Below are 144179 nucleotides of genomic sequence, written 5' to 3' on the forward strand. Positions count from 1 at the left end.
TGTTGCAAAAGTCAATGATTCCCATAAGACAAAAAGAGAAACAGTGACTTAAAACATGCAAATGAGGAATCGCGTCAATTTATCTCTATCCTTTCCCCTTTAAAGCCTATATCCAAGGTGCAGAACACTTTCACACGATAGTAACTTTCAGAAGAATCACGCAACAAAAAAGATCTGTACAACTTGTCTGCGACTACACTGCTCCAAAAAATAAAGGGAACACTTAAACAGCAGAATATAACTCCAAGTAAACCAAACTTCTGTGAAATCAAACTGTCCACTTAGGAAGCAACACTGATTGACAATCAATTTCACATGCTGTTGTGCAAATGGAATAGACAATAGATGGAAATTATTGGCAATTATCAAGACACCCTCAATAAAGGAGAGGCTCTGCAGGTGGGGACCACAGACCACATCTCAGTACCAATGCTTTCTGGCTGATGTTTTGGTCACTTTTGTATGTTGGTTCTGCTTTCACACTCGTGGTAGCATGAGACGGACTCTACAACCCACAGAAGTTGCTCAGGTAGTGCAGCTCATCCAGGATGGCACATCAATGCGAACTGTGGCAAGAAGGTTTGCTGTGTCTGTCAGCATGGTGTCCAGAGGCTGGAGGCGCTACCAGGAGACAGGCCAGTACACCAGGAGACGTGGATGGGGCCATAGGAGGGCAGCAACACAGCAGCAGGACTGCTACCTCTGCCTTTGTGCAAGGAGGAACAGGAGGAGCACTGCCAGAGCCCTGCAAAATGACCTCCAGCAGGCCACAAATGTGCATGTGTCTGCACAAACGGTTAGAAACCGACTCCATGAGGGTGGTATGAGGGCCCGACGTCCACAGATGGGGGTTGTGCTTACAGCCCAACACTGTACAGGATGCTTGGCATTTGTCACAGAAAACCAGGATTGGCAAAGTCTCCACTGGCGCCCTGTGCTCTTCACAGATAAAAGCAGGTTCACACTGAGCACATGTGACAGACGCAGGGGCGGAACTACCGCCTGTGCAGCCGGTTCATTGAACGGGGGCCCCGAGGGAGAGGGGGCCCCTCCAGCCTCCAGCAGGGCCGCCATCAGGGCATGTCTGCCCTGACTCCAGTGTGGGGCCCAGCCGGTAGGGGCCCCCTTGGAGCCCCGTTGGGGGCCCCCTCTTGTGAGTCTCTCTCCTCATGGGGCCCCCGGCCCCATGCTAAGCGCCGGGTCCGGGACATCTCAGCGCTGCGCTGCGCTCCTGCGGCAGCGCCTTCATGATTCCCCTGATTTCCGGTCATGTGACGGCGCCGTCACATGGCCGGAAGTCAGGAGAACCTAGTGTCAGCGATTTGGACGAGCGCCAGGATTCTGCAGGGATCGCATGGGGGTAAGTATAACAAGTTTTATTTTTTTTAAAATACAATTAACTAGGAGTGGGGGGAATGGGAGGTGTGTGTGTGTGTGTGTGTGTGTGTGAGATAAGAGATGCACATGGGGGGGGGAGATGATAAAAGATGCACATGGGGTGGGGGGAGATGATAAAAGATGCACATGGGGTGGGGGGGATGAGAGAGGTGCACATGTGGGGGGAGGGGGATGAGAGAGGTGCACGTGGGGGGAGGGGGATGAGAGAGGTGCACGTGGGGGGGGAGATGATAAAAGATGCACATGGGGTGGGGGGGATGAGAGAGGTGCACATGGGGGGGAGATAAGAGATGCACATGGGGGGGAGATAAGAGATGCACATGGGGGGAGATAAGAGATGCACATGGGGGGGAGATAAGAGATGCACATGGCGGGGGATGAGAGAGGTGCACATGTGGGGGAGGGGGATGAGAGAGGGGCACATGTGGGGGAGGGGGATGAGAGAGGGGCACATGTGGGGGAGGGGGATGAGAGAGGGGCACATGTGGGGGAGGGGGATGAGAGAGGGGCACATGGGGGGGTGGTGAGAGCTGCTCATGGGGGGGTGAGAGCTGCACATGGGGGAATTGGGAGAAAATGAGCTGCACATGGGGGAATTAGGAGTAGGGGGATAATGAGCTGCACATAATGAATGTGGGGTGGGGGAGAGTAAATGATAAATGACGATGGGGTGGGGAGAGCACGGACATGATATAATGAATTAGGGCAGGGGGTGCATGTAAATAATGAATGCGGGGAGCAGGAAGTATAGAGTAGAGGTTCTAATTAAATTATATATTAAGTGCCTATTTACAGTTAATGGGGGCACCGTGGTGGATTACAATTTATATTTGGAATGGTAGGTTGCATAATAACTAACCATATATTGATGGTGGATGCACGTCTGTATTCAGCTGCGTAATGTAGAAGTTGGGGAATGTGCTCTAGATAACTGTGTTATTTTATGCAGAGACGAGTCCTGGCTGGAAGACGTGATGGCGGTCTGTGCTGGATGAAGGAGGAAAGCGTAGCTGAAGGACTTCACCTAGAGACGTCACCAGTGAGTCAGTGCATTACATGTACACTTACACTATATACTATGTACCGGGCTCCTGTGTATAATGTCACTGGTGATCACTGTATTACCTGTACACTATATACAGAGCTCCTGTGTATAATGTCACTGGTGATCACTGTATTACCTGTACACTGACACTATATACAGAGCTCCTGTGTATAATGTCACTGGTGATCACTGTATTACCTGTACACTGACAATATATACAGAGCTCCTGTGTATAATGTCACTGGTGATCCCTGTATTACCTGTACACTATATACAGAGATCCTGTGTATAATGTCACTGGTGATCCCTGTATTACCTGTACACTATATACAGAGCTCCTGTGTATAATGTCACTGGTGATCACTGTATTACCTGTACACTGACACTATATACAGAGCTCCTGTGTATAATGTCACTGGTGATCACTGTATTACCTGTACACTGACAATATATACAGAGCTCCTGTGTATAATGTCACTGGTGATCCATGTATTACCTGTACACTATATACAGAGCTCCTGTGTATAATGTCACTGGTGATCCCTGTATTACCTGTACACTATATACAGAGCTCCTGTGTATAATGTCACTGGTGATCACTGTATTACCTGTACACTGACACTATATACAGAGCTCCTGTGTATAATGTCACTGGTGATCCCTGTATTACCTGTACACTATATACAGAGCTCCTGTGTATAATGTCACTGGTGATCACTGTATTACCTGTACACTGACACTATATACAGAGCTCCTGTGTATAATGTCACTGGTGATCACTAGATTACCTGGACACTTACATTATACATACCATGTATAGAGCTCCTGTGTATAATGACACTTATGGTAATATTAGTAATGTGGTGGTAATATTAGTAATGTGGTGGTAATATGTGGTCTGGTCATGGTGTGGCAGTTTTTCTCCCTTCTGTGTGGTATTATTCGGTCACTATGTTGTGGTAATATGTGGTCTGGTGATGGTGTGGCGGTATTCCCTGTATGTGGTATTATTGGTCATTTAAAAAAAAAATGTATATGACACATTCCCTTAAAGAAAACTAAATAAAAATATATCTAAAAAGAGTATTGGATATTTTAAGAAAATTTTAATAGGTTAGAGTAGGGCCCGGCCAGAAGAGTCTACCTTATCGTAGTGGCAGCTTTAAAAATCTTTTGGCCAAAACAAAAGCTGTTGGCTATGTATGTGGCACCGTCACATGGCCGAACGTCAGGAGAACCTGGTGGCAGCGACGTGGACGAGCGCCAGGATTCTGCAGGGATCGCATGGGGGTAAGTATAACAAGTTTTATTTTTCTTAAATACAATTAATTAACTAGGAGTGGGGGGGATGAGAGATGCACATGGGGGGGATGAGAGATGCACATGAGGGGGGCAGAGATGCACATGGGGGGGGTGAGAGATGCACATGGGGGGAATGAGAGATGCACATGGGGGGGATGAGAGATGCACATGGGGGGGATGAGAGATGCACATGGGGGGATGAGAGATGCACATGGGGGGGATGAGAGATGCACATGGAGGGGTGAGAGATGCACATGGGGGGGTGAGAGATGCACATGGGGGGGTGAGAGATGCACGGGGGGATGAGAGATGCACGGGGGGGGGATGAGAGATGCATCGGGGGGGTGAGCTGCACATGGGGGGAATGAGAGCTGCACATGGGGGGGTTATGTTTACATAACTTTGTTGCCTTATGAAGCGCAGGGGGGGGGGGCCCCCAAAAATTTCTTGCACAGGGGCCCACTACAGTCTGTGTCCGCCCCTGGACAGACGTGACAGAGTCTGGAGACGCCGTGGAGAACGATCTGCTGCCTGCAACATCCTTCAGCATGACCCGTTTGGCAGTGGGTCAGTAATGGTGTGGGGTGAAATTTCTTTGGAGGGCCGCACAGCCCTCCATGTGCTCGCGAGAGGCAGCCTGACAGCCATTAGGTACCGAGATGAGATCCTCAGACCCCTTGTGAGACCATATGCTGGTGCGGCTGGCCCTGGGTTCCTCCTAATGCAGGACAATGCCAGACCTCATGTGGCTGGAGTGTGTCAGCAGTTCCTGCAAGATGAAGGCATTGAAGCTATGGACTGGCCGCCCGTTCCCCAGACCTGAATCCGATTGAGCACATCTGGGACATCATGTCTCGCTCCACCCACCAACGTCACGTTGCACCACAGACTGTCCAGGAGTTGGCAGATGCTTTAGTCCAGGTCTGGGAGGAGATCCCACAGAAAACCATCCGCAACCTCATCAGGAGCATGCCCAGGCGTTGTACGGAGGTCATACAGGCACGTGGAGGCCACACACAATACTCAGCGTCATCAGGAGCATGCCCAGGCGTTGTAGGGAGGTCATACAGGTACGTGGAGGCCACACACAATACTCAGCCTCATCAGGAGCATGTCCAGGCGTTGCACGGAGGTCATACAGGCACGTGGAGGCCACACACAATACTCAGACTCATCAGGAGCATGCCCAGGCGTTGTAGGGAGGTCATACAGGCATGTGGAGGCCACACACAATACTGAGCCTCATTAGGAGCATGCCCAGGCGTTGTAGGGAGGTCATACAGGCACGTGGAGGCCACACACAATACTCAGCCTCATCAGGAGCGTGCCCAGGGGTTGTAGGGAGGTCATACAGGCACGTGGAGGCCACACACAATACTCAGCCTCATCAGGAGCATGCCCAGGCGTTGTAGGGAGGTCATACAGGCACGTGGAGGCCACACACAATACTCAGCCTCATCAGGAGCATGCCCAGGCGTTGTAGGGAGGTCATACGGGCACGTGGAGGCCACACACAATACTGAACGTCATTGTGACTTGTTTTAAGGTCATTACATCACAGTTGGATCAGCCTGTAGTGTGTTTTTCCACTTTAATTTTGGGGGTGACTCCAAATCCAGGCCTCCATTGGTTAATAAATGTGATTTCCATTGATGATTTTTGTGTGATTTTGTTGTCAGCACATTCAGCTTTGTGCAGAACAAAGTATTCAATGAGAAGATTTCATTCATTCAGATCTAGGATGGGTTATTTGAGTGTTCCTTTTATTTTTTTGAGCGGTGTATTTTGGGTCTGTTATTTTGCAGTTAAAAAATGAAGAAAAGTTGCATGCAAGTCGCAGTCACATGGGACTTGCATTAAAGTCTATGGCAAGTGAGTAGATGGCAACTTGCCACCAGCACCAGAAAAGCCAACATTCGGAATCATTTTTGACTCTGTGTGACAGTTGCAGGTCACAATGTGACACCATACAGGTGGTGCAGCAGTGGCCCATGCCCTACAATGTGATGGAGCTCCGAGACTTCTTGGGTTTAGTCAGTTACGACGGTTACTACTGAAGATATATTAAGCACTTTGCCAAAGTCATAGCACCCTTGTGTGCTTGGCTACATGGGGCAGCTTTTTTTCTGCGTTGATTTTCTGCAGCAAAACCTGATCTCTTGCCAGGAGGTTGTTCAGGATTTTTGCTGCTGTTTTCTTGCTTTTTTTTTTTTTGGTGTCTTTTTGTCACTGTCCTTTTGTCTCTGTTATCCATGTACATAAAGTTCAGTGAAAAAAAAAATCTTTCTGGTTTAGGCACAAAAAACGCTGATAACTTGACACCTGCATTTTTCGTTCGTATTTTCAGCATTTGTTTTTCGCTACTTCCAATGGGTGAAAAAACGCTGAAAGAAGTGATATGCTCTATTTTGCAAAAAAACATGATGTGTGCATGAGATTTGTGGAATCTCATAGACTTTGCTGGTACTGCAAAATGCAACTGAAAATTTGCATAAAAAAAACATGATGTGTGAACATAGCCTTAGAAGAAAGTGATCATGTGTAGAGAGGAAGAGGACTGGGCCTTCCAGGAATTGAAGAGACTCTTGACCTGTGCTCCTATCCTGGTCTGTGATTATTTCTTTATGACATTTGCTCTACATACTGATGGCATCCTGAAGGCGCTGGGTTCCATGCTGATTCTGTCAAAATGGTCAGCAGCTAGTTACTGCCTTTGCCAGTCAGACCCTGTGGGACAGAGAGAAGAATCCTGTCAATTACAGCTTCTTCAACCTGGAGATGTTGGCAGTAGTGTGGACAGTCACCTCCTTATGGGGACAGAATTCACCTTGTGGACTGACAATGATCCCCTAGCGCACTTAGATGCTACCAACTTAACTGCCATGGAACAGTGTTGGATGACTTGACTAAGCAAAGTTAACTACAAGGTGCCGTCCTGTCCAGCCACAGAAATGCCAGTCCTTGATTTCCCCACCCTGTTCTGCCAATGTCTCCACACATGAAGAATTAGAAGAAAGCAAAGTCCCTAACTCTATGCTGCTAGACAAGGTCGAAAGGAATACGCTACGGTCCCCGTACATTTGTGGGCAGACCTCCACCAGCAGTGACACTTTACTGTCCAACATCAGAGAGGAGGAAGGTAGACGAAGACTGGTGGGTACCACCGGGGTCCAAGGGCTGAGCCATTGGAAAGAAGAGATAAGGTTCCTGTTCCAACAGTGAAATTAGAGACCATAAATAATATAGGTAGGAAAAGAGGGGTAGCGTGGGAATAAAATAAAACTTTTTAACGACCAGATTAAAAACAATGTGATCCTATTAAAAACTGCACACTTGTAAGAAAGCAGGAGGTGAGGTCCTGGATGGCAGGAGGTGGCTGGCCTTGGTAATGGTAAGTACCAGTAAGTCTGTACCAGTAACACCAGGTTACTGAGAGGGTTTTTGTTTGACTGGATTTTGAGTCCGGGATTTAGCAGCGACCAAAAGAGTCTGAGTGGAAAATGTCGCTCCCATACTCCAGTCCGGATCTTCCAGCCATTAAAGGCAGCTGGGTTGGCTTAGCGGACTGCAGACTGAGGTTCCTGGAATACCATCATGGTGACATCATTTTGACTTCCTTTGCCATGATCAGACAAAGGGCTGCCTTGTTATTCATTTGTTCCTTTGTACTGTGTGTGTGTGTGTGAAGAAAGGCTGCTTGCATTTTTGAGGTATAAAGTTTATGAAGGACATTAACCTTTTTCTGACCCAAGGCATGCTAATACGTATCTGCGCCCTGGGCCAGAGGGTGTGCGGGTGCGATCGCCGCCGGGTGTCAGCTGATAGTACCACACCGCTCCCTGCACATTAACCCCCGAAATGCTGCAATCGAAGTCGATCACAGCATTCCGGGAGCAAGGGGGAGGTAAGGGCCGATACTTACCTCCCCTTCTGGGTCCCGCGCAGGATCAGAATGTAAAAAGTGAAAGTCCCATAGTGGGACATAGTGTATAAGTAAAAAAAAAAGTGCCAGAAAGCGGGAAAAAAAAAATATATATATTTTTAAAAAATGAAAAAAATAATCCCCCAAAAAATAAAAATATATTGTACCGCCACGTCTGGAATGACCTGACCTATAAAACTGTCCCACTAGTTAACCCCTTTAGTGAACACGGTAAAAAAATAAATAAAGCATTGTTTTTTGCTTAGTTTTTTTTATCATACCGCCAAGCAAAAAATGGAATAAAACGAGATCAAAAAGACGAATATAAATAAAAATGGTACCACTGGAAACGTCATATTGTCCCGCAAAAAACAAGCCTCCATGCAGCTCCATCAGCCAAAAAATAAAAAAGTTAGAGCTCTCAGAATAAAGCGATACAAAAAAAAATATTTTTTCTATAAAATAGTTTTTGTGTAAAATCGCCAAAACATAAAAAAAAAATATAAATGTGGTACCGCTGTAAACGTACTGACTAGTGATGAGCGAGTATGTTTTGTTAATCCTTTCGCCCACCGAGTACTTATGGCGTGCTCAGGCTTTAAGTTTTCGTCTCTCTGTGAACATGATTTGCAAAGGTTTGACGGATTTAATACATGTGAGGAATGTTGGAAAACCAGGCATTCCTCACATGTATTAAATCTGTCAAACAGTCAGTGCCTGAGCACGCTATAATACTCAGTGCTCAGCCGAGTATACTCGGTGAAAGGGTTAACAAAACATACTCGCTCATCACTAGTATTGACTAGTGATGAGCGAGCATGCTCGCTACTGCTCGGTGCTCGCCCGAGCATCTCACTGCTCGAGATGCTCGGCGCTCGCCGAGTATTTCCGGGTTGCTCGTGTGGGAACTCGGGTCTCCTCCCTGCATGTTTGGCGCTCTTTAAAAAGCCAATGAACATGCAGGGATTGCCTGCCATGTACTGGAATGCCGTAGCCATGTTGGTTGTGGCATTACAGAGATTGGCTGGTCGCACAGTGTCATCAGGTCTATATCAGACCTGGCGCCGCTATGCTCGTCACAGTCACTCCGGATCAGACAGTGTAGGGAGAGCTGCTGCTGTGTCAGGGAGAGATTTGATCGGGCATTAAGTAGTGTAGGGAGAAAAACCGTACATTACACATATCCATCTTAACAAACAATCTTTCTGAGGACTAATCCATCTGCAGAGATATCAGGCAGGCAGGGTATATAGGCAGGCAGGCAGTGTATATAGCAGACTGCAGTGCATATAGCACAAGAGGCTCCATTCCAGTTCTGCCTTCTGCTGCTGTTCGATATTTCTAGACATAGGCCCAGGTCTCAGGGGCCAGGAATAATTTTCTTTGGATCTTAATCCTCATTATTTGCTTAGAAAGCAATCCAGAGAACACCATTTTTTCTGCGCCATTTGCTTGTTGGCACTGCAGAATACAGCCAGGTCCTTTCCATATTACAGCGCTAGAAATCCAGGTATTTAAAACTCTGTTTTCTCCGTCACACGGATCACATATAAGTTGTCAGAAAATACTGCCATTTCTGGCCTCCATTAAAAATTTCCTTCAGTGTGTCAGTGAAGCAATTCACACCAGTTTGCTGTTCAAACTACTATAGTTACCTACAGGCCAGGTATTTAAAACTCTGTTTTCTCCATCACACGGATCACATATAAGTTCGCTCCAAACTCAGTCATTTGTAGTGAGCGTGGAAGATATTGTCCTCCATTTAAAATAGGCAAGGCACGTGGCAAGGGATGGGGAACTGGACGTGATGGAAATGGTGGATGCAGAGGCTGAGGACAAGGCCGTGCTCAAGCTGATATTGTGCCGCAACAAACACCCACATATTCTCGCCTGACCTTCCTGTCCCAATTCCTAGGGGACCGCAGCACACCACTATTGAACCCAGAGCAGTGCCAAAAGATTGTTGGTTGGATAGCGGATAATGCTTCCAGTCACTTAGCCACCACCATCACCACACTGTCTTCCACACAGGTCAAGTCTCAGTAGCCGTGAGTCTGGACCGCATATTCCTCACCCTGATCCTCCTTCCTCCCACCATGCTGAGTGCCCGGAGACAACTGATCCCACACTTGGACACTCTGAAGAGCTGTTCACTTTTCCATTTATAGATTCGGGCCTCTCGCCCGGTCCACTTGAAGCGGGGCAAGAGGAGATCGCGTGTAGCAATGCCCAAATATTTGAGCAGCCACGGTCACTCAAAGGCGATGGTGGAAAAGTATCACAAAGGGTGGACGATGATGCGACACAATTCCCAGAAAGTCATGAGGAGGACCAGGGTGCGGAAATGGAAGACGAGGTGGTGGATGATATAGTAACTGACCCAACCTGGCAGGAGGACATGCAGAGTGAGGACAGCAGCACACAGGGGGAGGGAGGCAGAGCACCCCAACAGGCATGAAGAAGCAGTGTGGTGGCCGCAGACAGAAGGCAGGCAACCGTTCCCCGTAACACCAACACAAAGGAAGTTGCCAGTACAACTGTTAGGTCTTCCCGAGTCTTTTTTAAAGACTCTGACGATAACCCCAAAAAGGCCATTTGCACCACCTGCCAGGCCAGCATCTGCAGAGGTGGCAAAACGACCAGCCTGACAACCACCAGCATGATCAGGCACATGGCAGCCAAGCACCCGACTTTGTGGGCTGAACCCAGGGTCCAGGAACAGTGTCTGCGGGTGGCACCATTGCTTCTTCCGCTGTTGTGTATGCAAGCCAATCCGCTGTCCATGGCGCATGCGAAGATGTCTCCTGCCCTGCACCTGTCATTGCACACTCTCAAGTAGCAGCATCAGGAAGCAAGTCCATGTCCTTGTCCCAGCGCAGCGTTCAGTGTCCATACCCCAGTCCTTGGAATGCAAGCGCAAATACGCAGCCAATGCCCCACAGGCCACACTACTAAATTCTCACATTTCACGACTGCTTGCACTCGAAATGTTGCCTTTTAGGCTCGTGGAGATGGATGCATTCCGCAACCTTTAAATGGAGGACAATATCTTCCACGCTCACTACAAATGGCTGAATTTGGAGCGAAGTTATATGTAACGCGTGTGACGAAGAAACCACAGTTTTAAATACCTGGCCTGTAGGTAAGTAGTTTGAACAGCAAACTGGTGTCAATTGCTTCACTGACACACTGAAAAAAAAAATTAATGGAGGCCAGAAATGGCAGTATTTTCTGAAAACGTATATGTGATCCGTGTGACGGACAAACCATGGTTTTAAAAAGATGGATTTTTATCGCTCTAATATGGAAAGGACCTGACTGTATTCTGCAATGCCAACAAGCAAATGGCGCAGAAAAACAATGTTCTCTGGATTGCTTTTTAAGCAAGTAATGAGGATTAAGATCCCAAAAAAAGTTATTCCTGGCCCCTGAGACCTGGGCCTATTTCTAGAAATATCTAACAGCAGCAGAAGGCAGAACTGGAATGGAGCCTCTTGTGCTATATGCACTGCAGTCCGCTATATACACCGCCTGCCTATATATACTGCCTGCCTGCCTATATACACTGCCTGCCTGATATCTCTGCAGATGGATTAGTCCTCAGAAGGACTGTTTGTCGTGATGGATATGTGTCTCTAATATAGTTTGGTATACCTACACTAACTAGAAACAAGAAAATCTCTCCCTAGCTCAGCAGCAGCTCTCCCTACACTGTCTTATTCCAGAGTGACTGTGATGAGCATGGTGGTGCCAGGTCTGATATAGACCTGATGACGCTGTGCGGCCAGCCAATCACTGTAATGCCACAACCAACATGGCTACTGCATTAGAGTGAGCGGCAGCCAATCCCTGCATGTTCATTGGGTCTGTAAAGAGTGCCAAACATGCAGGGAGGAGACTTGAGGTCCCGCTGAGCAACCCCGGAAATACTCGGCGAGCGCTGAGCATCACTACTCATGACCCAATATCAACATGGGTTTAAGAGGGACCGTTCCTGTCAAACTAATCTGATCAGTTTTTATGAGGAGGCAAGTTCTGGACTGGACCAAGGAAATGCTGTGGATGTTGTGTATATGGACTTTTCAAAAGCTTTTGATACGATTCCACACAAAAGGTTGATACATAAAATGAGAACAATGGGGATAGGGGAAAATATACGTATGTATATGTGTTAAGAACTGGCTCAGTGATAGGAAACAAAGGGTGGTTATTAATGGAAAACACTTAGACTGGGTCACAGTTAACAGTGGGGTACCGCAGGGGTCAGTATTGGGCCAGCTTCTTTTTAACATATTTATTAATGACCTTGTAAAGGGGAATACAGAGTAGTATTTCAATATTTGCAGATGACACTAAACTCTGCAGGGTAATCAATACAGAGGAGGACAATTTTATATTACAGGAGGATCTATGTAAACTAGAAGCTCAGGCTGATAAATGGCAAATGAGCTTTAATGGGGATAAATGTAAGGTAATGCACTTGGGCTGAGGAAATAAAATGTATAATTATATGCTTAATTGTAAAACACTGGGCAAAACTGTAACTGAAAAAGACCTGGGTGTATTGGTGGACGACAAGCTCACTTTTAGTGGCCAGTGTCAGGCAGCTGCTGCAAAGGCAAATAAAATAATGGGATGCATTAAAAGAGGCATAGATGCTCATGAGGAGAACATAATTTTACCTCTATACAAGTCATTAGTGCGACCACACTTAGAATACTGTGTACAGTTCTGGTCTCCGGTGTATAAGAAAGACATAGCTGAACTAGAGCGGGTGCAGAGAAGAGCGACCAAGGTTATTAGAGGACTGGGGGGTCTGCAATACCAAGACAGGTTATTACACTTGGGGTTATTTACTGTGGAAAAAAGAAGACTTAGGGGTGATCTTATTACTATGTACAAGTATATGAGGGGACAGTACAAAGACCTTTCTACTGATCTTTTTACTCTGAGGCCAGAGACGGGGACAAGGGGGCATCTTCTACGTCTGGAGGAAAGAAGGTTTAATCATAATCACAGACGCGGATTCTTTACTGTAAGAGCAGTGAGACTATGGAGGTCTCTGCCGCATGATGTTGTAATGAGTGATTCACTATTAAAATTTAAGAAGGGCATGGATGCCTTTCTTGATAAGTATAATATTACAGGTTATAAATACTAGATTCCTTGATAGGGCGTTGATCCAGGGAACTAGTCCGATTGTCGTATGGAGTCAGGAAGGAATTTTTTCCCCAATGTGGAGCTTAGTGTTTGCCACATGGGTATTTTTTGCCTTCCTCTGGATCAACATGTTAGGCTATGGGTTAAACTAGATGGACTTAGTCTTCCTTCAACCTTAAAAAACTAAGTTCTCCCTTTTTCTCTCCCCCCTCCTTTTTCCTTGTCCTGTGGAAAAGTAAATACATTTCTCACCTCCCCACCCTCCCTTTCCTTCCCCTCTTTATCATTCCCTTCCCTTTGTTAAATCGTTAAATCTAAATTTAATAAAAATTATTGGAAAAGGAATTACCGATAGTGGGTTTCTATACAAGGTGGTATGAATAATGCCATCAGATATATCACCTTGTAGGAACTGTGAAATCCCATGGGCAACCGCGTGAACAAGTACTGCACAGTCTCAATCTTTGACAGCGGAATTTAACATGGCTGCGGAGGAAGGACGTCACTAGTCCTGCCCATCGGCGCCCGTGTCACATGACCGTGGGTCGCCGATGGATTGGCATGAAAACCCGGGTTCTGCAGGAGACCCCTACGGTTGTCATTGCTGGGATGCTATGAGTGCCACCCAGCGCTCATAGCAAGTGAGCATTTCTGCTACACACAGACGATCAGACAATCGCAGCTTCAAGTTCCCCAAGTGAAAAATAAAAAAACAATGTTGTGAAGACATGGGGTCTTCCATGGGCATGATACTACTCAGACAACACCAGGGTGAGGGTAATACAGTGTGGCAATACCTTATTGAACCACCAAACAGACAATAAACATATAGAACAGTCCCAGAAAATACCAAAGATGGTGCAAAACTACACAGTCTCACTCTTCTACTGGCCTGTCGAGAATAGAGCAGCTGCAACTTCGGGACCTCCAGGGCCAACTACTTCAACTAGTGGCGCCCCTGTTGTGGACACCCACAGAGAGGAGGTAGCGGCAAGCTTAGTAAGCTGGCAGTCCATTGAGGTACAACGCCAGGATACCAGAGAGTCCCACCCTGGCCTTTCCGAACACATCCCTGGGACCAGGCGACTTGATAGTCCCAACCTAAATTTCTCTGAGTGCATCCATGGCCTCCAAGCGACTGGATGCTCCCAACCTGGCTAACCCAAACATATCTATAGAACCAGGTGACCGGAGGGTCACAATCCTGGCTTTCCCAAACGTTCCCATGGGACCAGGCGTCCGGACGGTCCCAAACCTGGCGTCCCAGAACACATCCATGGGACCAGGTGACCAGAGGGTCACAATCCTGGTTTCCCCAAATGTCTCAGTGATGGTCAATGGAGCAGATCTGTATCCTTCCAGCCTGAGCCATGTTTCCTTAGGCAGGCATCCTGTAGAATCTAAAAATGTGTCCCTCTGGATGGAGCCATGCTACCAAGCTGCTGTCCTGAAGAATCTCTCTGATTCTCTTTTCAGCATGATAGACATCCCTGTTTATATGTACATCTGTGACACAGGTCATCATCACTCATAGGTCAGGGGGGAAGGTGCAGGGCTCATGTCTCATTGTTTGAGCATTTAATCAATTTGATAGCTTAAATTCAACAAGCCACAGTGTCCACACAATGGTTAATCAACATATTTAGCAAACATTCATTGCTCACAGACAAAGAGAAGTCAACATTCAGCCTTATGACAAAAGTCCATGTTTCTAGTTCCACCTGAAGAATCAAAAAAACAATAAATTCAAAAGTCAACATAAACATAATAATGTATTTCTCCTGGCCTAACGAATTTAGACGTCTGGCTAATTAAGATTAGAAGCTGTGTCCTCACAAATTTTTTAACAATATTAAAAAAAATAAAAAAATATAAAAGTTCAAATCATCCCCTCTTACCCCATTCAAAATAAAACAAAAAAAAAGAAATCAAATATACACATATTTGGTATCACCAGGTTCAGAATCGCCTGATTATCAATATATAAAAATAATTAATCCAATCGGTAAACAGCGTAACATGAAAAAAATCAAAATGCCAGAATTATGTTTTTTTGGTCGCCGCAACATTGCAATAAAATGCAATAACGGGCGATCAAAACATCGGATCTACCCCAAAATGGTATCAATAAAAGTGTCAGCCCGGCGCGCAAAAAATAAGCCCTCACCCAGCCCCAGATCCCGAAAAATGGAGACTCTATGGGTCTCGTAAAATGGCGACTTTTTTTTTTTTATAACAAACTTTAGATTTTTTTTCATCACTTAAATAAAAAAGAACCTATACATGTTTGGTGTCTAAAAACTCGTAATAACCTAGAGAATCAAGATGGCAGGTCAGTTTTACCATATAGTGAACATGGTACAAAAAAACCCCAAAACTGTGGAATTGCACTTTTTTTTTGCAATTTCACCGCACTTGGATTTTTTTTCCGGTTTTCCAGTAAACAATATGGTAAAACCAATGGTGTCGTTCAAAAGTATAACTCGTCTCGCAAAAAATAAACCCTCACACGGCCATATTGAAAAATAAAACGTTATGGCTCAGGGAAGAAGGGGAGCAAAAAAATGAAAATGCAAAAAACCAAAGTCGCAAAGCGGTTAAATGGAGCTGAAAATTGTTATGTCTCTTTCTTCACCTGAGGGCCCATCTGAATGGGAGCCCAGAACCTGTGAGTAATCAGAGGCAGAATAGGTGGCACCGCTTCATAGATTGCTAGCCCTTTATCTCACCTGCAAGTCACACCGCTGCTTAGCTAGCTAGCTCTTCATCACATCTGGATGTGGCACCGCTGCTTAGGCTGCTAGTAGTGATAAGCGAGCATGCTCATTAATCGAGATTTATGAGCATGCTCGGGTGTTTTCTGAGTATCTACAGCATGCTCGGAGGTTATGTTTCAGTCACTCCCGTGTGCATGATTTGCAACTGTTTGACAGCTTTAATACATGTGAGGAATGCCTACTTGTTAGGCATTCCTCACATGTATTAAAGCTGTCAAACAGTCGCAAATCATGTACACACAGTGACTCAAACATAACATCCGAACACGCCGAAAAAAACTCGGCATGCTCGCCGAAAGGGTTAACAGAACATGCTCGCTCATCACCAATTGCTAGCTCTTCACCTCATGTGCAGGTGTCACTGCTGCTATAGATTGCTAGCTCTGTCACATCTGCAGGTGGCACCATTTCCATAGATTACTAGCTCTTAGAGCAGGTGATGAATAGGTACAAGCAGTGAGCACTCCTCTAGGGTATACTCTGTTACTGGTCTGAAGCACATCAATGGTTAATTCTGTTTTTAAGGACGCTGCTCATTAGATCGCTGAGTGGATGAGTGTTACACTCATACATTATCAGTATTTGGTCAGTATTCGGTCAGTATTTTTTCTCAGGAGTGGGAGCCAAATCCAGATGAGGAACAATCAATGAAAAGGTATAATAGAAACAAGTCACCAATTCTGCATTTATCACCCACTCCTGGTTTTGGCTCCCACTCCTGAGAAAAAATACTGACCGAATACTGACCAAATACTGATAGTGGGGCCGTGACCTTACACCCATTATACAGATTGAGGAAGACTAGAACTCTAGTGCCACCTATAGGAAGTAGCAATCCTAAAAGTCAATATCGACAATTTTCATATTTCCCAAGGAGAATTGTGGCTTAAAAATATCCTCACGTCGGCACATCAGGCTTGACATGTCACTCTCCACAAGAGATTAATACAGATACTGAGGATTACATCCAGCATACAGGACAGGAGAAGTGATACTGTGCAGTCAAAAAAAAAAATAAAAAAAATTATATATATATATATATATATATATATATATATACACATATATATATATATATATATATATATATATATATATATATATATATATATATATATATACAACCCCTGGCAAAAATTATGGCATCACTGGGCTCGGACGATGTTCATTCGGTTGTTTAATGTCGTTAAAAAAAAAACAGATCACAGACATGGCACAAAACTAAAGTCATTTCAAATGTCAACTTTATGGCTTTAAGAAACACTAAAAGAAATCAAGATTAAAAATGTGGCACTCAGTAGGAGTAATTTTTTTCAGACCAAGTAGAGGGAAAAAATTATGGAATCACTCAATTCTGAGGAAAAAATTATGGAATCACCCTGTAAATTTTCATTTCCAAAACGAACAACTGCATCAAATTAGATCTGCTCGCTAGTCTGCATCTAAAAAGGAGTGATCACACCCTGGAGAGCTGTTTCACCAAGTGGACTGACATGAATCATGGCTCCAACACAAGAGATGTCAATTGAAACAAAGGAGAGGATTATGAAACTCTAAGGCTATGTGCCCACGTTGCATTTATGAAGCAGAAAATTTCTGCTGCATAAATGCAAGTCCTCTCCCGGAAAAACGCATGCGGAATTCCGCACGCGTTTATCGCGCTTTTTTCGCGCGTTTATCACGCGTTTTCCACATGCGGAATTGCCTTGCGTTTTTTATGCATTGGACAAAGGCAATTCTGCTTGCGGAAACGCAAAATTAAATGACATGCTGCGGATTTTTGAACGCGGCATAAACGCTGCGGAAAAATCCGCAGCATGTGCATAGAAGTTGCGGAAACCCATTGGGGATCATGGGGTGCGGGTTACCAAGCATTTTACAAGCGTTTCCGCTGCGGAAATTCCGCATCAAAAACGCTTGTAAAACGCTACGTGGGCACACAGCCTTAAAAGAGGATAAATAGTGTTGAGCGACCATGCTCGACACTGCTTGGTACTCGCCTGAGCATCTCACTACTCGGGATGTTCGGTGAGCACCGAGCATTTCCGGGTTACTCGGGCGGGAGCTCGGGTCTCCGCCCTGCATGTTTGGCGCTCTTTACAGAGCCAATGAACATGCAGGGATTGCCAGCCAGTCACTGTAATGCCGCAGCCATGTTATTTGTGGGTATTACAGTGATTGGCTGGCCGCACAGCGTCACCTCGAGTATTTAAAACCAGGCACCGCCATCTTGGACACAGTCACTCCGGATCAGACAGTGTAGGGAGCTGAACTAGGGAGAGATTTATACTGCAAAATAGTTAGTGTAGAGTCTCTAAAGCCTGCCAAATCAAACAAACAGTCCTTCTCAGGACTAATATCCATCCCAGATATCAGGCAGGCAGGCTGCATAGGAGACGCAGTGGTTATAGCAGCAAATGCTGCATTACAGTCCTGTGTGCTCCTGTTGGTCAAATTGCTAGACTTATCACCCCGGTCTCAGGGGCCACGAAAAATTATTATTTTTTTCATCTAAATCCTGTATTTTTTTTTTCTCAGTCAGACTGTCCAAATACGCGTCTTATTAACCTTTTGGTATTCCCCGCCCCTCCCACTCCCAAAAAAAATTGAGTGTGTCTGTGACGTAGAGGATGGGGCCGCGGCCAAGGTGAAAATGTGCCACAACCAACAGCCACATCTTCTCGCTCCCACTTCTTGACCGAATTACTAGAGGACCACACTACAACACCAGTATTGCGAACTGATCAGTGTGAACAGGTTATTGATTGGATAGCAGATAATACTTCCAGTTACCTGGGCACCACCACCTCCGGTCTGTCTTCCACACGGTCAAGTTTTAGTAGCCGTGAGTCTCAACCGCATACTCCTCCTCACCCTGATGCTCCTTCCTCCCACCATGCCGAGTGTCATCAGACAGCAACTGATCCCACACTTGGACACTCTGAAGAGCTGTTGACTGGTCCATTTCCATATTTGTGCCCCTCTCCTGCTCTGCTTGAAGTGGTGGAAGAGGAGATCCCATGTAGCGATGCCCAAATATTTGAACAGCCACGGCCAGAGGAAGTCGACGCTGGCAATTGCCAGGAAGTGAGGAGGAGGATCGTGGTGCGCAAGTAGAAGAGGAGGAGGTGGTGGATGATCTAGTAACTGACCCAACGTGGCAGGAGGACACGCAGAGCGAGGCCAGCAGGACACAGGGGGAGGGAGGCAGAGTACCCCAACAGCCAGGAAGAAGTAGTGTGGTGGCCGCACACAGAAGGCGGGCGACAGTTCCCCGTAACACCAACACGAGGGATGTTGCCAGTACAACCGGTAGGTATTCCAGAGTCTGGAATTTTTTTAAAGACTCTGCTGATAACCCCCAAAAGGCCATTTGTACCACCTGCCATGCCAGCATCATCAGGGGTGACAAAACTACCAGCCTGACCACCACCAGCATGATCAGGCACATGGCAGCAAAGCACCCGACTTTGTGGGGCGAACCCCAGGGTCCACGACCAGTGTCAGCGGGTGTCACCACTGCTTCTTCTGCTGTTGTGCGTGTAATAGAACCCCCTGTTGTGCGTGCAAGGCAATCCCCTGTCCATAATGCATGCAAAGATGCCCCCTCCTCTCAGTCTTCACTTGTTATGGCAGTTTCTCAAGAAACAGCATCAACGTCCACGTCCACGTCCCACCGCAGCGTTCAATTGTCCATATCCCAGAGCTTTGAATGAAAGCGCAAATTCGCAGCTGTGGAACCCCAGGGGTCTGGTTACCACAGTAATAGCAATATTACGTCTGAGAGCAGGTGGGAGGTCTCCTGGTCAGGTACCCTAAGCATGCCACACCTCCTGCCCAGTCCTGGGAGGGGAAGAACTTCCCCTATATAAACTGGGGGCTGAGGCAGGGTTAGGGAGAAGAAGAGGAGTCCCAGACAGAGACACAGTCTGGTCTGGAGTGGAGCAGATACAGGGAAAGTAAGATCAGGAGCTCTGTGGGAGCAGTGATAAAAGGGGTCAGAGACTGGAAGCTGTAGAGCTCGTCCTGACTGAAGAGATCTCACCGGACACGGAGTCCGAGGCTGTGGGGACTGATCCATACCCAGCAGCAGAAACCGACCGGCAGGGGATTTCAGGTCCTCTGGCCAAGAAACCCGAAGGCACGGTCACACGTAAGGGACCAGCACCGCCGGCGTGGAGCGGAGGCTACCAGAAGGCCCCGAGTCACCGGCCATACGGGTGAGCACCACACGGTACACTCAGGGACGTGGGCTACTTCTACCCGCTTCTAGCAAGGTAGCCAGGAAGAGTACAATTAGTTGGGGAGGCCTACAACTCCGCCTGGCCAGGGGAGATCCTATCTGCTCACGGACTGACCAGGCCCCGATCGCTAGCCAGTACTCCCGGGAGGGTCTACCTTTGCCACCAGTAAAGACCCTAAACTACACCGCACCGTCTCTGAGTGGTTCCTGGTGCCTGCGTGCAATTCTGCTATCCCCATCATCCACGTCCGCTGCCCTGAGGCCATACCCCTCCCGTTGGGGGTTATACTATCCACGCTGCACAACCGTACCACTGGCCTCAGCGGTCTGCCCTGCAGCGGCGGTTTCATAACCGCATTCAACGGGTGGCGTAGTCGAACAATATAACATCTTATGCCAAGCACCGCCACTTAGTTTGACACCCTGGGCACGGACCGGGTCACCGCCACGAGGACTACTACCCCTATCAGATCCGGCTCCGGGTATTCCCCGCATGCGCAACGCTACACAACATGGCCCAGGGGGCGCGTCACAGCCAACGCCCCACAGGCCACAGTCCTAAATTCGCACATTTCACGACTGCTTGCGTTGGATATGCTGCCTTTTAGGCTGGTGGAGACGGAATCCTTCCACAACCTTATGGCGGTGGCCATCCCTCGGTACTCGGTCCCCAGCCGACACTATTTTGCCCGGTGTGCCATCCCCGCACTACACAAGCACGTGTCCCAAAACATCTGCCGTGCCATCAACAACGCAGATACTGGGAGAGTCCACCTGACAACGGACACGTGGACAAGTGCTTGTGGCCAGGGATGGTACATCTCCCTGACGGCACACTGGGTAAACATAGTGGAAACCGGGACCCAGTCGGACTATGGGACAGAACACATCCTCCCCACACCGAGGATTGCGGGCCCTATGTAAGTCAGAGTTGTCCCCACAGTGTACAGCTCCTGCACCTCATCCTCCTCCTCCTCCTCATGTTCAGCCTCCATCTCAGATATCACCACATCAGTTACAAGATGGAAGCACTGCAGTACTGGCTCAGCCAAGCGGCAACAGGCTGTGATGAAACTCATAAGCTTAGGTGATAAACCTCACACTGCTTGTGAGTTGTGGACAGCTGTGAAAGAGCAGGCAGATCTGTGGCTGAGACCGCTGAACCTACATCCAGGCATGGTCGTGTGTGACAATGGCCGTAACCTGGTGGTGGCTCTGAGGCGAGGCGAGATCACACACGTACCATGCCTGGCTCATATGCTTAACCTCGTGGTTCAGCGGTTTCTTAAATCGTACCCCGAGTTGCCAGATCTGCTCGTCAAAGTACGCCGCCTGTCATCTCATTTTTGCAAGTCGGCTACAGCTTGCGCCACCCTTGCTGTGTTTGCAGCTTCCGGCACTCTGACTGCCGTGTGAGGTCCCCATACGTTGGAACTCTACCCTCCACATGTTGCAAAGGATTTGTGAGCAGAAGTCAGCAGTTGTGGAGTACCAGCTGCAACAAGGACGTCGATATTCAGGTCAGACTCCACACATAAGACCTCAGGAGTGGACCTGGATGTCTGACATATGTACCATCCTGACAAACTTTGAGGAGTCCACCAAGATGGTGAGTGGCGATGACGCCATCATTAGCATCAGCATCCCACTAGTTTGTCTTTTGCAACGTTCTCTGCAGAGAATTAAAGAGGAGGCATTGCAGCCAGAGTATGATGAGATGGATCAAGAAGCCGTAGCGGGCGATTACACACAGCCCAGCCTCATCTCATCCCAATGTGCATTGGGGGACAATGAGGGAGAGGAGGAGGAGGATGATGAACAGGAGATGGTATCATGCGCTGTAGATGTTATGTTCTGCTACCAGAGCTAAGGAAAGAGAGGAGATCTGTCCCTACGATAGAACTCAGCTAGATCCCTACGATGTAACAGGGAACCTGATCCTGCGATCAGACCTGCTAAAGTCCTCAGCTAGTCTGTACGGAGACCTATAGATGTGGGGAAGGAATCCCTACAAGTACTAGGGACTGGGAGCAAAATGGACACCTCCTAACAGAAATAGTAGCAGACAGACGAACAAACAAAATATATAGAACACAGAGGTCCGAAGACCAAGCAAACTAACAGAGTTAGATACTGAGCACAGGCTAGCTAAAGAGTAGTAATACAATGAAGTCCAGCAAAGCCAGAAGGGCGGAGCAGGACTAAATAGGCCAACAAGGTTATGTGACCAGCAATAGAAAAAACCTAAGAGCAAGGTTCTAACAGTACCCCCCCCTTCTAAGAGGATCCTCCGGATCCCCTAGGACCAGGCTTATCAGGAAATCTCCTGTGAAACGCTCTGATAAGACTGGACGCGGAAACATCATCCGACCTCACCCATGAGTTATCCTCGGGTCCGAAACCTTTCCAGGCCACGAGATACTGCAAACTACCTCTATACCGTCTAGAATTAAGGATGCGAGAAATTTCATATTCCCCGTCCTCCACCACCGGAGGAACAGAGGCAGAGGCGTCACAATCCGACATAACAGCTTTTTTCAGCAGAGAGACATGAAACACCGGATTAATTCTCCAGGAGGTAGGAACCTCCAACCTAACAGCAGATTGGTTGACAACCTGAAGCACCTTAAAGGGCCCTACAAACTTGGGACCCAATTTCTTAGAAGGAATCCTCAACCGCAGATTCCTAGAGGACAACCAAACCATGTCACCAACAGCGAACAAAACCTCCTGTCGCTTCCTATCAAAGTAGTCTTTAGATTTTCTGTTAGCCTCCTGAAGATTACCACGCACATCCGTCCAAACTCTCTCCAAATCGCCGGAAAAATTCTCCTCCTCAGGCACGGCAGATACCAACTTGGAGAACGACCCAAACGACAGATGTCTCCCAGAACAACAAAAAAAAGGCGAACACCCAGCAGAAGAGGATGTATGGTTGTTAAGAGCAAATTCAGCAAGTGGCAGAAACTCAAACCACCCCTCTTGATTGTCTGCCACAAAACAACGCAAGAACTGCTCAACATCCTGGTTTTTCCTTTCTGTCTGGCCATTAGATTCAGGATGATATCCGGATGAGAACGACAAATGAACTCCCAACCTGTCACAAAAGGCGCGCCAAAAACGAGCCACGAACTGAGGTCCCCTATCAGAAACAATGTCAGTAGGAACGCCATGAAGTCTGACAATTTCCTTGACAAAGGCCTTAGCGAGAGTCTTAGCGCAGGGCAGTTTGACGAAGGGAACCAAGTGACACATCTTGCTAAAACGGTCCACGACCACCCAGATGACAGTAAAACCCTCAGAGGGGGGAAGGTCAGTTATAAAGTCCATAGCCAAATGTGTCCAAGGAGCACTGGGAACCTCCAGAGGGCAAAGTAACCCCGCAGCAGGAGTATGTGAGGACTTAGATCTAGCACATATAGTACATTGACGCACCCACTTAATGACTTCCTTCTGCCATCCAGGCCACCAAAAACTGCGACCCACCAGTCTCTTGGTCTCAGAGATTCCGGGATGACCTGCCAACCGAGATTCGTGACACTCAACAAACAAATCTCTCCTAAAGGTCCCAGGCACAAACAACCTCCCATGGGGAGTGTTAGATGGGGCATTCTCCTGTGCTTTAAGAATCTCATCTTCCAAAACGGAGTCCAAAGCAGCTATCACAACACCTTCTTGTAAAATGTTCTCCTCTTTCTCAGCACCGACTATGGGAGAAAAACTGCGAGACAAGGCATCCGCCTTAACATTCTTAGTACCTGGGATGTAAGTAACGGAAAAATTAAACCGCGAGAAAAACAGTGCCCACCTAGCCTGACGGGCATTCAGGCGCTTGGCAGCATCAAGATATATCAGATTTTTATGATCCGTAAAAACCTGAACGGGAAATTCAGCACCTTCCAAGAGGTGGCGCCAGTGTTCAAATGCGAGTTTAATAGCCAATAATTCCCGATTACCAATATCGTAATTCAGTTCAGTCTCCGAAATTTTTTTTGAAAAAAAGGCACAGGGATGTAATCCATCCCCGTTATCCTGAGACAATACTGCGCCAACCCCCACAGAGGAAGCATCAACCTCAACCAAAAACGGCTTAGTCACATCAGGCTGCATAAGGATGGGAGCAGAGGTGAACCTCTCCTTGAGATACACAAAAGCTTCAATGGCCTCAGCAGTCCACTGAACCGTATCAGCACCTTTCCTGGTGAGATCGGTCAGAGGTTTGACAATAATAGAAAAATTTTTAATGAATTTTCTATAATAATTGGCGAAACCCAAAAACCTCTGTATCGATTTCAAACCAATAGGCCTAGGCCATTCCTGCACAGCTTGAACTTTCACCGGGTCCATCTCAAAACCTTCGCTGGAGATAATGTAGCCCAAAAAACTAATTCTCTGTACAGCGAACTCACATTTCTCCAGCTTAGCAAAAAGCGAATTGTCAATTAATAACTGTAATACTTCACGCACGCTCCGCCAATGAGATTCCAGATCCGGCGAATAAATCAAAATGTCATCCAAATACACAACCACATTTTTGCCGATCAAAGGTCTAAGGATATCATTAATAAGATTCTGAAAAAATGCTGGTGCATTGGTAAGACCAAAAGGCATAACCAGATTCTCCAAATGACCCACAGGAGTGTTAAAAGCAGTCTTCCATTCATCACCCTCCTTCATGCGCAACAGATTGTATGCCCCCCGAAGGTCAATTTTAGAGAACCACTTGGCCCCCACTAACTGGTTAAACAGATCAGGAATCAATGGCAGTGGGTAAGGATTGCGTACAGTAATTTTGTTAATCTCACGAAAATCCAGACAAGGACGTAAACCGCCGTCCTTTTTTTTTTACAAAAAAAAATCCAACCGCCACAGGAGACTTAGAGGGCCTAATGTGACCGGCGGCCAAACTTGTCTGTATGTATTCCTCCAAAGCCTTTCTCTCAGGAATAGTAAGGTTAAATAAACGACTTTTAGGAAGAGTCGCTCCAGGGACAAATTCAATAGAACAATCATAGTCTCTATGGGGAGGCAAAATCTGCGATTCCTTCTCAGAAAAAAACTCTCCAAAAATCCTGAATAGGAACAGGCAATTCCCCCCTATCCACAGCTGCAATACGCCCGTTACAACACTTGTCATAACATTTATGGCTCCAGGATTTAATTTCATTGGTAGACCAATCCAGTACAGGATTGTGCAATTTTAACCAGGGCAATCCCAACACCACCGGAGAAGGCAAGTTATTCAAAACTACCAAATCCAATTTCTCATGGTGAACACCATTAATAGTGAGAGGAAATTCACAGACCTTGAGAGTAACATTCTTCAAAGGGGAGCCATCCACAGAAACCACAGCAATGGGGGATGACAAAGGTTCGGGTTTTAAATTGAGTTTTTCCAAGAATCCCCCATCAATTACATTCAGAGTAGACCCACAATCGACAAACACCCGAAATTCCATTAATTTATCCTGAGCAATAGTGGAAGCAGCTAAAAATACACCCTTGGAATTTAAACAGGCAATACGGGCATGACTGACCATTTTTTTTTCTTTCTTCATACGAAGCACACAGCTTTTAATGAAATGACCAGAATTTCCGCAATAGAAACACAAACCTTCAGAAAATCTGTGGTCCTTTTCTTCAGAGCGAGGTGCCATCGCTCCAATCTCCATCGGCTCTCCACTGTCAGTACACACATTCTCATGACCAGAAACTGACATAGCAGAGGATTTGCTCTCATTAACCCTTGCACGCAGTCTCCTATCCACCCGTATAGCTAATTGCATAGCCTGTTGCAAATCTTCAGGTGTGGGATAAGCAATTAGCAGGTCTTTAACCCTTTCACTAAGCCCAGCAAGAAACAGACTCTTCAGAGCAGAATCGTTCCACCCTATTTGAGTAGACCACCGACGGAAATGAGTACAATATTTTTCCACATTACCTGATCCCTGTCTCAAACGTCTCAACTCAGTCTCAGCAGATGAGACACGGTCAGGATCATCATATAATAGCCTCAAAGCAGAAAAAAAACTATCCACTGATCTAAAGCACGGATCACTAGGTTGCAAAGAAAAGGCCCACTCCTGAGGTTCTTTGAGCAAAAGTGACATTATGAACCCTATGCGCTGGGATTCATCCCCAGAGGACCTGGGTCTCAAACGAAAATACAATAAGCAAGCATTTTTAAATGAAAAAAATTCTTGGTGTTCACCAAAAAATAAATCAGGCAAACGTACCTTAGGCTCCAAGAAATGTGCTCCAGGACAGTTACTCACGTGCTGATGGAGCTCGGCCACCTCCAGAGAGAGTTCCTGCAGGCGTTTAGCCAAATCCAGAACCGACACCATGATTGAACAGAAAAAATCTTTCCTTAGAGAATTTGCAGGCTGGACTTACTGTTATGTTCTGCTACCAGAGCTAAGGAAATAGAGGAGATCTGTCCCTACGATAGAACTCAGCTAGATCCCTACGATGTAACAGGGAACCTGATCCTGCGATCAGACCTGCTAAAGTCCTCAGCTAGTCGGTACGGAGACCTATAGATGTGGGGAAGGAATCCCTACAAGTACTAGGGACTGGGAGCAAAATGGACACCTCCTAACAGAAATAGTAGCAGACAGACGAACAAACAAAATATATAGAACACAGAGGTCCGAAGACCAAGCAAACTAACAGAGTTAGATACTGAGCACAGGCGAGCACAGGAGAGCATGGTCAATCGTCATCTTGGTGAGGACACTGAAGTCTTGCCCATTACCAGTCTGGCACGCATGGCTGATTTTATGTTATGCTGCCTTAACCGTGACCCTCGCGTTGTAAAAATGTTGGGTGACAGTCATTACGGGTTGGTGACACTTTTAGACGACCGCAACAAGGAGAACTTTCACTATCTTATTCCTGAGGTGGAGAGGTCTAAAAAAATGTGGCAGTACCAGAAGACCCTTGCTGCTGAACTGTTAAAAAAATTCCCATCTGAACACGCTAGCGGCAGACGTCACAGTTCGTTGACCAACCAAGGCGTACAGATGAAAGAGACGCAACTCCAATCCAGCAGAGGCAGGGGAACACTGTCAACATTCTGGGACAGTTTTCTGAGACCTGCCCAGCTTACAGGCCCTGAGGCGCGGGGTACTCTCACAAGGAGTGGAAAGTTTCAAAAGATGGTGAGGGAGTACCTTGCCGACTGTACCAGCGTCCTCCGTGATTCCTCTGTGCCTTTTAATTATTGGGTATCCAAGCTGGACACTTGGAATGAACTCGCTCTGTACGCCTTGGAGGTCCTGGCCTGCACTGCCGCTAGCGTGTTATGGGAGCGTGTTTTTAGTGCCGCTGGGGGAATTATAACTGATAAGCGCACTCGCCTGTCAACTGACAATGCTGACAAGCTGACCCTTATCAAAATGAACAAGGGCTGGATTGGGCCAGACTTCTCATCACCACCAAATGACAGCAGAGTAACATAAAGTCAAATCCACTGTGTTATTTCGGGAGGTGTATTCCCATGCACCGCTTCACACCCACACATGGGTATACGCTTCCTCATTTCGGCTGTATTTTGCTCTTCTCCTTATTCTCAGCCTCCACAACCACTATACCACCAGGGTGACCTTGGTCCGTGTTGCCAGCATTGCAAGTTCCTCCCTCCTAATTTTTGGCAGCTTTTGCTTGGAAGGCAGAGGCAAAGACTATGGGAGACCCACTCCCTAATAATGGGAATAATGTTTTTAAGATGCTGTACTGCATGGCTCTTCCAAGGGGCATTAAAACCGTCTTGTTATGCTACAGCGACCTCCACCACTTTTCCAAGGGGCATTAAAACCGTCTTGTTAAGCTACTGCGAACTCCACCACATTTTCAAGGGGCATTGATATTGTCCACTGCGACCTCCACTTCTCTTCCAAGGGGCATTAAAACCGTCTTGTTAAGCTACTGCGACCTCCACCACATTTTCAAGGGACATTGATATTGTCTTTTTATTCCACTGCGACCTCCACCACTTTTCCAAGGGGCATTAAAACCGTCTTGTTAAGCTACTGCAACCTCCACGTCTCTTGCAAGGGGCATTAAAACCGTCTTGTTAAGCTACTGCGACCTCCACGTCTCTTCCAAGGGGAATTAAAACCGTCTTGTTAAACCATTCTGAACTCCACAGCTCTTCCAAGGGACATTGAAATGTTGTTTTTAATTAACTCTAACCTCCATGACTCTTCCAATGGGCATTGCATTTCCTCCTAATTTTAGTCAGCTTTTGCTTTTCAGTGCATAGGCGAACACTAAGGGAGACCCACTCCCCAATAATGGGTACAAGGTTTTTAGTATGCTGTAATCCACGTCTGTTTCAACGGCCATTGCAGTTCCTCATAATTTTTGGAAAGCCTTCCATTCACTGCTTAGGCCAACAGTGCACAGGAGACCCAGTTGCTATAAATGGAAAAAACGGTTTAGTTAAGGCCCTCTGACCTCCATGTCACTTCCAAGGGGCATTGGAGTGCCTCGAAATTTTTGGTAGGCATTGCACTCACTGTATGCCCTGTATCTGTGTAGCCGAACTGCTCCTTTTGGAACAGAAACATATCCTACAAGACATGTGTGGTTGACTGGCCTGATATTGATGTGAATGGTCCCTGTTCCTCCTGCTGTTTCTCCTTTGCCACCACCTCATCCATCATTCATCACCTGAAGCTTTGTTTTAACGGGAGTCATAGAACTGGGATAGTAGCAGGAAAACATCCAGCAATCCTCGGAGGAGGTAGGATTTGCGCCAAAACGCTGACCACCTCAGGCCTAGCCGCTACTACATACATGCGCTTGCATTCCAAGGATCAGAAAGCTAAGGAGATGGAAGGCCTCATGATCATGAATAATTTACTCATTGTGTAGGTGGCCGACCACTGGTGCTGTCTACCTTTTGAACTTTGTGTTGAAGTCTGATTGACCTAGGACCCGCAATCCTCTATGTCTGGAGGACGTGTTGCATCCCAGTGTCCAACTGTGTCCCGGCTTCCACAATATTAACCCAGTGTGAAGGCGTGAGATGGACCATCCCTGGCCACATTCACTTGTCCACGTGTTTGTGGTTAGCCTGTCCTTCAAATAGGGACGGCTGGGGACCGTGTGTGGACACCCGGCCGCGGGGCGGCTGGGGACCGAGTATGGACACCTGGCCACCCCCTGGCGGCAGGGGACCGAGCGTGGACACCCGGCCACCGGGCGGCTGGGGACTGAGTATGGATACCAGGCCGCCGACGCAGCCATGACGTGGTGGCCAGATTCCACCTCCAGATGCCTAAAAGGCCCAATTTCAAGTGCAAGCAAGCTAGCAGTATGGTATTGCAGCCTGGGGGTGGTTGGGTGGCAGGTTACACACTTACGCTTGCATTCCAAGAAAACAAAGCAGATGCTAACTTCTATCATCATCATGCTCCTCACCTTGGCACTCTCAACTTCCCTGATGGAGAAGCCAGGGCCCACCGGAGGAGTCTGGTTCTCTGGTGGACTCGTCCAATGCTGCCCTAAAGCAGGCCGGGCTAAGAAAAGTGTGTGGGGGATGTTGACAGGAGAAATAGGGGCGGCTGGGGACCGTTTATGGACACCCGGCCGCCCCCAGGCGGCTGGGGACCGTGTCTAGACACCCGGCCGCGGGGCGGCTGGGCGCCGAATATGGACACCCGGCCGCCGGGCGGTTGGGGACTGAGTATGGATACAAGGCCGCCGACACAGCCATGACGTGGTGGCCAGATTCCGCCTCCACATGCCTAAAAGGCCCAATTTCAAGTGCAAGCAAGCTAACAGTATGATATTGCAGCCTGGGGGTGGGTGGGTGGCAGGCTACATACTTGTGCTTGCATTGCAAGGAATGTGGGAGGTACAATTGAACACTGCCCTGGGACAAGGATTTGCTCGGGGATAGTTGCAAGTCTGCATCTTCTGATGCGGCAAGGATCACTTCTGATGGGCACAGTTTTAGGCAGTGACCTGGGAGTTAGAGATGCTTCCAGGGGTCTTCCCCATGCTGTCCCCATGTCTTTTCAGCACTGTATGCATGTGTCACACGGCACATGGCCAGATAAGATTGTAAAATGTTAAAATGACATTTCCCGGTGAATGCATTTGTCACGGTTGAAAGCAATACAAAAGTTCAAAAACGCATAAAAAATGCTACTTGTGAACATAGCCCAAGGTGTGGAGGAGTATTTTTGTTTTTGGTTATTTATTTTACCTTATACACAAGTCTTTACCCTGGAAAGGAAGTTCCTTAACATATTTCATAGGAAAACTGTTTCAGTTTAGTTTTTGAACATTTTATTGTGAGCCCGTTAAAGTGGCTTAATACCTCTGACCACGTTATTGACAGCAGTGACCTGGTGGTCAGAAGTGCTTCCTGGGGCGATGCCCATGCTGTCCCCATGTCTTTTGAGCACTGTCACTATCGTTTTGGGCACTTTTTAGGCTTTCTACAGACTGCCGGTGGGGCAGCCACAAAAATGCTCGGGTCTCCCATAGACTAACATTGGGCTCGTTGCTCGGGTCGAGCACCTGAGTATCACGGTGAGCTCAGCCTGAGCTTCGAGCACCCGAGCATTTTAGTGCTCGCTCAACACTAAAGGTAAATCATCACTCAATGTTGCAAAAGATGTTGGTTGTTCACAGTCAGTTGTGTCTAAAATCTGGACCAAATACAAACAACATGGGAAGGTTGTTAAAGGCAAACACACTGGTAGACCAAGGGAGACATCAAAGTGTCAAGACCGGAAACTTAAAGCAATATGTCTCCAAAACAGGAAATGCATAACAAAACAAATGAGGAACGAATGGGAGGAAACTGGAGTCAATGTCTGTGACCGAACTGTAAGAAACCGCCTAAAGGAAATGGGATTTACATACAGAAAAGCTAAACATAAGCCATCATTAACACCTAAACAGAAAAAAACAAGGTTACAATGGGCTAAGGAAAAGCAATCGTGGACTGTGGATGACTGGATGAAAGTCATATTCAGTGATGAATCGCGAATCTGCATTGGGCAAGGTGATGATGCTGGAACTTTTGTTTGGTGCCGTTCCAATGAGATTTATAAAGATGACTGCATGAAGAGAACATGCAAATTTCCACAGTCATTGATGATATGGGGCTGCATGTCAGGTAAAGGCACTGGGGAGATGGCTGTCATTACATCTTCAATAAATGCCCAAGTTTATATTGATATTTTGGACAGTTTTCTTATCTCATCAATTGAAAGGATGTTTGGGGATGATGACATCATTTTTCAAGATGATAATGCATCCTGCCATAGAGCAAAAACTGTGAAAACATTCCTTGAAAGAAAACAGATAAGGTCAATGTCATGGCCTGCAAATAGTCCGGATCTCAATCCAATTGAAAATCTTTGGTGGAAGTTGAAGAAAATGGTCCATGACAAGGCTCCAACCTGCAAAGCTGATCTGGCAACAGCAATCAGAGAAAGTTGGAGCCAGATTGATGAAGAGTAGTGATGAGCGAGTATGTTTTGTTAACCCTTTCGCCGAGTATACTCGGGCGAGCACCGAATATTTATAGCGTGCTCGGTGATATGTTTGAATCACTCCCGTGTGCATGTAGAGTCCATCCGTTCACCTTTTCTGCGTCGCACAAAGACACGGTGGTTGGAACCAAAGATCTCAAATTTGGAATCATCAAACCAAAGCACAGATTTCCACTGGTCTAATGTCCATTCCTTGTGTTCTTTAGCCCAAACAAGTCTCTTCTGCTTGTTGCCTGTCCTTAACAGTAGTTTCCTAGCAGCTATTTTACAATGAAGGCCTGCTGCACAAAGTCTCCTCTTAACAGTTGTTGTAGAGATGTGTCTGCTGCTAGAACTCTGTGTGGCATTGACCTGGTCTCTAATCTAAGCTGCTGTTAACCTGAGATTTCTGAGGCTGGTGACTCGGATAAACTTATGCTCAGAAGCAGAGGTGACTCTTGGTCTTCCTTTCCTGGGGCGGTCCTCATGTGAGCCAGTTTCTTTGTAGCGCTTGATGGTTTTTGCAACTGCACTTGGGGACACATTCAAAGTTTGCCCAATTTTTCGGACTGACTGACCTTCATTTCTTAAAGTAATGATGGCCACTCGTTTTTCTTTACTTAGCTGCTTTTTTCTTGCCATAATATAAATTCTAACAGTCTATTCAGTAGGACTATCAGCTGTGTATCCACCTGACTTCTGCACAACACAATTGATGGTCCCAACCCCATTTATAAGGCAAGAAATCCCACTTATTAAACCTGACACGGCACTCCTGTGAAGTGAAAACCATTTCCGGTGACTACCTCTTGAAGCTCATCAAGAGAATGCCAAGAGTGTGCAAAGCAGTCATCAAAGCAAAAGGTGGCTACTTTGAAGAACCTAGAATATAAGACATATTTTCAGTTGTTTCACACTTTTTTGTTAAGTATATATTTCCACATGTGTTAATTCATAGTTTTGATGCCTTCAGTGTGAATGTACAATTTTCCAAGTCATGAAAAGACAGAAAAATCTTTAAATGAGAAGGTGTGTCCAAACTTTTGGTCTGTAATTATATATATATATATATATATATATATATATATACATATATATATATATATATATATATATATATATAGTGGGGGTTTCGATTCTCTGCTAGACACTTGGATGCGCACAGGCACAGGGTTTTTATATGAAAAAAAAAGAATATAGTTTATTGTCCTTCATAAACTTTACGGCTCCACAAATGAAAACAGCCTTTTTTCTGCTTCTTCAGGACAGATGAATAACAAAACAGTCATTTCTCTGGATAAGGCACAGTAAATCAAATGGCCTCACCAACTTGATATTACAGATACTTCTCAGTCTCTAGCATAGATTATCCACCATAAATGGTCTTTCTCCAGCTCCAACACATTACACGCACTCTGTTGAGCTAACCTATCTGCCTGTTATTATGCCTATAAGAACCAGACTGGAGTATGGGAGTGACCTTTCCCACCCATGCTCTTTTGGTCACTCCTAAATCCCGTACCCAAAATCCAGTTAAAATAAAAACATCTCAGGAACACATACTGTATATATCATACGGTACACTTTATATCTCAGAGGTTACATGTAGAGAACAAATCAGATATTAGAGTAATAAACGAAGTAACGCTGAGAACAGTCGGGGTTAATTCCCAGTTAGTAAGAGCTTAAAATCTAGAGGACACAGAGGTAAATGTTCTGTATAATGACCCAGGATTAGTAGATAAAGAACCGGTAGAGTTTGTGTGTGCAGATATGAAGGAACATAATTCTTCATCTTCATTTTTCTGACCTCACACTCTCCCGCCGTCCCCACATACTGAAGCCCCCACAATCCCATACATGGCTCTTATTATGGGTCACTCTCCATTTCTTTCACAAAAACCACAGTGTATAATATCCGCAGGTGCAGAATGGCTCCACGTGTCATCCAGCTCTCAGTCCTGACACATCATCCGTATAACACTTATATCTGTGGGGAGTGATAACGGAGAGAGAGTCACTGCTTCTGTGTAACCCCAGATATACTGGAGTAATACAGGAATGACATTAATGTCCTCCGTCCAACTCTTAGTCAGGATTTTCTCCTTGAGGTTCTGGACCTGTGTCCTCGGTGATTTCTTGTCCAATCTCCTCAATCTCCTCATTCTTGGGGCCAGGAGTTAATGCTTTTTTCATTCTACAAAATAAAACAAGAATAATTTATTTCTCATTTTAAACCTTCCAAAACCATAAAAGATCAGGACGTTGTTCCTCATCACGTTGAGTTTATTCTTTACACAGAGATCTATCTGTGGTTCAGCTGGTTTAAGTGACTTAAATTTAAGTTACACATATCCTATGAAAATCTAGGGTCACGAAGGAACCTTTTTGGCCATCAGACACCGAACTCAGGAGATAACCAAGGACGGAGGACTGTATATTCCACATTGTAATGAGTGAACAGTCACTGTGTATACCGGGGAATACTAAAGCTGCAGAAATCACTGGGGGCAGGGGAAAATATATATTATGGGGTGTAGTGATACTGATAATGGTAATAAACTGTTCAAATGACACCAACATGATCACTGCGCCTCACAGCCAAGAGATGTAGAGAAGGACCCGATCCCAAGAGCTTACAGTCTAAAGTAGGAATAATGTTACATGCATATGGGAACATGAAGGTATCCTCGTAGTGAGATCCCATTTCATGAAACCCTATAGACCCCATAGATGACAGACACAATCCTCACCCTACAGAACGGCTGATATCAGTGTAGAGAGATGTCTCAGCGATCACTGACTGTCTCCTCACCGGCCGTCACCGGTAACTGATCACACGGCGTCATCTACTGTACGAGGTCAGGAGGAAGAGGAACTTACCCATTACTGAGGCCTCCAATGTTTTGTATTCCAATTCCAATTAATTGTTTTGCGATTTGACCACGGCTTTGCTTTTTTACACCTGAAATAGAATAAGATGAACTTTGTAGAAATTAATCTTCTCGGTTACAATATAAATTGCAGACAGCGGTGCGGCCGGTGATTACTGTATTCCTGGGAATATTCTGCTCCTTCCAGTATAAGGTCCTGATCCCTACAGATGAATCCCCCATAGGATGAGCCGCCCCCCACCAGCCTCCTGTAATGTCCCCAGGTATCGGCACTGACATTATCTCCAGTGATCATCATGTAGAAGTCATCAGATGAGGACAGACGTGTCTCCGCTGTACGAGGCTGCAGATATCATATCTCCACTAGTGATGAGCGACTATGTGTTGTTAACCCTTTTGGCGAGTATACTCGTGTGCTCGCCGAGTATTTGCGGCGTGCTCGGCATTTATGTTAGGATCGCCGTGGCTGCAAGTGTCTCATCTGTTACACAGCTGTGAGACATGCAGGGATTGCCTGCTAAATAGGGAACAGATGTGACACTTGCAGCCATGGCGACACTAACATAAATGCCGAGCACGCCGCAAATACTCGGCGAGCACACGAGCGTGCGCGCCGAAAGGGTTAACAATACATACTCGCTCATAACTAGTCTCCACTACTGATACATACCGGAATTGTCATTATGTAGGATTGTGTCCCCTTTATTATCAGATAATGGGATTATTAGACGTTCAGCCTCATTCACAAGAGCAGACTTCTGGTCAGTGTGCTGCCCCCGTGATTGGCACACGGACCCCCAATAGTCATTGGAGCGCGGCCGATGAGCGATTGTGAGATAAAGACACGCGACCGCACATGTATCATCAGATCCAACCTATGACCGAGATTGTGACTGTGGATGAAGGCGGAAGACACAACACCGGGAGTGGACAGGATTACAGGAGCGGCCTGCAAGAACATCCGCTCTCCGGAGGTGACAGGGCCGATCATGCACATGGTCGGAGGTGAGAGGGCCGATCATGCACATGGTCAGAGGTGACAGGGCCGATCATGCACATGGTCAGAGGTGACAGGGCCGATCATGCACATGGTCAGAGGTGACAGGGCCGATCATGCACATGGTCAGAGGTGACAGGGCCGATCCTGCACATGGTCGGAGGTGACAGGGCCGATCCTGCACATGGTCAGAGGTGACCAGGCCGATCCGGCACATGGTCGGAGGTGACAGGGCCGATCATGCACATGGTCAGAGGTGAGAGGGCCGATCATGCACATGGTCAGAGGTGACAGGGCCGATCATGCACATGGTCAGAGGTGACAGGGCCGATCATGCACATGGTCAGAGGTGACAGGGCCGATCCTGCACATGGTCAGAGGTGACAGGGCCGATCCTGCACATGGTCGGAGGTGACAGGGCCGATCCTGCACATGGTCAGAGGTGACCAGGCCGATCCGGCACATGGTCGGAGGTGACCGGGCGGATCCTGCACATGGTCGGAAGTGACAGGGCGGATCCTGCACATGGTCGGAGGTGACAGGGCCGATCCTGCACATGGTCGGAAGTGACAGGGCCGATCCTGCACATGGTCGGAGGTGACAGGGCCGATCCTGCACATGGTCGGAGGTGACAGGGCCGATCCTGCACATGGTCGGTGTCACTGATTATTTCCCGAATGTCGCGGCTGCTGCAATGTAACAACAGCTATAAATGGATCTCACTTCTGTCACCTCTCCAGTCCGTCGTCGCTGTTTCTATGACCTTTACAGAACATTGATTACAGAACTGGAGATACATGTGAGATTACTGAAAGTAACTACTGGGACCCTCGGCCATTTACTAGAAGTAAGTACACCCATCCCTTGTACAATAACTTTATACTATGGACTTTATTCACTTGTTCCAAAATCCGTAATTAGAAATTCACATGTAAGTCCGGGGGCACTTTAGGGGGCTTTAGAACCCCTAAAATGTGGAATCTTTGAAGAAAAATGGTTGCAATGGCTGAAAAAATAATACTTTAAGTTTTTACTTAATTTGAAATTAAAGAATTGGGAAATCTACTTTTAAATATAATTACACTCACCGATGTGTAGGGGTCCGGTGCTCCGCTCTATGGGACGCTCCTGGCTGGGATGCTCCACTCTGCAGATGATTTCTGATCCTTGGTCTGAACTTATTATTGGGGTAAAAGTCACTGAAGCTTCACAGGAATAAGTGTTATCTGTCTGTCTCTTCTCCTTCCGTGACATCTTGTTAATTCTCTCCATATATGATGATTCTCTGGGCAGAGCGGTCACATTTCCGTCCTTCTTTATGAACCAGAAAACAGATAGAAGATCCGGGAAATATCCGGAGATATCACAGGTCAGTGTGGCTGATTTACCATCTTCCAGATCGGGGATATTGATAGATGCGACGTCTGGACGCCAGGGAAAATCTGTAACGTGGAGGAAGACGAGGAATTTACACTGGGTCCTGTATAAGCAGCACAGACTTTCTCCATATTATCCAAAAAGAGAAATGGGAGCCGCGCCCCAGAAGAACATCTCAAACACAAGATTTAAGTCCAAAATGCATCTTGAAATTGAAATATAAAGCTTATAATGTTATTTCGAGAGCTGCTTCCAGTTTTCTTTTTGGATTCGTATTTTGGTGGATACATTGGCGTCCACCAGGCGGCACCCATTAAGCATTTGATATTGGGAGTGATGTTTAATGGCTTGTTTTTCCTTTCTGTATATTATATATTAATAACAAATTAATACATTACGAGATGCTGAGCTGAGTGATTGGCTGCAGCGGTGATTTGTCTCTATGTAGTGTAAATCAATCTACACTTTGACAAATTGTCTAGATGTCTCTGTTCATGGAAGGACACCATATAGGAAGCTGCTGTTGTCCAAGAAAACTATTGCTGGAGTCCTTCTGAGACCCCCGGGAGGTCTCACAATGATTCTGGGAATATTCTATGGACTGAAGTTGGGTTTGGAGGTAAAATCCTGCTCTACACCAACACAGGCGAGGAGGAGGAGAAGGCATCATGGATCCCGGCTGTTCGGTGTCAGGCCTGGATGTCTTGTGATCATTGAGGGAACAATGAATTCACAGGAGTAATAAACCAGGAGGATGTGAGGGCAGCGTCCATAACCTGCAGCCAAAACAACGACCCGAAGCACAGAAAGGAGACAAAGAATGAGCAGAAAGGAGGTTTGGAGAATGGCCAAGACCTGACACGAAAGGACATCTATCACCTCCAAAACTGAGATCCTGTGATTTAGACCTTCATAGAGGAGACTTAGCCCCTATAACCAATCACTATGGCACTGTAGAGCTCAGTAAATATGACACATAGGAAAACAGGATCTAATAGAAACAGATTATGCCAAAGGGTTCACTTACTTTATATTGCAACAATAGATAGATGGATAAAGAGATAGATATATAATAGATTGATGATAAGATAAATAATAGATAATATATAGATAATAGATAGATAACATATAAATAATAGATAATAATAGATAATAGATAGATAGATAAATAGATAATAAATAGATAATAGATAGATAATAGATAATAATAGATAGATAGATAGATAGATAGAAAGATAGCTAATAGACAGATAATAGATAATAATATATAGATGATAGATAGATAGATAGATAGATAGATAGATAGATAGATAGATAGATAGATAGATAGATAATAGATATAAATCCTCTTTACCTCTGACACTCAGTGATCTTCTCTCCGGTGTCTCCGTTCTCTCGTGTTTCCATTCTACAATGAATTTCTTTCTTGGATCTCTGAATAAATAATTAGAAATCCTGACGACACTGGAGACCTGATATGTGAGATCGTCGTCCTGTGCACAGATTCTTCTATCATCTGGTGGTTTCCCATAATTATCAGACTTATCTTCCCACCTCCAGGAGATTTTTATATCTTTAGGGTAAAACTTCTGTAGATTCAGAGAGAACTGAACACGAGATGAATCGGCCATAGTGATCTCTATAGGGGCCGACATCTGGGGTTTACCTGGAAGAGAAGAAGCAGAAGTTTGTCTCGTTGTCTGTCCTCGGGGTCATGTAATGTCTTATACATCATCCAATTCTGTCCTAAACTAGAAATCATCCTCCAGTCATTACATCCCCCCAGTATGGAGGAGAACGGTCACCGTCTACAGGAAAGAGACCAAATACAGAGAAATAACAGAGATTATTAGTAATTATTCTCATTCCTTGTTAGTGTATAATGAGGTCCGTGTAGACAGCGGAGGCAGCGGCACATTATGGCCGGGTGATCACATCCCTGTGACAGCAGGTGCCGCAGTAAGGCTAATTCACACCTCTCTCTGGGAAGTCAAACACCCCCTAATCAATCAGCCCCTCTGCTTCCGCTGCATTAGTTATAAAACAGATCCATTTAGCGCATGAGTGCGGTTTGTGGCTAAAAAGGATCAGACTAATAGAAAGTCCAAACAAAAATGTGAATGGAGCATTATATGGGACAAGGGCAGAAGGGTTAGGCAGGGTAGGCACCCGCATAGGGCTCTACCCCTGCCTACACAAGGAGGGCAAAACTTGAGGAGAAAAAAAAAAATTGGCACGGCTGGATGCCTGCGGCCGCACCACGCATTCCTCCAGCCGCAGGCATTCAGCACATTCACGGCTAGGATGCAGGCACACAAGTGAGTGCTGTCAGTCACTAACAATGCTCACCCTTCTTTCTGCTTGCACCTTAGACGTCGCTCCCACCCCACACTCAATTGCATTCGCGAATACAACTGATGTCAGTCCCACCGGCACAGGAGCAGAGTACAGTAGCTATGATCAGCTCCCTGCTCCGTCCAGATCTCCAGCAGAACGCAGCCCACCTCCCGCCTGCGCTCTGTAGGAGAAGGCGCACACATGGGACATCGGATGGCGATGGTGATGTCATTGCACCATCCAGCGCCCACTGCTGCACCAGAGAGAAGAAGAGACAGAGGCTGCGCGGGGTGGCGAGTATGGATTAGGTGGGTACAAGCTTTTTTTTACATTTTTCTTACATTATTTTGCCACTGAATGAGGGCCATCAAAAGAGGGGCTGACTGTGGAAGCTATCAAAACACAGGCTGGCTGTTGGGGACATTATACTGAAAGCTGACAGTGAGGGACATCAAAAGAGGGGCTGACTGTGGGGGACATTATACTGGGGGCTGGCTGTGGGAGATATTATACTGAGGGCTGGTGGTGGAGGACATCAGATTATATTGGAGGTTTGTGTGGACATTACACTTTGACTGTGGAGACATCATACCGTATAGCGGGCTGTGGGGACATTATACTATATAGGTGGCTGTGGGGGGGGCATCATACTGTATAGGAGGCTGTGGGGGATATAATACTGGATATAATACTGGGGGCTGTGGAGACAACATACTGTAAAAGGAGCTGTGATGACCATACTGCATGGCAGGCTGTAGGAGACATATGGAGGTCTGTGGTGACCATACTATATTGGGGGCTGTTGGGGACCGTATATTGGGGGCTTTCATGACCAATCTGTATATGGCGCTGTGGGGGACATTATACTGTATAAGTGGCTGTGTTGATCATATTGTATAGGAAGCTGTAGCGGACATCAAATTGTAAATTGGGGGGCTGTGGTAGATATCATACTTAGTTAAGTGATGTGGGAGCCATTATACTGTATGTAAGGGGCTGTTAGGGACATTACACCGTATCGGTGACTGGGAGGCCATAATACTGTATGGAGTGCTGTAGGGACCATCATACTATATAATTGGGGGCTGTGGTGGACATCACTTATTTATTTTACCCACTTAAATAGCGCCGTTAATTCCACAGCACTCTACAGACATCATCATCACTGTCCCCATTAGGGCTCACAATCTGGTTTCCCTATTAGTATGCCTTTGGAGTGTGGGAGGAAACCAGAGAACCCGGAGGAAACCCATGCAAACACGGGGAGAACATACAAACTCCTTGCAGATGTTGTCCTTGGTGGGATTTGAACTCACCAAGCGCTGCAAAGCAACAGTGCTAACCACTGAGCCACCGGGCTGCCCATGTCATCTGTGATCTGTTGTGGATATCATACTATATGGGTGGATGTGGTGACCATCAATCTATACTGCGTAGGGCGTAGGAGAATAGTGTGAGGAGGGGGTACAATATGGGCAGAGGTTAGCATGGTGGGGGACAGTATAAGGAGGGGGTACAGTTTGGAGAGGGCAACGTGGTGGTCAGTATGAAAGCATAGTTTGAAGAGGGGGCACAGAATGGATATGGAGAGAAGGCAGCGTGAAATGGGGGAACAATATGGGCAGAGGTTAGCATGGTGGGGGACAGTGTAAGGAGGGGGTACAGTTTGGAGAAGGTAATAAGGTGGGCAGTATCAGGGCATATTGTGAAGAGGAGGCACAGAATGGATATGGAGACGGGGTAGCATGAAGTGGGGGCTCAATATGGGGAGAGGTTAGCATGGCGGGGGGACAGTGTGGAGATGCAGAGAGTGTAAGGGGAAACAGGGCAGAGAAGACAGCCATGGTGTAAGACGTGGTTCATACGGGCAGACTGTGTAGCAACTATTGTTGATAATGGCGGACAGTGGTGCGGTTATAGCTCATTAAGGCAGACAGATGGAGAAATTATATAACTGTGACTGTAAACTGATGGCGGAAATATAAAGACAAGCGGGGGAGGTGTACTTTATATCCAGAAATAAAATGATGAATTACATAGAAGCGGAGGAAGCTTCATATTTCTCCAGAATATATAACCACTCACCATAGACTCGCAGCCGCCCCGAGCTTCTCTCTATGGGTCTCTCCAGGGAGGGGTGCTCCACCAGACATATATATTCTGCCCCCTGATGTGTCCGCAGGTCGGGGGTGATGGTCAGACTGGCTGTACGGCTGTAGGTGTTATCAGCCGCTCTCCTGGATGTTATTCCCTGGTTATCGTCAGTCTCTTCATGTAACTTATCTCCATCACGTCTCATCCATTTCACAGTGACGGCATCCGGGAAATACCCTGAGATATTACACTGCAGGACGGCCGGGGAGCCGTGAAGTAGACGGGGGATCAGAATGTCTTCTACAACTGGAGTCCATGTGTAATCTACAGAAAAAGACAGGACATCACATACAATATCATCATATATATAATGTACATGGATTTATTACTATATCTAAAGAATGGAGGAAATATGGGAGATCAGACAGTAAAATACCGAGGTGTTCACCGAGCCGAGAAAGCGTCACCAGAGCCATTATTAGAGAAATACAGGACATACAGGAGACGAACCAGCCGGTATATTGTATCATGTAAGATGTTATATGGCCAATATACCCCAACTATATTGTCAAATAAGGATGGAGTTATATCTGCAGACATCTTTGGAATTGTTATATAACCCCCATGTATCTCTCCTCACCTGAGTCTCTGATAGACGGCTCTAGGATTCTTATATAACCCCCATATATATCTCCTCTCACCTGAGTCTCTGATAGACGGCTCCAGGATTCTTATATAACCCCATATATCTCTCCTCTCACCTGAGTCTCTGATAGACAGCTCCAGGATTCTTATATAACCCCATATGTCTCTCCTCTCACCTGAGTCTCTGATAGATGGCTCCAGGATTCTTATATAATCCCCATATATCTCTCCTCTCACCTGAGTCTCTGATAGACGGCTCTAGGATTCTTATATAACCCCATATATCTCTCCTCTCACCTGAGTCTCTGATAGACGGCTCCAGGATTCTTATATAACCCCATATATCTCTCCTCTCACCTGAGTCTCTGATAGACAGCTCCAGGATTCTTATATAACCCCATATGTCTCTCCTCTTACCTGAGTCTCTGATAGATGGCTCCAGGATTCTTATATAATCCCATATATCTCTCCTCTCACCTGAGTCTCTGATAGACGGCTCTAGGATTCTTATATAACCCCATATATCTCTCCTCTCACCTGAGTCTCTGATAAATGACTCCAGGATTCTTATATAACTCCATATATCTCTCCTCTCACCTGAGTCTCTGATAAATGACTCCAGGATTCTTATATAACCTCATATATCTCTCCTCTCACCTGAGTCTCTGATAGACGGCTCCAGAATTCTTATATAACCCCATATATCTCTCTTCTCACCTGAGTCTCTTATAGACAGCTCTCTGGATTCTGGTTTCTCCATAGATTCATGTTCCCAGGTCACTTGTACTCTGAATCCTGGATCCTTGTGACGATCCTCAGGAATAACAACCTCACTGGAGACATTGTAGGATCTGTCAGGATTCTCTGATATGGAGTCAGTGGATGACACGACTTCTCCTGCTCCTCTCTCTCCACACGTCCAGATAATCTTGATATTTTTATGATAAAATTTCTCCAAGTTGAGTAAATACTTCATCTCTCCACAGACAAACAGACTTCTTATTATTGGCTGTGACATCTTTGGCTTTCCTGAAATGTGAAGCAATAATCAGATATCATATGAGTTATAGTAATAACCGGACACAGAATGTATTATAGACGAATCAACCAGAGAACATTCACACATTTCCGATGTATTTTATGTAGTAAAGTTGCTTTTATATCAGATTTATTTCATCACCTGATGTTCTTTTTCCTACCTATAACTTACATCCTCGCCCCAATGTTAACCCTTTACCAACATTGGACGTATTGGTACGGGTATCAGGTCTTTGATGCGGGCTCAGGAATTGATCCCGCTTCTTTCTCAGCAGATAATAACTGTGTAATACCTCCATAATCTGCCTCTAACAGAAATAGGTGGAGCTGAATTCATCTTGCTGCTCCTCCCAAGTAAATGCCAGTCAATCTTTGACAGCAAAAATTTCCGGGAAAAGCGCCATTCCATACGCCCATCAGAGTACCAATGAATTGCTGTCACAGCCTTGGGCCTGGTTTAGACCCCCATGCCTGTCATTATGGTACAATGTTAAAGTCTAGCCTGTGCTTCATAGGAGACCCTGATTCTTAATATATACTGCAAAACTGCAGAGATTGGATGGACGGAGTAATCTGACAATCATAGGTTCAAGTCCCTTGAAAACTAAAAATTAGAGTAAAAATATATTTTTTTAAAAAATAAGAAAAAGAATAAATTCCAATCACCTCCCATTTCCCATCTTAAAAAAAAGAATAACAAAAAGCATACACTTATTTGGTGTCACGGCATCCATAAAAGTCCAGTCTATCAAAACATAAGTGAACCCAATCAGTTACTGAATGTTGTATAAAAGAAAAAGAATGGAAACACCAGAATTGCAGTTTTTCGGTCACCTCAGAATCTCAAAAAAAAGTGTAAAATGTGGTAACCTCCCTAAAACGGTATCAAAAAATTGTTAACTCGCAAAAAAAACAGTCTAAAAAATGAAACTGTTACCGATCTTGGAAAACGGCAACACAAGAAACAATGTTTTGTTTTTTTTACTAATTTTACATTTCTTTTCACCATTTAAATAAAAGGAACAACAACTAAAAACTGTGCAAGTTTGGAATCGCCGTAATTGTACTGACCTGAAAAATCATATTGCCGGGAGGTCATTTTTACAACACAGCAAAAAAAAAAAAAAATTGGGGAATTGAGGTTGTTTTGTGCAATTTGTACTTGGGAGTTTATTTTCCTGCTTTTCAGTAAATAGAATGTTAAGATGAATGGTGCCATTCAAAAGTACAACTCGTCCCAGACAATAAAGCCGTCATACAGCCACGTCGATTGAAAAATAAAAAAAAAAGTTATGTCTCTTGGAAGAAGGGGAGGAGAAAACAAAAGCACAAATAATACAGGGTGGTCCAAAAGTAGGTGGACAGAAAGTGCAATAAGGTTATGGAAGGGGGGATTTATCAAACATGGTGTAAAGTGAAACTGGCTCAGTTGTCCTTAGCAACCAATCAGATTCCACTTTTCATTCCTCACAGACTCTTTGGAAAATGAAAGCTGGAATCTGATTGGTTTCTAAGGGCAACTGAGCCAGTTTCACAGATCTAGTTTTCACAGATAGATCTCCCCCAAATCTGTTTTCTTTTCAAATAATTCAGATAACACATAATGGCAAATAATTTACATACAGATCAAAGAAAATGGATTTTAACAGAGTATTGGAAATCTCAAAATGCTGAAACCGTTAGAGCAAATTGGGTTGGAACATTTGGTGCTCAAGCCCCAAAGAGACAAACCATTTACCGCATTTGTGACAAATTCAATGCCACTGGCTCAATCCTTAATGCTCCAAAAACTGCTCGACCCAAAACAGTCTGTAGATAATAAACAACTTGTTGCCGAAACATTTGTTCAGAGTCCATAAAAGTCCACAGAAAAGCCTCTATGGAATTGGGAATTTCACGAGCTTCTATCATGCGAATCCTGAAATCTATTGGGTGGAAAGCTGATCGTCCACGTCTAATTCATGGTTTATTGGAGGATGATCCAGACAGGCGGCTGCAATTTAGTGTTTGATAAATCTCCCCCTTCATAACCTTATTACACTTTCTGTCCACCTACTTTTGGACCACCCTGTATATAATGCAATCTATATATATAATCGTCTTATCCCGTCTATCTGTCTGTCTTTCTTTCTGTCTGTCTGTCCAGGAAATCCCGCGTCGCTGATTGGTCCGGCTGCGGCCAATCAGCGACGCGGGATTTCAGAAAAAGATGGCGGCCGTTAGCGGCTCATCTGCCGGACGGAGGTCAGCGGCGATGCAGCAGGGAGATGACCGGCGCTAGCCGCTCATCTCCCCGCTGCTGGCAGCACAAGTACCCCGACAGGCGGCACCGCTCACCTCCATGTGGCTAACGTCGGGAGATCAGCGGCTTGGCCCACTGATCTCTGGAGGGCAAGTGTGAACGGAGGACCGGGGAGCGGCGCCGCCGGTCAGGATGCTTCTGCGGCGAGTAGCCACTCATCTCCCGGCTTCTCGCAGCAGAAGTAGCCGCACAGGCAGCGCCGCTCCCCGGTCCTCACTAATACGATGCTGATTGGTCGCCAAATTTAAACCCCACTCTGCTGATTGGTCGCGGCCGCCAGCCGACCGCGACCAATCAGCGAGATTGGCGCCAAATTTCAACAACGCTGTGCTCATTGGTCGCGGACGCCAGCCGCGACCAATCAGCGAGATTGGCGCAAAATTTAAACAACGCTCTGCTGATTGGTCACGGCTGCCAGCCGACCGCGACCAATCAGCGAGATTGGCGCCAAATTTAAACAACGCTCTGCTGATTGGTCGCGGCCGCCAGCCGACCGCGACCGATCAGCGAGAGGGGCGCCAAATTTAAACAACGCTCTGCTGATTGGTCGCGGACGCCGGCCGACCGCGACCAATCAGCGAGATTGGCGCCAAATTTAAACAACGCTCTGCTGATTGGTCGCGGACGCCAGCCGCGACCAATCAGCGAGATTGGCGCAAAATTTAAACAACGCTCGGCTGATTGGTCGCGGCTGCCAGCCGACCGCGACCAATCAGCGAGATTGGCGCTAAATTTAAACAACGCTCTGCTGATTGGTCGCGGCCGCTGGCCGACCGCGACCAATCAGCGAGAGGGGCGCCAAATTTAAACAACGCTCTGCTCATTGGTCGCGGATGCCGGCCGACCGCGACCAATCAGCGAGATTGGCGCCAAATGTAAACAACGCTCTGCTGATTGGTTGCGGCCGCCGGCCGACCGCGACCAATCAGCGAGATTGGCGCCAAATTTAAACAACGCTCTGCTGATTGGTCGCGGCCGCCGGCGACCAATCAGTGATATTGACGCCAAATTTAAACACCGCTCTGCTGATTGGTCGCGGTCGCGACCAATAAGCGATATTGGCGCCAAATTTAAACACCGTTTTGCTGATTGGTCGCGGTCGCGACTAATCAGCGATTTTATCGCCAAATTTAAACAAGCTCTCCGGTCCTCACTAACACAGTTCGCTGATTGGTCGCGGCCGCCACCCGCGACCAATCACCGATATTGCCGCCAAATTTAAACACCGTTTTGCTGCTTGGTCGCGGTTGCCGGCAGCGACCAATCAGCGATTTTGGCGGCAAATTTAGACAACTTTCTGCTGATTGTGCCCGGTCGGCCGCATACATATTCTAGAATACCCGATGCGTTAGAATTGGGACACCATCTAGTATGTCATATAAAAGGCAATATCTCACCATAAATCATCCAGCAGTGAAACGTCTTCTCGTCCTTACGTTTACCGGAGACCCCTCTACAGATGAAGGTGACGTCTTTATGTCTCTCTATATGGGGTATGAAGCTCAGTGATGATGAATACTGACGTCCCACCACTTGTGATCTGATCACATAGGATGTATCCAGTAAACTCTCCTTATCTTCTGAATGTTCTCTCATCTGAGACGTCTGGATCTCCTTGTCCTGTCCAGGTCTTCTTATCAGCCAGGTCACACACAGGTCCTCGGGGGCGTTATCCACTGTGCAGTACAGGGCGGCCTCCTCTCCATCAATCAGCTTAGGAGGACCCGCAATGTCACGCGGTATTAGTGGTGCTGTCAGGAGAGTATAAAATGATGAAACTTTACATTTTACAGAGACATAATCATCAGTATGAATTTGTGTTTTCTATGACTTGGACATGGACTCATCAGAAAGTCCTCCTAATGTCACTACATTACCTTTCCTCCGCGGTCTTCGTCTCCACCACAGAACAGCAGCGATGATAATTATCAGTACAACCACAAGGACAGAACAGGCAACGATGATCCCCGCCGAGCTTCTGTCTGGAGAAATGGAAGAAGAAACTGTAGGGAGAAAGACTTCTACACAGCCGGCATTACTCAATCCTTACTTGTGGCCGGTCTCCTCTCTTTAGGTATCTGTCTTTTTAGATTTAAGAGGTGATATGAACGACACCTAAGAAGGAATTTCTACTATAGACATCACTTTTGCTGAGGATCTTTTTGACCTGGTGATCTTACAAGGCAGATTAATTACAGAAATGCCTGATATTATAGACGCTACTAAAAGTACAGAAACCTGCCTGGCATATAATGAAGGAGACTCTTTAGAGAACTTTGGTACCTTCGTACGGCTGATTATTGTGAGTGCCGGGAGTCAGGCAATCAACTGTAACGTACCAGGTGATCCCCTTAATAATAAGTTTACCTTCATACACCAGACGGAAGTCTTCCTGGAGCGGTTCCTGTAGAGACCTATGTTGGACTCTCCATGAGAAGTTCTGCTCTCTGTCCTCCTCAGTGGGAGTGATGGTCACGGTGCTGTTCACACTGTAGGTTCGGTCCGGGTTTCTCCAGGGATCACCAACAATAATGTTATCCTCCATTTTTTTTCCATCTCTGATCCATTTAATATCAATGTCTGGAGGGAAGAATCCAGTGGCAGAGCAGCGCAGGACACTCTCTTCATTCAGTACAACCATCTTATCTGTGATTGTCACCTGCGGAGGAGCTGATAAACAAGTGATTACAATCACCATCTCTATAAATATGTGATGTGACATATAATGTGTGACTGGGCTATAAAAGGGACTAGTTCCCTTCACCACCCCAATGGCTACAGGGAAAATAAAATTTAATTTTCTCCCTGCAGCCGCTGTTCCAGTAAGCTGACTAAACTGGATTTGAATGTTATTTACCTGCAGAATACCCTTATATCTGTGGGTAAATATATTTTCTGGAGCGGACAAGTTCCCTCTAAGACAGTGCAGGGTCAGTAATGGGTATCGAGAAAACTAAGCTATGTGACAAGCTATCAAAGAAATACCAACCAGGGTCAGAAAATATCTATAACTGGCAACTCCCAGCAAACTGCAGGGAGTTTAAATAGGGTGTGGTTCTACCAAAATCTCACAACAGGGAGCTAAAACACCTGCTGCTTAGCTCCACTGCCAATATACACACAGACTTGTGGGTGGCACCACAAGTTCAAGCCACACCTATATGCTTGGCTGGATCTTGTCTGTGTTGCTCATTGTTGTCGGCAGTGCAAGAGTGGCACTGCCTGGTGGAAGAGGCAGAGGTTGCGTGGGCAGGTTGAAACAAGGATGTAAAACCTTGGTTCTCAAAGAGAATACTGCTATACCTACAGCAACCAAAAGAGCCGGTACGGCAGAGCACGAAAGATAAAAGATAGCAGGGGGTTGTTGGGTTATTCACAGTTAACCGTGAGGTTGCACAGTCACACAGGGTACTTTAAAATATACTGTATTTATTGATGCCCATATATACAGTAATTGACACTGAATTGTATAATTCAGAAATTGGAATTTTCTTGACATTCAAAACAGTGCACCTGTTTTGTCTCCCCTATTCACAGGATAATTTTTCGATGGCCTATGAAAAATCTATTGTTTCTTTAACAAAATGCAAAACTCTTTATACTCCACAAACATGGAGTATTGTTGCATCCATGTGTGAGAAAATGCCACAACTTCTTCTGTTTGCAGCACCTGTGTGTTAACAACAATTCATTCATCTTTCCCCCAAAAGGGATCCTGTTTTGATAATTTATTCAATTCAGCCTAAAAAAACTGATATTGCGTGTGTTAAATTCACTGTTGGTTACCCTTGGTAAGTACCATCTGCTTTAGCCAAATAGGTGAAAGCAGGGCCGCCAATAGGGCATTACTGCCCTTACTCCTGTATGGGGCCCCGCAAGCAGAGGGGGCCTGGTCAGAGCCCCGCCGGGGCCCTCCTCTTGTGTGTCTGCTCATGGGGCCCCATGCTGTAATAAAGTGGTGAGCGCCGGGGCGGCGCTCATCTTGGCGCTGGGTTCATTACCGGAGCTGCGCTGCTGCAGCAGCTCCTTCATGCTTCTCCTGACTTCTGGTCATGTGACGGCAGGAGAACCCGGTGGCAGAGGCATTGAGCGCCAGTATTCTGCAGGAATCGCAAGTATGAAAAGTTTCTTTTTTTAAATGCAATTAATTAAATGGGAATGGGGGGGGTGAGCTGTACATAAGGAATTGGGGGGGAGAATGAGCTGCACATCGGGAATTGGGGGGGCAATGAGCTGCACATGGGGAACATGCAACATGGGGAACATGGGTTGCATAATAACTAATTATATATTAATGGTGGGTGCACGTCTGTATTCAGCTGCGTAGTGTAGAAGTTGGAGAAAGTGCTCTAGATCAGAGGTCCCCAACCTTTTTTGCACCAGGGACCGGCTTTAAGCAAGACCAGTTTTCCATGGCCCGGTGGGGGTGGGGGCGGGGCTTTGGTCATATGGGGGTGGGGTTATGGAGGGGTGGAGCTGTATGGGGAGGATGCTGGCGGGACCTCGGTGTACAGCGCTGCTAAGTAGCAGCATTGTACATTGAGCGTCAGTGTATACAGCGCTGCTGCTTAGCAGCGCTACACACTGAACACCGGTACCGGGAGCCGCGTCACTGAAGCCAGTCTGCTGCCCCAGCACGCCCCACATAACATGTTCTGCCGGGGGCGTGTCAGTGAGGAGAGCCTGCCGCCCCACCCCGTCAGGAACACACCATGCTGTGCAGGAGGGCCGCGTCACTAAGACCCGCCCCGTGACGTACAACAGGTACCATGCTGTGCTGTGGAGGGCTGCGTCACTAAGACCCGCCCGACGCCCCACCCCGTCCTGCATAATGTTCTCTGCCGGGAGCTGCGAGCTGTCACGGCTATGGCAGAAAACATTATAAATCCACACAGAGCGAGTTCTGACCAGGCGCAGGGCCGCGGAGCTAGCTGTCAGCGGCAGGGCCGGCTCCAGGTTTTTCTGGGCCCCGGGCGAAAGAGTCTCAGTGGGCCCCTTTAACACATACCACGATTCATGATGCAGAGATACGGCGGAGAAATATATATATATAGTACAATGCAAAGATTTCACTTCATGAGTGATATCTATTGTAAATTCTACAATAGCTCAGAAACCGGTGAATCGCTCCACACAGAATAGTGGCCCCCATATAAGGCTCCATACGGAATACTGGTCCCCATATAACGCCCATACGGAATACTGGCCCCCATATAACGCTTCATACGGAATACTGGCCCCCATATAAGTCTCCATACGGAATACTGGTCCCCATATAACGCCCATACGGAATACTGGCCCCCATATAACGCTTCATGCGGAATACTGGCCCCCATATAAGGCCCCATACGGAATACTTGCCCCCATATAAGGCCCCATACGGAATACTTGCCCCCATATAAGGCCCCATACGGAATACTGGCCCCCATACGGAATACTGGCCCCCATATAAGACCCCATACGGAATACTGGCCCCCATATAAGGCTCCATACAGAATACTGGCCCCCATATAATGCTCCATACAGGATACTGGCCCCCATATAACGCTCCATACAGGATACCGGTCCCCATATAATGCTGCATGCAGGCTGTTACCCCCCACATAATGCCCCATACAGGCTGTCCCCCCCTTATAATGCTCCATGCAGGCTGTTACCCCCCACATAATGCCCCATACAGGCCCCTCCCTTTTAATGCTCCATGCAGGCTGTTACCCCCACATAATGCCCCATACAGGCTGCCCCCCCCCTTATAATGCTCCATGCAGGCTGTTCCCCCCCACATAATGCCCCATACAGGCCCCCCCCTTTTAATGCTCCATGCAGGCTGTTACCCCCCACATAATGCCCCATACAGGCTGCCCCCCCTCTTTATAATGCCCCATGCAGGCTGTCACCCCTCCTCATTATAATGCCCCAAGCAGGAATCCCCCCCTCTTTATAATGCCCCATGCAGGCTGTTCCCCACCTTATAATGCCCCATGCAGGCTTTCACCCCTCCTCTTTATAATGCCCCAAGCAGGAATCCCCCCCTCTTTATAATGCCCCATGCAGGCTGTTCCCCACCTTATAATGCCCCATGCAGGCTGTCACCCCTCCTCATTATAATGCCCCAAGCAGGAATCCCCCCCTCTTTATAATGCCCCATGCAGGCTGTTCCCCACCTTATAATGCCCCATGCAGGCTGTCACCCCTCCTCTTTATAATGCCCCAAGCAGGAATCCCCCCCTCTTTATAATGCCCCATGCAGGCTGTTCCCCACCTTATAATGCCCCATGCAGGCTGTCACCCCTCCTCTTTATAATGCCCCAAGCAGGAATCCCCCCCTCTTTATAATGCCCCATGCAGGCTGTTCCCCACCTTATAATGCCCCATGCAGGCTGTCACCCCTCCTCTTTATAATGCCCCAAGCAGGATGCCCCCCCCTCCCCTCTTTATATTGCCCCATGCCTCCATACATTAAAAAAAAAAAAAAAAAAATCAAATACTCACCTCCCTTCTCCTCACCTGCTGCCCGCCGCTCGCTGCTCGGCTCCGAACTCCAGCGTTGTCGTTTCTTCCCGCTCAGCGCTCCCTGTGACGGCTCAGGGGAGGGCGCGGTGTAAAGACGTCACCGCGCCCTCTGACCTGAGACGTCACAGGGAGCGCAGAGCAGGAAGACAGCTGATCTGCGGAGGCACGGGGAGAGGTAAGTATCGGGCTGCCGGGGCCCTGAGCAAGCGGCGGAGAAGGGCGGGCGCTGACACCGCTCTCCTCCGCCCATAGCCCAGCGGGGTGCGCGACCGCCAGTGGGCCCCTCTGCCTGCTCAGAGCCCCGGCATTTGCCCGGGTGCTGACGCCGGCCCTGGTCAGCGGCGCCGCGGACCGGCTGAAAAACCCCAACGGCCCGGTCCTGGTCCGCGGACCGGCGGTTGGGGACCTCTGCTCTAGATAACTGTTTTATTTTATGCAGAGACAAATCCTGGCTGGAAGAAGTGATGGCGGTCTGTGCTGGATGAAGGAGAAAAGCGAAGATGAAGGACTTCATCTAGAGGCGTCACCGGTGAGTCAGTGTATCACATGTACACTGACACTATACACTATATACATAGCTCCTGTGTATAATGTCACTGGTGATCACTATATTACCTGTACACTTACATTATACACTGTATACCATGTACAGAGCTCTGGTGTATAATGGCACTTATGGTTATATTAGTATTGTGTTCTTTTATTAATGATCAGTATTGTAGTATTCGGTGACAATGTGGTCTGATTATGGTGTGGCGGTTTTTGTCCCTTCTGTGTGGTATTATTCGGTCACTATGTGGTGGTAATATGTGGTCTGGTCATGGTGTGGTGGTATTCCTTGTATGTGGTATTATTAGTCATTTTAAAAAATGTATATGATACATTCCCTTAAAGAAAAATAAATAAAAATATACCTATATATATATATATATATATATATATATATATATAAATTTTAATAGGTTAGAGTAGGGCCCGGCCAGAAGAGTCTACCTTATCGTGGTGTTGGCTTTAAAAATCTTTTGGCCAAAACAAAAGCTGCTGGCTATGTATGTGATCTGGTGTTTACTGGGAACTGGTAATGTGTGATTGGTGAGGACGGGGTGCATAAGTGGAATTTTTCCAAGAGTGAGCGGTGGGGCTGTAGAAGGTTCGAGGGATGGAGGCGAGGCCTGGAAGGAGTGTCAAGGGGGCTTGAAAATTTTGCCAGTATGGGGCCCCGAAATTCCTAGTGGCAGCCCTGGGTGAAAGTAATTTGAACATTATATAAGCTGTGTTAGCATTACAGAGTGCAAAACATAATCAATTGAATCCAAAGGCAATTACACATATTCTCCAGGCAATTAGTGGCTTTTTAATTATGGGAAAACTCCAAATTTATTTGCTGCAAATCAAATGTTTTGGGAAAATGTGTCCAAGTCGGCAAATTTCTAACAATCTATTCATCTCTATTAATAATAATAATAATAATAATAATAATATGGCCATGGTGTGGCGGCATTATTTGTTTCTTGTATGTGGTATTAGTATATTGGTCTTGGTATAGATAGATAGTGTGAGTGTTGTAAGGCAGCTATCGGACACATAGCTGATGGGAGGTATGTGTCACAGAGGTAGTTGTCATCAGTGATGTAATCCCGGAGTGTTGCGCTAAAGTCTGTTTGTTTTCTTTTTGCTTTTTCTGACAAATTGTTTATGAAGTAATAAACCAACATGGACATTTACATAAAAACTCTTTCTGTTTGCCTCGCAACGCACTCAAGTGAGTAGAAACCCTACTGTGTATATAATAATTTCTGTTATTCGGTAAATATATATGACTGTATTATTAAGAAGTATTACTTACAAAATCAAAATGATCTTATCTTAACATGTACTTCTGTCACATTCATATACGGTATTTGTGATATTATTTATGGGTGGCTAACACAGACTCTATCAATAGTACAGCGGCCCACGCAGCTGAGCAATATGCTAGTAAGTGTGGGAGGGCGGAACAGGAGATCCAGGTCCAAATTTTGCCCTGGGGCCCATAGAACTCTAGATAGGCCACTGACTAAAACTTCTGGAAAAGAGCACAAAGGTGGGGACCAGATAAAAAGGGTTTATAACTGGCAGTGAGAGAGGAGAATCAGGAGCTTATATTGAGGACAGCCCGACCCAGGACTCTCAGCGAGGAGACAATACTAAACAAGCTAAGAATTAACTCCCAAGCTCATTGCCTGGTCAGCACCACCAAGTCTCAGGGAGTTAAACAAGACTGTCACGTTGTGGCCCACATCAAAGCTGAGCTGGTGCCTGGCGAAAGAAGGAGAAACAGAGGAGGCAGCTACCAACATGGATGTCACACTAATGGTATCAGTGATGAAGATGACCAGAGCCAGGTGGCCTTACTAGTGGAGAAAGTGATGAGAGCTAGACAGCAGTACCAGGAGAGAAAGCGGTCAGAAAGATAAAGCAGTACCAGTGCAGAAGCAGGTCAGGTACATATAGCAATACCAGTGCAGAAAGAGGTAAGAAAAATATATAGCAGGACCAGTGCAGAAGCAGGTCGGGTACACATAGCATAAACAGTGCAGAAAGAGGTAAGAAAAATATATAGCAGTACCAGTGCAGAAGGAGGTCAGGTACATATAGCAGTATCACTGCAGAAAGAGGTAAGGTACATATAGCAGTACCAATGCAGAAGGAGGTAAGGTACATATAGCAGTACCACTGCAGAAGGAGGTAAGGTACATATAGCAGAACCAGTGCAGAAGGAGGTCAGGTACATATAGCAGTACCACTGCAGAAGGAGGTAAGGTACATATAGCAGAACCAGTGCAGAAGGAGGTCAGGTACATATAACAGTACCACTGCAGAAGGAGGTCAGGTACATATAACAGTACCACTGCAGAAGGAGGTAAGGTACATATAGCAGTACCAGTGCAGAAAGAGGTAAGGTACATATAGCAGTACCAGTGCAGAAAGAGGTAAGAAAAATATATAGCAGGACCAGTGCAGAAGCAGGTCGGGTACACATAGCATAAACAGTGCAGAAAGAGGTAAGAAAAATATATAGCAGTACCAGTGCAGAAGGAGGTCAGGTACATATAGCAGTATCACTGCAGAAAGAGGTAAGGTACATATAGCAGTACCAATGCAGAAGGAGGTAAGGTACATATAGCAGTACCACTGCAGAAGGATGTAAGGTACATATAGCAGAACCAGTGCAGAAGGAGGTCAGGTACATATAACAGTACCACTGCAGAAGGAGGTCAGGTACATATAACAGTACCACTGCAGAAGGAGGTCAGGTACATATAACAGTACCACTGCAGAAGGAGGTCAGGTACATATAACAGTACCACTGCAGAAGGAGGTCAGGTACATATAACAGTACCACTGCAGAAGGAGGTAAGGTACATATAGCAGTACCAGTGCAGAAAGAGGTAAGGTACATATAGCAGTACCAGTGCAGAAAGAGGTAAGAAAAATATATAGCAGGACCAGTGCAGAAGGAGGTCAGGTACATATAGCAGCACCAGTGCAGAAGGAGGTCAGGTACATATAGCAGTATCACTGCATAAAGAGGTAAGGTGCATATAGCAGCACCAGTACAGAAGGAGGTCAGGTACATATAGCAGTACCACTGCAGAAGGAGGTCAGGTGCATATAGCAGTACCAGTGCAGAAGGAGGTCAGGTACATATAGCAGTATCACTGCAGAAAGAGGTAAGGTACATATAGCAGCACCAGTGCAGAAGGAGGTCAGGTACATATAGCAGTACCACTGCAGAAGGAGATCAGGTTGTTGGCAGCGGATCATTCAGGATATTCTCAAAGCGTGTTGACAACAGAACAAAGCTTTAATTAGCTATAAACAGGTACAGATATGATCGGCTTTGTGGAATCAGGAAAACACATATCTTAAGTGTCTCTGTGCAGCATCAGAAGGCTGCTTCTCCTCTCAAGCACAGACACAGGAAACTGAACACAGTCACATGGTGTTTTCTGTGTGTGAGCCTCTGGGAGTTTTTTTTTTTTTAACTTTATAGACAATACACAAACCTAGCAATAGAACATTTACATACACAGGAATGGAGTTGTTGCATTAAACATATTCCAACACAGGTACATAAAGCAGTACCAGTGCAGAAGGAGGTCAGGTACATATAGCAGTACCAGTGCAGAAGGAGGTCAGGTACATATAGCAGCACCACTGCAGAAAGAGGTCAGGTACATATAGCAGTACCAGTGCAGAAGGAGGTCAGGTACATATAGCAGTACCAGTGCAGAAGGAGGTCAGGTACATATAGCAGTACCAGTGCAGAAGGAGGTCAGGTACATATAGCAGTACCAGTGCAGAAGGAGGTCAGGTACATATTGTTATGTTCTGCTACCAGAGCTAAGGAAAGAGAGGAGATCTGTCCCTACGATAGAACTCAGCTTTATCCCTACGATGTAACAGGGAACCTGATCCTGCGATCAGACCTGCTAAAGTCCTAAGCTAGTCTGTACAGAGACCTATAGATGTGGGGAAGGAATCCCTACAAGTACTAAGGACTGGGAGCAAATGGACACCTCCTAACAGAAATAGTAGCAGACAGACGAACAAACAAAATATATAGAACATAGAGGTCAGTAGACCAAGCAAACTAACAGAGCAAGACACAGAGCACAGGCTAGCTAGAAAGTAGATATACAATGAAGTCCAGCAAAGCCAGAAGGGCGGAGCAGGATTAAATAGGCCAACAAGGTCATGTGACCAGCAAAGGAAAAAACCTAAGAACAAGGTTCTAACACATATAGCAGTACCAGTGCAGAAGGAGGTCAGGTACATATAGCAGTACCAGTGCAGAAGGAGGTCAGGTACATATAGCAGCACCACTGCAGAAGGAGGTCAGGTACATATAGCAGTACCAGTGCAGAAGGAGGTCAGGTACATATAGCAGTACCAGTGCAGAAGGAGGTCAGGTACATATTGTTATGTTCTGCTACCAGAGCTAAGGAAAGAGAGGAGATCTGTCCCTACGATAGAACTCAGCTTTATCCCTACGATGTAACAGGGAACCTGATCCTGCGATCAGACCTGCTAAAGTCCTAAGCTAGTCTGTACAGAGGCCTATAGATGTGGGGAAGGAATCCCTACAAGTACTAAGGACTGGGAGCAAATGGACACCTCCTAACAGAAATAGTAGCAGACAGACGAACAAACAAAATATATAGAACATAGAGGTCAATAGACCAAGCAAACTAACAGAGCAAGACACAGAGCACAGGCTAGCTAGAAAGTAGATATACAATGAAGTCCAGCAAAGCCAGAAGGGCGGAGCAGGATTAAATAGGCCAACAAGGTCATGTGACCAGCAAAGGAAAAAACCTAAGAACAAGGTTCTAACACATATAGCAGTACCAGTGCAGAAGGAGGTCAGGTACATATAGCAGTACCAGTGCAGAAGGAGGTCAGGTACATATAGCAGCACCAGTGCAGAAGGAGGTCAGGTACATATAGCAGCACCACTGCAGAAGGAGGTCAGGTACATATAGCAGTACCAGTGGAGAAGGAGGTCAGGTACATATAGCAGCACCAGTGCAGAAGGAGGTCAGGTACATATAGCAGCACCAGTGCAGAAGGAGGTCAGGTACATATAGCAGTACCAGTGCAGAAGGAGGTCAGGTACATATAGCAGTACCAGTGCAGAAGGAGGTCAGGTACATATAGCAGTATCAGTGCAGAAGGAGGTCAGGTACATATAGCAGCACCAGTGCAGAAGGAGGTCAGGTACATATAGCAGTACCAGTGCAGAAGGAGGTCAGGTACATATAGCTGCACCAGTGCAGAAGGAGGTCGGGTACATATAGCAGCACAAGTGCAGAAGGAGGTCATGTACATATAGCAGTACCAGTGCAGAAGGAGGTCAGGTACATAAAACAGCACCAGTGCAGAAGGAGGTCAGGTACATATAGCTGCACCAGTGCAGAAGGAGGTCGGGTACATATAGCAGCACAAGTGCAGAAGGAGGTCAGGTACATATAGCAGTACCACTGCAGAAGGAGGTCAGGTACATATAGCAGTACCACTGCAGAAGGAGGTCAGGTACATATAGCAGCACCAGTGCAGAAGGAGGTCAGGTACATATAGCAGTACCAGTGCAGAAGGAGGTCAGGTACATATAGCAGTACCAGTGTAGAAGGAGGTAAGGTACATATAGCAGTACCAGTGTAGAAGGAGGTCAGGTACATATAGCAGCACCAGTGCAGAAGGAGGTCAGGTACATATAGCAGCACCAGTGCAGAAGGAGGTCAGGTACATATAGCAGCACCAGTGCAGAAGGAGGTCAGGTACATATAGCAGTACCAGTGCAGAAGGAGGTCAGGTACATATAGCAGCACCAGTGCAGAAGGAGGTCAGGTACATATAGCAGTACCAGTGCAGAAGGAGGTCAGGTACATATAGCAGCACCAGTGCAGAAGGAGGTCAGGTACATATAGCAGTACCAGTGCAGAAGGAGGTCAGGTACATATAGCAGTACCAGTGCAGAAGGAGGTCAGGTACATATAGCAGTACCAGTGCAGAAGGAGGTCAGGTACATATAGCAGCACCAGTGCAGAAGGAGGTCAGGTACATATAGCAGTACCAGTGCAGAAGGAGGTCAGGTACATATAGCAGTACCAGTGCAGAAGGAGGTCAGGTACATATAGCAGTACCAGTGCAGAAGGAGGTCAGGTACATATAGCAGTACCAGTGCAGAAGGAGGTCAGGTACATATAGCAGTACCAGTGGAGAAGGAGGTCAGGTACATATAGCAGTACCAGTGCAGAAGGAGGTCAGGTACATATAGCAGTACCAGTGGAGAAGGAGGTCAGGTACATATAGCAGTATCACTGCAGAAAGAGGTCAGGTACATATAGCAGTACCAGTGCAGAAGGAGGTCAGGTACATATAGCAGCACCAGTGCAGAAGGAGGTCAGGTACATATAGCAGTACCAGTGCAGAAGGAGGTCAGGTACATATAGCAGTACCAGTGCAGAAGGAGGTCAGGTACATATAGCAGTACCAGTGCAGAAGGAGGTCAGGTACATATAGCAGTACCAGTGGAGAAGGAGGTCAGGTACATATAGCAGTACCAGTGCAGAAGGAGGTCAGGTACATATAGCAGTACCAGTGGAGAAAGAGGTCAGGTACATATAGCAGTAACAATGCAGAAGGAGGTCAGGTACATATTACAATACCAATGCAGAAGGAGGTCAGGTACATATAGCAGTACCAGTGCAGAAGGAGGTCAGGTACATATAGCAGTACCAGTGCAGAAGGAAGTTAGGTACATAAAGCAGTACCAGTGCAGAAGGAGGTCAGGTACATATAGCAGTACCAGTGCAGAAGGAGGTCATAGAGAGATAGCAGTACCAGTGGAGAAAATGTTTAAAACCAGGGAGCAGTACTATTGAAAAATGTAGTCAGAGCCAAACAGCATTGCTAGGGAATAATTAAATAAAGGCAAAATAACCTTCTTCCACAATAGCCATCTTTGATGCAATATCTGAGGGTGGGCTCTTTTAGACGTCCATGATCATTGGTTCAATCTCGGGTCACAATACGCGGACTGGCCGTGTGTCTTACGACCTCAAGCATGACAGCCTCAGTGAAATATATGAAACTGTCGGGATTGGGGTCGGGAGACGCACGGTCAGTCCGTTCGTCGTGATACGAGATCAAACCCATGATCATGGACGTCTGAAGCAGCCTGCATAAGATTATCCTAAAAATCCATAAATCCACAAACAGCAGTTCAGGGAAAAACCGGCCCTAATAATGTAATAGGTGAGATAACGGGTGTGGTAGAAGTATACGAGATATTAGAAATAAGTTTACCTTCAAACACCAGGCGGAAGTCTTTCTGGAGAGGAACCTGTAGGAAATCATGCTGGACTCTACATGAGAAGATCCGCTTTCTGTCCTCCTCAGTGGGTGTGATGGTCACAGCGCTGTTCACACTGTAAGTTCTGTCGGAGTTTCTCCGAGGATCCTCAGTAGAAATATTATTCAGTTTTTCCCCCATCTTTGAACCATTTAATATCAATGTCCACCGGGTAGAATCCAGTGGCGGAGCAGCGCAGGACACTCTCTACATTCACTACAGCCATCTTATTTGTGACTGTCACCTGCGGAGGAGCTAAAAGCTTACGTGTAAAACACCACTGACAAAAAAGGCAAAAGATAAATCTACAGGTAGATCTCAAGCTAAATGATTTCTTGTGTACCCTGAGGATAAAAACTTTTGGAATCTTGGCACAATAGGGAGGAGAGGGCTGGAATCTTTGTGATTAGTCTCCATCATGGTTTATGGGGGGATGTAGCGTAAATGTTTATAGTCGGAATAACTGTTTAAGGGCTAAGATTTATGAAAATAGTGGAAGACAACAATGAAAAAGAAGCCAGGCAAAATTTTGTGACATCAATGGCTTCGGTGCTGATTTAAATGGTTATTGCAAAAATCATAATGTGATCTCAGTTTTCTGTACATACAATGTGAATACAACCTATTTTTAAATCTGCACAGTTTTTCTGCTTTCAATGCTCTTCTCCCTCCCCAATGATGTCCCCAAGGACTCTCTTACCATATTGCTACTAGACCAGACCTCCAGTAGTTCTAAAGCTGCTAGTCGAGCATGTGCAGATGCACCTAATGACCCTGTCTAGTAAAACATCTGACAGCTCAGCTATGCTATGCTAAATATCTCACTGATGCAACATCTGATGGTGGTGTTCTAGCACAGTTCAGCTATGCTATGCCAGAGATACCACTGACACCAGCTGTATTTGCACCTAATTACCCTGACTAGTAACAAATCTGACCGCTGGGTTTGAGTACAGCTCAGCTATGCTGAAGATCCCACTGATACCAGTTGCATTTGCACCTAATGACCCTGTGTAACAAAACATCTGATGATGGGGTTCTAGCACAGCTCAACTGTGCTATGCCAAAGATGCCACTGACACCAGCTTCATTTGCACTTAATCACCCTGTCTAGAAACACATCTGACCGCTGCAATCAAGTACAGTTCAGCTATGCTGAAAATCCCACTGATACCAGCTGAATTTTCACCTTATGACCATGTGTAATAAAACATCTGATGGTGAAGTTTTAGCACAGTTCAGCTATGTTATGCCAGAGATCCCACTAACATCAGCTGCATTTGAACCTAATGATCCTGGCTAGTAACACATCTGACCGCAGCAGCTCAGTTATGCTGAAAATCCCACTGATACCAGATGCATTTGCACCTAATAATCCTGTCTAGTAAAACATTTGAGGGGGGTTCTAGTACAGCTCAGATATGCTATGCCAACGATCCCACTGACACCAGCTGCATTTGCACCTAATGATCCTAATGAATCTATAATAAAATCTACACTTTCTCACAGCATCATTCATTGCACTGACAGCCATATTATATGTTATAGGATAGCTAAGGTATTCTATGTAAAGCTCCTGCACATGTTGAGATCCATCTACCTGTCTCATAAAGCACACTGAAGAGCAGAGGGAGGGTACTGCAGCAATGAGGAGAAGCAGGGTGCTGCTGGGAGATGTAGTTTTGGGAAATAAGAACAGTTTAGTGAAGCTGGATGCACAGAGCGTCAGAAGAAGGTGAAATAAGACACGTAGGTACAAGAACAAAACTTTTATGTTGGGTTTGTACTGTGTATTATCAATAACCATGCAGAGACTGTGCTCTGTAATAAAAAAATGCCATTGTGGGAATAACTTTTAAGCAAACAGAAGTTTTCTGAGAACAGCAAATTGACGATTCTAGAGAAAGTCTCTAACAGAATTGATCAGAAATGAAGACACAGAGCTGAGATGATCGTTTCTGTCCATAAACTATCTGTAAGATTCTCTCCACCAGGACCTCACTGATCAAAACTTTTAAGATGTTATTAGGTCATCACTTAAAGTAATAGGAACCTCTGAACATTAGTGTGAGCACCGGGGGTTGTGGCTGCTCATTTATGGTAATGAAAATAATTGACTCACCTCCGATGTCCAACCTGACCTCCTTCTCCTTCCTCTCCGAGCTGTAGATCACAGAACACTTGTACATCCCACCATCAGGTATTTGTATATTAGAAATAGTCAGAGTAGTTACCCCGATTAGTAATTCTTCTGTGCTCAGGGAATATCTAGAAGAAGTTGTCCTCACAGTTCTACTATAGCTCAGGATTTCCTTATCTCGAAAATACCAAGATATTGTGAGATGATTGAGATCTACAGGAGGTTCGTCCACTGTGAACCGACAAGGAATCCGAGCGTCAGATCCCAGCCTGGTGGTGTGTACAGATGGTGCAATCAGCTTAAGTGACGACACTGTGGACAATAACAGATTTATCATTATATGCCATTCAGCATTGGGAAACTAAGCTGGAATCCAAATGGGGCAACATCAATTGTGCATGAATTGTGTTTTTTTTTTTCTTTTTTCTCTTGCTGTACACTAAAAATATACTGAGGTTTTATGGCCTTTATTAAGTGGGTGTGGTAACTGGATCACTGAGGGGTTGTCCTTAGCAACATGGTATCCGCTAACAAATTGAATGGAAAATCGGCTCAAATTGTTAGCGGACACCATGTTGCGTTTGGAGAGCCCCTGTGTGCCCAAACATTGGAGCTCCCCCACAAGTGACCCCATTTTGGAAACTAGACCCCCCAAGGCACCTATCTAGATGCATAGTGAGCACTTGGAACCCCAGGTGCTTCACAAATTGATTCATAAAAATGAAAAAGTGTTTTTTTTTTCACTTTTTCATTGTTACGAATCAATTTGTGAAGCACCTGGGGGTTCCAAGTGCTCACTATGCATCTAGAAAGGTGCCTTGGGGGGTCTAGTTTCCAAAATGGGGTCACTTGTGGGGGAGCTCCAAAGTTTGGGCACACAGGGGCTCTCCAAACGCAACATGGTGTCCGCTAACAATTTGAGCCGATTTTCCATTCAATTTGTTAGCGGACACCATGTCGCGTTTGGAGAGCCCGTGATGTGCCTAAACAGTGGAGCTCCCCCACAACTGACCCCATTTTGGAAACTATACCCCTCAAGGATTTTATTAAGGTGTATAGTGAACATTTTGAACCCAGAGGTACGACACAGAATTTGTTTACATTAGGTCATCATATTGAATAAGTTTTCATTAGTCTTGAGCGCAAGTGCTCGCTACTTGAGTTGGCATCGGGTACTCAGGTATGCACCATGTACAGCGTGTGCTCGAGTCCCTGCTCCGCATCTTTCACGTTTATTAGACACCCAAAAAAAAACATGCGGGGATCGCTCATGCATGGCAGGCAATCCCCGTAAAGTTTTTTTGGCCGCGAAGCATATGGGGCAGAGACTCGAGCATGTCACTCAATTACCCACGATACTCAATGCATACCAGAGCACCCGATGCAAACTCAAGTAGCGAGCACTTGCGCTCAACACTAGTCGCCATATCGTCATCTTTTTTTCTTACTTTTGAAATAAAAACCCAACCCCATCACAACTCTAACCCCAACCCCAGCCCTAACCCTAGCACAACCCTAACCATAGCACAACCCTAACCCTAGCACAACCCTAGCCCTAGCACAACCCTAGCCCCAAACCCAGCCCTAACCCTAGCCCAATCCTAACCCAAGAGTTTATTTTTGACGCCGTTCCTTGTAAGGTATAAGTGATTAGACGACTTTATTCTTCGGGTCGGTGTAATTACAGCAATACCAGAATCATATGGGGTTTTTATGACTGACAGCTGTCACACACTAAAAGACGCATTTTTTGTAAAATCTAGTTTTTGCATCGCCATATTTTGAGAGCTATAATTTTTCCAGATTTTGGCAGTCATGTGACGGCTCGTTTTTTGCGGGATGACTTGACGTTGTTATTGGTGCCATTTTCAGGCACGTGACATTTTTTGATCGTTTTCTATTCCGATTTTTGGGAGGCAGAATAAACAAAAACCAACAATTCAGGAATTGTTTTTTTTTTTTTTTATTCTGTTCCGCGTGTGGTAAAATTGATGAGGCAGCTTTATTTTTCGGGTCAGTACGTTTACAGCGGTACCACATTTATATAGTTTTTCTATGTTTTGCACTTTTACATAATAAAAGCAATTTTATAGAAAAAAATATTTTTTAGCATCGCTTTATTCTGAGAGCTATAAAAAAATTTATTTTTCGGCTGATGGAGCTGTGTGTCGGCTTGTTTTTTGCGGGACGAGATGACGTTTTCAGCGGTATCATTTTTATTTACATGCGTCTTTTTGATCGCCTTTTATTCCACTTTTTGTTTGGCGGTATGGTGATAAAGCATTGTTTTTTGCTTCGTTTTTTTTTTTTACTGTGTTCACTGAAGGGGTTAACTAGTGGGACAGTTTTATAGGTCAGGTTGTTCCGGATGCGGCACTATCAAATATGTGTACTTTTATTGTTTTTTTTTTTTTTATAATAATATTTATTGATGGGTACATTATATTTTTATTTTTGGTGGATTATTTTTTTATTTTTTTTTAATATTTTTTTATTTTTTTTTTATTTTTTTTTTTCACTTTCAGACAGTTTATATACTTTATTACTTTGTCCCACTCTGGGACTTTCACTTTTTTTTCTCTGATCGCCTGCATGGCACAGGAATGCAGCACCATCCCTGTGCCATGCAGACTGTCAGCGGTGCACATTGAGAAGATTGTTTGGAGATGCACTGCGCATGTCCAAACAATCTTCCTGCTGTCTGGTGACCCGGATGTTGTCATGACGACATCGAGTCGTCATGGCAACACCCGGGAAGCCTTTGCAGACTGCGCAGGAAGCCGGAAGAGGAGGTGAGTATCGGCGATCATCTCCCCTTGCCCCCGCAATGCTGCGATCGACTTCGATCGCAGCATCGCGGGGGTTAATGTGCTGGGAGCGGTGCAGGACCGCTCCCTGCACATAGTATCGGGTGTCAGCTGTGACAATCAGCTGACACCCGGCGGCGATCGCGCCCGCACAGCCTATGTGCGCGCGCGATCGCGATGACGTACTAATACGGGTCTGGCTCTTAAGTCCCAGGGCACAGACGCGTATTAGTACGTCAGATGTTGTTAAGGGGTTAATATGGTTTCACATATGTCTTGCATTGATGACCTGTGATCATGATTCTGTGGTGGAAGCAAAGTTGAACTTTGGCATCCTGAAAAACGCAGCAAAAACTGCACAAAAACCTGTGTTTTTGACGCTGCTTCTTTTCTGCCAAGAGAGCAGATTTTCCTGCAGAAAAAAATAAAAACAAAAATGCCCTGTGTGATCATACCCCAAGTGTATATTGCATTGGCATAGACATACAGTACAGTGTTTAGACACCCATCAGGTCAGTGTAACACACCTGAAAAATGACTACCGTATTTTCCGGAGTATAAGACGATTGGGTGTATAAGACGACCCCCAACTTTTCCAGTTAAAATATAGAGTTTGGGATATACTCGCCGTTTAAGACTACCCCTCTTCTAACGCACATATGGTAAAAATTAAAAAAAAAATCAGATTTGATTTCAGTATGGTAATTTTAAAGTGATGAACCTTACCGGCGATTGGCTGGTTGTTGTATACAAATCCTGCTTGGATTGGTCAGCTCTCCCTGCCTGCCCAGCTCTCCCTGTCTCCAAGACCATCAGCACATGCGCTCCTGCGCCACTTCACTGCAGTCCTCAGGAGCGAGATCTGAGAGGCAGAGAAGGAGGTAATACAAGGGAGAGCCAGACGAGTGAATGAGGCGTGTTTTTCTGGGCACAGCACCGCTCTTTCTCTTTTCTCCATACCCTGGAAGTCCTGGACGCCAGCAGCTTGCTTCCCTTACACTTTCCCGGTGAGGCGCCCCCTCACCTCGTAACTGTAGTCCTCAGGAGAGAGATCAGAGAGGCAGAGAAGGAGGTACCAGTAATAGGATACAAATAGAAAAAAAATGTAAGCAAAAAATGTGTTCACTTTTAAGGGGGAGGGGGTCTTCTGCTGACACTGGTATAGGGTAATGTCCCCCAATTCTGACAATATCCCCCATCCTGGTATATATGCCCCCTTTCCTTTTATACATGGCCCCCATCTCCATCCTGGTATGCCTGGCATCCCTCCATCCTGGTATGCATGGAACCCCACCATCGTGGTATGCATGGCACCCCTCATCCTTATCCTGGTATGCATGGCACACCTCATCCCTATCCTGGTATGCATGGCACCCCTCATCCCTTTCCTGGTATGCATGGCACCCCTCATCCCTATCCTGGTATGCATGGAACCCTTTATCCTTATCCTGGTATGCATGGCACCCCTCATCCCTATCCTGGTATGCATGGCACCCCTCATCCCTGTCCTGGTATGAATGGCACCCCTCATCCCTTTCCTGGTATGAATGGCACCCCTCATCCCTGTCCTGGTATGCATGGCAAACCTCACTCCTTTCCTGGTATGAATGGCACCCCTCATCCCTGTCCTGGTATGCATGGCACACCTCATCCCTGTCCTGGTATGCATGGCACCCCTCATCCCTGTCCTGGTATGCATGGCACCCCTCATCCCTGTCCTGGTATGCATGGCATCCCTCATCCCTTTCCTGGTATGAATGGCACCTCTCATCCCTGTCCTGGTATGCATGGCAAACCTCATCGCTATCCTGGTATGCATGGCACCCCTAATCCCTATCCTGGTATGTGTAGCGTCGGCGTCCCTGCCTCCTGCTAGGCAGGGACGCCGTTCCCCTCACCTCTCCGCTCCGTGCCCGGCGGCTTCCTCCCGCTCTGCTGGCAGCGCGCGCTGCTTCCCGGTCCCTGTGCTTAGGGCGCGCGCGCGCTCCCCCTCTCTTAAAGGGGCCGCTCGCGCCGTCCTAAGGAGTCCCCGGCCAATGGCCGGAGGACCTCACCATATATAAGGCACCTCCTCCAAAATGGAGGTGCCTGAGCAATGTTGTTGCAAAGCCTCTCAACTCTGCTTCAGCCCTCAGGTCCCGTTACCAGATACCTGCCAGTTACCTGCCAGATTCCTGCCTGATACCTGACTATCTGTGTGCATTCCTGCGGTTCGACAGGCTGCCTACCATCTCCTGCCAGTCTGTCTATGGATCAGTCTGCCCGCTCACCTGGGAGCGCTCACCTGTTACCTGCCTGCTAACCTACCTGGAGGCTCTGCCGTCACGTGCCGTGACCACCTGCCTGTCCAGAGACTCTTGCCCGCTCACCTGGGAGCGCTCACCTGCTACCTGCCTGCTAGCCTACCTGGAGGCTCAGCCGTCACTTGTCGTGACCACCTGCCTGTCCAGAGACTCTTGCCCGCTTACCTGGGAGCGCTCACCTGCTACCTGCCTGCTAGCCTACCTGGAGGCTCAGCCGTCACTTGCCGTGACACCTACCTGTCCAGAGACTCTTGCCCGCTCACCTGGGAGTGCACACCTGCTACCTGCCTGCTAGCCTACCTGGAGGCTCTGCCGTCACTTGCTGTGACCACCTGCCCGTCTAGAGACTCTTACCCTGCTGTCACTTGCCGTGACCACCCGCCTGTCAAGAGACTGTCCCCGTCACTTGCCGTGCCCTCCTGCCCTTCTACTCAGAGACTGTCCCTGTCACTTGCCGTGCCCTCCTGCCCTTCTACTCAGAGACTGTCCCTGTCACTTGCCGTGTCCTCCTGCCCTTCTACCCAGAGACTGTCCCTGTCACTTGCCGTGACTACCTGCCCGCCTTCCCTGGGAGCCACCCGCTTCCTTACAAGGACTGCCCCTTTGTATAGTAGCTCAGAGGTTCCACTTCCCAGACCCATTACAGTATGCATGGCACCCCTCATCCTTATCCTGATATGTATGGCCCCTCATCCTTATCCTGGTATGTATGGCACCCCTAATCCCTATCCTGGTATACATGGCTCTCTCATCCTTATCCTGGTATTCATGGCACCCCTCATCCCTATCCTGGTATGCATGGCCCCCTCATCCTTATCCTGGTATGCATGGCACCCCTCATCCCGGTCCTGGTATGCATGGCACCCCTCATTCCTATCCTGGTATGCATGGCACCCTTAATCCCTATCCTGGTATGCATGGCACCCCTCATCCTTATCCTGGTATGTGTGCCCCCCTCATCCTTATCCTGGTATGTATGGCCCCCTCACCTTTATCCTGTTATGTATGGCCCCTCATCCTTATTTTGGTATGCATGGTCCCCCTAATTCACAACATGCTGCACATAAAAAAAAATAAACACTCCTACTCATCTTTCTTCTCTCCTCCAGCGCTGCGTCCTGTCTGCCCGCACTGATCTTTCCATGTGAGCTGCGCATGACGTCACTGCCATGCGTGGCTCACAAGGATAGATCAGCTGCCGTAAGTCACTGCTCCCCACGCACACAGAGACTTCATGCTCCTTAATAGCCGGCATAAAGTGTAGCCACAGTGCGGCTCCTGCTGCTGCCGGGGCGATCGCGTGTGCCTGCTATTAAAGGGCATGAATATTCACCCCTCCCCACGGGCGTGGAGAGAGGTTGAATACTCATGCCCTTTAACAGCAGGCAGAGGCAATTCTGGCAGCAGCAGGAGCCGCACTGCGGCTACACTGTGTGCCGCTATTAAGGAGCATGAAGTCTCTGCTCCCTGCGCACACAGTCCCGGCGTGGGGAGCAGTGAATATTCATTTTCTTTAGCAGCAGGGACAGTGTAGACTGCAGCAGGCGGCTGCTGCCTCCTGTGCCCCGCTCATACGTGGCTACCTCTCCCCCCACAACCCACACATAATATATATATACCCTCTCCTCCCCCAACATTCGGACTATAAGGGTATACGCCCTATAAGATGACACCCGGCGTATAAGACGACTCCTGACTTTTGAGAAGATTTTCAGGGGTTAAAAAGTCGTCTTATACGCCGGAAAATACGGTAATTAAATGTAAGCGCTTTCTGATCAGAAGACATACAGGGCTGAGCTACTCTGCCTAGTGCACTAGGAGGAAAATACTGTAAGGCTATGTTCACACATCTTGGTTTTTTCAGCACTTTTTGATGCGTTTTTTATGCAAATTTTCAGCTGCGTTTTACAGTACAAGCGAGGTCTATGAGATTCCAGAAATCTCATGCACACATCATGGTTTTTTTTAATCAGGATTTTGTGCTTTGCATGTTTTTTTTGCATGTCACTTCTTTCAGCATTTTTTCAGCGTTTTTCACCCATTGGAAATAATGGGTAGTGAAAAAATGCTGAAAAAACGCCTAGTGTGAACATTGCTATCAGGTTTTTCTGCATTTTTAGTGAAAATAAGCAAGCAGAGCAGCATGTGAAACTCATTTATTTTTGTGATTTTACCATCTTGTCTTGGTCACTGAGATGGTAGTTTGTATTAGGAGAGTTCAGTTACATTTGTGATGTGTATAAGTGTAAACATTGGCTGAGCTAGGTGTGAGATTGAACAAGACCTGTGGTCTAGGCAATTGTGAAATTGAACAATCTCTGAGCAACTCAATGGCAGACCCCATAGTGTGAAAATAAATAGTGTCATACAAACTCAATGCACTGCCAGTGTCTAAACTATTCCTGAACAATTCACCTCCCCCATTGTTATATTTGAACTTCTGGTTAATATGGTTTCACATGTCTTGCATTGGTGACCTGTGTTCATCCTTCTGTGGTGGAAGCAAAGCTTAACCCCTTTACAGCCTGGGGCGTAATAGTACACACCAGGCTGTCACCCCCTGTTCAGCGAGGGCTCCAGCACTGAGCCCACACTGAACCGGGCACATGTCAGCTGATTCTTACAGCAGATATGTGCCCGCAACAGCCGCTGGTGGAATCGCGATCCACCCGTGGCTGTTAACATGTTAAATGCAGCTGTCAATCTCTGACAGCGGCATTAAACATCGCCGCACCGGAAGCGCGTTACTTACCCCGTCCATCGGTGACCCCGTCAGGTGATCGCGGGTCACTGATGGGTGGGCATGACAACCCTGGGTCTACAGCAGACCCCAGTGGTTGTCATGTAATGATCGCTATGAGAGCCACCTTGTGGTCAGCGGTCATAGCACAGGAGCATTTCTGCTACATAGAGGTGATCTGCTCATCACCTCTATGTAGCAGAGGTGATCGGACAGTTGCTGCTTCTAGTCTCCTATGTAGACTATAGAAACAAGCAAAAAGTGTAAAAAAAAGTTTTTAAAAATATAAAAAAAATAAAAAAACTATAAAAGTTTAAATCACCCCCTTTCACCCCATTCAAAATAAAATAATTAAAAAAAAAACCCACATACACATATTTGGTATCGCTGCATTCAGAATCGCCAGATCTATCAATATAAAAAAATAATTAATCTGATCAGTAAACGGCGTGACGAGAAAAAAATTTGAAATGCCAGAATTACGTTTTTTGGTCCCAGCAACATTGCAATAAAATGCAATAATGGGAAATCAAAACATTGGATCTACCCCAAAATGGTATCAATAAAAACTTCAGCTCGGCGCGCAAAAAGTAAGCCCTCATCCGGCCCCAGATCCCAAAAAATGGAGACGCTACAGGTCTTGGAAAATGGCGCCATTTTTTTTGTAGCAAACTTTCAATTTTTTTTTCACCACTTAAATAAATAAGAACCTATACATGTTTGGTGTCTACGACCTCGTAATGACCTGGAGAATCATAATGGCAGCTCAGTTTTACCATTCAGTGAACGTGGTAAAAAAAAACAAACATCTGTGGTATTCCACTTTTTTTGCAATTTCACCACACTTGGAATTTTTTTCCCATTTTCCCGTACACAATATGGTAAAACCAGTGATGTCGTTCAAAAGTACAACTCGTCCTGCAAAAAATAAGCCCTTACACGGCCATATTGACCAAAAAATAAAAATGCTATGGCTCTGGGAACAAGGAGAGCAAAAAACGAAAATGCAAAAACGGAAAATCCCAGGGTCCTTAAGGGGTTAAAAGGGAACAGTGAAAAAAAAACGCTGAAAAAACTCATCAACAAGCATCAAAAAATCACCAAAACTGCAAGAAAAATCCTGAACAAACCTCCCTTGAGAGATCAGGTTTTGCTACAGAATATTGACGCAAAAAAACCCATGATGTGTGAACAAAGCCTTACACTTCAGCATGTCTTTATAGGATCTAAAGTGCTACAAAGGCCTTTACATCTGATCAACATGGAGGTGGGGGCCCAGGTCCAAGTTTTGCACTGGGGTCCATGAGACACTAGTAACGCCACGGCACAGAGAAAATCGTATACCAAAAAGTCACGTGTCCCACTCTGGATTGAAACAGGATTTATTTATCACAGAGTAAAATAAAATACACGACCCTAAGCCATTATTAGTATTACTGATAAAGGGACTAGGACTCTAAATATATATAATTGTACGAGGAAGTCCCTGTCCTCCTCCCCCTCAATCTACCACCACACTGTGACCACGACCTCCTAGCAGTGCAGGTTCTCCAGGTCACCAGCATTGTCCCTTTTTCAGTGCCCGACCCCAGTACTGACCTGCGGGACGCAGAAGCAGGAGGAGCAGGAATGTCTTCATTGCCTCCATTTTATCCAGATTATAAATGGAATGGATTGTTTTTTGCTTCCTCCTCTCCCCCTGATCCTCCTTTACTTTCCCTTCCTATTCTCTGAGTTCAGAGAACTTAACTCTTTCCTTGCATGTTGTAGGTCTCTTCTCTCTCCATAATCCTAAAATATTAGCTCTACCTACATCGCATTTGGCTGTATATTCCTGTGCAGAGTATATATAGTATTTGGTGACAGGGTGACGCTCTCAGGACATGGTCCCCCAATGCCGGCAGCCCCATTATTAGATATTTCTGTCCCGTGTACTCATAGGGCAGATGACATTAATGCAGACTAAACACTGCTGAACGTGACTCCATCTGTCTCATCAAAGTCAATGCCTCTCAGCAATAATCCCATATTTCCCACCAGATCCACTTACGTATGGCTCACGCAATGTAGATATTCCCTTAGGCAGATGATTTGCTTTGTTATGTTTCTGTTTTATGCAGGACTTCCATGACTGAACTGGGAGAAGTACTGGGACGTTTCCTTACCCTGTACTGGTTTCTCATTCTGTCTGCCATTATGTAGATACCTTGCTATTGCACTGACGTTCCTTTACCTTTTCCTCCAGGCTCAGCTTCCCCTAGGACCTTCCACGTGCTGGGTTGAAGGTGTACTTAATTTTCCAAATACGTTTTATTGTGTGAAAAATTAAAATGGTAATTCAGTCTCCAAAAATTATCACCAATCTACTGAATAGGGGATAATTTTTTAGATCTATGCTGGTCTGTGATCACCATAATGGAGCATATATAATATATACAGTCAGTCGCTCCTGCGCCCTGCAGGTCTATGACGATGATGACGATAGCTGACCGCTGGGCTAGGCTCTCATCATCACTCACATACACATTGAAATGAGCATCCGGGTATATGCATTGCAAGAGAGGGGTCAGATCCACTCCTCTGTTTTTATGTCTGCAATCTCATTCTTAAAAATGTTTTTTTCCAGACTTGAAACTAGGTTCCTGCATTTGATTATCTTAGGAAGGCGGTGGGGAAGGAGGGATGCGAAGAAAACGGTGGGGAAGTAAGTGGTGCTGCACCTCATATATTAACAGTTTTCAAAAACCTTGACAAACAAACTAGTGATGAGTGAATCTTCTGAAATTTGAATTTGAAGAATGTTCCCCAAAAATTTAATTCACGGTGAATAAATTCATGCGAATCTCACTACTAGAAAGCTTGTAATTGCTTGGACAATGTAATGGGGAGAGGGGAGAGAGAGGACCTGCTGACCATAAGAGCCTACACTGTACAGGAGAGAGAGGACGCCACTGACCATAAGACCTTACACTCTACAGGAGAGAGAGGACCCCACTGATCATAAGAGCTTACACTGTACAGGAGAGAGAGAGGTCTCTACTAAGGATCTCAACAGAAGAGAGAGCAGTCCGCTGACTATAAGAGCTTATAATTTATAGAAGAGAGAGAAGAGCCCTCTGACCATAAGAGCTTACTCTCTACAGGAGAGAGAGATGAGCCCGCTGATCATAAGAGCTTACACTCTACAGTAGAGAGAGAGAGAGGACCCTGCCGACAATAAGAGCTTACACTCTTCAGGAGAGAGAGAGGAACCCACTGAACTTAAGAGCATACACTCTGAGAGAGAGAAAGAACCCTGCTGATCATAAGAGCTTGCACTCTGCCAAAGGAAGAAAGGACCTCACAGACCATGAGAGTTGTGGAGAGCAATCACATCAGTGACTGCTAATGTGACTTCTCTACAAGTCTCTATGTGGCACCCCAGGGGTCCGGTTGCCACAGTGGCATTGCCTCCATCACAAGAGGTGATGTCATGCTTGGAAGCAAGCAGGGGTCCCCTAGTCAGGTATACTAGCATGCAACACTTTCCTGGCTCCAGACCAGCAAGAGGAGCTCCTCCCCTTAGCAACTTGAATCTGGAGGCGGGGTTAGTTAGAGTTAGTGAGAAGAGTTGAATACAGGACAGCGAGGAGGAAAGACCTGGGGAGTGGAGCTGTGCACAAGCTCACCCCAGAGAGAAGCGTAGAAGAACCGGACACCGGAGTCCGGGGCTGTGGGGCACTGAAGGCCCAGCAGCAGAAACCAGAGGGCAGGAGACTGCAGGTCTCCTGGCCCCATCAGACGCCCGGAGGCTCAGCAGCACGATAGGGCCCAGCACCGCCACGTGGGAGCGACACTCCAAGAAGGCTCGAGCTGCCTGCCATACAGGTGAGCACAAAGACGTTTTACTCAGGGACGAGGGCCACAGCACAGCTATAAGCAGCAGAGCCAAAGAGATTAGTGCAGAGGGAAGGCCTCCAACTTCAACTGGCGAGGTGGATTCCCAACTTGCTTCCAGGCCGCCCGGACCTCTACTAGCAGCTAGTACCCGTGCCCCAGTCTGCCTAATCTCCGCAAGTAAAGAAAAGAGGAAACCGCCATTAAGTTGTGGACTGATTATTAACTGCGCCATCCCCTGCACTACACTGCACAGCAACATCTATAACATCACCACTTCCTGCCCTGGAGCTAAGCTCTGCCTGTGGAGAGCTGAGCCAACTCTGCTGCATTATCAACAGCTCCAGAGGACCTGCTCCGTAGCGGTGGCTCCCTTTAGCCGCATACCACAGGTGGCGTCACAAACATTTATATAAAAATTATAAATCCCCTGCAAATATTCCCTTTTATTGACCGCCCTGGGTCACGGACTGGGTCACCGCCACTGTGACATCTCCCTAGCAACGACCGGCCTGTCTACCGAGTACCCCATGACCCAGGGGGCGCGTCAACTTGGCGTCACGAACAGGATTCATGAAGCCCGGTAAAACCTGCTCCTGTGTGCCACAAAGACTGTGTATAAGTGTATAAACTGCTGCCATTACTGTAGCACATGCGGAGTTAATGATATATGGGGTGTCCCATAGTGGGAGGAGCCTCAGAATCGGCTCCAATATAGGCCCCTCCCACTTGTATAGACTTTACCAGAATTGTCTGTCACTCAGGCTGAAAGGTGCCAGCTTTCCCCTTTGCATCAGACTGAGAGGGGAGATTGTCGCCTCCCCCTGCAGAGGGCTGTGTAATCCCATCCATCCCAGCTGCTGCAGCTCTGTGCATTTGACGCACCCCCGGGGCCATGGGGTACTCGACAGCCGGGCCCTCAGATGCTTGGGGAAGGGGGATATCATGGTGGCTGGCCCGGTCCGTGGCCCAGGGCGGTCAACTGAAAATTGGGGAATGATTATATATGGGGTTTTGGAATAGTTCGTGACGCCACCTGCGGTATCTGGTAATGGGTTACCAGCGCTGCGACAGTCCACTGAGGCAGATGTTGGGGCAGCTTGGATGGGAAGGCTCTCCGCAGGTAGAGCAGGGCCTCAGGGCAGTGTAGTGAATGTAGAGTGTTGGTGGGTGCGGTGCCGCGGAGGAAATAACAGACAGAGGCGGTGGTTGAAGTCATCAGAGTCTTTACTCACTTGGTTTTGGTCAGCTCAGAGCTTCTGTCTGCTGTCACACGGCGAGCTGCGACCGCCAGGGAGGGGCTCAGCACTTCCCAGGTAGTTCAGGAGCACCTGCCAGGACCCCGCTCTAGTGTGTTCCTCTCTTGCTCGACTTCTCCCACCTTGTGTCCCCCACTGAGTCCCGTACGGGTACTGCGATGTCCCTATGGGTAACGTGTAGCTCCCGGACCAACTGGGTGCCCTTTTTGGTGACTTGTGGTGAGATCGTGGCGTAAGGCCGGGTCCCTCTGGATAAACTCAGATTAGGGTGTACAGGTGGCGACTCCGCTCCTTCCATATCCCCCTGATATCCACAAAAGCCTCCGGATTTTTCCGACAGAGACGTGAAGTGCAAAGTCAGATCGGGGACCGGTTACCCCTCTTGCGGCAGGGTCCCACTGGCTAAGCCAGATTAAGGTATACAGGTGGCGACTCCGATCCATCCGTATCCCCCTGGGATCCTTTCGCCTGTGGAGCCTTTCTCCTCTGCTCCCCTCCTGGGCCTTCTTGCTCGGGACCCTGATCGGGGACAGAGCTGGTAATAACTCTGCCCCGCTCCCCGTCTCGAGGCCTGAGACCGGGGACCGTGGACCCTCAGCCGGCTGCAGCCTTGTGCTGACTACCGACCAAAGACCCACAATCAAAGACCTTGTTATTAAGATGGCTTCCAGTTATATAGATATCTAGTATGTGCTTGAATAAGTGCTTCCTCCACCCTCACTCACTACGTGGTTCCCCCTAACTTTGGTTCCCCCCATATCTCCATTCAGGACCGGGGCGGCACTATGGTGCTTTAGGCCCCCTTCAGAACTGGAGTGGTGTAGTGTTGGGTGTGTGATTGGGGTCCTGAGTGGTACTCCATCCTTACCTGAAAGAGGAGCTACCACACCTCTTTGTGAGGTGCAGTAGCCCTGTGGCGACTGAACCCTCAGGGGCGCCTCATTCCCCCCTGGTGAAACCCACACGTCCGCGGGCTGCAACAGAGCAAAGACATGGTATATTTCAGACTTTCAAAAATTTTAAATGCTTTTTTAACAATAACATTCTTCCCTTTATGGGAGGCACTTTTCTTAAACGTTGCAGGTTATACGTGATAAACATGAAAACAGAAGACATTAGAAAATATTGTGTAAGTGCAAGTTCCGCAGCATGAGGGACCTGTCCAAAGCAAACCCTCAACGTAGGCCCTGGGCGTGGCTGCAGGGCTTAGGAGATCCTGAGTTGGACCCCAACTTCTGCCACGCCAGACAGGTTTTTGTTCTGAGGTCTGGCGTTGTATATATAAAACCAATAGGAGGCACCTAAACATATGCAAACTATTTACAACAAAGTTTGTTGGCTGCTCACTGTCCGCAGCAACAATGTCTTAGATAACGGGGTAAACAGGCACACTAAAGAAAAACAAACAACAATGAAGGAAGTCCGGCCTCCGGTGCCGCACTAGTAATGGTATCCCCAACGGGGATAAGGCTCATTTTTACCCACAGGCCCAGCCGGGTCATCTGTGGCAGTGCGTAGGGGGGCATCCTCCTTGAACACCCGGTGCACCTCCAGGGCGTACCACCCACATACTCCATGGTGGCGGGTGTATGAGACGTAGTCTCCCGGGTACAAGTTGCGGTCTGGGTGGCCTTGCTCCAAGTGAGGCTCAACGTCCCGCCGGTTGACAAACACGTCACGGGAGAACTGGGGGCTACGGATAAAGCCCCATCCCGCCTCTTGGTCAAAACGGACGATTAGTCCTTCCTCCCGGGGACTGGGACGGGAGGTCTCCGCCTGGCGGGCTTGGGCCTTTGCGGCTTTGGACTGCACCTCCAGTTTCTCGCAGTGGACCCTCCGGGCACGCCATTCCTTCTCGAGCTGGAGGAGCTCACGACGGCAAAACTCCTCCCGCTGACGAGCTTCAGCCTGGGTCTCCTGGGGAAACCCCATAAGATCCCCCCCCTGGTTGTCCCATCTAAACTCCTCTCCTCCTGGGCAGGCAACCGGGGGTGCTGGTAACGGCGTTAGCGGGGGCTGCTGTTGGTCCTCCACCTTAGCGGACCAGTCCGGGTTTGGGTGCACACCCAGGCGAGGGCAGGAGCTGACTGTTCAGGGAGTGGAAGGGGTAGCAGGCCTCCGGATGTTGCGGCTTGGGCCTGGGGCTCCGGGGCCAATAGCTTCTCCCAAACGGTGGCGCCCGGGGATGGAGGTGATGGTAGGAGGTCCAGGAGCAGATCGGCGCACTCCACGCCCGGGACAGGGGATTTTTCCTTACCCGCTCCTGGGCTGCACGCGGCCTCCTGGGATTCCTCCTTCTCCGCCAGGGCTGGGGCATCGCTGGTGGGGCGCGACGTTTCTCCTCTGCTCCCCTCCTGGGCCTTCTTGCTTGGGACCCTGATCGGGGACAGAGCCATTAATAACTCTGCCCCGCTCCCCGTCTCGAGCCCTGAGACCGGGGACCGTGGACCCTCAGCCGGCTGCAGCCTTGTGCTGGCTACCGACCAAAGACCCACAACCAAAGACCTTGTTATTAAGATGGCCTCCAGTTATATAGATATCTAGTATGTGCTTGAATAAGTGCTTCCTCCACCCTCACTCACTATGTGGTTTCCCCTAACTTTGGTTCCCCCCATATCTCCATTCAGGACCGCGGCGGCACTATGGTGCTTTAGACCCCCTTCAGAACTGGAGTGGTGTAGTGTTGGGTGTGTGATTGGGGTCCTGAGTGGTACTCCATCCTTACCTGGAAGAGGAGATACCACACCTCTTTGTGAGGTGCAGTACCCCTGTGGCGACTGAACCCTCAGGGGCGCCACACTTAGAATACAAGTGTGAGAAGCTGTGCAGCAAGAGTGCATCTGTACAGTGACCTGCAGAGCAGCAGACTGGTACACCAGCAGAAACCCAGGACCTGGCTGAGGTTCACTAGGGGGGAGTAAGATGCCCAACCTGGGAGAGGATTCAGCCTCGGGCGCGGCCGCCGCCACTGTGATGACGTTATCAATGCCATATATACCAGGGGCGGCGTGGCTGCCCCAGTATTCAGGGGAGTCGCACACCCTGAGAGACTTTGAGAAGAGACTACGCAGTTTGTTTAAAGTGTACCCCCCACCTGAAGAGCAGAAAGTCAGCATCCTCATAGGCCAGCTAATCGGTGCAGCCCAGAGAGAGGTGAAGTCCTGGCCGGGCAGGGACAAAGGCACTGTTAAGCAAATTCTGGCCCGGTTAAAGGACACCTTTAACACCCGCACAGCAGCAGAGATTAAAATGAAGTTCTACGGGTGCAAACAAAGGGTGCAGGACAGTGTACGGGACTATGCTCTAAACCTGCAGGAGGCGCTGCGGGCCATTAAACAGGTAGACCCCAAAAGTGTGCAAGACGAGGACAGATTGCTAACTGAGAAGTTTATAGAGGGGCTCCTGTTTAACGCTCACCGGACACAGCTGCGCATTATGGTCTGCAAAACCCTGATCTGGACTTTGCGCAATTTAAAGACCGAGCCATCCGGGTGCTGCGAGAATCAATCCCAAGTGGCACTGCACCCCTCCGGCGCCCAGCTATCACTTACCACCAGGAGGTGGTGTCCTTTTCCCCAGCACCTGCAGAGGCTGACGCGCAGACCCTAGATAATGACCCATCTGCAGACCTACGCCTTCAGGTCCAGGAGATAACCAAAACTGTGCAGGCCATGCAAGTGTCTCCAAAGGAAAGGATCCAGCTGGCTTCCAGTCCAGATGACGTCCCGTGGCAATGGCAGAGAAGAATTCCACTGATCAGAGGGAGGAACAGCGATCGCTACGACCAGGACGGACAATCCATCTGCCGCCGCTGTCAAAAGGCGGGACACTTCGCAAGATTCTGCGATTTAAAACGAGCAACCCCTGGGGCAGAAGGTCAACCACCAGGAGTAAGACGACCAGGCCCACGAAGCTGGTGAGACAAGTACGTGGGAGGACGACCGGTCCTACCTGTCGTGCTTGATGGCGTTGCTGAACACTGGGTCCCAGGTGACCACGATGCCATATATCTTTATAAACAATACTGGACTGACTCAGACATTACCCACAGTCCAGATGAACATCTTAACATCTATGCCAGCAATGGTCAGCCCTTGCCTCAGGTGGGGTATAAAGAGGTGACCATAAAAGTTGGCCGAGTAGAATTGCCATCACAAGGAATGATTATTGTTGATATTGATCGCCAAGAAAGTCATCCCATGATAACTATAGGCACCAATGTGATAGAGAATTGTCTTGGGGAAATTATTCTTTTGTTGCAACAGGTCGAAGAGACTGCCAGTTCCAGTCAGCAGCGAGTTCTGCAGAAGGAAATCAGAGCCCTGATGAAAAGACAACAGGTAGAGCTGTCTGGTGGAGAAGTTGGCAGTGTCAGGATGAGTGATCCATTCCCCATTGCAATGCCCCCTAGGAGTGAAATTTTAATATGGTGTCGGGCAGCAATAGGTCTCAGGGGTCAAGATTATCAGGCCCTGAGAGAACCCGTGTACTCCGACAGTAGTTCCACCATCTTGACTGCCGGGGGGGGGGGTAGTCGATGTCTGCAAGGGGAGAGTACCGATACGCATCCTGAATTGTGGGGAGAAAGAGGTCCATTTACCCCGGTATGCTACCCTTGCTAAGCTGTTCACTGTCAGTAACAACGCAATAAAGGCAGTGGAACCTTTGCCTCCGTCCAAACCGGCAGAGGATAATGGCTCCAAGGGGCAGATGGAGGATTGGTGTCAGAAGCTACAAGTGGGCACTGACTCCACCCCTTTTCACCAAAAGCATGGAGTATACCGGGTGGTCCAAGAATATGAGCGGGTCTTCAGTAAACACCCACTAGACTTTGGGCAGGTAAAAGGGGTCCAACATCATATCCCCACGGGAGATCATCCGCCCATTAAAGAGAGGTACCGGCCTGTACCCCCAGCTCACTCACATCAATGTGCCAAAGGAATGTTGAGAGATGAAGGAGGCTGGGGTGATCAGAGATAGTTGAAGCACCTGGGCAGCTCCATTAGTTCTCATTAGAAAGAAGGATGGTACAATGAGGATGTGTATTGATTACAGGCAGATTAACCACATTACACATAAGGACGCCTACCCGTTACCCAGAATTGAGGAATCATTAGCAGCATTGAGATCAGCTAACTATTTCTCCACTTTGGATCTCACCAGTGGGTACTGGCAGGTTCCTGTGGCAGAGGCGGACAGAGAAAAGACTGCGTTTACAACACCAATGGGCCTCAGCAAGTTCAACTGCATGCCATTTGGGCTCTGCAATGCCCCAGGAACCTTCCAGCGGTTAATGGAGTGTTGCCTAGAACACAAAAACTTCGAAACTGTCCTGCTGTACGTAGATGATGTAATTGTCTACTCAAAGACATATGAAGACAACCTGGAGCACCTGGCCGAGGTGTTCGAAGCCCTATCTGGTTTTGGCCTGAAGGTGAAGCCATCCAAGTGCCAACTGTTGAAGCCCAAGGTGCAGTACCTAGGTCATGTGGTAAATGCCGAAGGTGTAGCCCCAGACCCTGAAAAAGTCACCGTGATCAAGGACTGGCCAAGACCCTCCACTATCAAAGAAGTGCGGCAGTTCCTCGGGCTGGTAGGCTACTATAGGAAATTCATCAAGGGTTTCCCCAAGATAGTGGCACCCATGCAGGACCTCTTAGTGGGCCAGTCCAAGAAGGCCAAGACCCCGAAACCTCCTTTCAAATGGGGTAAATTCGACTGAATATGGCTCTTACTGGAGACAAAGTCCTGGCCTACCCCGACTATGGCCAACCCTTTATACTTCATACAGATGCCAGTAACGTGGGATTGGGAGCAGTGCTGTCCCAGGTACAGCAGGACAGAGAGAGAGTGATTGCCTACACAAGCAGGAAGCTCCAGCCCACGGAGAGGAACCCCGACAACTATAGTTCCTTTAAGTTGGAGTTTTTAGCCATAGTCTTGGCTGTAACAGAGCGCTTCAAACGCTACCTTGCCTCCTCCAGATTTACAGTCTTCACGGACAACAACCCACTGATGCATCTGGAGAGTGCGAAGCTTGGTGCCCTAGAGCAACGATGGATGATCCGACTGTCTTAACTACGAGTTTACCATCAAGTATGCGGGGCATAAAAACACTAATGCTGATGCGCTGTCCAGGATGCCCAACTTGCCAGATGGGGGAGAAGACCCGGAAGAGCTGGAGGACATAGAGCTACCCACTTTCCATCGTCACGGGGTGACCCAGTGCTCCCACTGTGTGAGGGACAAGTGCTCCGCCAACAGAGAGGTCACGTTCAACCCATTGCCCCACCATGGATGGGCAGAGACGCAGGATAGCGACCTGGCTGTCCGCCTGGTAAAGGAGTTGCTGACACAAGCTGACTCGCACCCTGATCCAGATGCTCCACAGGAGTCTCAACAGTTGTGGAAGGAGAAGGGCAAGCTGTTCATCTATGTGGGAAAGCTGTGTCGAAGAAGCATCAACTCCCGGACACACAAACTTGTCTGGCAGGTGGTAGTCCAAGGCGGGATGCGCCAATGGTCTTAGAAGCGTACCACGATGGAGCAGGACACTTCTGGTGGAAGAAGTTGGAAGTCCTGCTACGTGAGCGATTCTACTGTGTTGGCATGAGGAAAGCAATCGAAAGATGGTGTCAAGAATGTGTTCCATGCAACCTGAGACGGAAAGGAAGCGATAGCCAGAGGGCTCCCCTGCAGCCCATAATCACCAAACAACCACTTGAACTGGTAGCCTTGGACCACGTGAAGCTAGCCGCAAAGCCGGTCAGGCTATGTCTACGCTCTCACCATAGTAGACCACTACCCCCGATTCCTGGTAGTAGTGCCAGTCAGACGGCTCGGACGGCAGCCAAAGCGTCTCAACAACACTTTTGTCGCCCGCACGGTTACCCTGAACGAGTGCTCACCGGCCAAGGTGCAGCCTTTGAAGCAGAGGTGTTCCAGGAATTCTGTAACTTGTACGGCTGCAAGAAAATAAGGACGACGCCGTATCATCCCCAGACCAACGGGTTGTGTGAGAAGATGAACCAGGTGGTGATAGACCTGTTGAAGACGTTGCCCCTTGAAGAACGTAGCCTGTGGCCAGAGAAGTTACCAAATTTGGTGGACCTATATAACCACATCCCGGTGAACTCCACCAACTGTACACCCGCTTACCTGATGAGAGTGTAGCATCGGCGTCTCTGCCCCGTTCTAGGCAGAGACGCCGTCCCTCTCACCTCCCCGCTCCTGGCGCGGCGTCCTCCAGCGCTTCTCTCCCCGCTGCTTCCGGCACGCGCTCCTTCCCCAGCAGTGCGCTTCCCCTCTCTTAAAGGGACCGCGCGCGCCGTCCTAAGGAGTCCCCGGCCAATTGCCGGAGGACCTCCCATATAAAAGGCACCTCCTCCAAAATGGAGGTGCCCGAGCAATGTTGTAGCACTGTTCACTACTCTGCTTCAGCCCTCAGGTCCCGTTGCCAGTTACCTGCCAGATACCTGCCAGATTCCTGCCAGTCTGCTGTCTTATTCCTGCCTGATATCCTACTACCTGCCTGCTAGCCTGAGGTCCGACGGTCTGCCTTCCAACTCCTGTCAGTCTGTCTAAGGACCAGCTTGCCCGCTCACCTGGGAGCGCACATCTTCTACCTGCCTGCTTGCCTGAGGTCCGACGGTCTGCCTTCCAACTCCTGTCAGTCTGTCTAAGGACCAGCTTGCCCGCTCACCTGGGAGCGCTCATCTGCTGCCTGTCTGCTAACCTACCTGGAGGCTCTGCCGTCACGTGCTGTGACCACCCGCCTGTTCAGAGACTCCTGCCCGCTCACCTGGGAGCGCTCATCTGCTACCTGTCTGTTGGTCTTCCTGGAGGCTCCGCCGTCACATGCTGTGACCACCCGTTTATCCAGAGACTCTCGCCTGCTCACCTGGGAGCTCACGTCTATCATCAGCCGCCACAGGTCGTACCAATCCTTTACCCAGAGACTGCCCCGGTCACTTGCCGTGACCTCCTGCCCGTTCATCCAGAGACTGCCCCGGTCACTTGCCATGACCTCCTGCCCGTTCATCCAGAGACTGCCCCGGTCACTTGCCGTGACCTCCTGTCCGTTCATTCAGAGACTGTCCCGGTCACCTGCTGTGACTGCCTGCCCGTCTACCCTGGTCGCCACCCGCTCCCTTACAAGGACCGCCCCCTTGTATAGTAGCTCAGAGGTTCCGCCTCCCAGACCCGTTACAGTTTGCTCGGGCCATGGAACCCGGTGGCACCCAAGCTCCCTCGCTCTCGGACCTGTGTCATGAACTGTCCCGTCAGAGGTCCCAACAGGAGTCCATCCTGGGTCACCTGCGGAATGTCAATTCTCGCCTGGACACTCTGACTGCTCCGCCTGCAACCACCGGCAGCGCCATGACTCGCAATCCAACAGCTCCACTGCCCACTAATAACATGGTATCCTACCCCGGACCCCGGCTTTCTGCACCTCCTCGCTTCGGAGGCGACTCCGCCCAGGCTCGGGGCTTCATAAATCAGTGCACCCTGCACTTTGAACTCCTGTCTCACCAGTTTAACTCCGACCGGGCCAAAATTGCCTTCATCATGTCCCATCTCACCGGGGAGGCCCTGGCCTGGCTAAATCCTCTATGGGAGAGAGGAGACCCCCTGGTGTCCGACTTGCCTGCCTTTCTCACGGCTTTCCGGAAAGTCTTCGACGAACCCGGACGGAAGACCTCATCCGCATCATCACTGCTACGCCTCCGTCAGGGAAGTCTCACCGTGGGCCAATATGCCATACGGTTCCGTACCCTTGCCTCGGAGCTGGCCTGGGATAATGACGCTCTGGTATCCGTCTTCTGGGAGGGTCTGTCCAGCCGTATTAAAGATGAACTTGCCGGTCGGGACATTCCTACCACTCTCGATGACCTAATAACTCTTGCCACCCGGATTGACCTACGGTTCCAGGAGCGTGCCAAAGAGGTCACCCGTGAGAGGAGGTTTCCACGTCTAGCTCCTACTTTTCAGAAACCCGTCACTCCCTCCGTCTCTCCTCTGGTACATTCTCCTGAGCCTATGCAGGTCGACCAGACCAAGATGGTCGGTTCTCGCCAAGAATCTCGTCGAGCCGAGGGAAGCTGTTTCTATTGTGGCAGTATGAAGCACCTCATCCGTTCCTGCCCGGAAAAGCCGGGAAACGCCAGTGTCTAGGACCACTCGGAGAGGTCGTCCTAGACAAAAGTAAGCCCTCTCCGTCTCTGACCTTACCGGTCTCTATTGCTTGGGGAGAGAACCGTCTCTTTGAACTCGCCCATCTGGATTCTGGATCTGCTGGAAACCTCATCTCCCAGTCTCTGGTAGAGAGATACCATATTCCCACCAAGTCCCTGGCTGAACCATTGTCAGTCGCCTCCGTGGATGGAAGACTTCTCTCAGAGACCATCCTGCTCGTCACTGAACCCATAACCCTGCAGGTGGGAATGCTGCACTCTGAGGAGATCTCATTCCATGTGCTGTCCGGACTTTCTCACTCCCTGTTGCTAGGTTTACCTTGGCTCCAGACACATGAACCCGTATTGAACTGGCAGTCCGGTGAAGTACTCCGATGGGGCCCTGACTGCCATAGGACCTGCCTGGTCCCCGTCCGTCCACTTCGCCCTCAGCCTACTCCAGCTAACTTACCCGGTCTTCCGGCTCCCTACTGGCCCTATGCGGACGTCTTCGTTAAGAAGGAAGCTGAGACGTTGCCACCCCATAGGCCATACGATTGCCCGATCGACCTGGTACCTGGCACCACTCCTCCCAGTGGGCGTATCTACCCGTTGTCTGCAGCCGAGACCCGGGCCATGTCTGAGTACATTGAAGAGAATCTGGCTAGGGGTTTTATCTGAAAATCTACCTCCCCGGCTGGAGCCGGATTCTTCTTTGTCAAAAAGAAAGACGGCTCGCTACGTCCCTGTATTGACTACAGAGGACTCAATCTCATCACGGTAAAAAACAAATATCCCCTGCCACTCATCTCCGAATTGTTTGACCGCCTCAAGGGCGCCCGGATCTTCTCCAAGCTGGATTTACGAGGAGCGTATAATCTGGTCCGTATCCGTCAAGGAGACGAGTGGAAGACGGCATTCAATACACGGGACGGTCACTACGAGTACCTTGTGATGCCCTTCGGTCTCTGTAATGCTCCCGCGGTCTTTCAGGAACTAGTCAACGACATCTTCCGTGACCTCCTGTACTCCTCCGTAGTGGTATACCTGGACGATATCTTGGTCTTCTCTCCGGATCTCCCCACACACCGGAGGGATGTTCGTCAGGTCCTGCTTAGGCTTCGGCAGAACCACCTTTATGCCAAATACGAGAAGTGCCTCTTCGATCAGACCTCCCTTCCGTTCTTGGGCTACGTCATCTCCCAAACAGGTCTGCAAATGGATCCCGAGAAGCTCTCTTCCGTTCTAAAATGGCCTCGTCCTGAAGGTTTGAAGGCGATACAGCGATTCCTGGGCTTCGCTAATTACTATCGTCTTTTCATCCCACACTTCTCGTCTCGGACTGCTCCCATATCTGCACTTACCCGTAAGGGGGCAAACCCCAGGACATGGTCGCCTGAAGCCGAGGAGGCTTTCCTTTCCCTAAAGAAAGCCTTCGCCTCTGCTCCCGTCCTGCACCGTCCGGACTGTAATAAACAATTCTACCTGGAGGTTGATGCCTCCTCCTCCGGAGCCGGAGCGGTGCTCACCCAAAAATCTTCTACCGGGAGAATGGTAACATGCGGCTTCTTCTCCAAAATCTTCTCCTCGTCGGAGCGCAACTACTCCATAGGAGACCGTGAATTGCTAGCCATCAAATTGGCACTGGGGGAGTGGCGCTATCTGCTTGAAGGGGCTCTCTACCCGGTAATTATCTACACGGATCACAAAAACCTGGCATATCTCCAAAATGCCCAGAAACTCAATCCCCGCCAGGCCCGGTGGTCGTTGTTTTTTGCCCGCTTCGACTTCGTTCTTCATTTCCGTCCGGCGGACAAGAACGTCAAAGCTGATGCCTTGTCCCGGTCCTTCCTGTCCTCCGATCAAGAGGAGGAACCTACGCACATCATCGACTCCTCCAAGGTGATGAATGTGGCCCCCTTGGATCTGACTCGTCTTCCACCCGGTAAGACGTTCGTAGCTGTGCCAGATCGGGAGAGGGTTCTTCGCTGGGGACATTCTTCTAAACTAGCTGGCCATGCTGGCCAAAAGAAGACCTTCCAACTTATTACCCGGCATTACTGGTGGCCTACCCTGCGTAAGGACGTGGTAGACTTCGTCGCGGCCTGTTCATCCTGTGCCCGTAACAAAGTTCCCCGACATCTACCAGCCGGCCATCTCCTGCCCCTTCCCGTACCTGCTGCTCCTTGGCAACACATCGCTATGGACTTTATCACCGACCTTCCAGTTTCTGCCGGTTGTACTGTCATTTGGGTTGTCGCTGACCGTTTTTCTAAGATGGCCCACTTCATTCCCCTGCCTGGTCTCCCGTCTGCACCCGAGCTGGCTAAAGACTTTATCCGCCACATCTTCCGTCTCCATGGTCTGCCCCTCCACATCGTGTCGGATCGTGGGGTTCAGTTCACCTCACGCTTCTGGAGAGCTACATGTAAGCTGCTGGACATTACCCTGGACTTCTCCTCCGCTTACCACCCTCAGTCCAATGGTCAAGTGGATCGGATCAATCAGACCTTGACCAGCTACCTCCGGCACTTCGTTGATGCTCACCACTCGGACTGGGTGGATCTCCTACCATGGGCCGAGTTCTCTTATAACAACCATGAGAGCGAATCCTCTTCCAAATCCCCGTTCTTTATAGTCGGTGGCCAACATCCCCGGATTCCACTTCCTGTCTCCGTTTCAGTGGACAACCCTGCTGCGGAGTCTCTTGTCAGCGAATTTTCTACTATTTGGGAGAGCACCAGGTCCGCTCTTCTTCTCACCTCTGAGCGGATGAAGAGATATGCTGATAAGAGACGTCTGGATCCGCCCCAATTCCGTCTGGGAGACAAGGTTTGGCTCTCATCCAAACATGTGCGGCTCAAAGTACCCTCCTACAAGTTGGGTCCTCGATTCATCGGCCCCTTCGAAGTCCTCAGGCAAATTAACCCTGTGGCCTACAAATTAAAACTCCCGGCCACCCTACGGATCCCCAACTCCTTCCACGTATCTCTCCTCAAACCCGTTGTCTTTAACTTTTTTTCCAAAAATCCAGGTGCCCCTCCTGCTCCGGTTTCCGCTGATGACGTCTTTGAGGTAGAGAGTATTCTGGCCTCCAAGAGGGTAAGAGGAAAAACCTTTTTTCTGGTAGATTGGAAGGGGTTTGGTCCTGAGGAGAGAACTTGGGAACCCAGGGAGAACATCAACGCCCCGCTTCTCCTTGAAAAATTTCTTTCTGGCCAAAAAAAGAGGGGGCCTAAAGGGGGGGGTACTGTAGCATCGGCGTCTCTGCCCCGTTCTAGGCAGAGACGCCGTCCCTCTCACCTCCCCGCTCCTGGCGCGGCGTCCTCCAGCGCTTCTCTCCCCGCTGCTTCCGGCACGCGCTCCTTCCCCGGCAGTGTGCTTAGGGCGCGCGCGCGCTTCCCCTCTCTTAAAGGGACCGCGCGCGCCGTCCTAAGGAGTCCCCGGCCAATTGCCGGAGGACCTCCCATATAAAAGGCACCTCCTCCAAAATGGAGGTGCCCGAGCAATGTTGTAGCACTGTTCACTACTCTGCTTCAGCCCTCAGGTCCCGTTGCCAGTTACCTGCCAGATACCTGCCAGATTCCTGCCAGTCTGCTGTCTTATTCCTGCCTGATATCCTACTACCTGCCTGCTAGCCTGAGGTCCGACGGTCTGCCTTCCAACTCCTGTCAGTCTGTCTAAGGACCAGCTTGCCCGCTCACCTGGGAGCGCACATCTTCTACCTGCCTGCTTGCCTGAGGTCCGACGGTCTGCCTTCCAACTCCTGTCAGTCTGTCTAAGGACCAGCTTGCCCGCTCACCTGGGAGCGCTCATCTGCTGCCTGTCTGCTAGCCTACCTGGAGGCTCTGCCGTCACGTGCTGTGACCACCCGCCTGTCCAGAGACTCCTGCCCGCTCACCTGGGAGCGCTCATCTGCTACCTGTCTGTTGGTCTTCCTGGAGGCTCCGCCGTCACATGCTGTGACCACCCGTTTATCCAGAGACTCTCGCCTGCTCACCTGGGAGCTCACGTCTATCATCAGCCGCCACAGGTCGTACCAGTCCTTTACCCAGAGACTGCCCCGGTCACTTGCCGTGACCTCCTGCCTGTTCATCCAGAGACTGCCCCGGTCACTTGCCGTGACCTCCTGCCCGTTCATCCAGAGACTGCTCCGGTCACTTGCCGTGACCTCCTGTCCGTTCATTCAGAGACTGTCCCGGTCACCTGCTGTGACTGCCTGCCCGTCTACCCTGGTCGCCACCCGCTCCCTTACAAGGACCGCCCCCTTGTATAGTAGCTCAGAGGTTCCGCCTCCCAGACCCGTTACAGAGAGCAAGACCTGGTAAGCTACCCATCGACTTAGACATGGGAGTTTTAACACCAGAGACGACATCACCAGATGCAGATTGGGATACAGAGCCGCAGCAACAATACTGCAAGGTGGAAGAATGTGTGGAGAGAAGTTTGTCCCAGGCGAGACAGAAGCAGGAGAAAACTTACAATCATGATGCACCTGCAGTTCCCTTATCACCTGGAGATCAGGTACTCAAGATGAAGAGACGAGTCCATAAATTAGATGACCAGTGGGAGGTTGAGCCATACACCGTCCTACCCTCAAATTAATAACACCAAAGTGTGCCTCATCAGTAAAGATGGAGGGGAAACTTCAGTGGCAGTCTCAAGAGACCACTTGAAGATATGTCCTGAACATTTGAAACACAAAGAAGAAGACCAAGACAGCCCTCAGCCCACAGAAGAGGTGGAAGAAACGGTCCAGACAGTCCTTGGAGCATTTCCCCGGTCTTGGACGCAGGTGAACAGAGCAATTGTGGTACCAGTCCTGACCTTTCTCCAAGCGGCCTCACCGGAAGCTGCAGAGGCTCCAGAACATCTGGAAGACCAATCGGCCCCAGAAACAGATGCTTCATCAGCAGCAGATCAGGAGAATCTACCCTCTGCTAGCAGTGAACCTGTCGTACCCAGGGTGAGTCAAAGAATTCGTAGGAGATTGCCCAGCCTACCGGTGTTACCTCAGACTACCCGTAGTGTAGTTCACACTGAACCCACCACACCAGGGGTAGACACTAGGGACCAGGGTAGTTCAGGGTAGTTCAGTGGCAACAAATGTACTACGTAGATTGACCCGGAGTACTAAAGGTCAGCTCCCTGCCCCATCAGACGCCCGGAGGCTCAGCAGCACATAGGGCCCAGCACCGCCACGTGGGAGCGACACTCCAGGAAGGCCCGAGCTGCCTGCATTACGAGTGAGCACAAAGACGTTTTACTCAGGGACGAGGGCCACAGCACAGCTACAAGCAGCAGGGCCAAAGAGATTAGCGCAAAAAGGGGAGGCCTACAACTTCACCTGGCGAGGTGGATTCCCAACTTGCTTACAGGCCGCCCGGATCTCTACTAGCAGCTAGTACCCGTGCCCCGGTCTGCCTAACCACCGCAAGAAAAGATAAGAGGAAACCGCCATTAAGTTGTGGACTGATTATTAACTGCGCCATCCCCTGCATTACACTGCACAGCAACATCTATAAAATCACCACTTCCTGCCCTGGAGCTAAGCTCTACCTGTGGAGAGCCAAACCAACTCTGCTGCATTAACAACAGCTCCAGAGGACCTGCTCCGCAGCGGCGGCTCCCTTTAGCCACATACCACATTATATAAAAACTATAAATCTACTGCAAATATCCCCTTTCATTGACCACCCTGGGTCACGGACCGGGTCACTGCCATTGTAACATCTGCCCTAGCAACGACCGGCGCCACTACAGAGTACTGCACTGCCCAGGGGGCGCGTCATCTACTTCTCTACAAGTCGTCATGGGTTATCTTCACGGCGGACAGGTGAGTATTATGGTGATTTATTAATTTTTTCTCTTTTACAGGTGACAAGGGCATCGAGGATTAGGTGTTAAGGTGAGTATTATGGTGTGTTTTTATTTTTTCTTCTTTACAGGGGACAAGGGCATCGGGGATTAGACCTTAAGGTGAGTATAATGCGGTTTTATTTTTATTTCAATATTTATTTATTTTAATTATTTTTTCTTTACTTGGAGTATTTAAATGTTGATACCTGTTGTAGTCCTGAGCCACTCAAAGAACAAGTGTGACCTGCTCTCTCATCCAGAAACATCAGCACCGACTTGGACCAATTAATAACAAGACTGGAGTACCGGTAAGTCTCAAAAGACTGAATCACCTGCATTGCCGAACGTAAGGATTTAGAAGCATTTGCTAAAAAGAATAAGATGTCATCCACATTTAAAGCAATTTTATCTTCCATTGCTCCTCTACTAAACCCCTCTATCCCAGAATGTTTCAAGAGTTGCCAAGGGTTCAATAACCAACGCGAAGAGCAAAGGCGTCAAGGGGCAATCCCGTCTTGTACCTCTTCCTTCCCACAGCAAAAGATTCTGATATTGATCCTTTTACCCTTATCTTAGCCATAGGGTTAGAATATAAGATTTGTATCCAATCTATAAACTTTGACCCTATGCCAAATTCCTATAAGACTGACCATAGAAAACCCCAAAAGCTTTGGCAGCGTCTAATGAGCTAATAACTCTGTCCCTTGAGTTATCAATCGGTAATTGTAGATTCAAAAATAGATGACATATATTAGTTGCTGTCGATCTACCTGACATAAACCCGGACTGATCCTGATGAACAATCGTAGAAATAACCTTGGTGAGTCTGTTAGCCAGAACCTTAGCTATTATCTTTACATCAGAGGTAAGGAGAGAGATAGGTCTCTGCAAGTCCAGGTACAAGGGGTCCTTATCTTGTTTGAGCATCAACCCTATAATGGCTTCCTGCATGGATTTTGGCAACGAATGTAACTTTATGGCTTCCTAGAACATATTTAAGAGATTAGGTAAAAGTATGCCCCCATATTTTTTATACAATTCAATAGGGATCCCGGAGATTTATTATTTGCCATAACCGCTACCGTTTCTTCCAGCTCTTCCAACATAATTGGGTTGTCCAAAAATATTCTAGTCTCATCTGAGTTCTTAGGAAGATCTATCCCTCATATATATTCCTGCATTTGTGGGTGTGTACTAATTGCCCTGGACCTATACAGAGATTCATAGAATATTTTAAATTGCTTTAATATTTGTGGGGTTTCATATATTATCTCCCCGTCCCAATTCTTTAGCAATATACGCCGATCCTTGCGGTGCATTTGTTCCAATGCTAGAAAATGCCTTTTTATCCCCTTCATCAATATATAATTGTTTTTGGTATAAGCTTTTAACCTTAGCTAGCTCCACTGCGTGCAAGTTATAAGCATCCTGGGTAACTTGCATCTGAAGATAGTCTGCTCTATCTCCACTAGAAGTGTAGAGTTTTTCAGTGTCTTGTACTCTCAAACTAAGGAATTCACCAAACTGTCTATTTTTCAACTTTGCTCTGCTCACTTCTTGGATGAGTGCTCCCCAGAGATAAGCTTTCATTGCATCCCACAGAGAATCCCATGACACTATGATACAAGAAATAATCTTTAATAGCCTGCTATATTAAATGTCCATTAATCATCTGCAACCAGAATAAGAATACTATAATAATCTTTTTAGTTTTATAGCGCCAACATATTCTGCAGCGCTTTACATTTCAGACAATTTAAAGACATTAATCGGCACTGTCCCCATTGAGGCTCACAATCTAGATTCCCTATCAGTATGTCTTTGGAGTGTGGGAGGAAACTGGAGAACACGGAGGAAACCCACACAAACACAGGGAGTACATATAAACTTCTGGCAGATGTTGTCCTTGGTGGGATTTGAACCCAGGACCCCGGCGCTTCAAGCTGCAGTGCTAACCATGCATTAAAGCTCCAAAGTCTAGGCAGAGATAATCTTATTAAGTGACATTGAAAGCTTCACTAATAATGGTGAATGATCTGACAATAGTCTAAGGAGGTCTTCCACCGACTCTAGTTGCTGAATTATACGATTCATACCTAGGGCCAAGTCTATACGTGATAGTGTGTTATGTGAGCTAAAGAAACAGAAAAACTATTTAAAAGGAGTCTGTCACCCCTTTTGAGTTTTTTCTATCAAATAAAATGGGATTTCTCCTCCCCCCTCTTCCCTGTTTAAATTTGACAGCTGGAAATCCCGCGCCTGCGCATTCTGCCTGCCGTCACTCCTGTGCACTGTTCCGCCCTTCTCAGGGCATTGACTTCAATTTTCTTGTGCGCAGGCGCCGAGAATCATTGTCACTTCCGGTCCCAGTGTTCTCCGGCACTCTAAAAACTTGCATGTCCGACTTGCAACTCATATGCGTCTTCTGAAGACGTGATGAAAGGAGCGGATTCCGTAATATAATTTAATACTGCTGTATGTTTAATAGGATCTCCCAGTTCCCGCACATTCCAGCTCATTAAAGATATATGGTTAGCCATTTTTAAAATTGATCCATAGAAGACCCTTATTGTTGACCTGTAACTTATACTCAGACATATTTTCAGATGTTATAACATTATACCAGACAAGGTGACACAGTGACAAAATAAGAATACTAAAAAACTTGCTTGACCAAAACAACAAAAAGGAACAATATATAGTGATATTACGTGAACTTGTATCACACAATCTGGGAAACCTTACCTCCAATAAACAGGACATATTGCCCAATCCCTTTTTCGTTGTCGCTCCAGCAACTGGCCATGTAGAACCTTGAGACTTCTCTTGACATTTTTTGGAGTATCGAAAAACTTGATAGATCCAAACGCTGCCACGAGCACTTTAGCTGGATACAGCATTGAGTAATGAACTTCTGCAGCCCTCAAGCGTTTCTTGACATCGTAGATTTGAAGTCTCCTCCTTTGAACTTAAGCTGAATAATCCGGATTGAAGGACATCTTCTGCCCGTTGATAGTAATATCTGGGTTATAATACTTTTTCCTTTTCTCTGTGCATCTTTATTTTCTGGTACTCTCCTTATTCCTACATTGCTTTATACTTAATTTATTTGTGGGCTTGATAGTGGAGCATAGATATTTTCTACTATGCTCTCTTACCAATTGATTTACCTATACCATGCCATATATATTTTAGCGATATTTGGAATTATGTACCATTGTTATTGAAGTACATTTATCTTGCACAGTTGTGTAATACATCTTTGATATATCTATTGATTATTTTTCTTTTGTTTGGGTGAATTTTTTTCCTTTTTTGTCCTTTGTCCTGTGTATGTTTTTTATCATGTTTTTTTAATAATGCCCTATGTAGTGTGCCTTGAGACTAATAAAATTTTGCATATTTTTGTACATTAGTGTCTTTATATCTATTTATTAATTGTATTTGGTGCCCTGGATTTGTCCCAATCCCCCTTGTCTTTTTCTTATGCTTGTTCCAGATATAGTTAAAGAATATAGAGTTGATTTTGGAGAGGAATGATTTTGGAAGAGCAATGGGTAACATTTGAAAAAGGTAGAGGATTTTAGGCAGTAGAATACTTTTAATTAAGTTTTTTCTACCCATCCAGGAAAGAAAGGGGGCCTTCCATTTTTTAATCTCATCTGGGATTGGATGAGGAGTTGTTTGTAGTTTAGATTGAAGAGCTCTTTATTGGACGTGCTAATTTTAATGCCCAGATATTTTATGTATTTATCTGGCCAATTAAAGGGAAATTGGGCTTTGAGATGAGCTAAAGTACTTATAGGTATATTTATTCCCAGAGCTTTGGATTTGGTTAGATTTATTTTAAAGTTAGACAGGGAGCCATAATGCTCTAAAATTTGCATAAGGGCCGGAATGCCTTTGCAAGCTTGCGACATTGTAATAAGAAGGTCATCAGCAAAAGCCATAGTTTTATGTTGGGTTCCTTGTATATTAACGCCCCTTATATCTTTGCAGGCATTGATAGACTTAATCAAAGGTTCCATTACCATTATGAAAAGTAGAGGTGAAAGTGGGCAACCTTTTCTAGTACCATTGTGTATATTAAATGATTGGGTGAGTGAGTTGTTGAGTTTAATCTTGGCGTAAGGGTGAGAGTACATCTGCAAAATAGCTGCTGTCACTGGGGAAGGAGAGTCGAAGCAATTTAGAGTTTCTTGAACGAAGGTCCAGTCCACTCTGTCGAACGCTTTCTCCGATTCAGTGCCAAGCAGCACTAATGGGAGTTTATGATGGGTAGAATATTGGATCAAGTGTAAGACTCGCCAGGCATTTTCCTTCCCCTCCCTCCCTCTGATAAAGCCCGTTTGATCCGGGGAGATTAAGCTTGGTAGAAAGTCAGCAATTCGTTTAGCCAACATACTCGCATAAGTTTTTAGATCAACATTTAATAAGGAGATAGGTCTGTGATTACTACAATATTCTGGATCCTTACCTTCCTTATGAATAAGAGATATATGGGCTTCTAGAGTTTGGGGGGGGGGAGGATTTACCCTGGAGTATTTCATTACACATTTTGAGAAAAAATGGTTCTAATGTCTTGGAAAAGGTCTTATAGTATAATGTAGGGAGGGCGTCAGGGCCAGGGGCTTTCCCTTTAGGGTTGCTAGCCAGGGTGGATCGGACCTCGCTCAAGGTGAAAGGTTTGGAGAGAGTTGTTTGTTGTTCCAATGATAATTTAGGTAATTTAAGTCTAGTTAGGAACGATTGTATTTCTAGACGTTTCTTTTCTTTATTTATGTCAGATTCATCTGGGTGAAGATTATAAAGGTCTGAGTAATACTTTAGGAATTCTGAGGAGATTATTTTGAGATCTGATGAACTTTGGCCAGTGGAGGTTTTTAAGGAATGGATATAAGTTTTAGCTTGTCTGGATTTAATTAGAGACATCATGAGTTTGGAAGCTTTATCGCCACGAAAAAACATGCGGTTTTTCCAGTTTAGGTATTATTGTTTTGCGGATTGTTTGTTAAACAAATCTCTTAATTTTAGACGTTTTGCGGTTAGATCTTCCAGACTTTGACGTAATAAAGTTCTTTTATGTTGTGTTTCAAGTATGGCTATTTCCTCATATAGTTCTTGTGTAATCTTTTTGCATTGTTTATTTAGATGGGAAGCTATAGAGATCAACTCGTCTCTAATTACTGCTTTATGGGATTCCCAGAGGATTGGATAGCTTATTTCTGGTGTGTCATTGATTTTGAAGAAGTTGTATAGGGTATCTGGAATTCTCTGTCTATTTAGATCTGAGATTAAGATTGATTCGTTCAACCTCCATGTACGGTGGCTAGAGTGAGGTTTAGAAAGAGAAAAGCAGACTGAGACTATAGAATGGTCTGAATGGACTGATGGGAGAATTTCTGCTTTTGATGTGTTTGTTAGTAAGGATCTTGGAAGAAAAACATAATCAATCCTGTGGTAAGAATTGTGGGGATGGGAGAAAAAAGTAAAGTCTAGATCATTGGGATGGAGATAACGCCATACGTCTACAAGTGAAAGGGTGTGGAGTGATTTTTTTATCCTAATGATATTTCGATAAGAGATTTGACATTTTTTTGAAGTAGACTCTAAAGAGGGGTCTAAAGGAATATTTAGATCTCCTCCGAAGATTGGTGATCCTTCTATGAAGGTACGAAATTTGTTTAGTTTGGATACGATCCATTTAATTTGTTTCTTATTAGGGGCATAAAGATTGCCGATAGTTATTAAGGATCCCGCTAGGAGACCTTTCACAAAAATAAATCTCCCTTCTGGGTCAACTATTGATTCAGATAATAAGAAGGGGGAGTTATTGGCAAATGCTATTGACACTCCTCTTGAGCCTTTTTGCGGGGAGGTGGCGTGGAACTGTGACGCTCGCAGCCCTGCCCTGGGAAGATGGGGGGTTTTTACTCGGAGCCGGGTCAGATGTTTAGTGGGTTGCAGCCGTGGCCTGGACCCGTTCCGTGCCCAGGGCCGTCACATTGAAAAAAGATGTAAAGGGCTATCAGGGTTGAGTCGTTGCTATCGACTACCCCACCTGTGGTACCTGGTGAAGACCACCAGCGCTGCTGCAGTCCTCTGAGGCGGGATGTTGTGGCAGCCGACGTTGATACTACTCCCCACAGGCGGAGCAGGGCCTCAGGGCAGAGAGAAGGATGGAGGGAGTCGTAGTGAAGGAGGTCTGGTGCTGCGCGGTGCGGTGTAGTGCAGAAATAAAGAGTCCAGAGGCCATAGGGGTAGACTTCCAGAATTTTTCTACTCACTGTAAAACGTGCAGCTGCAAGGCTTCTCCCTGCTCCTCACAGAGTTCTGCGGTCACCAGGCACGGGGGTCCGACAACCTCCGGGTAATTCCAGTGCTTAGATCAGGGCCCCGCACCAGAGTGTTCCTAGACTTCAGACTGATTCCACTCCTGTCTGTGTGTGTGTAGATAGGCTGGGTCTCCCTCTGGACTATGCTCAGAATAAGGGTACGGGTGGCGATTCCACTCCTTCCGTTACGCGGTGGGGTCCTCTGGGACTGCCGGACTTCCCTGACTAGGACATAGAGTAGCAAAGTCAGATGCCGGGGGCCTGTACTCCTCTTGCAGCCGGAATCCCTCTGACTAGGCCAGAAAGCGAGGACAGGTGGCGTATACCGCTCCGTCTACATCCCCCTGGGATCTTTTTGCAATGGAGCTACATTCCTAAGCTCCAAACCTTCTTGGGTATGGACCTTGACCGGGTTGAGACATCAGTTAACTCCGACCTGCCCCTCGACTCAAGGCCAGAGTACGAGGACTGCGTCTCCATCCACTGCAGGTTCACCCAGAAGCCACAGTCAGGGATGAAGATCACAATCAAAAGACCATGAGCCCAAGATGGCTGTTTATTAAATATGAAATATTAAGTGTAAACTGAATGTGCGTCCTGCACCCTCACCCTCTACATGGTTCCCCCTATCTTTTGGTTCCCCAGTCTCCCATTTTCCCGGGAGGGGCAGCACACTAGTGCCTATTAGCCCCCTCTGGTGGGAGAAGTGTGGTGTTGGATGTGGAGGTGGGGTCCTGACCATTGCACCGTTCTTACCTCGAAGGAGGGATACCACACCCCATTGAAGAGGTGCAGCATCCCTGTGGCGACCGAACCATCAGGGGCGCCACAGAACCATTGATTATAGTAAGATTTTTAAAAAGAGGGGAGTTTTTCCAATTGAAAATGAGTTTCTTGTAGGAGGAGTATGTTAAAGTTTTCTTTCTTGAATCTGTTCAGTATCTGAGATCTAGGTATTGAGGAGTTTAATCCGTGCGTGTTGAAATTTGCTAATTTAAGTGTGGCTAGTTTGTCATTCATGAGAGTAGTGAAAGAGGTGGGGACCTTTGTTTTTTTGTAGCTGAAGAGTAGGACCTATTTAGGGAGAGAGGAAAAATATATAGGGAAGTGGGGGAGACAGTTTGGGTGATGATTAGACTAGAACACATAAATGAGAAAAAACATATAACAGTACTATTAAACATAATTAATATGTTAGCGTAAAACATTAGGCAGTGATGGGAACGTGGTGATGGCACTGCGATAGGCTTTATGTCTATCAGAACATCTCCGTGTCCCCGGGACCAGTCCCGTCCAATCATTTGGAATCAAGTCATAGTTAGAAAATGACAGCAGGGGTCCCACGGGAAGGAAATTATAAACTCAGATTGGAACAAAGGCCTAAAATATAATCAAGGCAAATTTAACTAGAGGAGTTGAGAGGCAATGAGCCGACTCAAACTGCGTTGTTACCGTGATGGAACAAGTCAAACATAAGAAACAATTAAGTTTAAGCAATCAGGAAAAAAAGGACAAATGAGTCCAGTAATATAGAATATGATATTAGACTGGGACCAGGTCTTAGGATGATGGATCATCCATTTTCACCATCATCAGGAGCGTAGGAATGCTTTGCTGGCTTGCGTTTGGGCCTTTGGGTTTTAGAGGGTGGGACCACATTCCATGGTGGAGGCTGGGTCATGTGCTTTAAGGAGGATGATGACTGGAAAGTCTCTAGATCAGGGTATTTCTCCAGTGAGATCTCAAGTTCTTTGCATGCTTTTTGGATGTCTGACGAGGTTCTGACTTGGCTGCGTTTGTCTTTAGTCATTATTGCGATACCGAAGGGGAAGAGCCAGCGGTACTGAAATTGATTGTGGTGGAGGGCTTCTGTGAAGGGTTTTAATAGGCGTCTTTTGTAGAGGGTTGAGGCCGCAAGGTCTTGGAAGATCAAAATCGGCGAATCTTCAAAGGTGATGTCTTCAGATTCTCTCGACCTTTTAATTATTAAGTCTTTGGTGCGGAAGTCCAGAAAACGGCAAATAACATCTCTTGGTGGTTCTCCTGGCTTAGGCTTGGGTCTTAGTGACCTGTGAGCTCTGACTGCCTCAACTTGAATGGCATATTCAGGGCATAGAATTTTAGAGAAAATCCCGATTAACGTTGGGGTTAAAATTTCTGCTGCGACTGATTCAGGAATGCCTTTAATGCGTGGGTTATTTAGTCTCTCCCTGTTTTCGTGGTCCTCTAAAATGGAGTGTCTTTGGTTGATTTGATCTTCTTGATTATGGACACAGGATATGGTAGCATTGGTTCGTTGAATTAGAGTAGAGCTTGTTGTTTCTAGAGTGTCTACTCTGTTGCCTATTTGTGTGATTTCTTGTTTGATGTCAGACTAATCTTTTATGACAGAACGTGAGATTGGGTGGTCATTTGTTAATCCGCATTCTTCTGTGTCGCTTTCCATTTCAGAGTCAAAGTTGTCCATTGAGCGTAAGTCAGGGTGTATCTGGGATCCGGGTTTTGATGTGGAAGATTTTGATTGTTTTTTGTTGAGAAATTTGTTTAGGTCTACTTGTGTGAGAGAGTTATTTGGTCTAGAAATGGCTCCTGAAGCTTTATTGCCGATTTTGACCATTATGACTTGTTCAAACTTGCCTTAATAGAGTAATTGACATAACACCAGACACGTTCTCTAATGCATGAGGTTGGAGATGAGAAAAAAAAGACTGTTACATCTTAAAAGGGGGTAAGGTATGCAGAATTCTCCTTTCTCCTTTTTTAGTGTATTTTGTGTATGGTTAGAAACAGTCTTATTAAGTGACCACTAGATGTCACTCTTGTTCTTTGAGTGAAAGAAATGGAGGAGTTTCACTTCTCTAGGGGGATTGTATGAAATTCAATCATGGAGAGAGTCCCCTGTATTATCAAGCACTCTCTGGGTCAGGGGGAGCAAAGGGGTCACAGATCTTAGCAATACAGGGATGGCTGCTCTCTTATCTTTCTCTGAGAAGATAATCTCATCTTGTTAATTGATATGTGGGGATGGTGGTGGGGGGGGAGCAGCAAAGGCAGTCTTCAGGTATAGGGAAGGAGGAAAGAAAGAAAAAAAAAAAAATGGCCGCCGTGCGCACAGCAATATTCCTCTGCCAAGTCCACACCTGACCGTTCAACCAAATCCCACGTCCACCTCTCTGGTCTCAGTCACAGATCACTCTCCTCACTGCTCGCTGATCCCTCACTTCTCCCTGGTGATCCGAGATAAAGCCGTACAGCGAGTTGTAAGAGGAAGTGTGACGCCCTCCCTGAGCTCCAGACTGACCCACTCCCTCTCTCTCTCCTCCTCTGGGTAGCAGTCTTTCACCCGGAGCCGGGCCAGTGGGTAGTGGCCGTGACCCGGTCCGTGCCCAGGGTTGTCACATAAAAAGATATGGGCTTGCTGGTTGATTTTCGACTACGCCACCTGTGGTGTTTGGTGAGGGCCACAAGCGCGGCTACAGTCCTCTGAAGCCGGTGTTATTGCAGCTGTGTTGGTGTAGCTCCCCACAGGCAGAGCTCGACTTCAGGACAGTGCTTGCGGAACGGTGAGGAGATATGGTGGGTGCAGTGCCGCACAATAAAGACAGACTGAGACAGAAGTTGTAGTCCTCCAGGTCTTTATTCACTTCAAGTGCACTTTAGCCGCAAAGCTTCTCTCTGCTTCTTCTCAGGTAATCAAGAGCATCCGCCAGGATCCCGTCAGTGTGTTCCTCTCCTTCCTTCCTTCCCCTGCAATATGTGTCCCTCCTGGGGTCCACTAAGCCGCCGGGCTTCTCTAACAGTGACGTGTAGTGCAAAGTCAGATATCGGGGGCCGGGCACCCCTTTTGCAGCAGGAGTCCCTCTGACTAGGCCAGAGTGAAGAATTCAGGTGGCGACTCCGCTCCGTCCGTATCCCCCTGGGATACTTTTGCCTGTGGAGCCTCTCTCCTATGCTCCCCTCCAGGGCCTTCTTAGTTCAGGGACTTTGACCAGGACAGAGTGCTCTAGTTACCTCTGCCTGCTCCTCGCCTCAAAGCCTGAGAGCGAGGACCGTGTGTCTTCAGTCAGCTACAGACTCACAATCAAAGAACCTCGAACCTAAGATGGCTGGCTAATATATATGATTATGCTAATGAGCTACTGTGACTGCTTCCTCCACCTCACCCGCTACATGGTTCCCCCTATCTTTGGTTCCCCCCCATCTCTACTATTCCTGCCCGGGGCTGCATCCTGGTGCTATATGGCCCCCATAAGAACTAGAGTGGTGTAGTGTTGAGTGCAAAGGTGGTGTTCTGTATGATGCTCCAACCTTACCTGGAAGAGGAGATACTACACCATAAATGAGATGCAGTACCTCTGTGGCGACTGTACCCTTCAGGGGTGCCACAGAAGGACGGCTGGGTGATGGTGTGTAGCCGTTGTGATTATATCCCTCTGTGCTCTTTAATGTTTCAGGATGGATGCTATGTCCCTACACTCTCCAATCAGCTCGTTCTGCTCTGTGTTGGTAAAGGCAGTAGGGGTAACAGAGTCAGTCCCAACTTCTGTCTTCAGACCTGTCGTCTCTCTTTTGGGACGCAGTGCAGCCAAGATGGCGTCGGCTGCGGCGGGAAAACCCTAGACAGCAGGGCTGGAGCAGGCAAAGCCGCCCAGCAGGACTCCCAGACCCAGGAACGAGGGAGCAACAAAACCCACTGCCCAGGGAGGTGGCTAGGCTAGTGTCTGCAACATGGATTTCCCCAGTTACAGGATCCAGACCGGTGAGTATTGTAGGCCTTCCCTTTTGGGTCCAGAAATAGCGATGGGTGTTGTGGACGGGGGTTGCGGTACCTTATGGAGGAGTTATGGAGCTCTCTAGAGCCGATGAATCGGGTCCGGCGTCGCGGTTTACTTCGGGACTCCGCCGCGCTCCGGCGAAAGCTGCAGACTGCTGTGCAGCACGTGTCAGGTCTCCTCCTCCGGTACTGTCGGCCGCGTTCTCGGCCCGGTCTGGAGGTCGGGCCACCTCACCGCCGCGACTCATCGTTGGTTTGCGTCCGGGCACTGGGGGAGAGTCAGGTGGCATCCGTCCCGCTCTAAAGCCCGGCGGGGGCCCGCTGTATGAGGACGTGTTCCTCGGTTCTGCCGCAAACACATGAGAAAGGCCGCGGTCCCGGCCCTCACGGCAGGCCTCAGACCTCTACACAGGGGGAATTCACAATAAAGTCTCTATCTAGGGTCTGATGAGTCTGTAGAGACTTCGAGAGCCCACAGATGGGTCTGGTAGGGAGAAAATACCCCAAAAAATAAGGGGATTGAGGGGGATTTGTAAGTAGGCACAGGAGCTCCTCCAGATGCGACTGCCTCCTTCAGTGGCTGGACATGCCCCCCAGCACCCTTCTCAGTACCTCATTTACCTGCAGCTTCATAAATTGTGAGCACCAATCAGATGACTCAAGGTTGGTCCGATACCTCTATCGATTCACAGGTGAAAGTCACCAGCACCCCCTCCTGATGATCTTCTACTCTCCTTAGGCACAACAAGGTAATGTCACCAGATAGTACTAGATGCTTAGCACTTGTTGGCCCTTTTGCCTTCACTCTGTGGTCCAGCTCACCCCAAACCATCTCGATTGGGTTCAGGTCTGGTGACTGTGGAGGCCAGGTCATCTGGCGTAGCACCCCATCACTCTCCCTCTTGGTCAAATAGCCCTTACACAGCCTGGAGGTGTGTTTGGGGTCATTGTCCTGTTGAAAAATAAATGATAGTCCAACTAAACGCAAACCGGATGGAATAGCATGCCGCTGTAAGATGCTGTGGTAGCCATGCTGGTCCAGTATGCTTCAATTTTGAATAAATCCTCAACAGTGTCACCAGCAAAGCACCCCCACACCATCACACCTCCTCCTCCATGCTTCACGGTGGGAACCAGGCATGTAGAGTCCATCCGTTCACCTTTTCTGCGTCGCACAAAGACACGGTGGTTGGAACCAAAGATCTCAAATTTAGACTCATCAGACCAAAGCACAGATTTCCACTGGTCTAATGTCCATTCCTTGTGTTCTTTAGCCCAAACAAGTCTCTTCTGCTTGTTGCCTGTCCTTAGCAGTGGTTTCTTACCAGCTATTTTACCATGAAGGCCTGCTGCACAAAGTCTCCTCTTAACAGTTGTTGAAGAGATGTGTCTGCTGCTAGAATTCTGTGTGGCATTGACCTGGTCTCTAATCTGAGCTGCTGTTAACCTGCGATTTCTGAGGCTGGTGACTCGAATAAACTTATCCTCAGAAGCAGAGGTGACTCTTGGTCTTCCTTTCCTGGGGAGGTCCTCATGTGAACCAGTTTCTTTGTAGCGCTTGATGGTTTTTGTGTAATGCACACGCCCGGGCTGAGTGGCGTGTGCGTGTATATGTAGTGATTCCACTGGACCGTTCTGGAGAGTGAATGCCTGGAGGGGCGTAACTAAGTATCCACCCGATCCGACCAGAGTGCACGACGGCATACGACGCCAGTGCACCAAGGAGGAACCGAGCAGAGGGACCAGGTGCTACTCCAGGACAGACCCCGGACACGGCTGTTGACCCACACAGGGGAATACAGGAACAGGCAGGTTAGGCTGGCACACAGACTGCTGGGTATAGGCAGACACGGCTGGTATGCAGACTGGCGGATGCTGGTAAGCACGACTGGTATGCAGGCAGGGAGGTACTGGCAGGTACGACAGGTTGGAGCACCGAGCGGATAGGACCCAGTACAGACTGGGACTCAGGAACAGAACCGCAGACGTGGTGGACAAACAGCAGAGTGAGGCCGCCTAGAGCGGCGAGCAAGAGCAGAACAAGACGAGACCGCCTGGAGCGGTGAGCGAGAGAAGAGCAGGACAAGGCCGCCTGGAGCGGTGAGCGAGAGAGGAGCAGGACGAGACTGCCGAAGCAGCGAGAAGAGGGTCGGAGCAGAGTGAGACTGCCGGAGCAGCGAGCAAAGGGTCAGAGCAGAGCGAGACTGCCGGAGCAGCGAGCAAAGGGTCAGAGCAGAGCGAGACAGCCGGAGCAGCGAGCAAAGGGTCAGAGCAGAGTGAGGCATAGCAGAGGGGACAGGGCTCTGTTCACACGGAATAGACTGGAAGGGAAAGGCAGAACCAGGTACACACAGGATACTAGCAATGAAGTAGCGAGTGAACTCTAAACTCACAAACGGGAGTACAGGGACAACGAGTAGGAGTTAGGTACGGGATCAGATTCTGCAGGAAAAGGGAAGGTATGGACATAGAGAAAAACAGGTAACAGGCTAGGAGAGTATTCAGACAAGAACAGACACAGCAGCAAGATACAGGAGCGGGTCTAGGTGTGCGGCCCCTAGAAGGCGGAACGAACAGGCTAGGAGCGTGTTCAGACAGGAACAGGCAAGATACAGGAACAGGTCTAGGTATGCGGCCCCTAGAAGGCGGAAAAAACAGGCTAGGAGCGTGTTCACACTGGCCTGGAAATACAGCCTCCAGGATAGGCAGAAGACAACAGGCTAGAAGATAGTTCAGACAGGACACAGTTCAGACACAGGATCTGATACCGCAAGGCAGGAAACATAGACAGGACCTGGCACATCAGTGACAGAAGCCAACTGACAGAACACAATGCTCAGGCAGGGTTTCTTGGGAGGAGCTGGGTTAAATACCAGGTGACAGACAGCAATAGGCTGAGGACGCATCAGTTTCAGGTACAAGAAACAGGAAGTGATCGGGCGCCGCCCTTAAGCAGCAGAAACAGAGGCAAGCAGACAGCATGGAGGGAAGCCAGGCTAGCAGACTGGACTGGAGATCAAGTGCGCGCTCTTGCACAGTGGGAGATGGACCACTATGCAAGGACGCCACCAGGTATGTTACATTTTGCAACTGCACTTGAGGACACTTTCAAAGTTTGCCCAATTTTTCGGACTGACTGACCTTCATTTCTTAAAGTAATGATGGCCACTTGTTTTTCTTTACTTAGCTGCTTTTTTCTTGCCATAATACAAATTCTAACAGTCTATTCAGTAGGACCATCAGCTGTGTATCCACCAGACTTCTGCACAACACAACTGATGGTCCCAACCCCATTTATAAGGCAAGAAATCCCACTTATTAAAGCTGACAGGGCACACCTGTGAAGTGAAAACCATTTCTGGTGACTACCTCTTGAAGCTCATCAAGAGAATGCCAAGAGTGTGCAAAGCAGTCATCAAAGCAAAAGGTGGCTACTTTGAAGAACCTAGAATATAAGACATATTTTCAGTTGTTTCACACTTTTTTGTTAAGTATATAATTCCACATGTGTTAATTCATAGTTTTGATGCCTTCAGTGTGAATGTACAATTTTCATAGTCATGAAAATACAGAAAAATCTTTAAATAATAGTTATACCCATATTCCTATGAGAAGTAGATGAAATATGTTCCTTGGCATGTGCATTTGTGATATTTCACCCATAATCCCCATAAGGAACAATAGTTATACCCATATTCCTATGAGAAGTAGATGAAATATGTTCCTGGGCATGTGCATTTGTGATATTTCACCCATAATCCCCATAAGGAACAATAGTTATACCCATATTCCTATGAGATGTAGATGAGATATATCACCAGGCGTGTGTAACCCCGATATTCTACATATAATCCCAAATAGTTACAATCTGTTTTCCCTGGTTCTATTATTAAACTTTAATCCAGCCGTGTGGATGCTCTGATTCATTTTAGTATTTCCATTGAATTCCCTCTGATTTCTTTCTATATTACAGGTCAAGAGTTAAAAACTGCTGCTTCTTCTAATCTAGTATCAAGACCAGAAGTCATTTGCTGGTCTGCATTTGAAAAATGTGCTGCCATCTAGTGGTCGAGTCTAGCATTGCAGCCCATAATCCCATCATCCCAATATGCAGTTTAGTACGTCCCGATGTAAAGGCCTTTTTAGCATTTTAGATCCTATAAAAACACGCTGAAGTGTAAGGCTTTGTTCACACATCATGGGGTTTTTTGCGCTAATTTTCTGTAGCAAAACCTGATCTCTCAAGGGAGGTTTGTTCAGGATTTTTCTTGCAGTTTTGGTGATTTTTTTGATGCTTGTTGATGAGTTTTTTCAGCGTTTTTTTCACTGTCCCCTTTTAACCCCTTAAGGACCCTGGGATTTTCCGTTTTTGCATTTTTGTTTTTTGCTCCCCCTTGTTCCCAGAGCCATAGCGTTTTTATTTTTTGGTCGATATGGCCGTGTGAGGGCTTATTTTTTGCGGGTTAAGTTGTACTTTTGAACAATATTACTGGTTTTACCATATTGTGTACGGGAAAATGGGAAAAAAAATTCCAAGTGCAGTGAAATTGCAAAAAAAGTGCAATACCACAGATGTTTTTTTTTTTTTTACCACGTTCACTGAATGCTAAAACTGACCTGCCATTCTTATTCTCCAGGTCATTACGAGTTCGTAGACACCAAACATGTATAGGTTCTTATTTATTTAAGTGGTGAAAAAAAAATCCAAAATTTGCAACAACAACAAAAAAATAGCGTAATTTTCCAAGACCCGTAGCGTCTCCATTTTTCGGGATCTGGGGCTGGGTGAGGGCTTATTTTTTGCACGCCGAGCTGAAGTTTTTATTGATACCATTTTCGGTAGATCCGATGTTTTGATCTCCCTTTATTGCATTTTATTGGAATGTTGCGGTGACCAAAAAACGCAATTCTGGCATTGAGAATTTTTTTCTCATTACGCCGTTTACCGAACGGATTAATTTTTTTTTTATATTGATAGATCGGGCGATTCTGAACGTGGCGATACCAAATATGTGTATGTGTTTTTTTTTTATTATTTTATTTTGAATGGGGCGAAAGGAGGGTGATTTAAACTTTAATATTTTTTTAATATTTTTAAAAAGTTTTTTTACACTTCTTGCTTGCTTCTATAGTCTCCATAGGAGACTAGAAGCAGCAACTGTCTGATCGCCTCTGCTACATAGAGGTGATGAGCAGATCACCTCTATGTAGCAGAAATGGTCCTGTGCTATGAGCGCCGACCACTAGGTGGTGCTCATAGCGATCAGCTCATGACAACCACTGGAGTCTGCTGCAGACCCAGGGTTGTCATGCCCACCCATCAGTGACCCGCAATCACGTGAGATTGACAGCGGCATTTAACATGTTAACAGCCGCGGGTGGATCGCGATTCCACCTACGGCTGTTGCTGGCACATGTCAGCTGTAATAATCAGCTGACATGTGCCCGGTTCAGTGTGGGCTCAGCGCCGGAGCCCGCGCTGAACAGGGGGTGACAGCCTGGTGCGTACTATTACAACCCAGGCTGTAAAGGGATTAAGCTTTGCTTCCACCAGGGAAGCATGAACACAGGTCACCAATGCAAGACATGTGAAACCATATTAACCAGAAGTTCAAATATAACAATGGGGGAGGTGAATTGTTCAGGAATAGTTTAGACACTGGCAGTGCATTGAGTTTGTATGACACTATTTATTTTCACGCTATGGGGTTTGCCATTGAGTTGCTCAAAGATTGTTCAATTTCACAGGTGTCTAGACCACATGTATTGTTCAATCTCACACCTAGCTCAGCCAATGTTTACACTGTACACATCACAAATTTAATTGAACTCTCCTAATACAAACTACCATCTCAGTGACCAAGACAAGATGATAAAATTACAAAAATAAATGAGTTCACATACTGCTCTACTTGCTTATTTTCACTAAAAACGCAGAAAAATCTGATAGCAATGTTCACACTAGGCATTTTTTCAGCATTTTTTCACTATCCATTATTTCCAATGAGTGAAAAACGCTGAAAAAACGCTGAAAGAAGTGACATGCAAAAAAAACATGCAAAGCACAAAATCCTGATTAAAAAAACCATGATGTGTGCATGAGATTTCTGGAATCTCATAGACCTTGCTGGTACTGTAAAACGCAGCTGAAAATTTGCATAAAAAACGCATCAAAAAATGCTGAAAAAAACAAGATGTGTGAACATAGCCTTACAGTATTTTCCTCCTAGCCCACTAGGCAGAGTAGCTCAGCCCTCTATGTTTTCTGATCAGAAAGCCGCTTACATTTAATTACTGTATTTTCCGTCATATAAGACGACTTCTCAACCCCTGAAAATCTTCTCAAAAGTCAGGAGTCGTCTTATACGCCGGGTGTCATCTTATAGGGCGTATTCCCTTATAGTCCGAATGTTGGAGGAGGAGGGGGTATATATATATGATGTGTGGGGTGTGGGGGCAGCGATAGCCATGGAGGAGCAGGGCACAGGAGGCAGCCGCTGGGATGACAGGGATGAGGGGTGCCATGCATACCAGGACAGGGATGAGGGGTGCCATGCATACCAGGATAGGGATGAGGGGTGCCACGTATACCAAGACAGGGATGAGGGGTGCCATGCATACCAGGACAGGGATGAGGGGTTCCATGCATACCAGGATAGGGATGAGGTGTGCCATGCATACCAGGATAGGGATGAGAAGTGCCATGCATTCCAGGATGGAGGGGTTCCACGCATACCAGGATGGAGGGATGCCAGGCATACCAGGATGGGGATGGGGGCCACGTATAAAAGGAAGGGGGAGGGCATATATACCAGGATGCGGGATATTGTCAGAATTGGGGGACATTACCCCTATACAAGTGTCAGCAGAAGTCCTCCTCCCCCTTAAAAGTGAACACATTTTTTGCTTACATTTTTTTTCTATTTTCCTCCTCTAAAACCTAGGTGAGTCTTATGGTCCAAAAAATGTGGTATTTACAGTATGGTAATTTATAAGCCCTCCCTGTCTCCAAGACTATCAGAGCGGTAGCACATCCCTCTGGCCCTTGTATCCTATTACTGTTACCTCCTTCTCTGCCTCTCTGATCTCTCTCCTGAGGACTGCACTTACGAGGTGAGGGGGCGCCTCACCGGGAAAGTGTAAGTGAAGCAAGCTGCAGGCGTCCGGGATGCCCGGGGTATGGAAAAAAGAGAAAGCGGTGCTGTGCCCAGAAAAACACGCCTCATTCACTAGTCTGGCCTTCCTTGTATTACCTCCTTCTCTGCCTCTCAGATCTCACTCCTGAGGACTGAAGTGAAGTGGCGCAGGAGCGCATGTGCTGATGGTCTTGGAGACAGGGAGAGCTGGGCAGGCAGGGAGAGCTGACCAATCCAAGCAGGATTTGTATACAACAACCAGCCAATCGCCGGTAAGGTTCATCACTTTAAAATTACCATACTGAAATCAAATCTGATTTTTTTTTAATTTTTACCATATGTGTGTTAGAAGAGGGGTAGTATTAAATGGCGAATATATCCCAAACTCTATATTTTAACTGGAAAAGTTGTGGGTCGTCTTATGATCACACAGGGCATTTTTGTTTTTATTTTTTTCTGCAGGAAAATCTGCTCTCTTGGCAGAAAAGAAGCAGAGTCAAAAACACAGGTTTTTGTGCAGTTTTTGCTGTGTTTTTCAGGATGCCAAAGTTCAACTTTGCTTCCACCACAGAATCATGCAAGACATATGTGAAACCATATTAGCCAGAATTACAAATGTAACAGCGGGGGAGGTGAATTGTTCAGGATTAGTTTACCTAAGACATTAGCAGAGCATTTAGAGTGTAGGACAATTTACTTTCACATTTTGGTCGGCCATTGAGTTGCTCAGGAATTGTTCAATTTCACACCTTGGTCGGCCAATGTCTACTTTGTACTCATCACTAATTTAATTAAACTGTACTAATCCAAACTGCCATCTCAGGTGACCAAGACAATATGGTTTAAAATTGGAAAAATCACAAGAATAAATGGGTTTCTAATACTCCTGTACTTGTTTTTTTCACTAAAAACACAGCAAATCCTGATACCTGTGTTTTTACAGCATTTTTTTCACTACCCATTGCTTTCAATGGGTTAAAAACCCTGAAAGAAGTGACATGCTCCATTCTGCAAAAACGCAGCTCTTTGAGAAAACATTCAGGATAAAAACAGAAAGTGTGCATGAGATTTTTGAATTCTCATAGACGTTGCTGTTACTGTAAAACGCTGCTGAAAATTTGCATGAAAAACGCTCCAAAAATGCCCAGTGTAAACATACCCTAAGGATGAGCCATTTTTGCTCCCCTGAGTATTCTGGTTTTTGTTTCTTTTAAATCTGACTCATGGTTCCTGAATTACGGGCCTTTTTATGTAGTACAACTTGTTATCAATATTGCCAAGGGGGTGATGCTCACAGGATAATTATGCAAAGCAGTCTAAGGACACCCCCCCAACGATCCAGTGAGCCACGCCCACTTAATAAAGGCCATAAAAATTAGCACTAAGTAAAACCTCAGAATGTTTTTAGTGTACAGCAAGAGAAAAAAGAAAAAAAACACAATTCATGCACAATTGATGTTGCCCCATTTGGATTCCAGCTTAGTATCCCAATGCTGAATGGCATATAATGATCAATCTGTTATTGTCCACAGTGTCGTCACTTGAGCTGATTGCACCATCTGTACACACCACCAGGCTGGGATCTGACGCTCGGATTCCTTGTCGGTTCACAGTGGACGAACTTCCTGTAGATCTCAATCATCTCACAATATCTTGGTATTTTCGAGATACGGAAATCCTGAGCTATAGTAGAACTGTGAGGACAACTTCTTCTAGATATTCCCTGAGCACAGAAGAATTACTAATCGGGGTAGCTACTCTGACTATTTCTAATATACAAATACCTGATGGTGGGATGTACAAGTGTTCTGTGATCTACAGCTCGGAGAGGAAGGAGAAGGAGGTCAGGTTGGACATCGGAGGTGAGTCAATTATTTTCATTACCATAAATGAGCAGCCACAACCCCCGGTGCTCACACTAATGTTCAGAGGTTCCTATTACTTTAAGTGTTGACCTATTAACATCCTAAAGTTTTGATCAGTGAGGTCCTGGTGGAGAGAATCTTACAGATAGTTTATGGACAGAAGCGATCATCTCAGCACTGTGTTTTCATTTCTGATCAATTCTGTTAGAGACTTTTTCTAGAACCGTCAATTTGCTGTTCTCAGAAAACTTCTGTTCGCTTAAAAGTTATTCCCACAATGGCATTTTTTTTTATTACAGAGCACAGTCTCTGCATGGTTATTGTTAATACACAGTACAAACCCAACATAAAAGTTTTGTTCTTGTACCTACGTGTCTTTTTTCACCTTCTTCTGACGCTCTGTGCATCCAGCTTCACTGAGCTGTTCTTATTTCCTAAAACTACATCTTACAGCAGCACCCTGCTTCTTCTCATTGCTGCAGGACCCTCCCTCTGCTCTTCAGTGTGCTTTATGAGACAGGTAGATGGATCTCAACATGTGCAGGAGCTTTACATAAAATACCTTAGTTATCCTATAACATATAACATGGCTGTCAGTGCAATGAGAATGCTGTGAGAAAGTGTAGATTTTATTATAGATTCATTAGGATCATTAGGTGCAAATGCAGCTGGTGTCAGTGGGATCGTTGGCATAGCATAGCTGAGCTGTACTAGAACCCCCCCTCAGATGTGTTTCTAGACAGGGTCATTAGGTGCAAATGAAGCTGGTGTCAGTGGGATCTTTGGCATAGCATAGCTGAACTGTGCTAGAACCCCATCGTCAGATGTTTTGTTAAACAGGGTCATTAGGTACAAATGCAACTGTTATCAGTGGGATCTTCAGCATAGCTGAGCTGTACTCCAACCCAGAGGTCAGATGTGTTACTAGTCAGGGTCATTAGGTACAAATGCAGCTGGTGTCAGTGGTATATTTGGTATAACATAGCTGAACTGTGCTAGAACACCACCATCAGATGTTGTATCAGTGAGATCTTTAGCATAGCATAGCTGAGCTGTCAGATGTTTTACTAGACAGGGTCATTAGGTGCATCTGCGCATGCTAGACTAGCAGCTTTAGAACTACTGGAGGTCTGGTCTAGTAGCAATATGGTAAGAGAGTCCTGCGAATACAGAGACTGTCCTGCACTGCTCCATCACTGGATTCTACCCGTTGGACATTGATGTTAAATGGTTCAAAGATGGGGAAAAACTGAACAATATTTCTACTGAGGATCCTCGGAGAAACTCCGACAGAACCTACAGTGTGAACAGCGCTGTGACCATCACACCCACTGAGGAGGACAGAGAGCGGCTCTTCTCATGTAGAGTCCAGCATGATTTCCTACAGGTTCCTCTCCAGAAAGACTTCCGCCTGGTGTTTGAAGGTAAACTTATTTCTAATATCTCGTATACTTCTACCACACCCGTTATCTCACCTATTACATTATTAGGGCCTGTTTTTCTCTGAACTGCTGTTTGTGGATTTATGGATTCTTAGGATAAACTTATACAGGCTGCTTCAGATGTCCATGATCATGGGTTTGATCTCGTATCACGACGAACGGACTGACCGTGCGTCTCCCGACCCCAATCCCGATAGCTTCATATATTTCAATGAGGCTGTCATGGTTGAGGTCATAAGACACACGGCCAGTCCGCGTATTGTGACCCGAGATTGAACCAATGATCATGGACGTCTAAGAGAGCCCTACCTCAGATATTGCATCAAAGATGTCTATTGTGGAAGAAGGTTATTTTGCCTTTATTTAATTATTCCCTAGCAATGCTGTTTGGCTCTGACTACTTTTTTCAATAGTACTGCTCCCTGGTTTTAAACATTTTCTCCACTGGTACTGCTATCTCTCTATGACCTCCTTCTGCAATGGTGCTGCTATATGTACCTGACCTCCTTCTTCTCTGGTACTGCTATATGTACCTGACCTCCTTCTGCAGTGGCACTGCTATATGTACCTGACCTCCTTCTGCACTGGTACTGCTATATGTACCTGACCTCCTTCTTCTCTGGTACTGCTATATGTACCTGACCTCCTTCTGCAGTGGCACTGCTATATGTACCTGACCTCTTTCTGCACTTGTGCTGCTATATGTACCTGACCTCCTTGTGCACTGGTACTGCTATATGTACCTGACCTCCTTCTGCAATGGTGCTGCTATATGTACCTGACCTCCTTCTTCTCTGGTACTGCTATATGTACCTGACCTCCTTCTGCACTGGTACTGCTATATGTACCTGACCTCTTCTGCACTTGTGCTGCTATATGTACCTGACCTCCTTCTGCACTGGTACTGCTATATGTACCTGACCTCCTTCTGCACTGGTACTGCTATATGTACCTGACCTCCTTCTGCACTTGTGCTGCTATATGTACCTGACCTCCTTCTGCAGTGGTACTGCTTTATGAACCTGACCTCCTTCTGCACTGGTACTGCTATATGTACCTGACCTCCTTCTGCACTGGTACTGCTATATGTACCTGACCTCCTTCTGCACTTGTGCTGCTATATGTACCTGACCTCCTTCTGCAGTGGTACTGCTTTATGAACCTGACCTCCTTCTGCACTGGTACTGCTATATGTACCTGACCTCCTTCTGCACTGGTACTGCTATATGTACCTGACCTCCTTCTGCACTTGTGCTGCTATATGTACCTGACCTCCTTCTGCAGTGGTACTGCTTTATGAACCTGACCTCCTTCTGCACTGGTACTGCTATATGTACCTGACCTCCTTCTGCACTGGTACTGCTATATGTACCTGACCTCCTTCTGCACTTGTGCTGCTATATGTACCTGACCTCCTTCTGCACTGGTACTGCTATATGTACCTGACCTCCTTCTGCAGTGGTACTGCTATCTCTCTATGACCTCCTCCTTTTTAAAGCCGACACCACAATAAGGTAGACTCTTCTGGCCGGGCCCTACTCTAAACTATTAAAATTTTCTTAAAATATCCAATACTCTTCATGATCTGGATACAGGCTGTGATTTCTTCACCTTTTCTGGTCTTGTATCAGTCTCCACCGCAGCTCCATTCCTAGTGATGGCGCGGACAGTGTAGGGGACAGTGACTACTACCACAATCCCTTTGGACACCTCTGTTACACATTGCCTTTAGATAATAAGTTGAATTTCAGCTATGTTGTCACTTATGGTCCTGTCCTGACAATCACTGAGGCCGACCAGCGAACCAATAGGTAGACGAGTCCAACTACCAATGAGCAAACTAGCTGCTGTATTGATCCCTATCCCTATTAGTTCATTTGTCATTGCCGGTTACTGTCTTTGTATACTGCTCAGGTGCTCTATACAATGGACTGAACCCTGTTGTTGACCCATCATTACTCCATTGTTTAACTCATTGATGCCCTTCTGCAGTTGACCAACGGACCTTTTTCTGACAATTCTACCTGCCTAATGAATCTGCTTAACTTCCTGGACTTTTGATTCTGGTTTTGACGCGACTTCTGCATGGTATTTTCTCACCTCGTTGCATCGTCCAGCAGCTACTCTGTGGATGCAACCCAAGGGCTCCTGCTGCAAAAGCTAAATCCTTTTATAGAGAGAGCTCCATTATTATAAATTATTGACAAGTGTTTAAAAAAGAAAAGCTGGTAATGTCCACTGTTCGGCAGAAGGGCAGAATAAGAGGCAATTCAAGAGCTTTGTAAAATCAGTATAAAAAAACAGTAATTACAAATCTTGTGAATATTAGGTGAGAACCAAAGGTTCCAATGAGCTCTTGTTCTGAATCTTCTCCCACCTCATCGGCTAAAAGAATGAATGGTCCGGGCTTTTCTTGAGATATCATTATATGCACTTTTATTTAAGTCACTTCTCTTTAAAGTGGCGCCATGGTTCATGAGTTTTGCTCAATTTAAAAAAATGCTCTTCACTTCTGTCTATTATCTTTACACCTTTTTAGAACAAAACGTTGCACATTCCGTCAACATGCCGCACGCAACTCTATTATTTGCACAAAAATTTCTGCCGTAAATAAAATTTTACCAGAGTATATAAAAAGTATATAAAAAGGGGACTGGAATATATAACAATTTTGCGACTTTTTAAAAAGTCGCAACTTATGAGTCAGTTGCAAACTTCTGGATTACAAAACGAAGCCGAAAATAGAGAACCTAAAAACCAGCTGAAGAAGTAAAAAGTAGACTCCAAAAAATGCGCAAATTAAAAGAAGAATGTTATGCAAATAAAAAACAGGCCTAAAACACACAAATAAAAATAGCGCAAATGTAATAATGAATCAGTCTCTTTATAGTGCACCTGATGAAGGGACCAGTATTGTTATTTTTGCAGATAGATTAATTTGAGATGATCTGACAGATCTGTAATATGTATCTGAGTATGAAGCATCGAAGCAGTGATTCCCAACATTCAAAAATGTTTTCCATAAACCACGTATTCTCCTGTTCCTTATTGTCCCCGGTGACTGTCTGGCCTCCGCCGTGCTCAGTATATCCCTGATACATTCAACGGCTATTCTCTCATGATTGTTCAGTCCTCAGTCCCTGTGCTCCGTCCTCAATGGCCAGAGAGTGTCCTTTGTACATTTAGGGCATGAAATGTTAAATGTGACCTGAATTCTAGAATCCAAGGTGGTAACGTATTTTTCTTGCTGAAAGTTCCAAGCCGGTGTCAGAAGACTTGTAGGCATCTTCAGAGAGGAAGAGGATGGAAACTCTAGTTCAACCTGTTGGGAATACCAACACTTTAACGAGCCTTGCCTCATGACTTAGGACCCCATGTCACAGGACTCACATCTAGCCAAATTACCTCCTGCTTTGCACTGATGAGGGGCAAGCGCCCCAAAACACATGTCCGCAAATGGAGTGTCTGGTTTAGCTTCTTATCTTAAGTCATGTATCAAGGCATGTTAAAGGGTTGACATTGATTTTTAGGAATGCTACATCCAATAGGTGGAGCTAGCCTTCAAGTCATGTTCCTCACTGAACAGGATATTTGCATATTGAAATTACCAGAGTAGCATTGCATGGCTCCTTATGCCAGCTTGATGAAACGTTTCCACTTAGACCTGATGTCATAGGCATCTCTCTTAGCCAAATGAGAACTCCTGCTTTGCACTGATGAGGAGTAAACACCTGAAACCTGTGTCTGCATATGGAGCATCTGGTATGGCTTTTTATCCTAATTTAAGTGGCAAGCCTCCATTTAAGGGTCGATGTTGACTTAGGATTGCTTCCTCAATGGATGGCACTATAGGGTCAATCCTCTTCCTCTATGAAGAAGATATTCGCATATCTGAATCCTAGACTGACGTCTGTATACAGAATAACCTCGACATGATGAGAACAACATCCTGATCATTTTAGATATAGAAATTAGGTTTAAAAAGAAAAATAATAATCTGTATTTTCTTGTAGGCTAATAGAGCAGCAGATGATGTTACTGAGGATACCGAAGCAAAAAGAAGCAAAATTCTGGACTTTTCAGAAAGATGGCGGAAGCTGATGTGATTCTTTTATCTTATCCAGCGATTATTAAACAGCGATTGGGTTACTTACTCTACACACTGTACCCTAACTGTTGTGAATTTATAGAAATAAGTTGTTTTATTTAAAATATGTTACTGTAATGAAGTTACCTGTAGCTATATCCATAACAGATTAATCCTAAAGAACAATTTCTCAGTTTATACCATTTTATAAACTGTTACTGTGTGCAGATATTACTGTTATATACATATTGTTACGCCCCCTACTGTTCTATTGATTCACTGTTAAGGTGCACAATGCACAGAATTTATTGGCCGCCATTATTGTCGATTAAACTTCCAGACAGCAGTGTATGAGGAATTTGACAGAAGGAGATTACTTCTTCAGTCAGCCTATCGCCCAACCACAGCTCAATAGTTTGGTGTCTGACGCGCCCCCTGGGCCAGTGCTGTAGTGCGGTGCACGTGTGCGCGGGGGAATACCCGGAGCCGGATCCGATGGGGGTAGTAGTCTCCGAGTGGCGGGGACCCGGTCCGTGCCCAGGGTGGTCAAACTAAGTGTGTGGCAGTCTTTGTAGATGTTGTTTAAGTGTCGACTACACCACCCGTTGATTTGCGGTCGCAAGGCCGCCGCTGCAGAACAGTCCGCTGAGGCCGGTGGTATGTGTGCAGCAATGGTGGTATAACCCCCAACGGGAGAGGTATGGCCTCAGGGCAGCTGGTGCGGGTGAAGGGAGTGATAGAAAGGGCGTCCCGGTACCTTTAGTGCTGGTAGTGCGATGGAACACAGAGACTGATTGCAGTTTTCAATGCTTTACTCACAGATGTTATCAGTGTCAGTCCTGCAGGTGATGACGACCCGAGCCGTGCTGCGTCCACCAGGTACGGGGCTCGACCAACCCCCAGGCAGTTCCAGAGTGTGACCTTGAACTCCTTTCTCCGTTCCTTTCTCTGGCCGTCCCCACTAGGGACCCACCCATGTCCAGCTTCCTCGGGCCTTCTGGTGGCGAAACCTATCTCCGGTTTCCCTGACCCTATGTGGCGTGCCTTCGTGGTGAGTGTAGTGAGTGGTCGCGCCAAGACGTGGCCACGACCTCCGGTTCCTGGCTGAGGATAAGTGGCCTCCACCAGTTCGGGATCCGGTACCCTGATCTGCCAACCCTTCACCCACTGACTCCTAGCGTGTTCGGGTTCCCTCTTCCTTCATGTCTCTGGGCCTTTCTCCAGGTTCCATTCCTTCCTTGTTCCTTGTTCCTTTCCTCTTGTCTTTCTCTCTCTTGCTCCCTTCAGGAGCAGCACCCAGACAGGGCTGCTGCTCCCTGTCACTACTCTTCTCCTCTTCTTCTGTCTGACTGAACTGAACTCCTAAGATGGTGCCCACCTTTTATACTCCCTCTGACACCCGAGCCCAGGTGACTAGCCACCAATGGGCTCCTTCCTATGCCCAGAGTCCCTCCCCTCTCTGCTCCTGCACCACTGGGATATTCCTCCCCCCCTCCCACTCCAGCCAGGGACAGACGCTGTCGTACCTGCACATCTATCTGGTGGGAGTACCGTTGATCTGTCCCCCGGAAATGGGATGTATGTGGTGCATGCAGCTAACTGAGTTCTAGTCCACACTCCATCCTTACCCGGGAGTGGAATACCACATCTCTGGTTCGAGGTGCAATACCCCTGTAGCAGCCGAGCCCTCGGGGTGCTACATTCCCCCCCGGTAAACCACAGCACGTCCTCGGGCTGAAATAGAGTAAAAACAATTTTTAAAGTGTACGTACACATAAAACACATCAACTTTCATCCATCCCTTTATGGGAGGTTTTCTCAACAGCTGGCTAATGCCACCGGAACTCTTTTACAAAAACACTATGTAAAACTTTGGCATCATATCAAATTTCACATTAAGGCATTCTCAAATAAAACATTCTTGAATTCTCGGGTTCTTGGGATCTTGGGATCTGGCCGCTCTCAGTCTTCGGTCAGGTAGAGGGAAGGGATGACCGCTCTCAGTCCTCGGTCAGGTTAGGGATTAGGGCAAAAATAGGCAACAGTTCTCTTTCTGTCCCAACGGGGACCACACTCTTAGTGGAAACAGTCCCACAACAGTCCTTATACCCGGTCGGGTAACTATTTACATCTCCTCTTTTACCGTTTACGATTAACGGTGTGCTCCACACGCTCCTTTCTCTTCCTCAGGTTCAGACCCATCCGGGCCCTCTTTCTCCTCCTCCTCCTGGTACGATTGCTCCTCTTCTTCCTTGACCCGGTGGACATGAAGGGCGTACCACCCCTTCACTCCCTTATGCCTGGTATAGGTGACGGTATCTCCAGTCACCAGGTCCCGTCCACTGTGCCCCTCCGGTAGGTGGGACTCTACGTCGCTCCTGTTTACAAACACCTGGCTTATGGTCTTCGGGTCTTGGATGATGTCCCAGCCACATGCCATGTGAAACTTAACAACAGTCCCGGTGACTCGGGGACCGTGAGCTGTACGGGGGGGGTCCTGGCGGGTCCTTGTCTTCTGCTCCACGTTTTTAATGTGGAGCCACTCCTCCTTCACTTTCCTCTCTCTCCGCTCCCGCTCAAACGTTGCCAGTTGTTGGCGGCAGGTCTCATAGCGCTGGGCGGCGCCCGCCCGGGTCTCCTGAGTGAACCCCATCAGGTCTTCTCCAGTGGGGTCCCCCTCGAATTGGGCGTCCTCCAGCGGGGTGAAGAGAGGTCCATGGGCTCCGGAGCTGGGATTAGCGGTTCATCTGGGGCCCTTGCTCCTACGGGATGACTCTTCCTGGAGCGGGGGTTGGTGTACTCAGGCGGCCAGATGAATGGTGTCCCATCCGGGCAGGTGTGCTGCTCATACAGGTCTTTCCCCAATGATGGCACGACTGGGGGCCCCGGCTGGGGTGCAGCGCCCGCGGGCACTCGGCCTTTTAACCAGGCCGGTGACTTTCTGATCGTGCCCGGTGTTGGGGAGCACGGTTCAGGGCGAGGCTCCGCTGCAGAGCTTGCTGCTGGAGGGCTGACTACTGGTGGTGGAGGTACGGTGGGCGGTGCGTCACCCAGGGCTTCGGGTCCCGCGGCGGGAGGTAGGGGCAGGTCCGCGGCCTCAGGGCCCGGAGTAACGGCGTTCCCCTTACTTGTCGTTGCGGCCTCCCCCGCGGCGTCGTCCCCGGCCTCCGGTCCGCTTCTGCTGCCTCTCGGGATCGACGCGGTGCTGGATGGTGGCTGCACCTCCGGTTGGCAGGTCAGCGTGCGCCGGGTCAACTCCTCCTTCCACCCGGCGAGCACGTCTCGTTGCGCCCAGATCATTCTCCTGTTCAGCTCTTCCAGCGCGGCCTGCGCGTACTCCGGTTCTTCCTTCTGGAGCACCGCTAGCAGCTCTGCAATCTGGTATGGCGGCTGTGGCGGTGAAGCTCTCCTCCGTATCCGACATCCTCCTCCCCCCTAGTGGACCGTGGCCTACCTTGCGATGATCCTCTTCCGTAGGCCGCGGCTCCGCAGTGGATCGTCAGGGTCGAGGACCTTCCGTCGCGCTCCTGTGACGTCGGCGTCACTGGGCTCCTTCCAGGACCTTACGCAACGTCCGGACGTGAGGCGGGGCTTCAGTTCTCGCGGGCTTTCGGACTCCACACCCCTCTTCTTCCCGCGCGGCGTCCTCAAGATGGCGCCCAATGGCGGGAAAACTCCACGGATGGCGGGAAGAAGGCAGAAGATGGCGTCGGATGGCGGGAATCGGCTCCGGATGGCGGGAAACGACTCCGGACGGCGGGAAACTTCACCACAGGTAAGTAAAAAGTCTCTTTTTCAGGCACGCAGTACCCGGTGGTTACGGGCACGAGATCCTGCCGACTACGCCAAAGTTGACGCGCCCCCTGGGCCAGTGCTGTAGTGCGGCGCACGTGTGCTCGGGGGAATACCCGGAGCCGGATCCGATGGGGGTAGTAGTCTCCGCGTGGCGGGGACCCGGTCCGTGCCCAGGGTGGTCAAACTAAGTGTGTGGCAGTTTTTGTAGATGTTGTTTAAGTGTCGACTATGCCACCCGTTGATTTGCGGTCGCAAGGCCGCCGCTGCAGAACAGTCCGCTGAGGCCGGTGGTATGTGTGCAGCAATGGTGGTATAACCCCCAACGGGAGAGGTATGGCCTCAGGGCAGCTGGTGCGGGTGAAGGGAGTGATAGAAAGGGCGTCCCGGTACCTTTAGTGCTGGTAGTGCGATGGAACACAGAGACTGCAGTTTTCAATGCTTTACTCACAGATGTTATCAGTGTCAGTCCTGCAGGTGATGACGACCCGAGCCGTGCTGCGTTCACCAGGTACGGGGCTCGACCAACCCCCAGGCAGTTCCAGAGTGTGACCTTGAACTCCTTTCTCCGTTCCTTTCTCTGGCCGTCCCCACTAGGGACCCACCCATGTCCAGCTTCCTCGGGCCTTCTGGTGGCGAAACCTATCTCCGGTTTCCCTGACCCTATGTGGCGTGCCTTCGTGGTGAGTGTAGTGAGTGGTCGCGCCAAGACGTGGCCACGACCTCCGGTTCCTGGCTGAGGATAAGTGGCCTCCACCAGTTCGGGATCCGGTACCCTGATCTGCCAACCCTTCACCCGCTGACTCCTAGCGTGTTCGGGTTCCCTCTTCCTTCATGTCTCTGGGCCTTTCTCCAGGTTCCATTCCTTCCTTGTTCATTGTTCCTTTCCTCTTGTCTTTCTCTCTCTTGCTCCCTTCAGGAGCAGCACCCAGACAGGGCTGCTGCTCCCTGTCACTACTCTTCTCCTCTTCTTCTGTCTGACTGAACTGAACTCCTAAGATGGTGCCCACCTTTTATACTCCCTCTGACACCCGAGCCCAGGTGACTAGCCACCAATGGGCTCCTTCCTATGCCCAGAGTCCCTCCCCTCTCTGCTCCTGCACCACTGGGATATTCCTCCCCCCCTCCCCACTCCAGCCAGGGACAGACGCTGTCGTACCTGCACATCTATCTGGTGGGAGTACCGTTGATCTGTCCCCTGGAAATGGAATGTATGTGGTGCATGCAGCTAACTGAGTTCTAGTCCACACTCCATCCTTACCCGGGAGTGGAATACCACATCTCTGGTTCGAGGTGCAATACCCCTGTAGCAGCCGAGCCCTCGGGGTGCTACATGTCTCTGGTTTCCTTTGGCAATTTAAGGCCTAATAACGGCCTCTGTGTCTACCATGTACTGTTGCCTAGTAGATTCCTCCGGAGGTATTTATAAAACTGATAGGATTAGGTAGTGCACTAGGTTATGGATTAGATACATAACAAATTCAATATCACTGTACACCTGGCAGCATCTCCTCTGTAAGCCATAAGCAAGGAGACAGTTAGTCTACCATAGACCAAAGGTTCTCTACATGTTTCCTGATTAGCATAGAGGTGATAATATAGGCGAGGAGAGATAATTGGCCCTGAGGTAGATTGGTTGTCTCTACTCCATACCAGGGACATCACATAGCAATGGCAATGCTACATTTCTATGCGACACCTATAGTAGGCTGATATCAACACCATGCATGGATATTTGGAAACCACATCAATATACAGTGCATTGTGAAAGTATTTTGACCCCTTGAACTTTTCTACCTTTTGCCACATTTCTGGCTTCAAACATAAAGATATAAAATTCTAATTTTATTGGGAAGAATCAACAACAAGTGGGACACAATCATGAAGTGGAAACAAATTTAGTGGATATTTTAAACTTTTTTAAAAAAATAAAAACTGAAAAGTGGGGCGTGCGATATTATACGGCCCCTTTACTTTCAGTGCAGCAAACTCACTCCAGAAGTTCAGTGCGGATCTCTGAATGATCCAATGTTGTCCTAAATGACTGGCATGATAAATAGAATCCACCTGTGTGTAATCAAGTCTCCGTATAAATGCACCTGCTCTGTGATAGTCTCAGGGTTCTGTTTCAAGTGCAGAGAGCATCATGAAGACCAAGGAACACACCAGGCCGGTCCGAGATACTGTTGTGGCGAAGTTTAAAGCCGGATTTGAATACAAAAAGATTTCCCAAGTTTGAAACATCTCAAGGAGCACTGTGCAAGCGACCATATGGAAATGGAAGGAGTATCACACCACTGCAAATCTACCAAGACCCGGCCGTCCCTCTAAACTTTCATCTCAAACAAGGAGAAGACTGATCAGAGATGCAGCCAAAAGGCCCATGACCACTCTGGATGAACTGCCGAGATCTACAGCTGAGTTGGGAGAGTCTGTCTGACGCGCCCCTGGGCCTGCTGTGTCGCGCAGCGTCTCGCGCACGGGGGCTTACCCGGAACCGGATCAGATGAGGGTTGTAGTCTCCGAGTGGCGGGGACCCGGTCCGTGCCCAGGGAGTCAAACTCAGTGTGTGGCAGTCTTGATAGATGTTATTTGAGTGTCGACTACGCCACCCGTTGATTTGCAGCTATGGAGCTGCCGCTGCAGGGCAGACCGCTGAGGCCGGTGTAGAATTGTGCAGCGTGATAGTATAACCCCCAACGGGAGGGGTATGGCCTCAGGGCAGCCGACATGGAAAATGAGGGTAGCAGGAACCACTCAGAGACGGTGCGGTGTAATTCAGGGTCTTTACTGGTAACAACGATAGACCCTCCCGGAGTACTTGCTAGCGAACGGGGCCTGGTCAGTCCTTGAGCAGATGGGATCTCCCCTGGCCAGGCGGAGTTGTAGGCCTCCCAAACTGGCTGTACTCTTCTGGCTACCTTGCTAGAAGCGGATATAAGTAGCCCACGTCCCTGAGTGTACCGTGTGGTGCTCACCCGTATGGCCGGTGACTCGGGGCCTTCTAATGGCTTCCGCTCCACGATGGCGGTGCTGGTCCCACGCGTGTGACCGTGCCTTCGGGTTTCTGGGCCTGAGGACCTGAAATCCCCTGCCGGTCGGCTTCTGCTGCTGGGTAAGAGTTAGTCCCCACAGCCTCGGACGCCGGGTCCGGTAAGAAAGCTTCTCAGTCAGGGCGAGCTCTGCAGCTGCCAGCCCCTGACTTGTAGTAGTATTGCTCCCACTGAGCTACTGCTGTTTCTTCCTATGACTGTTTCTTGTCTCTACTCTCCTAGACTCCTAACCCTGCTTCAGCCCCGGGTTTATATAGGGGAAGTTCTTCCCCTCCCAAGACTGGGCAGGAGGTGTGGCATGCACAGGATCCCTGACCAAAGGACCTCCCACCTGCTCTCAGACATAACATTACATTACTGTGGAAACCAGACCCCTGGGGTGCCACATTCCCCCCTAGTGAAATTTAGTACTCCGGGACTAAACACATTTTTGTAAACATAACAGAGTACAACCAAAACATTATAATAAAGAGACACATAACAATGGTCACGGCGTGTCCGCAACCGGGTGCAGTCTTTGAGGGGAAGCAAGGTGTCCATTTCACCAAAACAGGGAGACGTAACCAGGTAGGGGTCTGTCCTACCCCGAGTCCTTAACAGTCTCTAGTCCATCCTGGGTTACGCTCCAACTAATTGTACAAGGATTCCCGGTAGATCCACCAAGGATTCCTAAAAATAACTAGAAACACAAAATTATACACAAGCAACAATACACAGGTAAACATAAATAAAACAATTTATACACTTTAAATCCTCCAGCGTGCGGGTAACTGGCCTCTAGTGGCCCTAGTGGACCTACGGAGCTGACTGACTAGCCCTGAACTACAGGGTGTAGGAGCTGTCAAGTGTAAACTGGGCAGCTGTCTACCGGCTCTTTGACTCACTAGGGATATGGCAGGCCCACTGCAAGCAGAGGGTTGATCCTCCTGGTCTGCGGGTGTGGGGTCTTCGGCCTCCTGGACCGGCTGTTCTTCCAGCTCTACCTGTTGCTCCGTAGGTGCTTGGGATGCTGGTTGGAGGAAGGTGAGTACGGGTACCACAACTGCACCATTGACTTGAGTCCAAGACCGAGGGAAGTCCCCGAGCACAGTACTAACCATATCTTCCCTTTCCTCTACGGGTCGATGGTCTTCTTGTTCCTCTTCAGGGTTCCTCAGTTGTTCGGGACACTTCTTCAGGTGGTCCCGGGATACAATGGCTGTGGTTTCCCCTCCGTCTTTACTGATGGTACAAACCTTCGGGTTTTCGTGGCTTGAGGGCAGTACGGTGTACGGGTCCTTCTCCCACTGGTCGTCCAATTTGTGGAGCCGTCTCTTCCTCTTCAAGACCTGCTCTCCGGGTACCAGGGGAACAGCGGGAGCATACTGGTTGTAAATTTTCTCTTGTCTTTCCCTAGCCTGACAGAGACTTCGCTCCACGCTCTCCTGTACTCTCCGGTACTGCTGCTGCCTCTCTGTGTCCCAGTCTGTTTCTGGTGAAGTGTCCTCGGGTGTCAGGACTCCCATTTCCAGGTCAACAGGTGACTTACCAGGTCTTGCCCTCATTAGGTAAGCCGGGGTACAGTTGGTGGAACCTACCGGGATGTGGTTGTATAGGTCCACCAGATCGGGCAACTTCTCAGGCCACAGACTGCGTTCTTCCAGGGGCAACGTTTTTAGAAGATCCATTACCACCTGGTTCATTTTCTCACAAAGTCCATTAGTTTGCGGATGGTAGGGTGTCGTCCTTATCTTCCGGCAGCCATACAGATTGCAGAATTCCTGGAAGACCTCCGCTTCAAAGGCAGGTCCCTGGTCCGTCAGCACTTGGTCCGGGTACCCGTGTGGACGGCAAAAGTGCTGCTGGAAGGCTCTAGCTGCTGTTTGAGCCGTTAAGTCCTTGACGGGGACGACAACCAAAAACCGGGAGTAATGATCCACGATGGTTAACGCGTAGACGTAGCCACTTCTGCTTGGGTCAGTTTTACATGATCCAAGGCTACCAGTTCCAACGGTTGCAGGGTGACGATGGACTGCAGGGGAGTCTTCTGGCTGGCACGGTCCTTCCTTCTCAGGTTGCACGGGCCACAGTCTCTGCACCACTTCTCAATGGTTCCCCTCATGCCTACCCAGTGGAATCGCTCGCGCAGCAGGAACTCCAGCTTCTTCCACCCGAAGTGTCCAGCTCCGTCGTGGTATGCCTCCATCACCATGGCTGCGTCTCTTCATGGCACCACTACTTGCCAGAGTAGTTCATGCGTCCGGGAGTTAACCATTCTGCGGCACAACTTCCCCTTGTAAAGGAACAGTCGACTCTTCTCTGCCCATAGTTGTTTGGCTTCCTCCGGAGCGTCTGGTTCAAGGCAAGCCTCCGGGCGAGTCAGCATCTCCTTCACCAGTCGGACGGCAGGGTCGCTGTCTTGCATTTCCGCCCAGTTGTAGTGAGGTAAGGGGTTCAACGTAACAGCCTGCTTACTCCTTACCCGGTGGGAATACTGGATAGTCCCATGACGGTGGAACGCAGGGAGTTCAACTTCTTCCAGTCCCTCCGGATCTTCTCCTTCGTCCGGCAGGTTGGGCATCCTGGACAGGGCGTCCGCGTTGGTATTGGAGCGTCCGGCCCGGTATTTGATTGTGAGCTCGTAGTTGGACAGACGGGCCATCCACCTCTGCTCCAGGGCACCGAGTCTTGCCGTGTCCAGGTGTGTCAACGGGTTGTTATCCGTGTACACGGTGAACCGGGAAGAAGCGAGGTAATGCTTAAAGCGCTCGGTGACCGCCCATACTACGGCCAGGAACTCTAGCTTAAATGAGCTGTTATTCTCGGGGTTCCTTTCGGTGGGTCGCAGTTTTCGGCTGGCGTAGGCGATTACTCGTTCCTTCCCCTGCTGGATCTGGGACAGTACGGCTCCTAGCCCGATGTTACTGGCGTCGGTGTAGAGGATAAAGGGCTGGCTATAATCCGGGTACGCCAGGATTTCGTCCCCCGTGAGGGCCATCTTCAGCTGGCGGAAGGACTCTTCTTCCAGCTCCTCCCATTTGAAGGGCGGCTTCTGGTTCTTGGCCTTCCGGGACTGGCCTATCAGGAGGTCCTGCATAGGTGCTGCCTTTTTGGTGAAACCGGGAATAAACCTTCGGTAGTAGCCTACCAACCCGAGGAACTGCCGCACTTCTTTTACGCTGGAGGGGCTTGGCCATTCCTTAATTGCGGTGATCTTATCAGGGTCGGGAGCCACTCCGTCAGCGCTCACCACGTGTCCCAGGTACTGCACCTTTGGTTTCAGGAGGTGACACTTGGAGGGTTTCACCTTTAGGCCGTAGCTTGCCAGAGCGTCGAACACTTCCGCCAGGTGTTTCAGGTGGTCCTCATACGTCTTGGAATATACGATGACATCGTCCAGGTACAACAGGACCGTCTCGAAGTTTCTGTGGCCCAGACAACACTCCATTAGTCGTTGGAAGGTTCCTGGTGCGTTGCAGAGTCCGAACGGCATGCAGGTGAACTCGCTAAGTCCCATCGGGGTGGTGAATACGGTCTTCTCCCGGTCCGCCTCTGCTACAGGAACCTGCCAGTACCCGCTAGTGAGATCCAAGGTAGAGAAGAAGTTAGCAGATCTTAAAGCAGCCAATGACTCCTCTATCCTTGGTAAGGGGTACGCATCCTTGTGTGTGATACGGTTGATTTTCCGGTAATCTACACACATTCTCATGGTGTTGTCTTTTTTTCTGACTAAGACTAGTGGAGCTGCCCAGGGGCTACAGCTATCCCTGATCACCCCAGCCTCCTTCATGTCTCTAAGCATCCCCTTGGCGTGTTGGTAGTGGGCAGGGGGTACGGGTCGATACCTCTCTTTTATAGGAGGATGGTCTCCCGTGGGGATGTGGTGTTCTACCCCCTTGACTCGCCTGAAGTCTAACGGGTGTTTACTGAACACTCTCTCGTACTCTTGAACCACCCGATAGACTCCTTGTTTCTGGTGTGCGGGAGTGGAGTCAGTACCCAGATGTAGTTGCTGACACCAGTCCTCCATGTTTTTCTTAGAGCCGTTACCTTCCTCCGGGTGAGATGGAGGCAAGGGTTCCACAGATTGTATAGAATTTTGGTTAATGGTATATAATTTGGCTAGCGTAGCATACCGGGGCAGGTACACTTCCCTCTCCCCGATATTTATTATGCGAATGGGCACCCTCCCATGGCGTACATCAACCACCCCCCGTGCTGTCAAAATGGTGGGCCTACTGTCCGAATAAACTGGTTCTACCATTGCCTGGTAATCCCTACCTCTCAGACCAATAGCTGCCTGGCACCAAATCATCATTTCACTTTTTGGGGGCATGGCAATAGGAAAAGGGTCACACATTCTTACGCTACCAATCTCACCGCCGGAGAGTTCCACCTGTTGCCGTCGCATCAGCGCCCGGATCTCTTTCTGGAGCACCCGCTGCTCGCCGGAGCTGGCGTTCTTGGCAACCTGCTGTAAAAGGAAAATCACCTCTGCAAGACAATTTTCAATTACATTAGTTCCTAGAGTTATTTTTGGGTGACTCTCATGTTTGTCAATATCTACAATGATCAGTCCCTGTGCTGCCAGTTCGACTCTACCGATTTTGATGGTCACCTCTTTAAATCCGATCTGTGGCACGGGCTGGCCATTGCTGGCGATGATACTCAAGTCGTCGTCAGGGTAGCGGGTAATATCCGAGTCATTCCAGTACTGCTTAAAGAGCACGTACGGGATAGTGGTGACCTGTGACCCGGTGTCCAGTAGGGCACTCATGGGAATGCCATCCAGTACCACAGGCAAGACTGGACGTCCTCCCACATATCTGTCGCGCCAGTTCGATGGGCCTGGTGATCTTTTTCCTGGGGGTTGGCCCTCTACCCCAGGTTGTGCCCGTTTAAAGAACAGTACCTTGCCATATGTCCGGGTTGATTGCAGCGGCGGCAGATGGGTCGTCCGTCCTCGCTGTATCAGTCACTGGGTCTTCCTCTGGCCGGTGGGGTCCTCCTTGGTCGACGCCACGGGATGTCCTCCGGTCCGGATGCCAGCTGGATCTTCCCTGGGGTGGAAGCCTGTAAAGACTGCACAGTTCGGGTTAGCGCAGCAACGCTCTTAGCTAGCTCTTGGACCTGATGGTGTAGGTCTGGAGCCGGGTCATTGTCCAAAGCCTGCGCATCAGCTCCCACAGGCCCTGCCGACAAAGGCGCCGCCTCCTGGTGGTAAGTGATAGCAGGGCGCCTGTGGGTCACAACGCCACCCGGTGCCGGTTCTCGGAGCACCCGGATGGCTCTGTCCTTGAACTGTGCAAAGCCCAGATGGGGATCCTGTAAGGCCATTGCCCGCAACTGGGTTCGGTGGGTATTACAATATAGTCCCTCTATAAACTGTTCGGTCAACAGCCTGTCCTCGTTTCCCACTCCATCAGGGTCGGTCTGCTTAATGGCCCTCAGGGCCTCTTGTAGGTTTAGTGCATAGTCCCTTATACTCTCATGCGCTCGCTGCTTGCACCCGTAGAATCTAAGCTTAATCTCGGCTGAGGTGCGGGTATCAAAGGTGTCCTTCAGCCGGGTTAGTATCCCTGCGACAGTCTTCCTCCCAGGTGGCCAGGATTTTACTTCCCTTTTGGCTGCCCCGGTTAGTTGGGCCACCAGGATGCTCACTTTTTGCTCTTCTGTGAGGGGGTACACCTGGAAGAGGCTATCCAGCTTTTCTCTAAAGTCATGCAGGGTATGTGACTCCCCTGAGTACTGGGGTAGCCAAGCTGCTCCCGGGATATAGGGCATGGTGAAGGGCATAACTCTAGCAGCGGTAGCGCTGGCGGGGGTTGAGGCAGTGAAGCTCTCCTCCGTATCCGACATCTTCCTCCCCCCTAGTGGACCGTGGCCTACCTTGCGATGATCCTCTTCCGTAGGCCGCGGCTCCGCAGTGGATGGTTGAGGACCTTCCGTCGCGCTCCTGTGACGTCGGCGTCTGCTGGGCTCCTTCCAGGACCTTACGCAACGTCCGGACGTGAGGCGGGGCTTCAGTTCTCGCGCGCTTTCGGAGTCCACGCCCCTCTTCTTCCCGCGCGGCGTCCTCAAGATGGCGTCCAATGGCGGGAAAACTCCACGGATGGCGGGAAGAAGGCAGAAGATGGCGCCGGATGGCGGGAAACTTCACCGATGGCGGGAAGAAGGCTGAAGATGGCGCCGGATGGCGGGAATCTTCACCACAGGTAAGTTTGAAAAGTCTCTTTTTCAGGCACGCAGTACCCGGTGGTTGCGGGCACGAAATCCTGCCGACTACGCCAAAGTTGACGTGCCCCTGGGCCTGCTGTGTCGCGCAGCGTCTCGCGCACGGGGGCTTACCCGGAACCGGATCAGATGAGGGTTGTAGTCTCCGAGTGGCGGGGACCCGGTCCGTGCCCAGGGAGTCAAACTCAGTGTGTGGCAGTCTTGATAGATGTTATTTGAGTGTCGACTACGCCACCCGTTGATTTGCAGCTATGGAGCTGCCGCTGCAGGGCAGACCGCTGAGGCCGGTGTAGAATTGTGCAGCGTGATAGTATAACCCCCAACGGGGGGGGTATGGCCTCAGGGCAGCCGACGTGGAAAATGAGGGTAGCAGGAACCACTCAGAGACGGTGCGGTGTAATTCAGGGTCTTTACTGGTAACAACGATAGACCCTCCCGGAGTACTTGCTAGCGAACGGGGCCTGGTCAGTCCTTGAGCAGATGGGATCTCCCCTGGCCAGGCGGAGTTGTAGGCCTCCCAAACTGGCTGTACTCTTCTGGCTACCTTGCTAGAAGCGGATATAAGTAGCCCACGTCCCTGAGTGTACCGTGTGGTGCTCACCCGTATGGCCGGTGACTCGGGGCCTTCTAATGGCTTCCGCTCCACGATGGCGGTGCTGGTCCCACGTGTGTGACCGTGCCTTCGGGTTTCTGGGCCTGAGGACCTGAAATCCCCTGCCGGTCGGCTTCTGCTGCTGGGTAAGAGTTAGTCCCCACAGCCTCGGATGCCGGGTCCGGTAAGAAAGCTTCTCAGTCAGGGCGAGCTCTGCAGCTGCCAGCCCCTGACTTGTAGTAGTATTGCTCCCACTGAGCTTCTGCTGTTTCTTCCTATGACTGTTTCTTGTCTCTACTCTCCTAGACTCCTAACCCTGCTTCAGCCCCGGGTTTATATAGGGGAAATTCTTCCCCTCCCAAGACTGGGCAGGAGGTGTGGCATGCACAGGATCCCTGACCAAAGGACCTCCCACCTGCTCTCAGACATAACATTACATTACTGTGGAAACCAGACCCCTGGGGTGCCACATGTCCATAGGACAATAATCAGTCGTACACAGCACAAATCTGGCCTTTATGGAAGAGTGGCAAGAAGAAAGACATTTCTCAAAGATATCCATAAAAAGTCTCGTTTGAAGTTTGCCACAAGCCACCTGGGAGACACACCAAACATGTGGAATAAGGTGCTCTGGTCAGATGAAACCAAAATCAAACTTTTTGGCCACAATGTAGAAGCAACACAGCTCATCACCCTCAAAACACCATCCCCACTGTCAAACATGGTGGTGGCAGCATCATGGTTTGGGCCTGCTTTTCTTCAGAAGGGACAGGGAAAATGGTTAAAATTGATAGGAAGATGGATGGAGCCAAATGCAGGACCATTCTGGAAGAAAACCTGTTGGAGTCTGCAAAAGACCTGAGACTGGGACGGAGATTTATCTTCTAACAAGACAATGATCCCAAACATAAAGCAAAATCTACAATAGAATGGTTCAAAAATAAACGTATCCAGGTGAAGAATGGCCACGTCAAAGTCCAGACCTGAATCCAATCGAGAATCTGTGGAAAGAGCTGAAAACTGCTGTTCACAAACGCCCTCCATCCAACCTCAATGAGCTCGAGCTGTTTTGCAAGGAAGAATGGGCAAGAATTTCAGCCTCTCGATGTGCAAAACTGATAGAGACATACCCCAAGCGACTTGCAGCTGTAATCGCAGCAAAAGGTGGCGCTACAAAGTATTAACTCAAGGGGGGCAAATAATATTGCACGCCCCACTTTTCAGTTTTTAATTTGTTAAAAAAGTTTAAAATATCCAATAAAATTCTTTCCATTTCACAATTGTGTCCCACTTGTTGTTGATTCTTTCCAAAAAATTGGAATTTTATATCTTTATGTTTGAAGCCATATTATTATACATATAAGTCATAGAACTTTTTAAGCACTGCACCTTTTTTTCATATATTATATCTCACCACGTTTGCATTACAGTATTCCTCCGGGTGCACAGCAGTTTGTGATCACCTTTCACATAGAACAAGTAGAAAAATACCCGTCACATCCAGTTCAGTGAAAAGATATATACTTTCTGCCTTATTTCCACATGTGCAGCAATACAAAAAAAGCCATAATATCCCTTATGTCTTCTTGAAGGCAATGGCGCTGTTATGATTGTGTAACAACTCACATAGGAAAATAGGTAAAACACTAGAAACTGCAACTGACCCAGCCGGTCCCTGTATAGACTAGAGATTCTGACCCCGCAGTCCTAAGAGGTTCCTATGTGGACTGGAATAGTTCTAACAACAGGCTAAACAATGACAGCTCTGACCTATGCAGCCTGAAATGCCATCGAGCTCGTCATGTTCCTCCTAAGCGACCGGAGGGCAGAGCAGAGTGCAATTTACCTACAGAAGGGAAAGTGTGCTGAAAAAGAAAGAGAATCCCAGAGTCAGTTAAAACAAACCACAAAATACAAAATGAGAAGATAAGGTACGTACTGCTATAGAGTATGTCGCCTACTTCCTAAACAAGAAACAGAAGAAAGGTGCAGAGTGAAAAGCTTTATCAGCAAATGGAAAAACCCTAGCTGGTATTTCACTGACTGGCATAAACAATGGCAGTAAGGCTGGACATCCAAATGAAACTATCACCAGCAGGAAATACCAGCAGGATGAAAGTATACATAGCCGCACCCAAAAAGAAAACACCGGTTAACCTAAAAAGACTAAAGCATGGATAACAGACAATAAACACCCAGAGAAAAAGTGCAGCTGCTGTGGCTCAGCAGTTATAGGACCACAAAGCACAGGATCAAGGGATCGAACCCAAACGCATGACAGGCGCTTTTCGAACAGCAATTCTTTATTAAGCCTACTGAGCAAGTTTATTCTCTAAATCTTTCCCCCTCCTAGAACTGGTGAGTGTATGGTAATTAGCCATGATTTTGTTTGGGAAATACTTAACCCTTTGTGTTCCATGAACAATGACATTGTGTGTCTCTTCTATATAACAATGGTAAATTAAAAATACTGTAAAAATATTGTTATGCTATAATAGAAGAGATATATTTAGAGATAATATTTTGTGGTCATATACAGTTGTGCTCAAAAGTTTACATTCCCCGGCAGAATTTTTCCTTTCTTGGCCTTGTTTCAGAGAATATGAATGATAACAAAAAACTTTTTCTCCACTCACGGTTATTGGTTGGGTGAAGCCATTTATTGTCAAACTACTGTGTTTTCTCTTTTTAAATCTTAATGACAACCAAAAACATCCAAATGACCCTGATCAAAAGTTCACATACCCCAGTTCTTAATACCGTGTATTGCCCCCTCTAACATCAATGACAGCTTGAAGTCTTTTGTGGTAGTTGTGGATGAAGTTCTTCATTTTCTCAGATGATAAAGCTGCCCATTCTTCTTGGCAAAAAGCCTCCAGTTCCTGTAAATTCCTGGGCTGTCTAGCATGAACTGCGCGCTTGAGATCACCCCAGAGTGGCTCAATGATATTGAGGTCAGGAGACTGATATGGCCACTCCAGAACCTTCACTTTGTTCTGCTGTAGCCAATGACAGGTAGATTTGGCCTTGTGTTTTGGATCGTGGACCTGTTGGAATGTCCAAGTACGTCTCATGTGCAGCTTCCGGGCTGATGAGTGCAAATTTGAATCCAGTATTTTCTGATAATGTGCTGCATTCATCTTTCCTTCAACTTTTACCAAGTTTCCTGTGCCTTTGTAGCTCACACATCCCCAAAACATCAGCGATCCACCTCCGGTGTTCCTTTCATCATAGGCCTTGTTGACCTCTCTCCCAATGTAACTTTTATGGTTGTGGCCAAAAAGTTCAATTTTGGTCTCATCACTCCAAATTACCTTGTTCCAGAAGTTTTGAGACTTGTCTCTGTGCTGTTTGGCGTATTGTTAGCGAGATACTTTGTGGCAGTTGCGCAGTAATGGCTTTCTTCTGGCAACTCAACCATGCAGCCTATTTTTCTTCTAGTGCCTCCTTATTGTGCATCTTGAAACAACCACACCGCTAGTTTTCAGAGAGTCCTGAATTTCAGCTGATGTTATTTGTGGGTTTTTCTTTGCATCCTGAACAATTTTCCTGGCAGTTGTGGCTAAAATTTCTGTTGGTCTACCTGACCGTGGTTTGGTTTTTACAGAGCCGCTGATTTTTAGAGATGAGCGTTGTTCTACTCGAATTGTTCGCCAATCTCAAATTCGAGCTGTTTTGGGCGGTGTTCGAGCCGTTCGGCGAACACGAACGATTTGAGAAAAATTCGGCTGTTCGAGGTTATGTTCGATAACTGTTCGTGCATCAAAATCATAACTGAATTTTTTCTCAGTAATGATGAAAATTAATGTTAATACGCAGTTTGAGTGTACAGCGGAGCGGGGGGAGGGGCAGGGGATGGATCTCTGCAGGAATAATGAAGATCTCCATTTTTTTTTCTCTTTCCCGCATTTGCAGTGGGGAGGTGCAGTCTGTCAGCCTATCAGCAGCGCACACACGGAGCGAAGTGCTTTTTTTCACACAAGCAAGGGCATGTGTCATTGGCAGTGTATGTCACATGTCCTTGCCCTATAAGACCAAGCCATTTTCCCCGTCGCCACCATTTTCTCACTGCTGCAGCTGCGTGTTAGACGGCACCGTTGTTGCTGTGTGCGCTATACCTTGTTAATTTCAAGCCAATTTTCGCACAAATCTACAGATAGCTTGGGAGTAGGGAATAGTTGTGATTGCAGTCCTTTTAAGGACTAGGTTACAGCATTTCCTACGACTTTTATCAGGCAGGTCTGTGCTCTTAAATAGATAGATTGTGGGAGTAAAGACTAATTGTAATTGGAGTCCTTTTCAGGACTAGGTTACATCAGTTCCTATCAGTTTTTGCCAGGCAGGTCTGTGCCAGTGCTGTGCAAGTTTTTTTCACAGCATTTGGCTGAATCTAGCAAAGCTAATCCTTTTTGGCCTATTGCAGAGTGTGATAGTCAGTGGAGTAGCCTATCTGTGTTGCACGATATACCACCTGTGTATAGAATACCAATTTATTTACTGCACCTAGTGAAGTAAAATCTTTTGGGCATAGCATCATTATATTAGTCCATCTATACTGACCTCCATCAGGTTGCAAATTGAATATAATTTTTTTCTGCATCTAGCTCTGAAAAAATATTTGGGCTTCTAGCAGTGTGTGGGACTTGTTCTATTAGTCCATCTATACTGACCTCCATCAGGTTGCAAACTGAATATATTTTTTTCTGCATCTACCTCTGAAAAAATATTGGGCTTCTAGCTGTGTGTGGGACTTGCTCTATTAATCCATCTATACAGACCTCCATCAGGTTGCAAACTGAATATATTTTTTTTCTGCATCTACCTCTGAAAAAATATTGGGCTTCTAGCTGTGTGTGGGACTTGTTCTATTAATCCATCTATACAGACCTCCATCAGGTTGCAAACTGAATATAATTTTTTTCTGCATCTAGCTCTGAAAAAATAGTTGGCCTTCTAGCAGTGTGTGGGACTTTCTCTATTAGTCCATCTATACTGACCTCCATCAGGTTGCAAATTAAAAATAATTTTTATCTGCATCTAGCTCTGAAAAAATATTTGGCCTTCTAGCAGTGTGTGGGACTTTCTCTATTAGTCCATCTATACTGACCTCCATCAGGTTGCAAATTAAAAATAATTTTTATCTGCATCTAGCTCTGAAAAAATATTTGGCCTTCTAGCAGTGTGTGGGACTTTCTCTATTAGTCATCTATACGGACCTCCATCAGGTTGCAAATTAAAAATAATTTTTATCTGCATCTACCTCTGAAAAAATATTTGGGCTTCTAGCTGTGTGTGGGACTTGTTCTATTAGGCCATCTATACTGACCTCCATCAGGTTGCAAACTGAATATAATTTTTTTCTGTATCTAGCTCTGAAAAATATTTGGCCTTCTAGTAGTGTGTGGGACTTTCTCTATTAGTCCATCTATACTGACCTCCAACAGGTTGCAAATTAAAAATAATTTTTATCTGCATCTACCTCTGAAAAAATATTTGGGCTTCTAGCTGTGTGTGGAACTTGTTCTATTAGTCCATCTATACTGACCTCCATCAGGTTGCAAACTGAATATAATTTTTTTCTGCATCTAGCTCTGAAAAAATATTTGGCCTTCTAGTAGTGTGTGGAACTTTCTCTATTAGTCCATCTATACTGACCTCCATCAGGTTGCAAATTAAAAATAATTTTTATCTGCATCTACCTCTGAAAAAATATTTGGCCTTCTAGCAGTGTGTGGGACTTTCTCTATTAGTTCATCTATACTGACCTCCATCAGGTTGCAAATTAAAAATAATTTTTATCTGCATCTACCTCTGAAAAAATATTTGGGCCTCTAGCTGTGTGTGGGACTTGTTCTATTAGTCCATCTATACTGACCTCCATCAGTTTGCAAACTGAATATAATTTTTTTCTGCATCTAGATCTGAAAAAATATTTGGGCTTCTAGCAGTGTGTGGGACTTGTTCTATTAGTCCATCTATACTGACCTCCATCAGGTTGCAAACTGAATATATTTTTTTTCTGCATCTACCGCTGAAAAAATATTGGGCTTCTAGCTGTGTGTGGGACTTGTTCTATTAATCCATCTATACAGACCTCCATCAGGTTGCAAACTGAATATATTTTTTTTCTGCATCTACCTCTGAAAAAATATTGGGCTTCTAGCAGTGTGTGGGACTTGTTCTATTAATCCATCTATACAGACCTCCATCAGGTTGCAAACTGAATATAATTTTTTTCTGCATCTAGCTCTGAAAAAATAGTTGGCCTTCTAGCAGTGTGTGGGACTTTCTCTATTAGTCCATCTATACTGACCTCCATCAGGTTGCAAATTAAAAATAATTTTTATCTGCATCTACCTCTGAAAAAATATTTGGGCTTCTAGCTGTGTGTGGGACTTGTTCTATTAGTTGATCTATACTGACCTCCATCAGGTTGCAAACTGAATATAATTTTTTTCTGCATCTACCTCTGAAAAAATATTTGGCCTTCTAGCAGTGTGTGGGACTTTCTCTATTAGTCCATCTATACTGACCTCCATCAGGTTGCAAACTGAATATATTTTTTTTCTGCATCTACCTCTGAAAAAATATTGGGCTTCTAGCTGTGTGTGGGACTTGTTCTATTAATCCATCTATACTGACCTCCATCAGGTTGCAAACTGAATACATTTTTTTTCTTCATCTAGCTCTGAAAAAATATTTGGCCTTCTAGCAGTGTGTGGGACTTGTTCTATTAATCCATCTATACAGACCTCCATCAGGTTGCAAACTGAATATAATTTTTTTCTGCATCTAGCTCTGAAAAAATAGTTGGCCTTCTAGCAGTGTGTGGGACTTTCTCTATTAGTCCATCTATACTGACCTCCATCAGGTTGCAAATTCAATATAATTTTTTTCTGCATCTAACCCAGCCAATAGTTTTGGCCTAATACCACAGTTTGGCCACTCAGCTCTGCTCGGTTCCCATCCATTGTTTTTTTGTGCAAACAACTCCAGAGTTGTGAATTAGTTAACCACCAAAATGAGTGGAAAAAGGCCTGCTGCTGGTGGAAAGGGGAATAGGCGTGTTGGGAAGGGGAAAAAAGGTTGTGTCCGTGGGGTAGGTGTTAAAGCAACAGTAACATCTGCAGAAGAAAGACCATCTTCCAGCCAAACTAAAATGTCTACTTCTTTTAGCGGACAATGTGGTAAGATCCCTTTCTTACGGCCACGCCAATCGCTACAAATTCCAGATGAGGCACAAAAACAGCAGGTGCTTCAACGGATATCAAGTGCTCCTTTAAGTGGGCTCTCCTCCACATCAACTTCAACATCACAAATACTCCAGTCCTCAAAGGTGTCACACCAATCGCACTTGCTTCCTCACAGCTCCCAAATCTCCAGCTGCCCGTCTGAGTATGAGGTAGAACAGATGGTTGAGTCTGCAGAGCTGTTTACTCATACTATAGCCTGGGAATCAGAGGTCGACTCCAGCGCTTCTGTGAATCCAGACGAGGAAATGATCTGCACTGATGCCCAGAATCTTTATGAATCGGATCCAGGACCAGATGCAGAAGGTTCTGACCATAATGTACACCTTCATTCCCAAACTGTAACTCCTGTTGGTGGAGACAATGAGGAAGACGATGATGAGACTCAAATACCTGATTGGAGCGACAACTTTAGTTTTTTGTCAGGGCAGGAACAGGTTGGCTCTGAGGACGACGGGTGTGATAACGCACAGGGTGATGATGATGAGGTTGGAGATCCCACTTACTGTCAACCCACAGTCAGCCAAGAGATGAGGTCAGCAGAGGAGGTGGAGGAAGATGCTAGTGACGACGAGGTCAGGTTGCGCCTTCCTGGACAGAGACGTAGTACTGGAAGCACGTCAACAACTGCATCCTCAAATACAACTCTGCCTCTCACCACAAGTCGTGGTGGCTCTTCAGGTCGCATGGGTGCTAAGCCTTGCATAGCCTGGGCATTTTTTCAGATCGATAAAGATGACCCAACTCGTGTTATCTGTAACATTTGTCAGCAAAAGCTAAGTAGAGGCCAAAAAATACATAGTTTGAGTACTTCATGCATGAACCGGCACATGGACATGAAGCATAAGTTGCAGTGGGAAGCTCAGTGTGCCACAATGCGGCCTAGCCGGCCGGGCCAACCACCGTCTGCCATATCTTGTGCATCCGCGGCCTCTTCATCCTCTGTGACTGGGGGGACAGCAGTCACACCTGTTTTGGGGCGCAGACCTGCCACCTCTTTACCCGCAACAGCCAGCGTGATTGGCAGGTCATCATTTTCTTTGGAGGTGGTAACACCAGCTGGTGTTGAGCGCTGTCCGACATTGATAGCACCACCTTTGGATCAAGGCAACCTAACATGTCCGCCTGCATCTTCCTCACAGACCGGCAGTTTGCCGGGGACACCCTTATCAACCCCGTCTAAGCACAATAGCCAGCCCTCGGTCCCTCAGATGTGGACAAGTAAAAGACCATTTCCTCCTAGCCATGAGAAAGCTAAGAGGTTGAATTTCACCATCTGCAAGCTCTTGGCTACAGAAATGCTGCCTTTCCGCCTGGTGGACACAGAGGATTTTCGAGACCTTATGTCCATCGCAGTGCCCCAGTACCAGATGCCCAGTCGGCACTACTTCTCAAAGAAAGGTGTGCCTGCGCTCCACCAGCATGTCGCACACAACATCACCGCTTCTTTGAGAAACTCTGTGTGTGACAGGGTGCATTTCACCACAGACACTTGGACGAGTAGGCATGGACAGGGGCGTTACATGTCGCTGACTGGGCATTGGGTAACTATGGTGACAGCAGGACAAGGGGCTGCTGTCCAAGTCTTGCCGTCCCCACGAGTTGTGCGTCAATCCTCTTTATGTCAAAGTTCCTCCACTGCTTCTGCCTCCTCAACCTCCTCTCAGTCTTCCACCTGCACCCAAAGCCTGTCTGGTCATGCCACAAGCTTTCTAACTGTGCAGAAGGGATCCTGCACACCTCCTTACTATGCTGGCAGTAGGGCTCAACGTCATCAGGCGGTTTTTACTTTGAAATGTCTGGGAAATGTGAGTCACACAGCTGAGGAGTTGTGGTCAGCTCTGGAGAACCAATTTCGTGAATGGTTGTCTCCACTGGACCTGAAACCAGGGAAGGCCGTGTGCGACAATGCTGCAAACCTGGGTGCGGCCCTTCGCCGGGGCAATGTCACACACGTGCCTTGTATGGCTCACGTGTTGAACCTGGTTGTCCAGCAATTTTTAGCCCACTATCCCAGACTAGATGGCCTTCTGCAGAGGGCACGGTCGCTGTGTGCTCACTTCCGCCGTTCGCATCCTGCAGCTCAGCGACTTACATCTCTATAGAAGTCGTTGGGCCTGCCACTTCACCGGCTAAAATGCGATGTGCCTACCAGGTGGAATTCAACTCTGCACATGTTGCAGCGACTGTGGCAGCACCGACAAGCCCTGGTGCAATACGTTCTGACGTATAGCCTGGGCCAACGAGATCCGGAGGTGGGGCAAATCACGCTGGAGGAGTGGTCTCAGATCAGGGACCTATGCACCCTTCTGCACAGTTTTGAAATGGCGACGAAGATGTTTAGTGCTGACGATGCCATTATCAGCATGACTATTCCGGTGATTTACATGCTGGAGCACATGTTAAACAGAATTCGGAGTCAGGTGGTGGCACAAGAGGAGGTGGAGGAAGTAGAGGAGGAGGAGTTGTATGCGGAAGGGCTAACATCTGCAAGGTCCAGATGGTCGGCAGCACCAAGGCGGCAGGCATGTGAGGGTGGGGGAGATGGTTTTACCAGGGCGCATGGTAGCAGCCAAACTAGTGAGGAATGTGCAGGAGCCCAGGAAGAAGTGGAGGACGAACTGATGGAAGATGTAGTGCCGGCGTCCCTGCCCTCTGCTAGGCAGGGACGCTGTTCCCCTCACCGCTCTGCTCCGTGCCCGGCGTCCCTCTCCCGCTCTGCTGGCAGCGCGCGCTCCTTCCCGGCCACTGTGCTTAGGGCGCGCGCGCGCGCCCTCCCTCCCTCTTAAAGGGGCCGCGCGCGCCGTCCTAAGGAGTCCCCGGCCAATGGCCGGAGGACTTTACCATATATAAGGCACCTCCTCCAAAATGGAGGTGCCCGAGCAATGTTGTTGCACTGTTCATTACTCTGCTTCAGCCCTCAGGTCCCGTTGCCAGTTACCTGCCAGTTACCTGCCAGTTACCTGCCAGATTCCTGCCTGATTATCTGCTACCTGCCTGCTAGTCTGAGGTCCGACGGTCTGCCTTGCTACTCCTGTCAGTCTGTCTAAGGACCAGCCTGCCCGCTCACCTGGGAGCGCACACCAGCCACCTGCCTGCTTGCCTGAGGTCCGACGGTCTGCCTTCCTACTCCCGTCAGTCTGTCTATGGACCAGCTTGCCCGCTCACCTGGGAGCGCTCACCTGCTACCTGCCTGCTAGTCTACCTGGAGGCTCCGCCGTCACATGCTGTGACCACCAGCCTGTCCAGTGACTCCTGCTCGCTCACCTGGGAGCGCTCATCTGCTGCCTGTCTGCTAGCCTACCTGGAGGCTCTGCCGTCACGTGCTGTGACCACCCGCCTGTCCAGAGACTTCTGCCCGCTCTCCTGGGAGCGCTCTTCTGCCGCCTGTCTGTTGGTCTTCCTGGAGGCTCCGCCGTCACATGCTGTGACCACCCGTTTATCCAGAGACTCTCGCCTGCTCACCTGGGAGCTCAAGTCTACCATCAGCCGCCACAGGTCGTACCAACCCTTCACCCAGAGACTGCCCCAGTCACTTGCCGTGATCTCCTGCCCGTTCTTCCAGAGACTGTCCCGGTCACTTGCCGTGACCATCTGCCCGTTCACCCAGAGACTGCCCCAGTCACTTGTCGTGATCTCCTGCCAGTTCTTCCAGAGACTGTCCCGGTCACCTGCTGTGACTGCCTGCCTGGTCGCCACCCGCTCCCTTACAAGGACTGCCCCCTTGTATAGTAGCTCAGAGGTTGCGCCTCCCAGACCCGTTACAGTTTGCTCGGGCCATGGAACCCGGTGGCACCCAAGCTCCCTCGCTCTCGGACCTCTGTCATGAACTGTCCCGTCAGAGGTCCCAACAGGAGTCCATCCTGGGTCACCTGCGGAATGTCAATTCTCGCCTGGACACTCTGACTGCTCCACCAGCAACCACCGCCAGTGCCATGACTCGCAACCCGGCAGCTCCGCTGCCCACCAATACCGTGGTATCCTACCCCGGACCCCGGCTTTCTGCACCTCCTCGCTTCGGAGGCGACCCCGCCCAGGCTCGGGGCTTCATTAATCAGTGCACCCTGCACTTTGAACTATTGTCCCACCAGTTTAACTCCGACCGGGCCAAAATTGCCTTCATCATGTCCCATCTCACCGGGGAGGCCCTGGCCTGGCTAAATCCTCTATGGGAGAGAGGAGACCCCCTGGTGTCCGACCTGCCTGCCTTCCTCACGGCTTTCCGGAAAGTCTTCGATGAACCCGGACGGAAGACCTCATCCGCATCATCTCTGCTACGCCTCCGTCAGGGAAGTCTCACCGTGGGCCAATATGCCATACGGTTCCGTACCCTTGCCTCGGAGCTGGCCTGGGATAACGACGCTCTGGTATCCGTCTTCTGGGAGGGTCTGTCCAGCCGTATTAAAGATGAACTTGCCGGTCGGGACGTTCCTACCACTCTCGATGACCTAATAACTCTTGCCACCCGGATTGACCTACGGTTCCAGGAGCGTGCCAAAGAGGTCACCCGTGAGAGGAGGTTTCCACGTCTAGCTCCTACTTTTCAGAAACCCGTCACTCCCTCCGTCTCTCCCCAGGTACACTCTCCTGAGCCTATGCAGGTCGACCAGACCAAGATGGTCAAAACCCGTCAGGACTTACGCCGTGCCGAGGGGAGCTGCTTCTACTGTGGCAGTAAGGAGCACCGGATCCGTGCCTGCCCAGAGAGGTCGGGAAACGCCTGTGTCTAGGTTCGCTCAGAGAGGTCGACCTAGACAAGAATAAATCCTCTCCATCTCTGCTGCTGTCAGTTTCAATCGTCTGCGGGGAGAACCGTTATTTCGAACTAGCCCAACTGGACTCTGGAGCAGCCGGGAATCTTATTTCACAGTCCCTGGTAGAGAAGTACCGCATCCCCACCAAACCTCTGGCTGTACCCTTGTCTGTTGCTGCTGTGGATGGGGGTCTCTTACCACGCCCCATCCAACTCATCACCGAATCCATTACTCTGCAAGTGGGAATGCTGCATTCTGAGAGTATCTCCTTTCATGTTCTGCCTGGACTCTCTCACGCCCTCCTGCTAGGTCTACCTTGGCTCCAGAGACATGCACCCGTGCTTGACTGGCAGACCGGAGAAGTCCTTCACTGGGGACAGGACTGCCATAAGACCTGTCTGGTTCCCGTCCATCCCGTCCGTCCTTCTCCTACCCCAGCTAATCTACCTGGACTTCCGATTCCTTATTGGTCTTATGCTGATGTCTTTAATAAAAAGGAAGCAGAGACACTACCCCCTCATAGACCATACGACTGCCCTATCGGCTTGTTACCCGGTACTACTCCTCCCCGTGGGCGTATTTATCCATTATCCGCTGCTGAGACCCGGTCGATGTCCGAATATATTGAGGAGAATCTGGCCAGGGGATTCATCCGGAAGTCTACCTCCCCGGCGGGAGCAGGCTTCTTCTTCGTAAAAAAGAAGGACGGCTCTCTCCGTCCCTGTATAGACTATAGAGGCCTTAACCAGATCACGGTGAAAAATAAGTACCCCCTTCCGCTCATTCCGGAGTTATTTGATCGTCTGAGAGGGGCTAGAATCTTCACCAAACTGGACCTCCGTGGGGCTTACAACCTGGTTCGTATCCGTCAGGGGGATGAATGGAAGACGGCATTCAACACCCGGGACGGCCACTATGAATATCTGGTAATGCCCTTTGGCCTCTGTAACGCTCCTGCCGTCTTTCAAGAGTTGGTCAATGACATCTTCCGGGACCTTCTCTACTCCTGCGTAGTGGTGTACCTGGACGACATCTTGGTCTTCTCTCCGGATCTCCAGACTCACCGGAGGGATGTTCGTCAGGTCCTGCTCAGGCTCAGGCAGAACCATCTCTACGCTAAATATGAGAAGTGCCTTTTTGAGCAGACCTCGCTTCCGTTTCTGGGCTACATTATCTCTCAGACCGGCCTACAAATGGATCCTGAGAAACTGTCTGCCATCGAGAAATGGCCCCGACCAGAGGGGTTGAAGGCTATTCAACGGTTCCTGGGCTTCGCCAACTATTACCGCCTCTTCATCCCGCACTTCTCTTCCCGGACTGCCCCAATTTCCGCGCTCACCCGTAAGGGTACTAATCCCAAAGAGTGGCCGCCCGAAGCAGAGGAGGCCTTTCTTTCCCTAAAACAGGCCTTCTCTTCCGCCCCGGTGCTGCTTCACCCGGACGGCAACAAGCAGTTCTTCCTGGAAGTTGACGCCTCCTCCTCTGGAGCCGGAGCGGTACTTACTCAAAAATCATCTTCCGGGAGAATGGTAACTTGTGGCTTCTTCTCCAAACTCTTCTCCTCTTCTGAGCGCAACTATTCCATAGGAGACCGAGAGTTATTGGCCATCAAGCTGGCGTTGGAGGAGTAGCGTTACCTACTCGAGGGGGCTCTTCATCCGGTAATAATTTACACTGACCACAAGAACTTGGCTTACCTCCAGCATGCCCAGAGACTTAACCCGCGCCAAGCCCGGTGGTCCTTGTTTTTTGCTCGCTTTGATTTTGTTCTTCATTTTCGCCCGGCTGACAAAAACGTCAAAGCAGACGCCTTGTCCCGATCCTTTCTGGTGTCCGATCTCGAGGAAGAACCTAAACATATCATCGATCCCGCCAGAGTAATGCAGGTGGCTCCCGTGAGTCTAAATCGTCTCCCTCCCGGTAAGACGTTTGTTTCAGTACCTGATCGGGAGAAGATCCTACACTGGGGCCATTCGTCTAAACTAGCTGGCCACGCCGGTCAGAAAAAGACCCTCCAGCTTATTGCCCGGCACTATTGGTGGCCTACCCTGCACAAGGACATAATAGACTTTGTTTCTGCCTGTGTGTCCTGCGCCCGCAACAAAGTCCCGAGACATCTGCCAGCCGGACGCCTCCTTCCGCTTCCTGTACCTGCTGCCCCCTGGCAGCATATAGCTATGGACTTTATAACAGATCTTCCCGTCTCTGCCGGTTGTACGGTCATTTGGGTGGTCGCTGACCGCTTTTCCAAGATGGCTCACTTTATTCCCCTGCCAGGCCTTCCGTCTGCACCCGAGCTGGCTAAAGACTTTATCCGCCACATCTTCCGTCTTCATGGCCTGCCCCTCCACATCGTGTCGGATCGTGGGGTACAGTTCACCTCACGTTTCTGGAGAGCCACTTGTAAACTACTAGACGTCACCCTGGACTTCTCTTCCGCTTACCACCCACAGTCCAATGGTCAAGTGGAGCGGATCAATCAGAACCTGACCAGTTACCTCCGGCACTTCGTTAATGCCCACCATTCTGACTGGGTGGATCTCCTACCATGGGCCGAGTTCTCTTATAATAATCACGAGAGCGAATCCTCCTCCAAATCCCCGTTTTTTGTAGTCTTTGGTCAGCATCCTCGGATTCCTTTTCCTGTCTCCACCTCTGTGGACAACCCGGCTGCGGAATCTCTCGTTAGCAAATTTTCCTCCATATGGGAGAGTACCCGGTCCGCACTCCTTCTGTCATCCGAGCGTATGAAAAGACACGCTGACAAAAAACGCCTGGATCCTCCACAATTTCGTCCAGGAGATAAAGTCTGGCTCTCATCTAAATATGTTCGACTCAAGATACCTTCTTACAAGTTAGGGCCTCGGTTCATCGGTCCTCTGGAGGTCATCAGTCAGATCAACCCTGGTGGCCTATAAATTGAAACTCCCGGCCAACTTACGGATCCCTAACTCCTTCCATGTATCTCTCCTCAAACCTGTGGTGCTTAACTCTTTTTCCAAGTCTACAGGTACGCCTCCTGCTCCGGTTTCTGCTGAGGACGAGTTTGAGGTAGAGAACATTCTTGCCACCAAAAGGGTAAGAGGAAAGACCTTTTTTCTGGTAGATTGGAAGGGGTTTGGTCCTGAGGAGAGAACGTGGGAGCCCCGGGAGAACATCCATGCCCCTCTCATCCTAGCTAAATTTCTATCTGGCCTAAAAAAGGGGGGGCCTAAAGGGGGGGGTACTGTAGTGCCGGCGTCCCTGCCCTCTGCTAGGCAGGGACGCTGTTCCCCTCACCGCTCTGC

The 144179-nt window shown here is 47.8% G+C and overlaps 1 pseudogene; it reads right to left on the minus strand.

Moving 5' to 3' along the window:
- Positions 1-32912: 32912 nt before the first annotated feature.
- On the minus strand, positions 32913-71188 carry LOC141162496 (uncharacterized; annotated as a pseudogene).
- Between the last annotated feature and the right edge of the window lie 72991 nt (positions 71189-144179).

This window comes from Phyllobates terribilis, unplaced genomic scaffold, assembly GCF_046119375.1.
Source record: "Phyllobates terribilis strain yellow unplaced genomic scaffold, ASM4611937v1 Scaffold_9__5_contigs__length_417890890, whole genome shotgun sequence".
Taxonomy (NCBI): Eukaryota; Metazoa; Chordata; class Amphibia; order Anura; family Dendrobatidae; genus Phyllobates; species Phyllobates terribilis.